Here is a 121,896-nt window from a genome sequence, read left to right on the forward strand (position 1 = left end):
GTTTTTAAGTGGGTTTTTTTTAATGCTCTGGCTGAATATTTACAGCTCAAATTATATAAAGTCTCCAGATAGTACCACTGGTTTCATTACTGTTTTAAGGTGGAGAGGTTGTGCTGCTAAAATATGCCTGTAAATTTGGACCATTCTCTCTTTCTACCTCTTAAATTTTAAATTTTTAACTAAAGGTAGTAAGAGACAATGAAGTTACTTAAGCTTTTTAATGCACTTGGGTATACAGTATTTTATGGTCTGACACAGGTCGAGGGGTACCCTAAATGAATAAAATGACCTCAAAAGAAATTCTGTTTTTAGTTCTGCAAAGAACGCACATACTCCTTTTTCGCTTATATTCTTCTGAATGGTAACTTCACAACACTGAAGCATGTGAAAATAAAATTAAGGTCTCTAGATATTTAGTGGTTGAAGAAAATGGGTTATAAATCAGATTGAACACAATGTGAACCATATGGAGAGGAGAGGACTGATTTCAAGGGGGGCAGGGGGAGAATCAGTCAAGTGTCAGCCATAAATCAAATTTATGGCTGACACTTCATCACCTTGCTCAGACTCCTATTTTACCAATTTAACTTCCTTTGTTCCTTCTGCAGTCTATCTAAAATGGGGGCAGAGTATCATCAAACATTTGTATTTCTGTGGCTGGCCAACTATTTATAGGCCCACCCCAACTCCTGTACCACCAGGCCTAGCATTTGGTACATCTGCATAATGAGATCCATGGATATTTTGGTATAATGGTAGGAATGAATCAAAATTCAGAACAATCTCTGTACTGGATTCTAGGTGAAAGTATATTAGTAAATTGGAGAAGGAATGCAAGTTTAAAATATGTTTAGAGTATGTAGAATGGTACTTATGTGATAATTTACATGGAGTTCTAACATTAATATGCATCATTTCTTTTTTACCAAAAAATGTGTTTTGTAGTATTGCTGGAAGCCTGGTGTATTCTTACATCACTTTTACAGAAGAGCAATTGAACAAGCAATCTGAAGCTACTATCAAAATGGATATTAAAGGAAAAAGCTCAGTATGACCAGGGGATTACTTATAAGAAGTAACTCCTTGTTTTTGTTCAACGATCACTGGCAGTATACAGTAAAAATATAACAACGTGGGTGTCTGTTATGGAATAATGCTGGTACTTCGCATTTGCACAATCTAAATATGCTGCCTTTTTAAAATTTTTATTAAAAAGAGATTTATAATTGACTGCACATTAAATATACATCTGGTTAATTTAATCTAGGCTATGAGGAATACATCTTTTGTAATTTATTATGACCAACTCTGGTGGTAGAACCATGCACAGATGATGTAAACACTTCAATTTTATAGGAGTCCATCAAACATACTGTTAATGTTCTTAGATATAGTTTTGTTTTCTTGTAAGAAAACTTGTCCTAACCTATCAGGTACAGTTTAGCTTGCATCTGGGTTGTCTTGCAGCTAAGCATATCAACGGGCAGTAATAAATATTTTTAATTAGCTTTTAGGGTGAATGATTGACTCAGCTCCACCCCCTTCATACTGTGTAAAAGGGCCAGGGTGATATCAAGGGTCTCAAAAAGCCCTATGTCCCTTTCAGGGGAGAGTTCCTCAGTTCAGGCACATCAGGCTGCCTTCGGAGGAACCTCTCACAAGTCCTGGTGTGGCGACGGACAGGTTGTATTGGGGGCAATGTTCCCTCTAATTTTTGATAGGCCGTGTGCACAAAAAATTTCTTCTGTGCAAATTGTGCTTCTGTGCAAATTTTTGTGCGTGCGGCATTTCGCCGTGTGCGTGGGGTTTAGGATCTGTGTGCACGTACACAGCTTAGAGGGAACAGTGATTGGGGGTAGGGGAAGTGTTGCTGTAGCGTAGAGCCATGTGGAGATTCTGGGCAGTGCTGCAGCCCAGAAGACCCCTGTGCAAAACGACTGCAGCTTAGATAAGCCCCCGGGGGGTGGAACAGGGGAAGACTCTTCAGTTGCACACAAAGATGATTTAAAGCCAGCATAGCTCTGTGCTGGGCTGCAAGTTCTGTGCTGTGCCTCATGGAATCTCACCCCTTATCTCAGAAAATGCAAGCTAACAGATTAGTTTACGTTATTTTTGAGAAGGAAGCTACTGAAGCAGGGTAACATTTATAGACTTTCACGAACTATAAGCCCAGCATAGATCATGAAAAGAAGATACATATATTTGGCAATTTTGATTTCATGTCAATATTAAGCTTTCAGAGGAACAAGAAAAAGGGAAAGAAAAGAAACCATTTTCTCAAGAGCGGGAATATATACAAATGGAGGGAGGCTGAAATGTAACTCCTTTTTTATTTTACTAAGGAAAGAAATGGCTCTGCAACCTTGCATATGCAAATACAGATCCTTCAGCAGAAGTATCAATTCTGCAGTACACTCTTATTTCAGTCAGTCAGTCATCCGGTTTTAAGTTTTTGGCCAAAACATGCTTGAATAGTCAATGATTTTAGTAGATGTTTAATTTTTTTCATGAACTTTTAAGCCTGTTCTCATTCTGCTCAGATTCTGCGTGCCTCACAACAGCTTAATACCTCTTTTTGTAAAGCTGATGTAGGGTGGTGAAACTCGAGAATAGGTGGAGGGATGATGGTACACCACCTTCCAATTTTACATAATATATTGGAGAACTCAGCGGGAAAGAAGTATTGAATTAAAATAAGAGCTATCCTGCAGTCACACATGAGTGACTTTACTTACATAAGTAGTCCCACTGGACAACTTAATAAGTAAAGCTACTCACATGCATGAGTTTTTGCAGGGTAAGGCCTAGCACTCATTCAAAATCAAGTGAAAATCTGTGTCTAAAAGACTTTTTAAAATGAATTAATGTTTTTGATTCCCTTCCAGTCCCAGTACCAAGTGTGCCCCATTATTCTGAAACAATAGTACAAGAGTAAATTTGAAATACGTTATCTTTTTAGTTTAGTAAATTAACAGTTAATCTATATATAACATTTTGTGCAGCTACAGGTTGACAGGTCACCAAGAATTAATATGTTATCTCATAGTAGAGAAATACCCTTACTCTTCTAGATGATGTCAAGTTAATTCATTAATTGGTACATTTAATTTGTACTATTATGTGATTGATACAGTTCTGATGTTTTAACTTTGTCCAAATTTTATGCTCTGTTCAGTTTATTTTTGGATGTAGTAAAATTTCTTTTACATTGTGAGCTGTTTTTAATGGAGAAATATTTTTAAAATGTCAAGCAGTATTGATTTTTTTAAAAAAAAATTTAAAATTGATGCAATATTACTGTCTATCTTCCTCCCTTTGAATCTTTCTTTGGTTAAAATTGTACTTATTTCTCCACAATTTATTCCTACTCCTACCCTTCACTTACAAGAAGAGACTTTCACAGGTAATTAATCTAATTACATTTGGAAGGCTATTTGGTGGAAAACTGAGTGACATGGTGTTATAGAAACATTTAATCAGCATACTGTGTATTACAGTATGTATCGACTGTGTTTCTTTGGCAGTTTGCATTGTTAGCTAGTCCTCCATTTTAGAATGCTTAAAGGTAGCCTGCTCATCTAGTTCTTGTTTTAATTGAGCTAAATGGAAAAATTGTGTATGATACCCATATACTGAAGGAAAAGGATGGGGGAGCGTTCAACACAAATGAACTTACCTGATGTGTTCCTGCTTTTGCTAGCTTCCTAAAATCACTCAGCCAGCTCCTGCTCTACTGTGATTCCTCACTGTGTTCCATAATGTGATGGCACACCTACTAGTGTCACCCAAGGGGGCTATCCCAATAAGTGCCGTTTATGTGTGGTGTGGTGCAGTTTTGTAAAGTCACTTACCTTACCCTAAAGGGCAATAGACTTTGCAAAAACACTACCCCTTACGCCAGTAGTTTGAAAACAATCCCTTACTCTTGTAGGCCAGCTTCAGTTTAGTAATGGCAGCACAGCAGAAATTAGTTTTTTACATTATTTTTTGTGCTGAATGTCTCTTACTGGGTCTTATGGAATATTTTAGCTCATATACAAAACAAAGGCCTTGAAGGAAATCTTAACATACACCCCACCCCACCCCCCAAAAAAAAGTAAAAGTAGTAAGCTAGGGAACCAAATTGTCTCTTTAATTTTAGCCTGTTGTGATCCCCATTCTTTTTATAAGATTTAGATCTTTATTTAAATACTATAGTCTCAACTTTACATGTGATAAATGTGCCTGTTTTTAAAGTCAAGGTCAGTAACTCTGTCAAAAGATGGTTTGCAGCTCATTCTGCTGTGAACTTCAAAATATTTTGCCAAATTCTTATTTCTTATGTCTCCTTGTCCTCGCACCCTCTGTTGCAGGAATCTGGAACACATAGCATCATAATGCTACCATCTGGAAGCAAGGATGCAAAGAACTGCTAGATCCTGCCCCTGGACATATAAACCTCAGCACCGTCCCTCAGTTTGCCTTTCCTCCTTTGGAAGCGTGGACCCCTTGCCTCAGCTCTCCTGCCATCTCTTTTCATTTTCTCTTTTGTGGGAAATTTAAAGAAAAAATAGGACACTCAGCCATCCTAGACCTTGTGTCTGAGGATTGGAACTGCGTGGACCAGTGCACCCAAGAGACTCGTCCTAAGGCTAGATGTTATCCTGTTTCTCCTGAGGAACCAGACAAAGTATTTGCTATTGCTAGGGTGGGTGCATTGGCCTTATGTCTCACTTCTAAATTGTTCTCTTGTGGAGTATATGTCCACCCTATGGACAAGACTTGGGGTGGACTTGGCCCTTAATACAGCTTAAAAGCTCATAGCAGTGACTTTGCATATTGCATCCCATTTTCCTGTGGGGCCTAAGGTCTGTAGGTGGACCTCCAGAAGGATTTCTCCTCTGATTTTTCCTGTGACACCAGAACTACGAGGCTTTCTCCACCGTCCCCTGTTCTATAGAAGCCACTTCCTTTTTGTGTGAAGCTGCCTGCATGGGGAGTTTCCACTGTGGGTCAGAGACACATTTGGCTTTGGGAGTGGAATGCAGATGAGGGAGCAAAGTCAAAGCTGGCCAGTCTCCCCTTTTAAAGGGCTTGATATCTTTGTCTAGATGCTGCTACCAAGAAGCATGTGGATTCTTCCAAGAACCACCCTGCATCCTCGGTGAGTGTGCTCCCTTTTACCCTTTGTTGAAAGCCTGTGCTCAGGTGTGGGCAGGAGTCTTCTTCAGTATCCTTTGACAGGTCAGCCCTTCGTTCTGTGGGATTCAGGTCTTTCTTGGGCCCAGGAGGCTGCTGTTTAAACACTTCTTTCCCCTGCTTTCCCAAAGCAGCCCAGCTGCACTCAAGCCAGGGTCACCCCCATAGCACATCAGCCCTGCCATTGTTGGAAGTCGTTTGCTGATATTTGTGAAAATGTGAGCCGCCTCCACCTCAGATGCCTGATAACCTTACTCAAGCTCCTTCAGCCTCATGTCTTCTACAGTCTCAGGACCTCTTGCCTCATGTGGCCCAGATCACCAGGGACAAATATTTTTCCCACCTGGGAACTTCCCCATCTGGATACAGTCCTGAATTCTTCACTAGGAAAGTCTTTCATTCTCCTGGCCAGATTCCGTTCTTTTGAGAACTCTGTCATCAGTCAGAGTGCTCCTCCCTGGTTCTGTCTTGGAGCCTCCTTTGATTATTGAGCCATGTTGCAGTCTGTGTGGATCTCCTGGGTGGGGCTCCACTTTTACCCCCTGCAGTCCTTCTTCCTATCCAGATGGCATTCCTGTTCCTTCCTTGGAGAATAACACTCTTTCTTCCTCCTTGGAATCATGTGCAAAACCTGCAGCTGTTTGCGTGGCTCTCCTTTCTATTCACCCTGGCCCCATTTGTATTACCACTGATGCAAATCTCTTGGGTTTAGAGGGGGCTCACACCTGGGCATTTTGTTAACTTAGAGCCTCTGTTAGGTGGAGGAACACACATTCGGTATAAATCTCCTTGAACTGCAGGCTGTGCGTCTGGATCTCATAGCTTTGGAATCCTTAATTCTCAATTCCCATATCTTTGTTCACTGGAACAACTGCATGACAGTGGAGTATGTCAGTTGCTGGGGGGGACCTGCAGGACCTCACTCCTGGTGGAGGCATCCCATCTGGGAACCTGGATAAAGACAAGTCTGCTCTTCTTTCGGGCCCTTTATCTGGAGGGCAACAGTACCCTTGCTCAGCCACAGCCATTTGGCTCCAGGAGAATGGAGCCTCCCCCAAGTTTTGAAGGCCATTTGTCGAAAGTTGGCACCATGGCCAAGTTTACCTGTTTCTGTTTCCAGCCCCTGGGCTCTCCTATATGATGCATTTGCATGGCGCTGGAGTGTCAAGAGCTGGGTTACTGCTGCTGCTTGAAAAGCTGCTGGAAAAAAAATCAGGTAGGACAAGGCGGCTGTGATTTTTTGGTAGCTCTGAGGCACCCACGGTTCTTGGTTCTGATGAATCTTTTCAGCCTGGTGCCAGTTCAGGAACATCACTGTACTGTTTCAGTTGCTTCAAAACATGTTTTGGATTTTCTCAAGAAAGGTCTTGGAGTCCGTGTTTTTACATGTGCATACCTCAGCCATCCACTATCTGTCCCTGATTTATGTATTGTGAGATGAGAACAGAGTAAGACGTACTATGAGAAAAAACTACCAATTGTTGGTCATGGTCGTCTTCTATCCTACGTCCGGCTCTTCTCCCCTCTTGGGGGATGTGCTGCTGCTGTCTGTATATTGTCCTCTTCTTTCAACTCTTACACAATCTTTTATTCTCTGATAACCCCCCCCCCCCCTTTGCTCTGGAACTTTCTCTAACTGAAGGGATTGGGTGTGGCTGAGGCTTATATGCCCAGCGTTGATGGGGGTGCCTTGCGTTTTTTGTTTGTTTGCTTCCAGAAGGTGACACTATAATGCTATTTGTGCATAATTCCTGTGTCATAGGATAGGAGAAGAGACTGTAGTAAACAATTACAAGGTATGTAGTTTTCCCTTCTGTTGTGAAAACTGTCACTATAGAAACGACATTATTTCTGTCATTCCACACAAGATACTTGAATAATTTTTTGGGGTTTGGAGCTGAATGGATAAATGGTTTTCTGTTTGCACCTTTGCATATTTAGGTGAAGCGTCCCCATTTTAATTGGTGGGATCTGGGGTTATGAATGGATTTAGTTAGTACATTGTATATGCAGAATGAGCATAAATGTGGGGTCTGCTAATTCACTGATGTTCTGTACTCTTCCCACATCATAAATGTTGCTCATCATTCTTCACAATGAGTTGTTAGCTGGCACAGGCTAGTTGAACTAGTGGATTATACTGTAAAATTGAAAAGATTCATCCTGGATCTTTGTAAGTCTGGGAATCTGCAATATAAGAGCCTTAATTATGATAAAATCTGGAGAAGCTGCTTCTGCAGAGTAATATTGTCAGCTATACACAGTATGCAAAGGCTGTAAGACCCTTCCCTTTCTTCCACTTCCTCGGTAGTCTTGTTTATGGTTGTTACTGGATCATGTACTTCTAACTATAAATTGTTTTCCTTTTAAACATGTAGATTTTAAATTTGGTAGAAGGAAATTGTACCTGCTTGACAGATCTTCTCCATTCCTAAATTAGCATGCAGGATGGTCTGCTTGTGAGGGGGGAAATATATAACATGGGAGTGATTTTTTAAAAAAAAAACTTGAAAAAATATTCCAATATTTCAGTTTCATACTTTCTTTCTTCAGCTGATAGACCAGCTCGGAAATTACTTGTTCTAAAATCCTTTATATCTAACAAGACCATGGGAGAGATCCAAACGCCTCTCTGGCCCTTTTATGCTGAGTTATAGGGCCAGAGCAGTGTAAAGGGGCCTTAAAATCCCCATTCCAGTTGTTAAAGGATTCCTCCAGGGTAGGCACTGAGGAAGATGGCCATAAGGCTCCTTTTTGGGGACCCTCTTGCAAGTGCTGGTATAGGCAATATGCCAGTGGTAGGCGTGGGGTATGGAGGGATGTGTCAGGCAGAAACGCCAGCATCGTGGAGATTGCAGGGCTGCCCTGAGAGATTACTGTAATTTAGACAAGCTTCCAGGGGTGTCTAAACTACACCAGGGGCTTCTCTAGTAAAGGGAGGGAGGAAGGGTGGTTTAAATCCACCATAGTGCCCCTTCCCCCCGGGACAGAGAATTCTGTGCTGCTGCTCTTAGAGGAGTTTTTTTTTTTTAGCGAAGACAACTACTTCTCATCAATAGCTTAAAAATCGGAATATTTTCAAGTCACTTGTTTTGTCATCTTGCTGTACAGAGGCATTTGGGTCAGGATGTTTGTTACTGAGAATTTTTACCATTCTTTTATTTTTAAATCTACTGGTTAGATTTGTTGTCCTGTACAATATCCTTAAAGTTTATTTTGTTTGTAAACGTGCACTTTTTAGTGCCAATGTCCAGACAGTATTGTATACGCTGGGAAGGTGAACAAAAGTAATACAATAGTATATTTTCTATGCTGCTGTTCTTACTATAAATATTTTTTCTATTTCTATATAGATTCTATTTACAAAGTGACCATTTTAGTGTTAAAAGGGTAACCTTTTTCATTTGAATGTACTGCAGGCTTTATATCTGTAAGTCAGGTGACAGCAAAAGGAGTTTTATGTGCCTTTGTATTTTTTGTACTGGCTTTAAATAAATTCTTTTTTCCTGAAAGATTGTGACAATTTGCTTTTCTCAAATTCACCTAGTGTTTGTAAGGCTGCCAGCTAGAGAGGGTGTCGTGCATGTTAATACAGTGTGGGTCTCTGTGCCCTCTAGTGGCTGAACCACAGAAGAGATTGAGTTAGCTAAGCCTTACACACTAATGGACTTGATGCTCTAGGTTCGGGGTGGCTCCGGAGCCACCTGCGGCTCTTCAGAAGTGACTATGCGGCTCCTTGTCTAGGCACCGACTCCAGGGCTGGAGCTACAGGGGCCAACTTTCCAATGTGCTGGGGGTTGGTCACTGCTCAACCCCTGGCTCTGCCACAGGCCCTGCCCCCACTGCACCCCTTCCTGCCCCCTCCCCTGAGCCTGCCATGCCCTCGCTCCTCTCCCTCCCTCCCCCCCCCAGCCTCCTGCATGCCATGAAACAGCTGATGGGGAGGGAGAAGGTGGTGCTGATCAGCGGGGCTGCCAGTGGGTGGGAGGCGCGCGGGGATGGCGGGAGCTGATATGGGGCCTGCTGACGTATGACTGTGGCTCTTTGGCAATGTACACTGGTAAATTCTGGCTCCTTCTCAGGCTCAGGTTGGCCACCCCTACTCTAGCTCAAGCAGTAGATGCTAATACTTTTTGATAGGGAGGCCATGGGTTTAAATCTCCACTAATAATCCAATCAGCAGCATTTATGAGGTTTCTGTAGGATTATATAGTGTCATGTAGTTCAGAGTATAATGCTATATTCTTCCCACTGCTGCTCACATTCCAGTTCATGCTGTCTCACTACCAGAAGAGGATAACAAAAGTTACTGATGGATTTAAAAAGGCTCTGTCAGTGGTTCATTTACTACCACAACCCAATAATCTTTGAGGAGAAGACGAATCCCTGAATCCAGACAGCAGCTTATCAGAAGCAGTCACTTGCCTCGGCTATACTGAATGATTAGTTAAGTTCTCTGCTTGTCTTCTAAAGTTCATACAATAGCTTTTATAGAACACTTTCAGTCACAAAGACAACTTAAAAACATGGATTACTTCAAACACCTCTGTAGTGCAATGTGCCACAACAGACCTACAATGACAAGAAGCAAAGCTGAAACTGCAGGTGGGAATTATATGAGGAGAATTTTATTATGGAAGGGGACACTGAACACCTCTACTCTTGCAAAATAGTGTTGTGGGAAAGCTAATGATAAAGTGGTTACAATCACTCTCTTTTCATCACAGTTGAAAGACCACAGCACGGTGCTGCCTCATTGGCCCACTGGTTCATTGCTTCAAAGAAAAGCTTCACTAAAGGAATTACCAGCATTCCTGAAGCAATCTCTAGTTTTCTTGGAGCCCCTCGCTATATGCCTGATCTTGCTTTGCTTGTGAGATCTGGCGTGATCAGTGCACTACTGGGACTCAGACTTTGGTTCTATCCTACCTCTATCAATGACCTGCTCCAGGAGCCAGGACAAGTCCCTTCACACTGTTGTGCCCCTGTTTCCCCTCTTGCTCTTTGTCCAACTTACCAATTTAGAGTCTGAAATATTTGCAGTAGGGTCTCTCTTAAAATGTGTTTTGTAACAGGGCTTAGCACTGTGGAGCCCTGTTCTTGGTGGGGATCACTAGTGCTATGCTGGTAAGAATAATAAATATGCATGTTGATTTTTAAATCTTTTTTTTTTTTTTAAACAACCTTGAGTCACTAAGAAGCCAGATACAGAATGGGGATTGAGCACCAGTATCTGGGACATGCTGCTAATGTGGAAACCAGATGTTGGGAGTTTTTGGGTACAGACTCAGGACCAGTGGCTACTGGTAAATGAATAACTGCAGTTAGGTGATCTGTGTCTAGTACACATTTGCTTTTCACATATTTCACTTCATCAATTTCCAGATGAAATGTGTTCTATAAATAGTGAATGTAGTGCTTGTAAAAGGCTCTGTTTACTTTCTTATGGACAGCAATAACTGTAAACTTCCCAAAATGCCTAGCAAATGTGCCTAAGGCCTGGTCTGTTTAAAAGTGTAGATGAGTTTTCCTACCCTTTCAGTACATAGGCTCTGTTAACTGAAGGGGCATTTGTGATAGGACATGTGATCTCCCCACTTCAATTAAACCCTAAGTGTAGTCTGACCACTGTGCCATTTTCTATAGGCAGCTAAACACTCAAATAGCTGCTAGAGCCTATTTGTACCTCTATTTTTGCCTTAACTTATTACTTTAGGGTAACCAGATGTCCCAATAAAATCGGACTGTCACGATTTTTAGTTCTTTGTCCCATGTCCTGACTGCTGCATGGTTGGGACAACATTTGTCCTGATATTGCAGCTTTGGCTGCTCTGGTGCTTTCCCCCGCCCCTTCCTTTCCACAATTCCCCTCTGGCCGCTTTTTTTGGGGGGGGGGGGGCTTCCCCCATGTGTCCTGATATTTTGTCCATTTCATCTGGTCACCCTACTTTAGTAGGGGTGCCAGGTGTTTGGTTGTTGACTGGAACGCCTGGCCGAAAAGGGACCCTCATGGTGCTGGTCAGCACCGCTGACTGGCGTATTAAAAGTCAGGTCAGTGGTGCAGCAGCATAAGCTCCCCTGCCTTCTGTGCGGCTCCCCAGAAGCAGTGGCATGTCCTACGCGGAGGAGCAGCCAGGGGGCTCTGCGTCCTGCACCCACCACAAGCGCTGGCTCTGCAGCTCCCGCAGATGGGGCAGGGCACATAGGCACCTCGCCCCACTTCTGCATAGGAGCTGGGGGGAGGGGGGACATGTCACTGCTTCTGGGAACTGCTTGAGGTAAGGGCTCCTGGAGCTTGCACCCTGACTCTGTCCTACACCCCAATCCCCTGCATCAGTCCTGATCCTCCTCCCACCCTCTGAAACCCTCAGTCCCAGCCTGGAGCACCCTCCTGCACCCCAAATCCCTCATCGCCAACCCCACACCAGAATCTGCACCCCCAGCTGGAGCCCTCACACAGACCCTGCACCCTAACACCCTGCCCCAGCCCTGGTGAAAATGAGTGAGGGTGGGGAGAGCGAGCAACAGCGTGAGGGGGGGATGGAGTCGGGGTGGGCAGGGCCTCAGAGAAGGGGCAAGATGGGCAGGACAAGGGTGTTCAGTTGTGTGATGACACCAGCCATCAGCAAATGTTAAGAACAGTGCTGACTATGCTAGGGCATCCGCCAACTCCCCAGTTACTATCAAATTGTATATGGAAGCCTCAGTGCTCCAGGCAGTTTAACTCCTTTTGTTTGTTTGTTTTTACTGCTTGGGGGTATTGGTCTCCAAAATATGTTAACCAGATATTGCATTTTTCACAAACGTGTCAGGTGGGAGGGGCCCTTACCCCTCAGCCTGGGCTAGCAGGACCCAGTGAGCAGGGGTGGCAAATCTCCATGTGGTGCCTTAGCACCAGCAATATTCAGAGCCCAGGGAACCCAGCTCCACCAATATTTGGGGCCGGGTGTCAACCCTGACTCCAGCTGCTGCCCCCTGCCTGTCCCCTGGCCACCTCTTCCTGCCCCCAGCCCCCCACGCACCTCCCTGGGCCCTGGAGCAGAGCATCCCTGCCTCTGCCTCTTCCCTGCAGCTCCATGCTGCCACCCATCCAGCAACTGCTGCCGCAGGGTCCTATTCTCTCTCTCCCTCCCCCCACTCCATCTCGACTGCCAGGGCACACTGACTGAGCCTGCCCTTCCACCTCAGACCCTTCCCTCTTCTGGTGGGACCCTCCACCAGCACATATTCCCCCTCTTCCCCCCGCCCCCGCAGTCACCACTCCTGCCCTTTGCTGGGCAAGTAGGCAGCCCCATCCCTCACCCCCCAGTGAGGCTACAGTCAGGGGCAACAGCAGGGGGGGAGGCGCTTGCAGCACCCCACGGCACCCACCACGGGGGAGGCAAGGGAGATTCCTGGACCTGAGAGGGGCCCTAGGAGCACATGCAGTGGTGGGGGTGAGTGTGCTGCTGGGGGGGCGGGAAAGGGGGGCTCCTCCCCCAGAGCTCACTACTGCCAGCAGAGAAAGGGCTGGGGGGAGTCCTCCTCTCTGGCCCTGTCTTGGAGCAGCCTGCCTGCACCCCAAACTCATCCCTAGCCCGGCCCCACCCCAGAGCCCACACCCCAGCCAGAGCTTTCACCCCCCCACTGCACCCTCTGCCCTAGCCCTGAGCCCCCTCCAACACCCCAAACACCCCAGTCCCAGCCAGAGCCCTCATCCTCCTGCGCCCCAACCCTCTGCCCCAGCCCTGAGCCCCCTAACCAACCCCTCATCTCCAGCCCCAGCCAGAGCCCTCATCCCCCAACCCTGAGCCCCTTCCAACACCACAGAGCCCTCATCCCCCTGCACTCCAACCCTCTGCCCTAGCCCAGAGCCTCTCTAACCCCTCAATCCTCCCAGCCCCAGACAGAGCCCTCACCCCTTAGATCCCTACTCTTGCCCTGAGCCCCTCCCATCCCCCACAGCCCTCACCCCTGCACCCCCCCTCCCATCCCCAAACTCCCTCCCAGAGCCTGCACCCCAATCCCCTGCCCCAGCCGAAGGGGCTGCATCCCAGACCTTCTCCCCCACCCAAACTCCCCCCCAGAGCCTTGGGCAGGTGGGAGGGGGGCAGAGGCGGGTTCTGGGTGCCACCAAAATTTCTACAAACCTGCCACCTCGGTGCTGCCCACGCCAGCGGGCAGCTCGGACCCCCAAAAGCGCCTGTTGCTGAGGGGGGGGGAAGGGGGTGTCTCAGAGCCAGGTGCACGCCAAGGCTCCTGAGCCTGCCCGGCCGCTGAACCAGCCCAAGGCCCCTCGGGGCTGCACGGCGGCGCCCCCCGCTGCCCGGCCGCCCCAGGAGAGCGCGGGGGCTGCAGGAAGCGCTGCCGGCCACCAGGGGGCGCCTGCGCTGCAGCCTCGGTGGAAGGCCCCAGCGCGGCGCCGGCTGCTAGGCCAGGGCTGGCGCCTGAACAAGGCAACGACCCAGCGGCGCGTCCAAATCCCCCCTCGCAGCCCCGCCGAACCCCTGAAACGCGGCCCAGCTCCCCCGGCACACACCGCCCACTGCCCGTAATGCTGCCCACCCCAAGCACAGCCTAGCTTCCCGCAGCTGACAAGGGTGCTGCCGGCACCCAGTGCCGAGAGGCAAAACAACAGCAGGGGTTCGTTACCTGGGGTGCTTCACTCAATAATCACAACGGGGTGGAGAAGCAGAAAAGTTTATTTGAAGCTTCAAAAAGGTACAGGGAGATTAGCATCCCAAAGCCCGTACACAGCACAGGAAGTTACACAGGCTTTTATACATCCTGTCTTCAGCATACTTATCCAATAGCAAGCTGCCCTAAGTATCCATATAGCCAGCCAATCCACTTCCCAGCGAGTTCTCTGTATCATTTGTTAAACTATACATAAAGCTGCTTTATTCAGCATTGTTCTTCCATATCTGCCCTGTGTGGCCTTGTTTAGTTTCAGGCAGTCTGACTCCGCAGCATATTGTTGCAGATCCTCAGCATAACTGCTGTGAGCGCCTCCAGGCCAGGGCAGGGGGAGGAAGGATACTTGGGCCTAGTGCGAGGGGGGCTTCATCAACACTCGTGGTCTTCCATCCCCTCGAGTTACCTAGTGGCCATGCCCCAGTGTTCCCAACAAGGGTGTGCACGAGCGCTTGTGTCACACACTTTCTAGAATCATAGACTATCAGGGTTGGAAGGGACCTCAGGCGGTCACCTAGTTCAACCCCCTGCTCAAAGCAGGACCAATCCCCAATTTTTGCCCCAGATTCCTAAATGGTCCCCCTCAAGGATTGAACTCACAACCTTGGGTTTAGCAGGCCAAAGCTCAAAACCACTGAGCTGTATCATTCGACGTGCTGCCAAGCAGACCTGCGGGTCTGGCCCAGAGCAGGGAGGTCAGCGGAGGGCCAAGCTGGCGGGGAGAGGGGGTGCACAGCTGTAACTTTAGCACAGGGCTTACACTAGCTGCACTCCCTCCTGACCAGGCAGCTCCAGCTCTGTGCGGATGAGAGGCCCAGTATCCCCAGCCTGCCTATGCCCCTGCCCCAGTTGAGTCACGCATCAAAATGCTGGGCCCCATTACACGCCTTTGCTGACTTTAGAGGTGCCTGGCTGCACCTGACTGGCTAGTCTTCGGGGGACCCCAGAGCCCACACGGAGCTTGTCAAAGGGCTGGACAGCTCCCCGCACCCAGCCTGAGCGCAGGGCCACTCGGTGGGCAGAATTGCTGACGGATGTGTAGCTGTGGGCATCCGTGGTGGCCGGGGCTAAGCTGTGCATGTGGTGAGAGCCGGGGGTTGGGTTCTGGCCACACCTGGGCCCCTCCCTTGTCAATGGTTCCCTGCAGCAGCCATCTGCCCTGGCCCAGCAGCAGAGCAGTTGGCATGGTATTGAGGCCTTGTGGCAGGGCAGGTGCCACTTGGTGGTTGGCAGCTATTCCTGCAGCCCCATAGCCCAGGTGCTAATAGCACTGGGGACGGGGCAGTGCAGCAGTGGCCCATGGGCAGTAGGGCAGCCTTAGCCCTAACTGTACTGCTCCAAGCAGCCTTGGGCTGGTTCATCTGCTGGGCAGGCTCAGGAACCTTGGGCTCTGGGAATCCCCCCCCCTCGGGCATGGGCCTCCTGGCTCCTTTGGTGAGGTTGCCCCATAGGTTGGGAAGCACTTAGGGTTGCCACCTGAGGTACAAAACCCCATGATATTCCTGAGCCCATAATGCTGGCCATATGTACCAAGCCCCCACCACAGCTTCTGTGGGCCAACCTGGGACACATGGCCCGCCTAACAGAACTCCACTGCCCTGTGCCTACCCCTGGGAGGGGGAAATCCCCTATCACAGCCCACCTGCACCCCCAGCCATGGAGCTACTTGAGCCAGCAGGGCTGGAGCAGGTGTCTCCCTCCTCTTGAAGATACTATGGTGCCATGTTTGGCAGTCAGGGTACACATGCACCCAGTGGCTCCTTTGAAGTCTGGAAGGTGTTCTTGAGGGGCATAGACAGACACCAGTGAAGCCAAGAGGAGGAGGTATGTTCTGGGGTTGGGGTGAGCAGGACAGCTGGAGCTGGCTGGGGTGAGAAATCATATGGTGGAGCGGGGCATGCAAGCTGAGGTAGCAGCATTGGTTGGTTGACTTTCTCCAGGAACCAGAAGAATGGGGAAAAGCTGCTACTGCCGTGGGAATTTCTCTGCAGATGCAGATGCAGTGAAAGGTTCTGAAAACCCCTGAAGTTGGCAAGTCAGGCAGCAGCCAGGCACCTGAGGCATCGACAGACCTAGAGCACAGGGATGCCTCTGCAGAATGAGGAGCTACACACAGACTCAGTGGCTAAGTAAATGTAGAATTAACAGGGATAGGTGGGTGACCATATGTGAGGTTGGGGTAGGATTGGATGTGAAGCAATGCGAATGCATGGAGCCAATAGAAGTAGGATAAAACTGGCACAATGCTTGGTTAAATTTGTTAAACTTTTGGATGCAGCATAAGAATAGCTATGCTGGGTGAGACCAAAGATTAAGCCAGCCCAGTATCCTGTCTTCCGACAGCGGCCAATGCCAGGTGCTTCAGAGGGAATGAACAGAACAGGTAATCATCAAGTGATCCATCCCGTGTCACCACTTCCCAGCTTCTGGCAAACAGAGGCTAGGTTGCTGTAGCCTTGTCAGTGCCAGGATAAGGGAGGTGAAGGGTGAGTTAATATCTTTTATTCGACCAACCGCTGCTAGTGAGAGATGAGCTTACACAGAGCTTTTCTTCATCTGTCTGTCTCTCAGCAGCAGTAGTTACCTATCTTGTTAAACTTTTGTCAGTTTCAAATGGTGCTAGGGAGGCAAAAGAGAGCACAATCCTTTTCACAGGATGGTTTTTCACGTAAGTCAGGTTTTAGGGGGCACTTGACAGTTTTATGTATATTTGGAGTGATTGTTTGCTGCCTTCCTTCCCTCCCAACTTAGAAGAAAATAACATGTACTGCATAGCTATAAACCTAGCCCTGAGCTTCTCTCCCCACTACCATCCCCCTCCTCCCCAGGCAGCTGCTGTTCACTTACAGACATCTCTTTGGCCATATTTTGTAACCAAGTGTGCACTTGGTGGAGAGGGTGGAACTAGGTGGGTGAGGGAAGTGCAGGAGGGAGAAAGAAAGGATGGGTATGGGACTGTTCAGGTATGAGGGAAAAGAGAGGGAAGGAATTTGGGCTGAGAAGGCCAGGGCTTTGAAGCAGCATGGAGTGAGGGTAGGAGCATAGGTTCTTGTTCCACTGGACAGTGTAGCCACTTCCCCTTCACTCACACTCTAACCAAGCACATTAAATGTGGCTCGTATGACACCCTCTGCAAAGTGAAACTCCTAGCAAACCAGCATACAAGGCTAAGGGTGAAGACCCTATTCGTGCAGTATGGCCCTTTCATGGCCCGGGTCATTTACTGAATAGGATGTTTAAATGTGAGCTGCTGCTGCAGGGCTGTACCCAGCTCCACAATCAGTCTGGCCCATGGAAGAATAAGTACCTGCAGTAGGGTGACCAGACAGCACCTGTGAAAAAATAGGACAGGGAGTAGGGGAGGGAGGTAATAAAAGCCTATATAAGAAAAAGACCCAAAAATCAGGACCATCCCTATAAAATCAGGACATCTGGTCACCCTAACCTGCAGGCCTGGCTGGTGCAATAGTTACCTCCAGCTGAACATACTGTTGACAGTAAAGAGGAAGAAAGTGGGTTAAAATAATGCAAACACTTGAAAAAATTTTGAGACACACACTAAGAGCCTGGAGAGTACAGCACACTGAATAAGAAAGACATTAGGGAGCGTTAGCACACCATTGCAGAAGTGCAGATGCACAGGAGACAACAGAAAATGTGGCAGATATAGCAGTGAGGAAACACCTGTTAGAAGCTAAAGAAAGCTTAAACAAGTATGCTGCAGTGCAACATTTAGGGCAAATATTGGGAAAAAGCAACAGGTTTTTAAGAGTTGAATCGAAGGCCTTGTCTATACTAAACAGTTGGTCAACGAAAGTCAGCGAACAAAACAGTGCACCCTGCAACATTCCTCCCACCCATTTAACTCTCTTGCTCTGCCAACATAATAAAACCACCTTGACGAGCCACACAGAGCTTTTGCAACGAAGTTAGAATGAGACAGTGTCAGTGTGGACACTGCGCTTGCTTATGTTACCCTAAGTGGCCTTCAGGTGTCCCGCAATGCTGACCATGACTACTCTGGCCAGCAGTTTCAACTCCGTTGCCCTATAGTCAGGAACACAGGCACTTCTAGTGAGCCCGGTCTGAAACCACCCAGACCCTCTGTCCCATCTTGCACCTTCTCCCTGGGCCACACTCACCTTGGTTAGTGCTCTGGCCATGCTGTGTGCTTGGCCAGGAAAAGTGAGGTGTATGTAATTTGTATGATTCAAGACTGAGTGCACGCACAAAACTGACACTGTGTATTGTTTCTTTTGCTTCTGCAGATGAGGGCCAACTCCTGTGCACTGGCGGAGCGTCTCTGTCAGATGAGGAAGTGAATGAGGAGTAAGGAGGACGTGTTTCGAGAAATGCTGCAATTGTCTGATCATACAGATAGAGAACACAGCGCATGGAAAGAGAAATTAGAAACGCAGAATGGATAGCCAGGAAAGGAGACAGGTAGAAGCGGATAATAGAGGGGCAGGAGCAAATGATAAAGCTTATGGAGGACTCAGGTCCCTGATTGTACTGCAGTTAGAACAGCAGATTGTGTTCGTAACACTCATCACAAGGCTGGAGAGCGGTGCAGGATCCATGCTTTCAGGCACAGATGGCAGGTACAAAGTTTACAGGGGCAGTTCAAAAAATGCCACAAAATGTAATCAGAAGCTCATGGAATGATGAGACGGCGAAAACTGCATCACGGGGTTGTGAGCCCACCCCCCAATGTACTGCAATCCATTCCCAGAACTCTTAGCAGCAGAAGGTGGCGATTTGCACAGTGGGATAGCTACCCACGGTGCACTGCTCTGTCAGTGCTAGAGCACCAACCGTGGGCATGCTCCGCAGACACAAGGTGTGTTGTGTGAATATGCACAAGCAATGTAATTACAGTGGTTTATAATCACCAATGTAACTTAAGTTGACTTAACGCTGTAGTGTAGACATGGCCTAAGATTTTCTGAATGGTTGGTATACTTCTATAGAGGGCCACCTGTAAATACAGTAATTAAGGAACTCTGCTAGTCAATACACAAACTGCATTTAAAATTGGTGATTGACCTGAGGCTTAAAACCGTGATTCTCTAAAGAACAAAACTGATGCTGTGTTTTAAAATGCTCTTTTAACAGCTCAGCTCTTAAAGGAAAAACATCAGTAGAGATTGAAATAATTTTGCTGGCATAGCTGATGGGTCAGGAGCACAGCTTGTTAGCATTACGGCAATTTTATGTGGGGCAATAGGCACCAATGGCCCTATCATTAATCCAAGCCATCAGGTTTATGCCATTCAAATTACACTCGTATTAATTTATTTTCTAACCCCTCGGTACAGGTCAAAGTTGAAAGAATATTCATCAATTTCCAAATTCCTTAGTGAAATGGGATGGAAATCTGGAGTAATGGGCTGAGACCAGGCAACAAGCTTGCAGTGAAACAGGCAGAGTATGCGGAGTGATCAAACGATTCCATTTTATATCCAAGAGCCCATGTCAGAGTGGAGCACTTCGCTCACACTCCAGGCCTCTCCAGCTCAATCCCCACTTCTTCCACCTTCCCATACAGTCACTCACCCTTTTCCCTGCTGATTTTCCCCAGGGAAAATGGGGCCATAATCAGGCACAGAGACAACAGTGGTTGGCAGGGCTTCCCTAGCATGGCCATATTGGTCCTCCAAAGCCATGATCAGCACTGCTATGAGAACCCTTAATGTTCAGATAATGTTAAGGAAAAGTTAGCACATGTGACTCCATTTTGGTTTGGGGCCCACCAGTGTTTAAATGCCAGCACATCATACACCAGGAGAAGTGATTCTTAGATACTGAATCCCTGTGAAAATCCTCTTCCTTGTCTCCAGCCTGCCTTGACTCCCAGTATCTGGTTTTTGTCAGTCTCTAACTCCCTGTCTCTTGGCCTTGATGTGAGGCCTCCCATCCTGATTTACTGATGCATGGCTTTAGGACTATGCTGTGTAATTAACATACTGGTACAGCACGAGGAATGCACCAAGCAGGGATAGGTGGTAGATAAGACAAGGGTTTGTTGATTGACTAAGGTTTCCGATGCACGAAGGCAACATGCTTTGCTAAAAAGTATATAACCTTCGTATAATCTGTATTCAGGGTCCCCTCCTGGCTAGCAGGGAGGCACCACGCTCGAGCATAATAAATTTAGTGTTTTTTGGGAACTCTGCAGTTGTGGACTTTGTTTATGTGCCTCAGCCTAGATTCGAACTGTGCGTGTCCTACCAGGGTGTAATTCGCAGCATTGGTGTGCGTGTCCTACCAGGTGTAATTCGCAGCAGTTGTGTGTGTGTCCTACCAGGTATAATTCGTAACAGTTTTGGCGACCACGAAGGGACTCTAGGCTCGCCCCAACAAGCGAGACTACACTCCTCCTCTCGGACAGCTCCAGCCGGCACAGGGTGAGTTCACCTTTGAGAACTCCGAGGAGGGGGGGTGTAAGCCGTTGCTTAGGCGATAAGGTGGCACATTTGGTGTCCTTTTGGTAGCCCACTATGGGTTCTGGGCAGAGTGTAAGTAAGGGGACCCCTTTGGCTGAAATACTCCAGAATTGGGGGAATATTTCTGGCACCCATGGGTTAGGTAAAAAAAAAGCTGTAATCTTGTGCAAGGTTGAGTGGCCAGCACTAACAACTCAAACACCTTTTGACTGGCCACCGGATGGTTCCTTTGCTGGGGAAAAATTAACAGCGCTTAGGAAAAGGCTGGAAAACAAAGCTCCAGCCCAGATGGATTATTGGTATGTATGGGACAACTGGGCTTATGCGCATGCGAAAGGACGTCCTCTTTCCTTCTCCTTTTCTTATTCATCTTAGGGGTCTCCAGCCCCGCTCTGTGCTATGCCTGCTTCTGCCCCTCCTCCGGCTTACCCTTGGCTTTCTGACTTATGCCCGTCACCTCCTGGCTTGCCAATTAGCCGTGCTTTCTGTCCAGGTAACAAGCCTTATGTGGGGAGGACCCGGGTAGCCCTTGTAAGTGAAAATATTTAAGAAAAGAGACCAGGAGGGCTGGGGGCTAGTTAAAAAGCCCACCCTCCTTGTTAATTTGGTAGTGAAACAAAGCTGGTGCTCATGGAAGGGACAGTTCAGAGAAAAAAAACAGGATTGGGTCCAAGCAGGCAGGCAACAGATAGAGAGATTGGAAAACAGGTTGGAAACTTGTAGGTCATAGTGAAAAAAGAAAAGTAAATAATTACAGGAATGGAAAACGTAAATCCCAGAATAATACTTGGTATGGTAAAATCTAAGTTAATTGGGTGTCGTTTTGGGAAATAAGCAAGTGATTTAAGAAAGAAAAGTAAAAGTTAACTCTTTAGTTGCTAAAAAAAATTAAGCAGTTGAACTTTGTGAAATACTGGAAAGAAAACGAATTCTTGGTTTCTTTGCAGCCATTTTGGAAAAAAATGGGCCCTTTTCCAAAGAAATGCAATTATACAGTGCTACTTAATTAATATCTTATTAGGCTCCAACGGGCTACAATAGGTGGTGTCTTCCTTTTCAGGTCGCTGTGTGTTTGACAGCAGGAGTTAAAAGTAAAAGGCAATCAAAAGTCTGGTAAGGTTTATTGTGCCCTTTTTAAAGTAAGAATCTTTAACCTGTGGATCCAAAAGCAAGCCGGAAAGCATTTGTTTTAATGTAAATTACCTAACTGATAAGGTAAAGGCCACTGAAACCTGGGCTGCCTATAAAACAAATACAAGAAAATATGGGTAATTCCTCTGTTTTGCCTGCAATTAACAAAAGTATTTGTATAAAAAGGAAATATTTTAAGCAATGACTGACTGCCCAAAAGGAGTAGATCTGTGGTTTTTTTTTGTCTTTCAGAAAATCAGAAAAAATTGATGCCAGCTGAAAAGCAATTCAACATCTCATGAATTTACTGGCATAATAGGAATTCTGTTCTGTGTTCTATGTCCTGACTTGTGGTGTTTGTCTTGTGGCCAGAATTGCTGTGTTTAATTTTTCATAGAACAGTTTAGTTTAAAACTAAATAGAAGGGTTAAATCAAAATGCAGATACTTGTTTTATTCAACTTGGAATACAAAGTGTTTGAATAATATAAAAAAAATGTGATATACTAAAGTTTAATACATTTGCTTAAGTAAAAAAAAAAAAAATTCATTGGCCAGATCTTTTAATTGAAAAAATTGTTGTTAAAATTTGCACACCAACAGTCTTTGGAAGCAAGGACATGAAAGGTTAACCCACTCCCCATATTATACATGAGATCCTTCTGGCTACCTCACATTTCTAGCCAGAGGGCTGGGGAGGGAGGAAAGCTATTGGACACCAGAGGTTGTACCAAGTGGACTCCTCAAAAGTGGGTGTGCTTGTCCTGGCTTGTTGCTCCAAAGCTCTGTAACAAAGTCATTTTCCTAGAAGGGTGTATGTGGCATACATTAAACAATAAGACTAAAGTGCTGTATAACAGGCAGTGTACATGTGTTCCTTTTTAAACAAAGGTGTATAAGTAAAAAGTGAAAGTTTCCTTTGCAGGTTAATAAAAGCCAAGAAGGGAAAAAAAATAAAACGGAGGACAAGCTAATTCAACGCTGTAGCTGGCAGGCTCGGTCCAAAGATAGACACTGGCCTGCCCAAGGACACTACTCACAGCTAGGATTTGGCTAACAGCCAAGAAAGAGGGGGGCTTGAATGTGCCCAAGCAGCTGTGAGATCTGCAACACACTGCCAGACATTAATGAAATGTGTTAGGTCTCTGTATTTACAGGTGAAAGAAGTCCTACTCCAAGGATCCTGAGCAAACCTGCCATTTGTTAAAACTAGGTAACTGGGTCTACATAAAGGTCCATCAACAAAAGACTACTCTGGCCCCATGCTGGAAGGCCCTTATTAAGTCCTGCTAACTACCAACACCGCTGTGAAGTGCCAAGGACTGACTGCCTGGACCCATGCTTCTTACTGCAAAAATACCCCTCCACCTCGAGATGACAGTGGACGAGAAGCTGGATATGAGTCAGCAGTGTGCCCTTGTTGCCAAGAAGGCCAATGGCATTTTGGGATGTATAAGTAGGGGCATAGCGAGCAGATCGAGGGACGTGATCGTTCCCCTCTATTCGACATTGGTGAGGCCTCATCTGGAGTACTGTGTCCAGTTTTGGGCCCCACACTTCAAGAAGGATGTGGATAAATTGGAGAGAGTCCAGCGAAGGGCAACAAAAATGATTAGGGGACTGGAACACATGACTTATGAGGAGAGGCTGAGGGAGCTGGGATTGTTTAGCCTGCAGAAGAGAAGAATGAGGGGGGATTTGATAGCTGCTTTCAACTACCTGAAAGGGGGTTCCAAAGAGGATGGCTCTAGACTGTTCTCAATGGTAGCAGATGACAGAACGAGGAGTAATGGTCTCAAGTTGCAGTGGGGGAGGTTTAGATTGGATATTAGGAAAAACTTTTTCACTAAGAGGGTGGTGAAACACTGGAATGCGTTACCTAGGGAGGTGGTAGAATCTCCTTCCTTAGAGGTTTTTAAGGTCAGGCTTGACAAAGCCCTGGCTGGGATGATTTAACTGGGACTTGGTCCTGCTTCGAGCAGGGGGTTGGACTAGATGACCTTCAGGGATCCCTTCCAACCCTGATATTCTATGATTCTATGACTTCACTTCGACTACTGATCAGCCTGTCCCTCCTTCTGGGTTTTTTTTCTTTCCTCCTTTTGGACAGCAGGAAAAAAACCAAGGTGAAGTGCTAGTAACCTCTCCCTTGTCCACTGACAAAGCTAACCTGCATTCAGTATTTGCTAAAGAAACCAAAGCACTACAGGGTGACGTGCTCGTAACCTCTCCCCTGTATAATGCAAAACCATGACTGTTCCAAGAAAAAAGAAGAAACGCCTGCTCTGCTAAAACCACTAAAATCCAAGGATTCCTGACTGCAAAAGACACTGAGAATTGGCCTTGATGGCAAAGACGGAACATTGTACATTGGCAGGAAGGAAGTTGCGGGATGTATTCTTGGGAACATGAAGTAAAGTAGTGGTGTGGGTTTATTCCAGAGGCTGGAACCTGTGCTTGTAGGCAAGTATAAATACCAAAAACGCCTTACAGCCACGAACATTACTCCCACCATTTGCCACCACTCCTTTGCAGGTAAAGGTTCCTGGATCCATCATAGCTACGTTAAGTTGGCGCTGGGACCCCCACCTGACCCTGACAAGCCATTGGACAAGCCACTTCACAAATGAACACCACAACCAACCCATGGACTAAGCTTTCCAGCTACTGGGACCTTCACAGCCCACCAAGATTTTTTGTGTTCCTGTTTATTGGACTTACATTGGGGGTAGTGTTTTTTGTATGGTACAGGGGAGGATGTCGACATTGGTATGGTTTGCCTGGGGGGTCCTCTCCCTATTCCCAAGTCCAGTACAAGGATGGAAGGGCAATAGCTTCTGGAATTTAACCCGTGCTATCAAACTGGGTGTACATCGAACGCAGTGTTGGATTTGTATTCGTACCCCCACATATTTAGGTCAGGGGGTCCCATTGGTAGGGGTACCTATCCCCCTTAATCGAACACTCCAAACTAAGCTATGGGCAAACACTACATTTAACTGAAATGTTACAATCCAAATATGGTTTATTGATATGGTGGCCCAGGGTAATTATGCTTTGTGTGTGTCATGACGCAAGGGCATAGAAAATACAGTTTTTGTAGGGAATTTTGTGGGGTGCAAGGACACCACCCAAATCAGCTCTGGTGCGGGAGGCCCTTCTACCTACTCCAGGACCCCGTGGCCAGTCCCCGAGGGGTCTGGCTGGTATTGGTTATGTAATCACACAGCCTATAAGGTTCTCCCAGCAGGATGGTGTGGTACATGTATATATGTAGGGGCTATAGTACCCGCCGTGACAGTACACCAGAACCTGAGCCGGGGAGAGATCCGCAATCTAGTATGGGGGGACCGACGAAGTATTCCTTTAAACCCCCTTTCTCAACGGCCCAAAGGCTTTCACTCCTTTGTGCGTTGGTTTCTGCCATGGTTGGGAGTAAGCGAGCTGGAAAAAGCTATAGTTAACATTTCAGCTGCTTTGGAACTAATGGCAAATGCTACTGCAGATGCTCTATCTGCCCTTCAAATTGAAGTCACCCAGCTGTCCCAAACGACATTGCAAAACCGCCTAGCCCTGGATTATCTCCTTGCAAATCAGGGCAGGGTTTGTGCTCTGGTCAACTCAAGCTGTTGTGTATTTGTAAATCAGCACCATAGGGTGAAAACTGACATCCACGTCCTCAAGCAACAGGCAGCCCTATTCCACCACATCAGCCTCGACACTACCAGCACTGGATTCCAGGAGGTCTGGGACCGGCTCACCTCATGGCTACCGGATGTGGGGACGGCGTATTTTGTATTTACTTTTTTTGACTGTTATTATTTTTGCGTTATTTTTTGTATGCCTACAATGCTGCAGTAAGTGCTGTTGGCAGTTGCTAACCCTGCAGCACGGTTACTCAGCCCCAATATAGCTTACTGATGTACAAAAAGAAAGGGAGGACTGTTAAGGAAAAGTTAGCACATGTGACTCCATTTTGGTTTGGGGCCCACCATTGTTTAAATGCCAGCACATCATACACCAGGAGGAGTGATCCTTAGATACTGAATCCCTGTGAAAATCCTCCTCCTTGTCTCCAGCCTGCCTTGACTCCCAGTATCTGGTTTTTGTCAGTCTCTAACTCCCTGTCTCTTGGCCTTGATGTGAGGCCTCCCATCCTGATTTACTGATGCATGGCTTTAGGACCATACTGTGTAATTAACATACTGGTATAGCAGGAGGAATGCACCAAGCAGGGATAGGTGGTAGATAAGACAAGGGTTTGTTTATTGGCTAAGGTTTCCGATGCACAAAGGCAACATGCTTTGCTAAAAAGTATATAACCTTCGTATAATCTGTATTCAGGGTCCCCTCCTGGCTAGCAGGGGGGCACCACGCTCGAGCGTAATAAACTTAGTGTCTTTTGGGAACTCTGCAGTTGTGGACTTTGTTTATGTGCCTCAGCCTAGATTCGAACTGTGCATGACCTACCAGGGTGTAATTCGCAGCAGTTGTGTGCGTGTCCTACCAGGGTGTAATTCGTAACAATAACTAAGTGCAGACACACTTCTGCCTGGTATTTCAAGGCAGGAGACATTAGACACTGAGCTCCCTGCGCCTCAGTTGAGCTGATAGGCTAAGATGAAGGTGGGAAAAGCAGTTCCTCTGGGCTAAGGCATCTGTACTTGATATCTCCATCATGGAGGAAGGGGAATCTTGGTGGGGAGCCCTTAGTATGCCAATGCTTTGGTGCACAGACCCTGCTTACCCTGTGGTGCTGTATGGTAACCAGAGCTGAAGCAGCTCTCTGTAGTGCCAAGGCCCCTCACCCCCAAGCCCAGGTTCTCCTGCACATAAACCTGTTCCTCCTCCATCCCTCTGCACATCCCTCACTAAATCTCTCACCCCTCAAAGCCCCACCAACTTGTCTGCCCTCCCACATTTCTCTCAGAGCCCACCCCTCACAGCCCTGTTTGGCTCTCCATGGTCGCTGAAGGAACTAGTGTGTCAGGAAGGCAGGAGGCATTGGGAAAGAGAAGTAGCTGAAGTAACTGGACAGGTCTGTTAGTTCACAGTGTAGCCCAACTAGATAATCACAAATCAGGGAAATAACTGAGTATGAGAGAAGTTTGGAGAAAATTCAGTTGTTCCCTGAAGTTAGTCTAAGATTTGGACACTAAACTCAATAATTAAACTGGAAAACAAAGGGAATTTCACTTCTGGTATAAGTGAAAATCACAATCTTCACTCTGGAGTTGCTACCAACTCCCTGTAAGACATGAATATATATTTGCGCATCCTTCAGAATTATTCACTCAATTAAAAGTTCTGCTCTGAATTTAGAAACCTCAATAATTGTATACAAAGACAATCCATTAAAAAAATATTTTAATAAGCTTTTCCAGAATTGCAGACAGGGAATGGGGAAAGGACAAGGGAATTACTAACAGTGCAAAATTACTATGCGTGAAAAAAAATGTATAAAAACTAATTTGTAAATTTTTAATTTTTTTTTCAAAATATCACTTTAAATCTTTTATAAAGCCCAAAGGTTAGTTCTGTTGAACTGAATTTTTGATTCAGGCTGCACTCTTAAAGCACTTCATGAACCAGGACACCTGATCCAGCTGGATACATCATGACAGTGCTTGAAAAATATACTAAGTGTTACACATAAGCTGCTGTCTTTCAATGCAGTTTGGAAGCTGGTTCAAATATTCCTTGGTTCCAAACTGTGCTGAATGTTTCTGAAATGAATCAAAGTTACTATATTACTAGAATTTTACATAGTGCTAGCAGTGCAATGACTTATCAAATTATAGTGGCTGCATTTTGAAGAACATGAACCAAATATTGTATAAAACACCTGCATAAAACAAAACGCAAATTATAATTAAATACTTCTTTAAGAACAGCTGAGCATTACATATTATATGATTATGGAATGTCAGATCTCTTTAGGCATACCATAAAAAGATTAAAAACAAATCAACATTTCTGAAAATGTACACAGTGCCATATTTTATACACAAGCCTGAGACAATTTACTTATAAACTCTCCTATAAAATGTTTTTGCAAGTATTTCCACTTGCAAACAAAAATGCATACAAATAATACATTGAAAATAGGATTCTGATTAAAGAGGTAAAGATTTTTAGAAGCACTGCACTACCTTCGTTCTGAAACTTTCTAAATACCATCTCTGACATAAGACTTGATACTTTGGATTTCTGTTAAACCAAATTTTAAAATTGACAATGACCTCCTCTTAAAACAATCACTCCACAAGATTAATGCAGGCCATAAATTAAACACTCTCTTGATTATGTCTCTCTGTATAAACTGTTATCTAGTTTCAGTTACAAGAATGTCAATGCCCTAATGTCAGCTGAACTAGTTAAAACAGATCACTTAACGCGTCTGAGAAAAATGGGCTAATTTCACACCCCGCATAATTAAGTCAATGGAGTTACACAGGTCTGAATTTGGCTCAGCGTTTCTATCTCTGCCTCATGATCATTTGTGAAAAGCAAAAACTGAAAGGGGAAGGGGGAAAAAAAAATTGTGTTTTTGTAAGTCAATGTGATAATCAAATTAGTTTGAAAATTATGGTCATGTGGTTTCAAAGTAAAGCTCTGAAGACGCGTATAAATTTTTGAAGACCTGCAGAAATAACCAAGTTAAAAAAAAAGGTAACAGTATATTTGTGAAAGCACAGAAGTAGAAGACAAGAGTTTATAAATTAGACAATCAGGGCAATGTTTCCTGTGGGTTTCTTTACACTATTTTGTGTAGCTGTGGCTAAAAAGCACTGGTACTGTAAACTTTGTAAACTTTCTACTTCACAGACCTAACCCCCCACCTCAACAAAATTTCAAACATTTATTGGGAAAGCTACAACCAACAGATTTAGCATTTCCCTCCCTTGATAAAGGTTTTCCTTTCTAGCACAATCTCTTAAAAACAGATACCAACGTTACTATCGCCTCTTACATATATACATGTATATATGTTTCCATACATGCTGTGCCAACTATGTACATAGATGCTGTTTCTGCACCTGCTGAAGTAGTCAATAATCTGAATCCCAACATTTCACAGAGATGCAAGATCAGGCCCACAGTTACCAGCTGTGCATTAAATTCCTAACTTATGCAACCAGAGTCACTTGACCCATTTCCTACCCCTTCTGTGGTCACTGAAATGCACAAGATTATTAAAAATCATGAATAATCTAATGCCTGAACTTGGCTAATGAATTTTTAACATATTTAAGGATTTGGCTGAAATTAAGCTTTTGTCTGACCTCAAAAATAAAATTTGAAAATGTATAATAAAAGAAAAAGTTTGTGCAATAAAAGCATCATGCTTAACTCCAAAATTCTCAAAATCACTATTTGTCCTTGGACAGAAATTTGAGAAGTCAGATTCTCATAATTATGTGACTGCTTTAACCACCCTATTTTAACCTTTAACAATTTTAATGTTTACAGTTTTCTGAGAAGAAAATATGACTTAGTAATAACTACATAAACACTTAAAAATTTGTTTTTAGTATGTTTTGTTTTTTAAGAAAAAGACTTTAGCAAAATAAAAATGAAGCTGACATTAGACTCAGAATATCTATTTTCTCATAAAAGTTTACCAATTGTACAAGTTAAGAAAATTATACAAGCTTTTGTTTTAAGAAAGGACAGCTCAATCAAGACATAAGTACTGTAAAATCTTTCAAAGGCTACAAAGAAATCTGGAAAAATACAGAACGTATTTCTTTAGCCCAGATAAGAATATGGAAGACATCATTGATGTCAACAATTTTACATATACAAACCTGACTTGGTTTATTTTTTAAAAACTTCTATATATAAAAATAATCGTGCTCATAACTTTCAGGATTCATAGGAGTTCCTTAATTGTATACCACTTCTCTTCATCTAGACTGAAAATCTCTACACCTGCTCCTCCACTGTGTCTTGGAATTATAATTTCATACTAACTACTAGTGACATTGAGATTTGAATCAGCTCTCCTCTTTAAAAAAATGTAATTTGTACAGTAGAACTATATCTACAAACAATTTGAAGAATGTGTATAAGAGAAATTTCCTTTATAAATTAAGCAGGAAATGTGTTTACCATATAAAACAAGTTTATGGATTCATTTCTCGAACACCTTAAAATACCTAAATACTGCCAGAACAGTAATAGTTCTGTGAAACAAAATATTCCAGTTCTGCATTTCAGGTCTGAAAAAAACAGCAGAACTTCAGAGCCAACTCAAAGGTGAAAGAAAAATCTCAGATTGCTTCAAGGAGTTTGATTTTGTAAGGTAACCCATCAACCCTGAAAATTTTAGGCACCCCAGAATTTACTCCAAGGAATAAAGTCAGTTCTCATATTCAATCATCCAAAGTCTCTAGTTCTTCAAACTTCACATGTGATATTGCTTCTTGAAAATACTCTGAGGAACCTGGACTTTCTTTTCCATTGCTGTTGATTCTTCTCCTCTTTGCAGGTCTTTCATTTTTTTCTTCAAAATCATTTTCATTTCTTGCAGCTGAATGAGCAAGTTTAGGGTCAATGGAAAGGTTTTCAGTTTCATATCCATTTGTGTCCAGATCTGTGTGAGGTGTTTTCTTACCACCTGTAGGTCCATTCACATGCAATCCTTCAATTTTTACTTCATCTTTACTCGATATCTCACCTGGACCATTAGTGGATACACCTGCATTACAGAAGAAATATGAACTAGACATTTAAGCAATTTCTATCAATACAGTAGACCCTTAGGTCCATAAAACCAAAAAGCCAATCTTCGGTATAAGTATCTTCATCATGTGACATCTCAAATTTACTGCCATTCCAGGAGATCCATCCCTGAAACTATGGAAAGCTGTAGCTCAGATCCAGACACAACAACATCCTATAGAATACAGCAGTACCACAGTCTTGCTGGATAATCAAACTACAGCTTTTACAGTCAATCTAGTTCAGATACATATGCCTAAGGTACCACAGATTTCTCAGTCCTATTATAAGGTTCATGCCTATATCAACCTGAGAAGAGTTAACTGAATAGTTTTCCTCCAGGATACAGCACCCATTCTAAAGCATAAGGAGAGTTTCCTCCTCAAAAACCCAAATTGTTACTTTTTCTAAATAGTATAAGATGAAAGCAATAAATGGAAACTGATCTACCATGAAGACAGTGTCAAGTTTCTGTGTCTAAGCTACAGTGACTGGCAGTTGAGAAAAATATACTCCTAACCCAGCCTGGAGGTTTCACAGACTTTCAGGTCCATCTCACGTGCAATAAAGGAGCTGTTTCTTTTCCACAATCCTACTGTAATTTTTCTCTCTACACCTCAACATTACTTAGCAAGAGATGATTGATAGCTTGTGTTCTTTAACTTTCAAAGTTGCTTAATGCATTTTTTTTAAGGTATTAGAAAATTTTAAACATTTGTCATTGATACTCCTTAATTAAAAATGATCTAATTAAAATGCTCTTCTACACTGAAGAGTGCCTAACAATGAGAGCATGGGGTTCATGTTTATTGTGTCCCATGGAGTTCCAAATCAAACAGGCGCAGTTTACAAACAATTTTTCCCCCCTAATTGCCAAACTTGAAACTTCAGCTTGAACTCTAGGAATCGAACCGGATTCTTCTCTTCTTGCACAGCACCCTGGTAACAGAGGTTATGCAGGCCAAACTATGCCCTCAGATGCTGGGTGCAACATATTTTCTCCAAATTATGTCTTCAGTAACATCAATTAAAACCTCCATCTTCACTGAGTTTGACTGGCCCCGGATTTGGAAGTTAGTAACTATTTCTGCTGGTGCACCATGATGAACAGAAGCCAGCTCCATCAGACAGTTGTACTGGCTCAGCAGAGTTAACAAGAGCACAAGCTGATTTCTGTTTGTAACCTCAGCAGCTATGACTGCCACATGGGGGGAGAGGATCTGTGTAAGGTTGGACATATGACCAGGGAAGAGTATAAAAATATTGCTCGGGCATGTAGGAATGATATCAGGAGGGCCAAATCGCACCTGGAGCTGCAGCTAGCGAGAGATGTCAAGAGTAACAAGAAGGGTTTCTTCAGGTATGTTGGCAACAAGAAGAAAGCCAAGGAAAGTGTGGGCCCCTTAATGAATGAGGGAGGCAACCTAGTGACAGAGGATGTGGAAAAAGCTAATGTACTCAATGCTTTTTTTGCCTCTGTTTTCACTAAGAAGGTGAGCTCCCAGACTGCTGCGCTGGGCATCACAAAATGGGGAAGAGATGGCCAGCCCTCTGTGGAGATAGAGGTGGTTAGGGACTATTTAGAAAAGCTGGACGTGCACAAGTCCATGGGGCCGGACGAGTTGCATCCGAGAGTGCTGAAGGAATTGGCGGCTGTGATTGCAGAGCCATTGGCTATTATCTTTGAAAACTCGTGGCGAACCGGGGAAGTCCCGGATGACTGGAAAAAGGCTAATGTAGTGCCAATCTTTAAAAAAGGGAAGAAGGAGGATCCTGGGAACTACAGGCCAGTCAGCCTCACCTCAGTCCCTGGAAAAATCATGGAGCAGGTCCTCAAAGAATCAATCCTGAAGCACTTGCATGAGAGGAAAGTGATCAGGAACAGCCAGCATGGATTCACCAAGGGAAGGTCATGCCTGACTAATCTAATCGCCTTTTATGATGAGATTACTGGTTCTGTGGATGAAGGGAAAGCAGTGGATGTATTGTTTCTTGACTTTAGCAAAGCTTTTGACACGGTCTCCCACAGTATTCTTGTCAGCAAGTTAAGGAAGTATGGGCTGGATGAATGCACTATAAGGTGGGTAGAAAGCTGGCTAGATTGTCGGGCTCAACGGGTAGTGATCAATGGCTCCATGTCTAGTTGGCAGCCGGTATCAAGTGGAGTACCCCAAGGGTCAGTCCTGGGGCCGGTTTTGTTTAATATCTTCATAAATGATCTGGAGGATGGTGTGGATTGCACTCTCAGCAAATTTGCGGATGATACTAAACTGGGAGGAGTGGTAGATACGCTGGAGAGGAGGGATAGGATACAGACGGACATAGACAAATTGGAGGATTGGGCCAAAAGAAATCTGATGAGGTTCAATAAGGATAAGTGCAGGGTCCTGCACTTAGGACGGAAGAACCCAATGCACAGCTACAGACTAGGGACCGAATGGCTAGGCAGCAGTTCTGCGGAAAAGGACCTAGGGGTGACAGTGGACGAGAAGCTGGATATGAGTCAGCAGTGTGCCCTTGTTGCCAAGAAGGCCAATGGCATTTTGGGATGTATAAGTAGGGGCATAGCGAGCAGATCGAGGGACGTGATCGTTCCCCTCTATTCGACATTGGTGAGGCCTCATCTGGAGTACTGTGTCCAGTTTTGGGTCCCACACTTCAAGAAGGATGTGGATAAATTGGAGAGAGTCCAGCGAAGGGCAACAAAAATGATTAGGGGACTGGAACACATGACTTATGAGGAGAGGCTGAGGGAGCTGGGATTGTTTAGCCTGCAGAAGAGAAGAATGAGGGGGGATTTGATAGCTGCTTTCAACTACCTGAAAGGGAGTTCCAAAGAGGATGGCTCTAGACTGTTCTCAATGGTAGCAGATGACAGAACGAGGAGTAATGGTCTCAAGTTGCAGTGGGGGAGGTTTAGATTGGATATTAGGAAAAACTTTTTCACTAAGAGGGTGGTGAAACACTGGAATGCGTTGCCTAGGGAGGTGGTGGAATCTCCTTCCTTGGAGGTTTTTAAGGTCAGGCTTGACAAAGCCCTGGCTGGGATGATTTAGCTGGGAGTTGGTCCTGCTTCGGGCAGGGGGTTGGACTAGATGACCTTCTGGGGCCCCTTCCAACCCTGATATTCTATGATTCTATGAATAACAAGGTGCCATTCTCACATATTTAAAAGATTTAAAGCGGCACATTAAACTCTTCTTCCTCTGAAGAAATGCTGCTTACTTCAATTCGCAGGTGAGTTAAAAATCAAACCTACAAGAACCAGAGCTGCTTAGTTTCTACTTTTATTCTGCCTTAAAAAAAGGTTATTTCCTTATGCAAATGAAATTTGTCTGGGAAAAGCGAGAAGCTTTTTCCAACAAAATTATCAAAAGTAAAATACTCGTATCTCGATATATGACAGGATCTAGGGCGCCAGCAGAGTTCATAAACTCTGTAGTCATACAGAAAAACATTTACCTCAATAATTGTGTGAAACCTGGCAAACGTGAAATTGAATAGTTCTACAGTATTCTGTATATAAATGTCTAAAACACATCTTCTCTGTTTAGCTGTCACTTGTTAAAAGGTCATCCACTGAGCTCAGCCATTATATTCATTATGCATAAAACCCACTGTGAATAGGGGTTCTGCAAATTTTAATCTTACAGGACTTCAGGCTTTACAGTTTGATGACAAGAATTTGACTGATTCAACTTTGTAACAGGAGATGTCGTCATGTTTAGGAATCAAATAATAGCATATGCATCAGGAGAATTTAAATCCTTTCAGTGCTAGCTCACAAGTACAGCTAACCTCTGGAATGCTACCAATATAAACAGCAACTACGCATGTCTCTACCTCCCCATCCAACTTCCTGTGCAGCATGTTGGTCAACTTAAGGCTTCCCTCCAGATTCAATGGTCAATATGATTTGGCCTCCTGCACACACATCTTCCTTCCTCCTGCTGGTGCCGTCACTTCCAAACATTTGGAGAGGACTGTTCCACATCCTCCTCCACCCTCAGCTGTCTTCCCTTTGGACATCTGTCTATAACCCTCTTTCTCTTGCTGCTGCCAGCTCTCCAACACCCAAATCCTGGTAAGTACAGCAGATGAGTTAACTCTGCTTCTGATGCGTCACCTGAAGCAAGCACTGGAGAAGCATTAACTTGTAACATCCATTGACTTTAAAGTCAATGGAACTACTTAGTTAAGCACCTGCACAGATGCAGGTAGGACTGAATCTGAAAAGGCTAAAACACTGAAGAGGAAGAAGGTTAAACTTGCCAAACATTTTGTATTGAAATTTATGTGCAAATAATGGTCTTTTAATTTTGTAATTTACCGCAGATACCATGCCAGAACCCCTTGGAAAGAAGATATTTCAAGGGTTCTTGCTATGCTCATTAAAAAAATTCTGTTTACAACTTTTCAGCCCATTTCCAAGATTGCTATGATGTGGCAACTTCTTTTAGAAGTGAGGAAGATGGGGGTGAAAAACCACCAGTTTACACGTACCATTTTGATTACTGTTGCTAGTTGTGCTGTCCTCCCTCTCAGACTGGCTGGTGCTGCTGTTGGAGGTTGTAGGGGGTGGGGACGGAGCTCGACTGGAAGCAGCACTTTCGCTTTCATCTAAAAGACGGTCCATGTAATCCCTACAAACACACACCACATTCAGCATTGGCTTGGCTTTTTAGAAGTTGGTTGTGTGTGTAAAATAGTGTGTACACACACACCTTTTTTATATCTACTTCAAGTATTTAGATGGTACTTTATACAGTCAGTTAACGTTATAATCACTTTATACTAATTTTTATCCTCCTGTTATTTGTCCATGGCAAATAAGGGGCCATGCATAACCTTGTGTACAGGGAGTCCCTGATGGGAGGCTGGCATACAGGGGAGGGAATACTGAGGAATGCAAGGAGCTCCTGGCAGTGTGCAAAACGTGCTCAACATACAGAAGCAACAAAAAGTGCGACCATCAAGTCAAATGCTGAAAATAGTTACCTGCAAACATTTAAAATGTGAACAAACAGGCTATTTTTTCTCTGAATATTCAGGTGAACAAGTTTATTGGCATGAATGTTTGCCAAAACAACAAATTGGAAAAAACTACTGCAGAATACTTGCAGAAAGCCAAATTAAAATTTGTGATTGTGATGCATTTGCATAAAACATCCACCAATGAATGTAGCTATAGAAATTGTGATCTGTTCAGACAATGCACAATCAGAAAACAGGCTAAATTAAATTAATTGTTCAATGTAAATACTTAGCCTTAATACTAACAGGTGTTCTATTTTAGCAATTACACTGCATGGAACTCATTGCATCTCTTCTCCCTTGGCCACTCTCCTACTGGAAACTGAAATTATGGAGTAATCAACTTCTTACTCTATTTTAAAAGAGAGCAATATTAAGAAAAGACTAGAAATCTGACATGTATGTAAGAAAAAATAGCACAGCTTACGTTACACCAGGATGAAGATTGTACTTCTTTTTCCCAAATCGGGTCTGCTGTGCAAAGAAGTCATACCGCTCTGATTTTTTCCACATGTAATAAAATGCTACACACTCGCCAACTGATCTGGTTCGTACCTGTGAAAAAGGTGCCACACAAAATATTGATGAATACAAATGTATTTTCTGCTAGAGACCATGAGACACATATACTATACTTTGAGAGATTCTGCTTGCCCAGAGCAGAAACTCAAAGCGTACTACGAATGATTCCCTTAAGATTTTTCATCTTAATATGATGAGTAACAGGGTGACATGATAAAGGTATATAAAGTAATAAACGGTACAGAGAAGGTAGATGGAGAACGTTTGTTCTCCTGGTCTCCGAAAACAAGAACAAGGAGAGGTTCAATGAAATTAAAAGGTGAGAAATTCAAAACCAAATGAAAACCTTTTCACACAGTGTATAATTAAAAACCGTGTAATTTACTGACACAAGAACTTGTTGAGGCCAAGAAATTAACATGATTCACAATGGAATTAGACATTTATATGATATCAGAAATACCCAGCATTGTTATAGTTCATGACAAAAGTTTTAGAAGGGATATTTAAACCTCATGTTTCAGGGCTTAAGCCCATCTCTACCTATTAGACATTAGGATGAGAGCTACCAGGATAGGGGTGTGGAAAGCAGATTATCCCACATCTGCCTATAGGAGGGATTTTACACTTTCCTTGGCAGCATCTAGTGCTGGCCACTGTCAGACAGGATACTGAATCAAACCAGAGGTCCATCTAGCCCCGTATGGCAATTCTTATATACATGTGATATACCTTTTTTAGCATAATTCAGAAATATTCTGGAAGTTACTTTACTAAAGCTAAATGCCAAATCCTGATTTTGATCAATTAAAAAGGAGCAAGTTAAACAGGGAAGGCGGGCTTCCCAAACATATGCCTTTGTATTCAAACATTAATTCATAATGGGAGAAAATTTCTGTGCATGTCCATATCCACACATTTCAATGACTAGTTTAGCTCAAGAAAACACAAGTGGCAAGGGTTCAGGTGGAAATGGACACACCATGAGCAAAATCATGGCATACTACCAGTCATGCAACTATCATGCAAATAGAGGCTAAGTATCTACGTGGGGAATGAATATTTAATAACGGGCTCTTTAATCTACCAGAGAAAGGTATAACATGATCCAATGGCTGGATGCTGAAGCTAAACAAATTCAGCCAGAAATAAGGTGTAAATTTTTGACAGTGAGGGTAATTAACCATTGGAACAGTTTAACAAGGATTGTGGTGGATTCTTCATCATTAACAATTTTTATATCAAGATTGAATGTTTTTCTAAAAGATATACCTCTAGGAATTATTTTGGGGAAGTTCTATGGTCTGTGATATACCAGAAGTCAGATCAGATGATCAAAATGGTCCCTTCTGGCCTTGGCATCTATTTCAAATAGCAGAGTACTTTATTGCAGCACTGAGCTGGAATAAGTCCAGTGGTGACAGGAGGTGGGTGCTGCAGGAAGAGCACTCACAAGTGACCAGGGGAAGAATCAGGAGCATGCTAACACAGAGGATGCCTCAAGTCTTGACTCTATTAAAGGGAATGATTTGTGAAGCAGGTTTGATGCCCTGAGGTATGGCAGTGGGAACAACTTTTCGGAACCTGGAGCAGATGATGTAATACTTCAAATGCTCATTTGACTTCACATTTTATACCAGCTGAGGATCTGCCCTAGAGATTGCAGGTGGGGTGGGCAAAAAATATAATGGAAAACTATAGAAAGCAGATTCTGAAGTTCCCCTTTTATGGGTTTTACATGTGCTCTGACTGAGACACCACTGGACAAAAAGCAAAAACACCATTGGGCCAGTATTCCTGCAGATAGCCAATATGAATTTTTGTTGCATACTAGGGGGAGACTCCACCTATATTTTATTTCCCAGTGGATTCTGGGAAAAAGCTTTCATTACCCTCTAACTTATACTTGCTTAGGGCTCTGAACAAAGCATACAGTCAAATCTTGAACTCAACTGCAAAATGTCCAGGTATTCAATCAGTGGAGAAACTCAATTATTACAATATGAAAATTCCTATTAACATTCCTGTAACAACCTTGGTTGTAGTATTTCCGAAGATGCCTACCACCCTCTACAGAATCTTTAAGTCTATTTAACAAGATTATAATACATTCTGACCAGTTAAGCATTAAGTGATATTGACGATAAACTTTTTGTAAACAGACCTATTTAAGGCCTTGCACAATGAAAACTCAGCATTTCAGAATGGTTTTCCCACATCCCATACAATGCCAGCTAACTCTTGAAGCTAATCAGAACACCCTCCTGTGATAGATCAAGTGAAAGAAGGATATGTAAGTTCAGTGACTAGTGGGGAGGGAAAAAAAAAAAAAAAAAACTGATTTGGAAGGAAGCCAAAAGATATTACAATATCTTTTCAGCTACAAAGAAAAGTAGGACAATAACTACCATTTTTAAAATCAATCATCCTTACCTTGTTTGCTTGAATCAAATGAAAATCCTTTCCATAGGCCTTCAGTCCTTGTTCAAAATTCCTACATTCTTCCTCTGTCCAAACAGCTAACTCTTCTGAAATTAGAAACACAATACAAAAAACATACTTTAAAGTGACAGTATAATGATAACAAATGGAAACTCAGGATTCTGATACAAAAAACACTCTGTATTTAAGTTTCTTGATCATAAGATGATTAAAGGAGAACAGCCTTCAGAAATTCTAATTATTAGTGTGAAAATCAGAAAGAATCTGTTCCAGTCTGAAAGTGGAAAAGTGACCATTTGCTAACAGTTGTCAGCAATGGATCCTCAGCTGATACTGAATATCATTTAACTACTGGAACAGATGGGACAAAAACCATTTAAACACAGTCAGGACCACTGATACTAAGGAAATTTTTCAAAACTTAAAAATGAAAAATTTCAACACAAATACTGGTTCAGCTCCAGTGCTGTGAGCAACATTGAAAGCCCTAGTGTTGACAGCCAGCTGGCTGCTGCTCCCATTTTAAGCACTGTCATCTACATTTACTCAGATCAGGCCTAATCAACATGATGCAGGTTAAAATGGCTGTGCAGCCAACGGGCTGCCTACATTACAGCTACTAATACGATGAACTGGTATTAGAAATCATTGAGAACATTTTGAAAAATATTTCTAGCACAGACAGGGCCTCATATGAAGAGACAGGGCCATCCCTAGGGGAGTGAGGGGCCCGGGGCGGAAGTGATGTCACTTCCAGGACCAACTGCACTGGGGGCAGGTAGGGAAGGCAAACACCCAGATGTGGACCCGCTCACACTCCACGCCCTCCCACCGCCAGGGCCCCACTTCAGCAGCGCCGCTGGTGGGACCACACCGCCCGCCTTCCCGGGGCTGGGAAGGCAGTGCTGTGCACTCTCCCTCCAAGTGCTCCAGGGCGCACGTTCTCCCTTGGGTGGAAGGGGCAGGGCTGGGGGTAGCCTCCCTCAGCCAATGGTTCACTCCCCCCCACACACACAGAATCGCACTGGCCAGTGGGGCCCCCCAAAGCACAGGGCCTGGAGCAGTCACCCCGATTCGCCACCCCCTAGGGACAGCTCTGTGAAGAGACATATCACACCTTTATCATGCCTTCCATAATGGTAAGGAAGACAGCAGTATACCTTCTGGACTACCAGCTGAACTGTTGTCAACACCATTCAAGGACAGGTACAGGGAGACACACTGTCACAACCATGAAGAGCAAATGGTCATTTTACTAATATAAAAGGACCCTAATTTGGGTGGCAGAGAAGACCAAAACAGATCAACTTGACAATACCTTTAACTGAAATGAGCAACTGCCAAGAAATATTAGACTTAAGGCTAGGCCTATCTCAGTAAATAGCCATCATGCTTTCCACATCACAGGGTGAGAAATCCTGGTGGCAAAGTTTCCATGACTTTCAGCCAGGATTTCACCCCAGGTTTTGAACAGTTGGTCTCATCTACACAGAGAGTCACAGATCAACAAGAGGGGTGGTGAAGAAAGAAGAGAATCTATGTTTTACAGTGATTTTCTTGTGTAGACAGATCTAGGACTCTAATTTTCTCTGTCATCACCTTCAAAAAAAGAATACTCAAAAGCTGAGCAGGCAGGGAGTGCTAACAGATGAGTGCATAAAGAAAAGAACAGGAAGAGAGAGGGTAAAAAGTTAAACCAATGAAGAGGAAACGACAGAAGGATACAAAGGAGAGATCTGTACAAGGACAAAAAGTGCACAATGCACCCAAAGCACCTTCTAAAGATTTAAGTTAGTTTATTAAAGTTTAGAATCTTTTTCTGTCAACAAGATTTAGAGCCCTAATCTCTTTTTACTTAGAATTTTGAATTCTTGTGTATTTCACACACTAACTTTAGTGAATTATATGAAAGTTCGGAGGCATGAATATAGAGAATAAGCCCTCTACAATTCCTACTTTAGTTGGGTGCATTAAAGTTCTAAATTTTAAAACGTTACAAAGTAACGATTAAAAATGTCAAGTTTTTATTCATAAACCCTCTTCTTGTGTGTTATTGCCTAGGTACTTATATATTCATACTATGCCCATCACTTCGTCCTCCAAAATCTCATCTTGGCCCTCAACTTTTAGAACCACAGTGTCAAGCTCATCCCTACATAGCTGCATTAGAAGTGAACTCTGAACATGGGGTCAGAGTTCATTAATTCCTGGATTTGAGGAAGAGCGATAATAGTGCTACACAATGCTGATGTGAGATTTCTGCGGTAATTGGAGTTATCTGACAGCAGCAATCAATGCCCAAATTTTAATGATTTGGCCAAATTAAAGGAGGCATGGGGTAAAAAAACACAAGTACATTTAAAATTTTATGTATTCTTACCTCTGGCTGCTTTTACATTAAATCTTAATCTTCTCAATGATTCTTCTGTATCAAAATTGCACTTAACCAATTCATACAATGCCTGGAAAGGTGAAAAACTACAGATTTAATATGCATGACTCCATATACTACTGAATTTGTGTATTGCTACAATGGTTCAATGATCAATTACTTACTTAATCTGAAAAATCTAATTTCTCTAAAAATCCAGTAGAACTATTTTTAAAACAGCAATATAAGTATACAGAAGACTAACGGAGATAACTTTTAGGTTATACACCTCCTAGATAGAGTATGTATAATACACACTTTTCCCTTCATTTCTTGTTCTAAAATATTATATTGCAGCGTTATGTACTGTAAATAGCTTCCTTGCTCTACCTTAATTTATAGGACAAATTTTTACAACTGATCCCTAAGATACAGAAGTGTGACAACAGGTATAGCCTATGCCTATTCTGTGGAGAGACTCAGAAATGAAATTCTGATATCCCAATAAATGTGCACATATGGTTAGTTACACAAAGAGTAACCAACTTGGGTTGCCAATTTTGTTTTACCATACATCCTAAAGCTTAGGAAATCTGCAGGACTGGTGATCTAGTGCTTTAAGGAATTTATGCACGTCTTCACAGGTCCAGCCCCTTCTCCCCACCAAAGATTCATATTAACAAGATTTACATTGTTCTCACATGAGAATTGGACACGTGCGCACATCAAAGGGCTCATCAATGCACACATTTGTCAAGTCCATGTTCTTTTGTTCAGGGCAGGAGCAGAATTTGGTTTTAGTTAGTAAAGTGCTATAAAATCTACAACAGGAAGACAGAGACCAGAACGTAGGTCTTTGCAGATAAAAAATGTTTCTTAATGCACTTAATTTTAAAACTGAATATGCACTGTGTTATTGATTTGGGATCTTAAACATTTGCTTTTGTTGGGAACAGCGGGTGGAAGCAATTCAGTTCCTCTGACGGGGATAAGAGAAAAAAGAAGCAATCTCAAATCAGATTTTGAGGTATGGGAACAGCAAACGTGATAGTTACAATAAAATAACACACACTATGGACTACAAATTCCAATATGCACCTGTTCATTGTCTTTAATATGTGATCCTTCAGGAATTGCCTCTAGTCCTTTCTCATCTCCTGTTCGCCTGGAGGCTTCATTGAGGAATTCAATCACTTTATCTTCTGTTAAATAATCAGGATTCCACAGCAGCTGGTCATCATTTTCATACACTAAATTAAGAAGAACAGAAACATAAGTGAAGCATATTCTGTAAGACTCCAACTTCTACTCAACCTCAAACAATTGCAAGTTTAGAACACAAGGACATTCAAAATTACGAACATGATTAATGGGACAATCTGATTGGCCAGAGGACTGAGCATTATATTAATTTGAAATGTATGGTACTATCAATGCTCTTCCAAATGGTTTCTACGGCTCACTGTTAACTATGTTAGATCATGTACACACACACGGATTACAGTGCAGTGCTGCAAAATGCATTGTGCATCTAATCAGATTCCCACGCATACACAACATCTGTGGAAAAAACAATCCCTCCTCATCTTCTGCCCTTGAAACTAAAAAAATTAGAAGATGGCAGAACTGTTTCAAACAGTGTGTCAGCTATCCCTCCAGACTGCGTTCACCTAACCTCAAAAACAAGACCTTGTGAGTAATTCTCATCTTACTTTGCTGAAAAGATCTATCTACTAGAGATGAGATTAGAAAACTGATCACTCCAGTTTCCTTGGAACATTTGGTCCAATCACACCAACTGAGGTCTTGAAAGCACTGAGGGATGTGTGGACTACTACATGTGAAGTCTTAGCCACCATGGTTCAATAAAGCCAGCAAAGAGCATCCAGGCACACTCCTGACAGAGAACACCTTTGTTTTGCCTCCTTCAGAGAGGGCAATTTACTAGACAACGCCTATCACTAAGTCAAAATGCCTCTTGAAAGCAGCATCTGATGTCAGAAACCTTGCCAGCTCAGCAGACAGCCAACATACTATTGCCCAGATGACAGGAACAGAGACACATGTGAGTGAAAACGAACTAGCTCAAGCTTAACTCAAGCAAGACGAAGATACTGAGAAAAAAAAATATTTTGAGAAGATAGCTGAGACACTTGCCTCAATGAAGTCTCAAATCTCTGCTCAATAATAGAAGCTGAAAAACAACTGCCTTTACGCATCATGGATAGGTATGATTAAGAAAAAAGTAACAGCGGTTAAATCAAGGAATCGTGGTGAACAAAATTTGTTATGGATTTAGTACATTTCTTAATTTTGTAACAGACACCATTATGAGTGTATGAGAAGTTACTAGACACACAAAGAATGACTATCACATCAGTGGGTAATACCAAAATCTGAACCCCCTCTATGTTAAATCCTGTAAGTTTTCCCTATGAGTAGCATCTCAAGGGATTGTTTTAGTCAGCTCTTCTTGCATGTTCCTCTAACTGCCAAATGGCATGCCTGCCATGGAAGATGCTCTTGCTTAATTCTTAACAAATCTCAAATATTTCCATCTTCTCTTCTGGGTAACTTGAGCAATAAGGGGTTGTAGAACTCAAACAAATGTGGGCATTTGTTACAGATTTGTTCCATTTAATACCTAGTATTTTTCTAAGACGTTATACCAAAACTGCATTTGTTATGAAAATCTTCATGGAAACAGAGTAAGTCATTAAGCTACTATGTTCAGCCAAGTGCTAAATTTCCTAGATGTTCACAATAATGTAATTCTACCCAAAAATACAAATGTTTATATTAGCAGTACATTATAAGTTATACTTGAAGAACAAGATCTCATCAACTGAGAGCCAAAGGGTCTTGTTGCATATTGTCAGCCTAATTTATCTTTCCATTGTAAACATCAACACTAGTCCAATTTGAGGCCTGTGAATAAAGGTTTCATCCAAAAATACAGTGGGTGGGGAAGGAAAAAGTACAGAACAAAAATTATACCAGCACTAGTGTAATAACAATTTAGTGAAACTTCACCCCCCTCCCCAAGTCTGTGTCCATGATGCATACTTTCTGTTCTCAAACCAGTGACTGGATGCAAGGCCATGAAAAGCTGGTTTTTGTAGGCTTCTGCTGTACAAAAACCAGCTGTATATTTTTATTGTAGGAGGCCACAAGTCATTTACAGTACAGTAAACTAATAAGAATGGATGAATCAGCAGCAAATTACAAGCATACCTTGTTGAATTTCAGAGAAATACAGAGTTCAAGCTCTATGTTAAGATACCTACCAGATAAAGAAAGGAGCACCAAAAGTAGTTTCTCCACAGCTAGTGGCACATACTTTATCATTTAGTGCATTCATATTTAAAATAGACTTATTCCTCCAAGTGACATTTTTTTAATAGCAAAAGCAACCACCACACCATTATAGCTAGGGATGCATTGTGGCTTCCATTTTAAACCCAGATTCATTCATTTGGAACTTTCAACTTATCGAGCTGGAATGTTTTGGACTTAATCTCTGCCCGATTTTTTATTTTTTTAAATTCAAGCAAAGAAAGATCCGCCATCTCAAAAAGTCTCTGAATATAAATCACATAAGGGTACACAAATCTTTTTCCATGGACTTTTCTTGCTAAGGTCATGAAGTTAAAGAAAAACGAGCTGCATTTGTATGCACATCTAAGTTTGCTCTGGTTTCAATTTCTATGACTGTTCCATATCCTGGGAGACTCAAGTTCCCTCTCCTCAAGCTCTTCTGACTATCACATCACCAGGGTGCACAAGTTGGGCAGGAATCACCTTAGCTATGGACCTATTAAGGAACACAGGATGGAAGCTTGCTTCTTGTGCTTCTCAGTAGGTCTATAGTGGGGGCAGATACCTGCTCTGCAGAGGTTGGAGTAAGAGCTCTGTTCTGGTGAGCACGGGGGTTACAAAAGCAGTTGCTTTACAACAAGGAGAGATACAAAGCTCCTAAGTTTCACAGAACATTCATCTTACAAGGTCTGCCTAGGACAGAGGATTTGGTGGTATAGACAAAGCGTCCTAGATTAGGATATTTCTCAAGCTTTTTTTAAAAAAAGCCATAAAAGTAGATTAAGAGAATTTTAAGGTTGAATAATTAAGCATTCAAATCAGGGAATGCCAAAGTCAAAGTTACATGTGCCATCTTAACGCTGTCGCCTCTAACACATATACTATAACTAAATTACACCAATGTATAAAATTTCTCAAATATTATATACAATTGTTTCCAACAAAGTATGCCAAACAATACTTAAAAAGGACTAGTAATAGTCAGCACACTGTATTTGTTAGCTGAATAAAAGAGGGCTCAACAAGCAAACTTTGAACCGCAGAAGTAAATTCTTTCCTTCCTTTCTATCCAACTCCTCAGAACTCCCCCAGTGAAACGTGAAGGCTTGGCAAGCCAGTCAATTGATGGCCTGTTATGAGGCTATATAGTCTAATACTGCCAAATATTCCACCAAGAAAGCCCTGATGTAGGCAGTGACCTACCATCTTGTTGATTGCATCATGGTACCATTCTTTCACTTTTTAGAGCTTCATTTAATTGGGTTTAGCATTTTTCTGAGTTAAAATAACTCAGTTAAGTAACTGGTTTGTAATTAGGCACAGGTATCTAAGGCTCAGCCTATTGAAGTAACAATTGTTCGTGGTCTGTTCTAATAAATTAGCACTTTGAATTATTTAACCACATCTGACAATATTTGACTGGTCAAATGCCCAATTATTTTGGACCAGTCAAATGCCAACCCTAACACAGTGTAAACCGTTTCAAATACAGGCATATCTGCATGACCGAATAAATTGTCTTATTGTGCAAATCACATCAATTAATAGTTTTTAATTTTTCCTAAGATATCTTGCCTGAAATCCGCCCTCAAGCTTTAGTACAGAAACTCTAACAAATCATTTCAGAAATGTTGATAGCGTCAAAGCTCACCTTTCTCATTTTCCTTGTATTTGCATATGCCAGCTGGAATTTCAGCTTGAAACATAGAACCCACCATAATTTCCTGTTAAAAAAAAAAATGTAGATAATGCACTTGACAATCTTATTTGTTTTCTATAGAATGACAGAGTGACAATATCCTTTTAAGCACTAAAAATCCTGCCACCAATAACCTACAAAATATGGGACAAAAACTAATCAGAATTTAAAAAAAAAAACAATATGGAAATGTACTTTTTGTCTATGAGGCTTTGAGAGGGTATTAAAAGAAACAATTAAAAATGAACAGTTTTAATATTAATGTGTTGGAAAGAGCAGGAGAGGAAGCAGATAGATAATCTATAAAGCTCAAAGTCATGAGTTAAAACTTAAACTTCAACCCTTTTCCTCTATTTTGAGAATTAAAAACCCTTCACATCGTGCAGAAATGTATTATGGTTTTTACTTTACGTGGCATAATTGGCAGAGGAAAAAGAAAAGTAAATACACATTCTTTTACATCTACTTATTGATATTAAAAACAGTTACATGTACTTCATATAATGCTTGAGTTATATTAAAGCACCCCAGGTGTAATGAGAATTAGAACAAAGATGGCAATTACTTCAGTGTGATTTCTCACTTAAATCACAGAATTTATTTCACTAAATGAAATTACATTCTCCTGATCGGTCAGATGGAGACTGATGGATATGGAGCTGCTCCGTGATAATGTATGAATACTGTATGTGACATGGTTATCATGATTTCACAGTAAGAATATGTCGGTTTAGTTTAATAGCAGGCTGCTAAAAAATACGAGCAGGAAGTGAAACAATAGCTCAAGATATACTATTTCTCAGTAAACACTTCAGAGCATGGTTAAAACACAAGGCCTGAGCTATAACCGTGCAGATTACAGCCAAAGTTACAGGGACAAAGTTGGGGGCCAGTAGATCAAAAAGACTACTGTGTCCAGAGATCAGGGAAGTTGTTGCCAAGAAGCTGTTTGTTACTGACACCCCTCTCCACCCCCCATGGGACATCTGAAGAGGTAGGCCTCCCTAGGTCACCATCACCAGATGGTAGATCTTTAAATAAGAAACCAGCATGTAGACGGTTTTAAAATCCTTCCTCTCATATTATGCTTTATTCCTACTTCTAAGATTAAACAACACTTGGGTTTGAGAAGACTGATCACTGGTAAAAAGGGACCAAACTCCGCAAAAGAACTGCAGGTGTCAAACCCAATCAGACCTACTGGGCTAAGCACAGTTGATACACAAGGTACTATAGCCCAGGGCCTGGCCTAGGAGTTGGCTAATCGTGTGATTTCACCCCTGGAAAAGTAAAGGCAAAAGGCCTGACACCTGAAGGGGTGCATTCAGAGACCTGAGAGGGGACAGAGATGCAGCTTGTCCTGTAACTGACAGAGGTTTTTGAGGGAAACCCCTAAGCAGAGGCAAGGAAGTCAGAATGGGGGAAATCTCAAAAATGGAGGCTACTCCTATGCAAAGCGGTTCTTGTACCTGAAGGGAGTGGAAATCACCATGAACTTCAGAAAACAGACAGTGAAGAGAAAGCAAAAGTTAAAAAACTCTTAACTTGGCAGCATTTGTATTTTACCCGCAAATTATGAAATGATTTATTGAAAACAAGCTAAAGATGACAACCTGGTGGTTTTAGTTAAGTCAGACAATCTTTTCCACTTTCTGGATAAACTGAAAATTAGCAAAAAGGAGCCTGTTTATAGGAACTAATTCCACTGAACTATTATTTCTTGTCTCCTTCTGCTGATAGACTACAATACCCACTTATGCCTGGAATAACCAACTGTACACTGCATTTAATAGCACACTTAATAAAGATATATCCTTAATAGCAAGTCCTTAAATGTTTACCTTTTTCCAGTCTTCTGAAGGAATATAATCTTCATCTTCCTCAGATTCTTCTTCTATTTCACTATCTACAAGAAATTTTTCAGACATTATTTACATGGGAAGTACTACCATAAACCTTGTTCAGGCCAACATTATATTCCAGTAAAGTATGTCTTGGAGACAGATTGCTCAAAGCCATTGCTCGCTGGCTATTTGGATCTTTAGTTGTGACGTCACAACCACCTTTCTGTGAATGAACATATGGCTGGGATCTCACTGAGGAGCAAAACGGGAGACCACCACAACTTGGTCTGTCTTCCAGTTGAAAGGCATCCCATTGTGCCTTAGAAGAAAAAAAGAATCAGCTAATGTGCTTACCCAGAGTGGTTAAATATCCTGTTAATTGGAAAGACAGCAAACAGGAAGAAGGTTGTAAGTTTTTAAGATGCAAATAAGTAAACAGTCTATCCATTTTTGGGCCCCACCATAAGACTTTATTCCCCTTCATCCAACTCTACTTGTATAGGCTGACAACATTCCAATTGGTCAGGTACAGTTGTTTTCTGCAAGCATGCCAGTGTCTTCAATGATTACACTGAAACAGGTTCTCCTTACTTTCAACAGAACTGGCAGGCTGTTGGGCTAGTCACCCTCATTTCATTTCAGATCCTGCATCCATCACCGTCTTTCCTCATCCTTAGAGCAACACTGGCACCACTATCAGCCTCTGTTGAACTGTTTGTACACTAGAACACAATATGTGGGTCACTCCAAATCCAGCTGTTACATGCTCAGGCACAATGACATTTAAAAATACTGAACTTCACAGCGCACTCAGCTCAGCTATCCACGAGTAGTGCACTGAGAAAGCAGATTGCTTAATACCTGTGACATTCGGTACTTGCATTTGCTATAGTGAATTTAACATTTAGGAGTCCTTAAGTCAGGATGTGCGTCTCTAAGGAATGTCGGATAACCGTCTGTAATAGGGACTATCATTTGCATGGTATTGAAAGTAGCCACATTAATGTCAGCAGGTGAGGATCAGGTAGTAGAAAGACAGACCCTTTTATTAAATGCAAATCAGCATTCTGTTAAACATTGGCAGAGGAACCAAAAGCTAACCTAGGACATCTGTGTTAGATAAACATGAAAAGGAGAAAGTTACTTTGACTGTAAGCTCTTTGGAGCAAGGGTTGTCTTTTTCTGCCGTGTTTATTGTGTGCCTAGCACAAGTCCTGATTCATGACAGACTCCTAGGTGCTACCACAAATCCAAACAATAAACTTGAAAAATGACATTTCCAATGACTTAACTAGTGATGTAGATGTGAAGAATTTTAAATGTTAATTTCCTTTATTTTAAACCACTGGGTATACGGAGCTATAAGCAACCTTTAACTATAAGGTGATAATGTTTGTTGTAAACATATAGGTCTAAGACTCCAAATACCAGGAATGATACATTTTACTTTCCTCTGGTATAAATGGCTACACCACACAGTGAAATATTTGGTTGTCCAAATGACTTGGCTGGTAATATCAGATGCTACTCATTAGGAGAATGCAGGTTTGAGACCCAGCTAAGTGTTATTGCAACAGCAGTGAGGGTTACATAACACTAGATCAGCAGTTCCAAGTGGCTGCAAGAGTGAATTTTAAGCACATCTAAGAAACAGAGACATGATCAAAGAGGGGAAGTATGGAGCAGGGAAATGGTAACACTGAAAATGACGTTGTCAAGATAAATATTTTAAAAGAAAATTTCCTTCTGTGTTGCTATTCCCACCTCAGTTTATTAAAACCTGAAATATTTTAAATCTATTTTAGTTTATTTTTATTCATTTTTCTATTACTGAGATTAGACAATAAAAAAAGTTTTACTTTTGTTTCTTGTCAATTTCATTTTCTAGTTCTCACTCACTAGCACAAAGGTTCTCAAAAAGTTTTTCATGGAGCAGACCACAACTTAAGGGATATTATCTTGTGGACCTGCACCTCTCCCATTTATAATTTAGTTTCCATGTAGCAACTACAGCAACTGCTTACTTGGAATATTTATATAAAGAAAACAACATTTTTATTGTCTTTTTAGGGTGAATTAGCAACTGAAAATATGGAGGTGAGCCAGCACCCTGCAGCCAGCCAACTATTCTTGGACCATCAGCAGTGCTCCACAGACCACAGCTGGGGAAATGCTACAGCTGAGCAATACCGCAATGCAAGGTTACAAACACTGCAGGGAATATTTGCACTGATCCTTCACGTTGGTCCACATGGGAAGATCACTGTAGTCACTGGGGCTCCAAGTGGATGGCAAGGGAGCTTTGCAGAGATGTAGAGGCATGCCCATGTGGACCTATTTGCAGGACTGGGGACTACGTTTCCACTGAAATGTTAAGAAGTTATTGAAAGCATTTCACTGGCCTTAGGTTTTGCTTTTCCTTTTAAGTGTGCACCAGATTTAATCCTACACTTTTCCTTTAATAAAACTAATACAAAGTCCATGATTTGTAAAAAAAAAGAAAAAAAAAAAGAGAGGCTTTATCATATGTTAAGGACCGTGGACAACAAAGAACTATGTTTAATTTCAGGTTTCAGAGTAGCAGCTATGTTGAAGTGACTTGATAATAAAGAACAGCAGTGGGAGAAGAAAAGAGATCTGACAAACACTCATAAGTAGTAAGACTTAGATATTTTTTAGTAACTCAATATTTCATTAATTCTAGATCTTAATAAAATTATGACAATTTAGATGATGGTGCATAGTACTGAACAGCACATACTTGTATCAAAATATTTACATCGACGTGGGTGAATTATCTCCTGTGGATCTTGAGAAGCAACAGATGGTGCTGGATCATCATTGGAGGACTGTGTCTCATCCTCCTGACCTGATGAATCCTTTATGGTCTCCTCCTTAAATACAATAAAGCAAACAGGAGACCGTTTAAACCTTCTGCATTAGAGATAATCATCTCTCTTTTTTTATAAGATTTTATTTATATTTCCAGAAATTTCAAACAGAAGAGGATGTTGTACACATAATAAACTACAGGTTGTAGTGTTACGAATGACAGGTACTGGCTGTGGACAGCCACAGAGATTGATTAGATGCATTACACAGTATTGATACAGATTTTGAGAACATATTTTAAGCAGGTCAGGTTTAACATTAAGTCTTAGATGAGCTAACCAGAATTAAGCACTGTATCTAGTTTTTCCAACATGGAAATTTAGGGTTAAAGTTTAATACCATGAGCAACAATAAGTATTGTCACACTTATGTGAACTATCCTATACTTAATCACGCTTTGGTATGGGATGGGGATATGTTGGATTTCTATTACTGAGTAATTCTATGTTTCGCTAGGAGCAATTCCGGGTGTACACCCCTAATTTTTTGTTAAGCTGTTTGTAAGGATATGCAGCTTGTGGATCTTAGAACCAAGGGATAGGTCAATTTCACAAGCTAATTCATGTGAACCACTAGCTTTTCACAAAATTCTCATACTGGGCACTCAAAATGTGTCAGTGAATCTACAGACAAACACTGAATGGTAAAAATTCCCTTCACTTTTAAGTAGTGAGGTTTTTTTTGTTTGATGGAGTAAGTTATGCACAATAAGCTAAAAAAATTGGAAATTATAAAGGCATAGAGTTCTTTACAGCTCTCTTGCTCTTAAAGTATACCCCTATCTTTAAAACCATTCCCCCAGAATTTTGGATTTTTTTTTAATATCAGGATTAGGAAACACTGGATAACCATTTCTAGTCACGTGGAAGGCTACATCTACATTACAAGCTAGGGGTGAGATTCCCAGCTCGCATACACATACAGAGAGCGGGCATGAGTAAAAAATAGTTAGCGTAGCCACAGCAGCACAGACAGCAGCAGCATGGCTCAGCCGTGCCAAGTATAAACCTGCTTGAACCGCATGCGGGCATGTACTTGGCACAGCTAAGATGTGCTATTGCCCACGCTACTGCAGAAATGCTACTATTTATACCTGCACTAAGTATGTGTATGTGAGCTGGGAATCACACCCCTAGCTTGTAGTGTAGACGTAGCCAAAAAAAGTTACTCTTCAAGGTGTGAGGTTATCATAAAAACCTTCAATAATTAGATTTCACCCCACAAGAAGAACGTATCAGCATACTCCAATTCTAACATCACTGAGTTAAGTAAAAATGGTAAAAAGATCAAATATTAAAAGAACAGATGCTTGACAGAAATGAAACCACCATAGTGGGAGATATTAGAATTAAAGAAAGTTACATGAGAAGGGTTGAAAAAAATGAGTTAGTGGATTGATTTATGCATTTGGTGAAGATAACTAATGCAACTTGCTCAAACTTATTTGTTGAAACATCTCAGACACATTATGCACATCCTGTATGCTTTTAATGACAAAGCAGAAAATAAGCTGCAAGTTTAATAAGTAAACGGGAAATCAAAAATAGTCCAAATGCAACACAGCCAACTCAATGGTTCAATGGGAACTTTTAATGTACTGTCATTCCTTTTAAATTTCCACCCTCTATGTTGCATTAAATAGAGCCCACCCCACCCTCGATCGGTTTTCTATGGCTTTGTTTGTTTCCTTAAGTACAATATCCGAACCTTAAAAATTTCTTGTCTCAGAGTTATTCAACTTGCACGGATTTGGCAATTTTTACAGGGGAGCTTTTAAATCACAAGAACAAACTTTCATGCTTTAAAGAGCTGCTCATGTACTCAGTGCATTCCATCCAAAGGCTCCAAACCTGTAAACGAATACATGTGGGCAAGAGCTTCATTGATACAAGGCATGCAAGTGTCAATGGAATATTGACAAGGGTACAGAAGGTCTAGCCACACACAAGAGCTTGCGAAGTTGGGGCTCTATTCAGTATGCACTTTTCAAACGGTCAGAACTTTGATAGGTTTTAACAAAAAATTGAGGTTGACTTAAGGCACTAATGCTCCTTAAGAAGTAAGCAAATGCCAGGTTTTGGACATTTTAGCTATAGCCCTATTTTTAGAAGTATAGTTAGAATTTTACAACATATTTTAATCTTTTAATTAAAATTGCTGCTAGGATTTCACTCATACTTTGAACAGAGACCGAACATGTAAGAGTTCATGTCAAAGAGCTCTATTCTTTGCTCAGCCAAACACCCAAGTAAGGCAAGAGGACCTACTGTAGTCTGGCCTAGCATGTATAAACTTTAATTTGCTTTATTTTAAATCGGATTTACATTACAGGACCTCAAAAACAGCTGTGTCCTTAGCTTGTGTCCTTAGGTCTGGACAAAAGTAAAGGCAACCATTTAATTAGAGAACTGACAGTTTGTGTCATAACTAACTTCTTGCTGTGGTAAGAGGGCTAACCTTTCTAACGTGTGAATGTATGAGAGCATGTAGATGTTTAAGTAGTAGCACTATGTAAATTTATATTAAAAAGAACACAATTAGATACCAACTCAAATTCTAAGCAGGTGACAGATCAGAGTGTAACCCTTCATTCTTAAAGGTATCAGCATTAAATTACTCTACCCACTAGGGGAATCGTGAGTTGCTGATCACCATTGTATTAAAGTACATAAGTTAGCCAGAAGGGGAGTAAATAGAGTACATCACTCAATTAACGGTGCTTTGAAGGAGTATAATAAGAGTTCAAAAGCTGAGAAAAACTGCACCTCCTTGACTGTATGGGTTAGTATGTGTAAGGTTAGAGTCAGAGTTTATGGCTAGAAGGGACCACCAGATTGACTAGTTTGACCTGTTGTGTATCACAGGATACCAACACCTCATCCACATACTAAACCCAAGAGCTGAAATTAGACCAAAGCAATCAAAAGTAGACCAAAGATTCATCATGTATTTCATTGATCTCCTGATATGACTAACTGTGTTGATTTGATCATTTGGTCAACTGTTGATCCCATTTCATGTTATTAATATCTTGATCAATCAATTCAACCTCTGTAAGACTGTGTAGTCTTAGATTTAATCATCATATTGTTCCATCCTGTTTATGAAAATTATATTAATTTAGCCAGTAATATGTTGATTTAAATTATATTTGCTTTCACATTATCTTAATAGAATCCATAAATCATACCAAACTGGTTTCTTTCTCAAAACAGCAACAAGGCTAAATAACCTCAAAGGCACAGGTGATCCTGGCCATATATTTATATCTCATTACCCTTACACCTATCATGCAACTTTGTGCAAGTCACTTAACCTGTCTATGCTTTAGTTTCCATATCTATAAAATGGGTAAGATAGATCCTCAGTTGTGAGTGCTATAATAAACAGTACATTATTTATATTATGGACAATATTTCCTTTTTCAATCCATACTAAGCTTCCTAACCTCCCTCAATCCTGTTGGTATTAACCATACAAAGGATTTTACATTACAACTGTAATACTGTAAGATTATATGCTTTAAAAGGCCACCAACAATGACCAAGTTATGATTATGTCATGACAGTATAGAAGAAATCAGAAACAGAATAATTACAACTATAGTTAAAGGCAGGGTCTGGAGAACTGCAAGCAGAAAAATGCCTTCTAAAATAAAAGATGTTCGTTTATCTTAAGAGTTCATAGGACTGCATTTTAAAGAGGCCATGATTATAATGATATATTCTCACAAAATATTTGATCATATTTATTTTCAACTATTAATTATAGAGAAACAATCACTGTCAGTCTTTAATACGTCGGTCAAGAGTGATTTAAAATGGTTAATTTCAGAAATTCAGGCCATCTGCAACCATCATGGGATGACTTTTTGTTTCAGTACCACACCTGATCAATAAAATCATCATATCCATAGTGATATGCTCAAATATATAAAATAGATTGTTTTCAGATGAGTCAGACACTATGTTTTAAAGCAGACTATAATCCTGTTGTATATAATGCTGCACTGTGCAATTTATAATTGATCTCAGCATCAATTCTGGATGCTATAAAGATGAATTACAGCAAGGGTTTATGGGATGGAGTAGATGTTTAGAGCTCACTCCTGAACAAGTGAGCAAAGTTCAAGTAAAAGTGCTTTTTACAGGAGAATAGAAATTGCTGGACTGGGTCAGACTGCTGATCCATCTAGACGAGTTTATTCTGGATCTGACAGTGACTAGGTATTAGAGGAAGCTGCAAGAAACTTGGCAGACAACAGTTATGGTTCAACATGTGTAAAAGGGCCAAAGCTCATTAGTAGTTGATCCTTAAACTACAACTGGATATAAAGCAAGAGGGATGAGGGGAGTAACACCTAATTCAGCCCTCTGATAAAACCAACTCAGGTTTGTGCCACGTGGACCTCTTACGCAAAGAGGCTGTACCATTTGTTACTTCTTCCACATTTCTATTTGGAGACCTTTTGAAATCAATTCTGCAGTATTTAAGAGTACAGTATTCTTGCAAGTATTCATAATAGATTTGCCTCCCAACATAGTGCAAACTATTTCTGTTTCAGCTTCTGTACTAGATGACTGGAGGATAGCTAATGCAACACCTGTTTTTTTAAAAAAAGGCTCCTGAGGCAATCCTGGCAATTTCAGGCTGGTAAGCCTAACTTCAATACCAGGCAAATTGGTTGAAACTATAGTAAAGAACAGAATGATCAGATACCTAGATGAACATGATTTGCTGGGGGAGAGTCAACATGGCTTTCATCAAGGGAAATCATGCCTCACCAATCTACTAGAATTCTTTGAGGGGGCAAACAAACAGAGATGAGGATACGGGTGATATAATGTACTTGGACTTTCAGAAAGCCTTTGACACGGTCCCTCACTGAACGCTCTGAAGCAAAGTAAGTGCTTGGAATAAGCGGGAAGGTCCTCTCATGGATCAGTAACTGGTTAGAAGACAGAAAACAAAGAGTAGGAATAAATTATCAATTTTTGGAATGGAGAGAGGTAAAAAGTGGGATCCCCCAGGGATCTGTCCTGGGACCAATGATTTTCAAGATATTCATAAATGAACCAGAAAAAGGGGTAAACAGTGAGGTGGCAAAATTTGCAGACAATACAAAATTACTCTAGATGGTTAAGTTGAAAACAGACTGTGAAGAGTTACAAAGGGATCTCACAAAACTAGGTGACTGGGCAACAAAATATCAGATAAATTCAAAATGTTGCTAAATGCAAAATAATGCAAACTGGAAAACAATCTGAACTATACATACAAAATCATGGGGTCTAAAAATTAGCTGTCACCACTAAATGATCTTGGACTCATTGTGGATAGCTCTCTGAAAACATCCGCTCAATGTGCAGCGGCTGTCAAAAAAGCTAACATTGGAAACCATTAGGAAAGGAACAGATAAGACAGAAAATATCAAAATGCCACTATATAAATCCATGCTATGCCCATACTCTGAATACTATATGCAATTCTGGTCATCCCACCTCAAAAAGGTGACATTAGAATTGAAACAGGTACAGAGAAGGGCAACAAAAATGATTAAGGGCATGGAACAGCTTCAGTAGGAGAAAAGAAAGACTGGGACTTTTCAACTTGGAAAAGAGATGACTAGAGGGGATATAATAAAGGTCTATAAAATTGTGACTAGTGTAGAGAAAGTGTTATTTACTCATTCACATAACACAAGAACTGGGGATCATCCAATGAAATTAATAGGCAGTAGTCTTGAAACAAACAAAAGGAAGTACTTCTTCACACGATGCACAGTCAACCTGTGAAACTCATTGCCAAGGGATGTTGTGAAGGCCAAAACTATAATGGAGTTCAGAAAAGAACTAGATAAGTTCATGGAGGATAGATCCAACAATGGCTATTAGCCAAGAGGGTCAGGGATGCAACTCCATGCTCTGGGTGTCCCTAGCCTCTGACTGTCAGAAGCTGGGAGCGAATGACAGGAGATGGATCACTCAATGATTGCCCATTCTGTTCATTCCTTCTGAAACACCTGACATTGCCCACTGTCAGAAGACAGGATACTGGGGTAGATGGACCATTGGTCTGACCCAGTATGGCAGGTTTTTATGTTCTGCTTTGGTTTGGCATCTTGCATATCCATGAAGGGCTTTTATGTACTATTAGTGACTAAACTAGAAGGAGCATGCAAACTAGTTCTGAATTTCAGGACAGGGTACTAGACAACTGAATGGGAAAATATTTCCAATTAATACAGTCACTTACTTTGTTTTCTCCACTACACCCACTGTTGTCGTCATTATCAACATCTTCATCATCTTCTCCTTCCTCTTCCTCCTCTTCCTCGTCATCTTCATCATCTTCCTCTTCTGGAAGTGGGACTGTACCATCATAGCCATAAAGGCTAAGTAGTTCATTAATTGGCATTTCACCTTCCTGAATAACATCCACCAAGCAAAGTTTTGACTTCCACAAAGACATTTCACATTACACAGACCTTCTCCACATTTTTAAGATATGTATTTTACACATAACCTAGCATGGGTAAATATGTGAGGAATGCATGTGTTAAGACCATCTCAGCTAACATAAGCATTTGATCATTGGGAAAAGATTGGAAACCTTACAAATCTGTGGAAAATTACTTCTTGAACAACATATGGCAGGACTTGCAACTTCTAGCAATGTAGGAATTTAAACCTGATTTTGCATACATATTCCCAAATTATGCACAATACTGACTAGCAGGTCACTGTTCACACAGATACCCCTCAGCTCTTCATCACATGCAAGAGGTAAATACTATTGAGCACACTGTTGCACTACTTTTTAAAAATCAAACTACTAAAAATAGTCTACAAATGTGCAGTTAAAAGTAACCCTCAAAATATTTGTCCATTTTTAGGTCTTTATATTTAAAAAAGAGGTTCTACTCTGAAAGAGGACTACATATGGCTCCCAATTTTTTTTTTAAATCATCAGTTATGTTCAGTTTAATACAAAACATTAACTGTCAGCCCAGCAAATTCAGCACTGGATCTTTCATTCTGCTGGCCAAATTATACCCTCTAACACCTATGTAATCTCACTGCCTCAAATGGTGATGCACAATGGTGATGCATCTGGTTGGCCCTGTTATTGGAAGTTAGTAACCGTTCTGTTGATAAACAAAGAAGCAAAGAACCCAGCTGACAATCCCTTCGCACTGCAGTACTCCAAAAAGCAAAAAAAAGTAAAAACATATTTTATCATGAAGCCAGTAGACAGGACACAAGCAGCAGATCAGTTGAGTAACATGGCAAAATTTTTACATATTCATTCTTCTTCTTTTGAAGAACTCTGTACAGCTCGAAAGCTTGCCTCTCCCACCAACAGTAGTCCAGTGAAAGATATTACCTCACCCACCTTGTCTCTCTTTACTTTGGTGGATTCTCTGAGCCTGCCTTACCCCATTACACTCCAAAAAGCTTTGGGTTCTAGCAACCATTTGTGACAAGGTGGGGGTCAGCTGGTATCAGATTATGATCTCTATGTTGTCCTATTTGTAGAAATATAAGCACTGTAACTGCACAAGTCTGAACTTTCCCCAGGGCAGTTATTGTATCCCAGAGCGCTACCCTGCCCAGGAAAGGTGTAGGACACCTCGAAGAGACTATAACTGAGATACATCAAGACTGCAATCTAGGGCCATCACTTCATTTCTCAGCTACTGGCCCACCCCCATGAAACAATGTTTTTTTCTACATGGGACCTACAAAGGTAGGGTGGGAGGGAGAACAGAAACATGACTGTTAGATCTGGAGCTTCTTATTTTGAGCACATGGCCCAGAGTCTGAGGCCCTATTTAAGACCACGGATGGTATCCTCTCCATAGTGGGCCAATCACCACCACATGTGAACTTCAAGAGGGACTGCCCAGCCTCAGATGCTGACAAACCATGGACTCATAAATAGGGGTGAGCTCAGACTAGGGGATGGCATGTCTCTGGACTTTGTTATTTTCAAAGATCTATAACTCTTGAATGCTTTAAAAGTAAAGTCACTTTGGTTAAGCAATTCCTTTGCTAAACTTGCGTTCCTTTCTTTCCTACTACACTGTCTCTGAAAGGATTAAACTAGTAAGCTTGGAGTGCCCCCTACCTAGGTGGAACTCATGGAGCATGTGACTTGGGAGGTCTGACACTGGTTTCAGGATATACAGAAGCTGGATGGTGGCATTCCACATCTCAAGGAAGAGCATCAGACGAGATCTGAGCCTAGAAAGAGTGTTCCAGAGCTAGAACCAGTGACTAAATTCTGCCCTGACCTAGTTGGCTTGGATCCAAGAAGGATCCATTCACAACAGGCTGATAACTGTACAGTGGAGTACAGGGCCAATTTATAACATCCTTCCTCTACAGAGGAGTAGCACATGGCTCCCTCTAGATCTAAACAGCACCACTGCTCATTGTCTTGCTCAGCAGAAAGTCAAAACATGGAGACCCACCAGAGTTTCCAACTCCTGCCAAGGAACAAACTCTGGTCCTGACCTTTGATCGCTGCCATGGCATCACCAGGCAGTACACAACTATACCACCAAGCTGACCCTTTTAAAATGTTATATAAAATATAAGGAAGGAAAGCAATTGTATTGAAAGCTCTCTCTACACACTTGAGGAATCCTATTTCCCAGAATTCACCCTTTCACCCAAAGCGTCTCTAAATTTGTAATAAACTGATTTACTTAACTTCATTTTCATCTTTAATATCAAACCTGCAATTACAAATGTAAGTGACAATTCATTATTGTTACTGAAGATTAAACAGGCTAAATAAGCTTTTTAAAAGTTAAACTGGTAGTGATTTACTGTAGTTGAAGAAAATTGTACTTATATATAAATTTGAAGATAATTACATGTGCTGAAAGCCTTTCAACCCATGAAATCACAGACTGCATTTGAACTAGTTTAGAATTCATTATGAACATGCTTAAACCACGAAGTATTGTTCCTGACTAACCAGTTGCAATTCAAGTCAAAATTCTGCCAAGCTCATATCCCCTAAGAGATCACTTAAAGCAGTATTTAAATGCCAGCAAGAGCCCAAGATAAAAAAAATAATTCTTAGAATGCAATTATTTTCAGTACACATTTTAAGATGTATGCATAATCATCATTAATTGGCGTTCTAATCTCAGCTCTGCTGAGAACTCATTACGTGGCCTTGGGCAAATTACTTAATCCCTGTCTCAGTTTCCCCACCTACAGAATGGGGCAAATACTACTTACTTCATCACAGGAGTGGTATGAGGATGAATGTTTGTACAAAGAATTTAAAATGTCAAATTAAAAAAAGTTATGGGATGAAGGAGTTTATTTATAGAAATTTGAAACTAACATGTACTAATCAAACAAACAGGGAATAATCAATTTATGTAAAACAAACATTTAGCTAGAGCACACTTTGTTTACGATAAGTCTAAAATTTGACATCTACACCAATAGGTATAAACAAAAAAACTATACCTCAACAAGCATTACAGTCTATTATGTACATAGCTTCTTTGCTACAGATTTTGAGAACTGAAAAAGTACCTCAACGGGTCACCATTCCTAGGATTTATTTGTTCACCAATGTATTTGGGATCAAAACCCAACAAAATGTAACCATCTTGCATAAATGGTATTTTTGTTTTATAACCCATAAGTGCCATTTACCCTTGTAAGATCCTCTATTTCAGAATTGAAGTTTGTTTCTCCTTCCATCATTTCCTCCTCTTCTAATGTCCGTTCATCATCAAAATCATGAACCAGCATATCAGCAGACGGGTCAAATTCATGGTCATCAGATGTTGCTGAACCTCCTAGTATAAAAAATTTGAAAAGAAGTTGATCAATCACATCATGGGTTTAAGGAGTTAGCTTGGTATTAGGGCTGTCAAGCGATTAAAAAAAATTAATCGCGATTAATCGCACTGTTAAACAGTAATAGAATACCATTTATTTAAATATTTTTGGATTTTTCTACATTTTCAAATATATGGATTTCAATTACAACACAGAATACAAAGTGTACAGTGCTCACTTTATATTTATTTTTGATTACAAATATTTGCACTGCAAAAAATAAAATAGTATTTTTCAATTCAGCTAATACAAGTACTATAGTACAATCTCTATCATGAAAGTTGAACTTACAAATATAGAATTATGTACAAAAAAATAAAACCATGTAAAATTTTAGAGCCTACAAGTCTACTCAATCCTATTTCTTGTTCAGCCAATCGCTCAAACAAGTTTGTTTACATTTGCAGGAGATAATGCTGCCTGCTTCTTGTTCAGAATGTCACCTGAAAGTGAGAACAGGCATTTGCCTGGCACGGTTGTAGCCGGCTTTGCAATATATTTACATGTCAGATGCGCTGAAGATTTATATGTCCCTTCATGCTTCAACCACCATTCCAGAGGACATGCGTCCATACTGATGACGGATTCTACTCAATTACAGTCCAAAGCAGTGCGGACCGATACATGTTCATTTTCATCATCTGAATCAAATGCCACCAGCAGAAGGTTGATTTTCTTTTTGGTGGTTCGGGTTCTGTAGTTTCCGCATTGGAGTGTTGCTCTTTTAAGACTTCTGAAAGCATGCTACACACCTCGTCCCTCTCAGATTTTGGAAGGTACTTCAGATTCTTAAACCATGGGTTGAGTGCTGTAGCTATGCTTAGAAATCTCACATTGGTACCTTCTTTGCTTTTTATCAAATCTGTTGCGAAAGTGTTCTTAAAAGGAAGAACATGTGCCGAGTCATCATCTGAGACTACTATAGCATGAAATATACGGCAGAATGTGGGTTAAATCAGAGCCTGAGCCATACAATTCTCCCCTCCAAGGAGTTCAGCACAAATTTAATTAACGCTTTATTTTTTAAACAAGCATCATCAGCATACAAGCATGTCCTCTGGAATGGTGGTTGAAGTATGAAGGGACATATGAATGTTTAGCATATCTTGCACATAAATACCTTGCAATGCTAGCTACAAAAATCCCATGTGAACATCTGTTCTCACTTTATGGTGACGCTGTAATTGAGAATAGGCAGCAGTATCTCCCGTAAATGTAAACAAACTTATTTGTCTTAGCAATTGGCTGAACAAGAAGTAGGACCAAGTGGCCTTGTAGGCTCTAAAGTTTTACCATGTTTTGGTTTTGAGTTCAGTTATGTAACAAACAAAAAAAAAATCTACATTTGTAAATTGCACTTTCACAATAAAGAGATTACATTACAGTACTTGTATGAGGTGAACTGAAAAATACTATTTATTTTATCATTTTTACAGTGCAAATATTTGTAATAAAAAATAATATAAAGTGAGCTCTGTACACTTTGAACTCTGTGGTGTAACTGAAATCAATATATTTGGAAATGTAGAAAAAAATCAAAAAATATTTATTAAATTTCAATTGGTATTCCATTATTTAACAGTGCAATCAAAACTGCAATTAATCGCAATTAATTTTTTGAGTTAATCAAGTGAGTTAGCTGCGATTAATCAACAGCCCTACTTGGTATTAATAAAAATGTCACCAATACCCAAACCAAAAACTAAAATAAAATCTAGACACGAAGATGTTTGCAAAGTCTAAAGTTCTGAAGAATTCAACTACCCTATTTATTCAAAGGAGAGGTTCATATTCTGTTTAGATGGTCAAAAGCTATAGAAAGAATCAGAGGTGAGGGTTTGACTATTCAGTTTTCAAAGTACTGCACAGTTGCATGACATCAGCTGTTGCTCCATGTAGCTCTCAGCTTAATCTCTATGCAACCGATAATTTAGGGTTGGAGTATTCAAAGGCTGAATCATAGAATATCTGGGTTGGAAGGGACCTCAGGAGGTCATCTAGTCCAACCCCCCTGCTCAAAGCAGGACTAATCCCCAATTTTTACCCCAGATCCCTAAATGGCCCCCTCAAGGATTGAACTCACAACCCTGGGTTTAGCAGGCCAAAGCTCAAACCATTGAGCTATCCCTCTCCCGCTCAACAGCCTTATTCAACAGCCTGCACCAGAGTTCTACATTGGGTAAATTACTAGAAATATTGACCAGGATGTATATGAAGGGAATTTTTGTGGCTTCTTGGAAGGTACCATTCTTAAAACTGAAAGGACATGAATGGAGTACTGTTATTCATAATTACAGATTAGAAGGAAGTTTTAAGACTTTGCACATTAGGTCAAGACCTTAACATTCAGGCAATTTTCTACCTATTTTTTGTTTTTTCCCCCTTTTGCATGATTCTTTGTAAAAAAAAAAAAAAAAAAAAAAAAAAAAAAAGTCTAGATATAGTAACAACTAGCAGTAACAAGTGAAAAAATAAATGAAAGGCTGACTGCTAACAGACTGAGCACAATGCTGAAACCAACGAACTATTGATTTATAATCCCAGCACTTTTAACTACTTGCCTTGGGCAAGTAACTTCATCTGTGTTTCAGTTTCCAAATCTGTAAAAAGTGATAATACGTAGCTCACAATGGTGTTATGAGGATTAATGTTTATAAATCCATTTTAAAATATAAAGTGCATCAAGTATCATTAAATGAGTTTTAACAAGATTTAAATTTTCAAATATGTTGTAGTCCACGGATATTGACAGTGAAATTTAGCATCTAGTTTGCAACGGGAAGCTTAGTAAATGTCTTCAGGTTATGAAATTACTGCAGGTGACAATTTCCATCACAGAAAGATGAGCTCTCCAAGAAAAAAAAACTGTTCAAAACATAAATTTATAAGTGATATTTTCATTCCTTTAACATGTAAAAAGTTGGAAATGTTTATTAAAATAATACCTGATTCTTCCAGGTAGTCATGCAAGCTGCTGTAAAATTACATAATCTACTGAATTATTTTGTTTGGTATTTTCACTACACGAAAGAACACTACTGAAAATGATGCTCTGTAAAATCTTAAAAATTAAGGATTTGATTGCTTTTGTTGATGCAGTAGCTTCCAATGCCAAAACCTGATCTTTTGTAGGACTTGCACCAGAGTCGAGTCTCGCTTTCATCTGAAATGATCTCACCATAATGTGAAGAAAACATCTATTTGCTGAACAGATGATTTCATAACCAAAAGCAACATATTAATTACCTGAAGTAGCAAAAATATCCACTGACACTAATTCTAAAAGAAACTGCAGTTTCTCACAGAACTCCAGTATATGTAGGTGTGATTTTTTGCTGAAACAGCTATACCAGTACAGCCCCTAGCGTGGATATAGTTATAGAAGTATAAAAGGCCTTATACTGATATAACTGTATCTACATTAAGGGTTTGTACTGCTTTTATTGCTAAAGCATAGTTAAGTGGTATAACTGTTCAAGACAAGGTAGTCCAACAAAAAGTGAAGCTGCTCGTGTTGGAAGGCTTGCATTTCAATTACTAGGATGTTAATCTTGACAAGGTCAATCATCTTGGACAAAGCGTTATATAATTAACACTGGTTACTGTAGTAGCAAGGTGTGAAAAATCAAAAACTCAGTATTTATTACTATACTGCACACTAAAAAGCTCAGCATAAATGAGTTAATCATATCAGAACATCAGACACCAACCAGTTTTTAAAAAGAGATGTAATGGAAATTCCTGTTTTTCAGTAACCCATATAAGCAAATATGTTCCTATTGATTACAGTCCACAGAGTGCAGGATCAGTGAAAAAAGCTATTGTTTTTCCTGATACAACTTTGTTTTTCCTGCTAATGTGAGTGAATTTCATGCATGGGAAAACATGGGACAAATATAACTGTCACTAGTCAAGTACTAGACATAGTACAAGTAGCTGCTATGCAAACTACAATGCTCTGTAAATTGACCTTAATCTTGACCCACATAAATTTCTGCAATTTCAGTACTGGTCATCTACTAAACAAAGGCTGCCAATTATGTCAAATTGTGTAGTGGTTTTGTGCTGTATGCAAATGAAAAATACAGTTAGTATACATATTCCTGTGTCTCTCTCAAAGGAAAAATATAAAAGATATTCAAGTAACTAGAACTAATTACAATCACTACAAATAATTAAAGTATGCCAAAATGTAACAATGATTAAAAATCAAATTGGAAGCTGTCATCTTCACAGTCTAATGGTTTAGGTAAAACAACATAAGATGCATAGGAAAGACACTTTCAAAGGTGTATGTTATTTTTAAGATTTAAAAATGATTTAACTATTCAATTAACAAACCTAATTAGAACCATACAACAGTGATAAACCTGTAGTAACAGGGAATATGCAATGCCTCTAATTTCAACTTTGAACTGTTAATTCCAACAACAATAATATTAAAAAAATAGAAGGTAATGACTGGCATTTTACTGAAGTGTTCCCCTCCCTCTCAAACATAATATTATATTAAATTTTTTACCTGGGCTTGAAGACTGAAGAGAAGGCTAAAAAGAAAAAAAAATAGTTTTTCCATATTAAGTCTGTACAAACAAACATAGAAGGTGAATTCAATAGCTGATCTGATACAAAAGATTATAAATAAGCAGTGCATTGACAGTCACTTTCTCACCAATATATCAGAAATATTGTGGCCATTCTAAGTAGGTTTAAAATGACAAACAAGATTCATTTCCTTCTTTATACTTTCAGCCTTGTTATTTTTAACCAAATGATAATGGGAAGAATTCCCCATTTTGTGAAGCAATCATTGAGTTCCTTAGAGTATAAAATACAGCCATTCTGAAACCAAGGTAAATAGCCCCCCTCTGCCCAATCATAAGTAATACATCACAAAAAAGCCCAATTTATATTTAGATAAAATACTAAAAACTTTTTTTCTTTTTTGAAAAAAAAATCAGAAACTGCAATAGGAAGTCCCCGTAAAGCTTAGGAAGGAGACAAACTATTATATATCAATCTGTGACCCAAAACTGGGAGAACTTTGAAAGTTTTCTTGAAAGCCATCTGTCCTGCCCAAGCACTAGTGTAATGCTAGTTTGTCAGAAAAACAGGGAACTGTATTGACATTATACTGCAAACAATACTTTAGAATTCTGGAATATAAAAAAGTCTGTACTTCAGCAAAGACCTTTTATTATAGAGGTCCCCCGTTGGTTCTAATGCTCTATATAGGGTTAAACCTCCTCCATACTGACTCACTTTAGCTGCCCATGACCTGCATAAGGCATTTCCAGCAACCCCCCTCTCCCAACGTAAATTGCATTGAAATAAACCTTCTAATGCAACTCGGAAAGAAAGCGGCTTTCAGATTAGCAATTTTTCCAAATGTGAAATACTAATATTTAAAAAGAACTAGCTAAAAACATTAGTTTACTTGACAATGTTTTGTGTTAGAGCTACAGATGTACACAAGTGAACTGAATATTTTTCAAGTATCAGAGCAGTAGCCATGTTAGCCTGGATCTGTAAAAGCGGCAAAAAGTCCTGTGGCACCTTACAGACTAACAGATGTACTGGAGCATAAGCTTTCATAGGTGAATACCCACTTCGTCAGATGCACGTCTAACCCACGAAAGCTTATGCTCCAATACGTCTGTTAGTCTATAAGGTGCCACAGGACTATTTACTGCTTTTACTGAATATTTTTGCCTTCTCTTAAGCTACAACCTATTATAAAGATCAAAAAGATTTGTAGGTGTGTGTATGGGGGCTATTGTGGCCAACAGGATTCACTATATTAACATATATACCAAAAAAGATAGTGAACGTAGAAATATTTATTTCAGTGGAGCTATTACAGTCTATTTTAGTCACCTAAGAACAGTCATCCTGGGTCAAACTAATGGTCCATCTAGCCCAATATCCGGTCTTCTGACAGAGGCCTGTGCCAGATGTTAGAGAGAGAATGAATAAAACATGGCAATTATAGAGTGATCCAACCCCATTGTCCAGTTCCAGCTTCTCGCAGTCAGAGAACTAGCCACGATGACTCAAAGATGTCTTTCTTGAATGGTAACAGCTAATTTAGACCCCATCATTTTGTATGTGTAATTGGGATTATGTTTTCCAATGTGCATTACTTTGCACTCATCAACACTCAATTTCATCTGCTATTTTGTTGCCCAGTCACCAGTTTGTGAGATCCCCTTTGTAACTTTTTGCAGTCTGCTTTGGATTTAGCTTGAGTAATACAGTAACTCCTCACTTAACATTGTAGTTATGTTCCTGAAAAATGCTACTTTAAGCAAAATGAAGTTAAGCAAATCCCATTTCCCTATAAGAATTAATGTAAACGGGGGGGGGGGGGGGGGGGCTAGGTTCCAGGGAAATTTTTCCCCCCAGAAAAAAGACATGTATAGACACACACAGACAAACACACACACACAGCGTAGAAGTTTTAAACAATTTAATATTGTACACAGAAATGATGATTGTGAAGCTTGGTTGAGGTGGTGGAGTCAGAGGGTGGGATATTTCCCAGGGAATGCCTTGCTGCTAAATGGTGAACTAACACTCAACTGAGCCCTCAAGGGTTAACATATTGTTGTTAATGTAGCCTCACACCCTACAAGGCAACACGAATGCAGGGAGAAGACATAATAGACGCATGGCAGTGGCTGCAAACATTCCCTGCGGAAACTGAACATGATGATGAACCCACGCTACCCCACTGGAGCACACCACTCCCTCCACTTTCCAAAGTGCCGGGTGGTGCTTGAGTGTGAGAGAGAGACACAGACAGGCGCACTGCCCCTTCAAGTATGCTGACCCCACTCTAAGTACGCTGCCTTTTAAAGTATATCAGCAAGTTGAAACAGCAGCTGCTGCCAGCAAGCTCCCTCCATCCTGAGCCCTGTTGTGTTGTGTCCATCCCCCACACACACTCTGTGGAGATGGGGTACAGGAGTGGGGGGAGGGGGAACACCCTGACAACAGCACCCCTCTTTCCCCCCCCACCCGCTGCACAGTAAGCACGAGGCTCCCAGGAGCCGCTTCAAGGCAGAGGGCAGGAGCAGCATCAGGGGGGGTGGGGGGGAAGACACCTGAACTGCCCAACACTTGATAACCTGCTGGGTGGCTCCCACACAGGGAATTTAGGGTAGCTGATAGGGGGCTGCCAGCCCCCCCAGTTCCAAGCCCCCACCAACTAGCTCCAACGGGCTGCTCTTCCAGCAAGCAGTGGACAAAACAGGTGGCTGCCAAACAACGTTATAAGAGAGCATTGCACAACTTTAAATGAGCATGTCTTCTAATAGATCAGCGACATAACAAAACAACTTTAACTGGGACAACAATAAGTGAGGATTTACTGTACTGTATTGGCTTGCAATGTTTACCCCCTTTTCTAGATCATTTATAAATATGTTGAATAGTACTGGTCCCACTACGGATACTTGGGAGACCCCCACTATTTGTCATTTTCTATTCTGAAAATTGAACCTAGAATCATAGAATATCAGGGTTGGAAGGGACCTCAGGAGGTCATCTAGTCCAACCCCCAATTTTTGCCCCATGTCCCTAAATGGCCCCCTCAAGGATTGAACTCACAACCCTGGGTTTAGCAGGCCAAAGCTCAAACCATTGAGCTATCCCTCCCCCCATTTATTCCTATCTTTTAACTAGTTATTGATCTATGAGAGGACCCTATCCTCTTATTTCATGTATGCTTACTTTGCTTAAGAGCATTTGGTGAGGGACCTTGTGAAAGACTTTCTGAAAGTTCAAGTACACTATACCAACTGGATCACCCTTATCCACATGCTTATTATCCACTCCCCTCAAAGAATTCTACTAGATTGGTGAGGCATGATTTCCCTTTTAAAAAGCCCTTTTGACTCTTCCCCAACATGTTGTGTTCATCTATGGTGCTTAAGTTAGGCTTACTCGCTTGTAATAGCCAGGATTGCCTCTGGGGCCTTTTTTAAAAGTCGGTATTACATTAGGTACCCTACAGTCACCTGGTGCAGAGTCTAATTTAAGTGATAGGTTACCTATCACAGTTAGTAGTTCTGCAATTTCATATCTGAGTTCCTTCAGAACACCATCTGGTCCAGATGACTTATTACTGTTTAATTTATCAATCTTTGCAAAAACCTCCTTTACTAACACCTCAATCTGAGACAGTTCCTCAGATCCATCACCTAAAAGAGAAAGGATCTGAGGGTGATTCCCACATCTGAGCCAATGCAGTGAAGACCACTGCACAGAATTCATTTAGCTTCTCTGCAACAGCCGTGTCTCTTTGAGTGCTTTTTAGCACCTCAATTGTCCAGTAATCCCACTGACTGTTTGGCAGGCTTCCTGCTTCTGCTGTACTTAATTTTTTGCTGTTAGTTTGTGTGTATTTTGCTAGTTACTCTTCACTTTTTTTGGCCTGCCTAATTATATCTTTATACTTGAAATGTTTCACATATAGATGACAATTAAATTAGTAATCTACTAATATCCAAATTAAGCAATAGATTGCCACTGATCATCCATAGTGCACTGTTTGGGAAGGAGGTTTTAAAAAGATGCCTGCGTCACATAAAACAGAGCAGAATCTCACTAATTTTCAGTTAGATAATTTAACTGGCTGGAACAGTGTTCTCCCATCACTTTTCAGCAAGGACTTAACACAGTACTGAAAGAGGTTTCCTGTTGACAAACATTACTTTTACAAAATTCAATGCACAATATTGCTTTTAATGTTTACCTACTTTAAATTTGCAAAACTGAGCAATACACAACTGGTCCATCAATTATTGTTAATTAATGAGTCCCCTGTGTACCTGCTGCAGTATTCCGACACAGTAAGAAATTCAAACTGCTTATTTTAGCTTGGTCAACGATGCTTGAAGAAATGAGTAAACAGAATTACATTTTAGTCCATGCAAATGAGAGGAACATGAGAGGAGGGGAAAAACTATTAAGAAAATTCCAAATAAAAGCCTCATTTTCAAGGATAAATTTCACAGAAGAACTACTGAAGAGAGCCTGTGGTATAAATCTGAAATGGGCATATGTAGTGGGAACTCTGGCTAATGCAGGTAGCAGCAAAGTATAATTTATAATAAACAGCTCAGCTTAATTGAGGCTACCTCGGGTATTCTCAGAAGCAAAGAAACTAGCCAGTTTCTTAAATTCTGTGGTGTTGCTTAAAAGCATTGTGAACTGCAACAGAAGAATGTTTCACTGCTTGAAGGTAAAAGAGGGGATAAATAAAGAAAAGTCCAGCTACCAATAATCAACTTATGTTCTCCAAAAATCATCTCTGCAGATCTACACTACAGCATGCCATGCCTCACAAGCCATGGAACCAAAGCAATAAGCCATGAGAGAACATGCACTGACTACAGATCAAACACTCCAAACTATAAAGTTACACAATACCTACCCATCTTTAGCTCCTTTCCATTTCAGCAAAATCTCTGTGTGTGCTGAAGACAAAAAATAAGGGCATTTCTGACAAGGGATGCTTAGTCTGCGCATTTAATACAAGGTTTAGGTCCCAAAAAGGATTTTTCTTTATTGGCAAAGGGTTGAGAAGCAAGGCAGCTTTGAGAAATATTATGCCTGAGTGAGATGAAACTCTACAGCAGCATGGTAGAGATAGCAAGCAGAAAACAGCTGTTGCTTGGATTTTTAGAGTCTGAACTTTTAGGCCCAAATTAAGATCTTGCTGTAAGAAACCCAAAAACGTTATTTTGCCCTTGCCTTGACTAGATTCATGACTTTGCATTGTGCCAAATGGGTAGACTAAGCCCTTAAAAGTGCCCTGTTTGTGGAATGCTCACTCACAGGGTGGATAAAAATCAATGTTAAAAAACCCACACTCCAAAAATGGATTTTAAATAGGATTTTTTATTTAAATTACAAGTTTCTCTTTTAAAAAATGAACCTGTTTAAAATGAAATCTGAATTTAATACAAAATATATTAAGGCCTAAATGTATAATCTCTTTAACAATAAAAAAAGTATGCTGAATCCATGAGAGTCTCTATAAAGAACTGAGTTAAAGGCTGCTTTTCTATATAAAGAACGAATCAGGGGAAAAACATCTAACTTTTGATATCAAGCTTTATAAATATGGCACAATAGGTAGTGCGTTGTATTAAGCGCTTGATCTTGTGGGAGACCTAGGACCGTGCTACTGGGAACAAGAGACTGGCAAAGTCATCGCAGGCGTTGGAACCTGGTTTCTGACTCCAGAAAACACCATATATCATCTCATCAGATTCATCCACTGAGCACACATGGGTGGTCTCATACTCCTATTTTATAGCTTCACTTTACCTGAGCTCTGATTGGCTCAGTTCTCCAATTATGAATATTTGTGATTCCACTAATCATTGAAACTTACTCTCCAGCTCATGGGAAAAAGAGCAGTTATCTGCCCAGTAACTACCAGCCCTTGCTTCTGGATGATTGCAGGTACTTCACGCAAATGGCCTTGATCTGTCTCCCTGCATGTGCACATGGACAGAGATACAAACAGAAATTAATTTCTCAACTGCCTCCCTCTCTGTTCCTAAACAAAAGATACTGCAGTGCAAAAGACATGCAGGTTACATGAGTAGAAGTCTTGGATTGTTATTTTGTTTTTCTGGGGCTGGGAATGAGGGCGGGGGAGTTACATAACAAGGGAGAAGCAGCAAAGTGTGGAACTAGTAAGGAGCAACATATTGTCAAAATAGGACCCTGTGGGAAGAAGGGACAACATTCTTGAGAGTGAAGCTTCTACAGTGTTGATTTCAACACCTGAGTGTAAAAACAACCCTACCTAGGAATATTTTCAAGAAATTCCTGTACCTCTGTGTAAAGTAAGGAACATGCACCAAGCATAAACAGTGCAACAAACAGATGGAAGGCCTCGTTGTCAGAATGAAACAACATTATGAAAAATACTCATCAGAAGGCAATGACTGAAGATGATGTGCAAATGTCTGAACTATCTGGACCAACTGATTAGTAAATTTCTATTTGCCCCATTTTTATGGACTGCTGTCCATGTCTTACTATGCTAGTCTTGATGCATGGAGCAATATACACAATAATGCAGTAACATGTGCTTGTGTGACAACAGATGAAGGGGTTGTCTGTCTCACAGAAACAAACAATGCATCGGCAAATGACCATACAGCAGAATACTTAAAGTAACAGCAGTAAAAGCTATAACAAACTGTGAACAAAAATTCAAGTGTCAAGTGCGCAGCTCTGTCACAGTCAATGCTGCAAGTATAGTAAAGATGAGCAGAAATGTAGGCTTTAATGATGGGAACCTGAAATTTGACAAACAGGTGCAGCGCTCATTTGAGGCATCTTTTAGCCAAAGACTAAAATACAACTCCAGGAATGCAGGAAAAATGTTGCTGAAATTACAAAATACTTCCCTAACAAGTTATTTGTTTCAGCTTCACTGAAGAGAGCAGGAGAAGCCAAACTAGGGGCATCAGAAGAGCTGAGGGAGGGGGAAGTGATTGCTGGGAAGGAGCCTGAGTGTCAAATCAAAAGGGCTGTTGGGTGGGAGAAGTATGGAACAGGTGTTTTTTGGGCAGGGAGAGATTGTTAGGGAGTCTTCACCATACAGATTCTGGCTGACCCCTAGTTTCTCTCATTCAGTCAGGCACATTGCCCGTCCTCTTGTGTCCTTGCACCACCAATCAGCCACCCCTCCTCCCCATGTGTCCCTGCACCCCATCCCCATGCTGATATGGGACCTCATACTGAAAAATCTTTACTGAACCCCCTATTCTGGCCTTCAAACAATCCCCCAACCTCATCAGAAGCAAGCTCCCCACAGAACAAGTCACACCTTTCCTCCTAATGACTGGAGGGGTGTTAACACATTTCAAGGGACCATTCAAGGTAAAGTGGCCTGTTAACTACCTACACTAAACAATCTGTTCTATATAGTATTTAGCTGGATCACTAAGGGCTTGTCTACACTGGCAATTAACAGTGTTGCAACCTTCTCGCTCAGGGGTGTGAAAAAATACCCCTGAGCACAGCAAGCTGCAGAGCTGTAGTGTGTCAGCGTAAACCGTGCCCCCCCAGCGCTCGGAGCTGCACCCCTCGTTGAGGTGGGTTTTTTTTCTTGTGCTGTGCCACAACCACACAAGAGGTATGTTAAAGCGCTGCCGTAGCAGTGCTTTAGTGTTGCCAGTGTAGACTAGCCCTAAGGTTATGTCTACATTAGAAACTTAAAAGTGCTGCCGCGGGAGCGCTCCCGTGGCAGCGCTTTGAAGCGTGAGTGTGATCACGCGTGAGTGCTGGGAGACAGTTCTCCCAGCACTCCTGGTAATCCATCTCCACAAGAGAAATAGCTCGGAGCGTGGCTCCCAGCGCTTGGATCCTGTCCACATTAGCACTTTAAAGTGCTCAACCTTGCTGCGCTCAGGGAGGTGATTTTTAACACCCCCGAGACAGCAAGTTAGAGCGCTATAAAATGTAAGTGTAGACAAGCCCTAAGTTTTCCAGATCTGAAGAAGAGCTCTATGGTTAGCTCAAAAACTTGTCTCTCTCACCAACAGATGTTGGTCCAATAAAAGGTATTGCCTCACCCACCTTGTCTCTCATATCCTGGGATCAACACAGCTACAACAACACTGCATACGATAATGAAGTTACTGTCATTTTGCAAGAAAAAACAAAACAAAACAGTACACTTTCCTTTATCATTTCATTCTTCGTCATGGAATAAAAATCACTGTTTTATGGATTTATTCCAGGTGTGTAAATACCCAACCATATGAACATCAAAGAGGTTGCACATCAAAGTTTTAAATGTATAGCTAGATCATATACTATAATTGTTTCTATTACAATTTAACTCATACAAAGCACATGGCTCACCACCTTGGACAAATTCCATTTGTAAAACAAACAGCATTTACGCTCATGCAGCTTTTCATCCATTTATTTAGTTACTTCACCCATGACTAAATTGCAGACACCTCAGAGATGGAATGCAGGAGCCATTTAACAGACTACAGCAGTACTACATAACTACTTAGTGCAGGAAGTTAAACACAACTTAATTGACAGGTTTCAGAGTAGCAGCCGTGTTAGTCTGTATTCGCAAAAAGAAAAGGAGGACTTGTGGCACCATAGAGACTAACCAATTTGAGCATAAGCTTTCGTGAGCTACAGCTCACTTCATTGGATGCATAAAAGTGGAAAATGCAGTGAGGATAGATAAGCTATTACCACCAGGAGAGTGGGGTGGGAGGGAGAGAAAACCTGGATTTGTGCTGGAAATGGCCCACCTTGATTAACCTGGATTTGTGCAGGAAATGGCCCAACTTGATTATCATGCACATTGTGTACAGAGTTGTCACTTTGGATGGGCTATCACCAGCAGGAGAGTGAATTTGGGGGGGGGGGGGGGTGGAGGGTGAGAAAACCTGGATTTGTGCTGGAAATGGCCCAACTTGATGATCACTTTAGATAAGCTATTACCAGCAGGACAGTGGGGTGGGAGGAGGTATTGTTTCATATTCTCTGTGTGTATATAAAGTCTGCTGCAGTTTCCACGGTATGCATCCGATGAAGTGAGCTGTAGCTCACGAAAGCTTATGCTCAAATAAATTGGTTAGTCTCTAAGGTGCCACAAGTACTCCTTTTCTTTTTACACTTAATTGGTGACTTGGAGGAAACCACCAGCTGAAATGGTAGGCAATACCCTTTGCTCAACATGGTGTGACTTCCTTTTGTTACTTGGATATACAAACTGGAGTCTTGTTAGAACCCTTGTGCATTTCTGTATATTCAGGTAATGGCAGTGTTCAAGAACATTTATCCCCACTTGTGTTTAGCAAGAAGGTCGAACATTTGCTGGATTTGTACTTCCAGGCTAGTGTAAGATTACTACTTGGGTCGACATCTGAACTCCACTTGGAAATTTCAACTAAGACAAAAAATGGATGCTCACTGAAGAATTTTACACACACTACTCTGACGCTTGAGACTGATTTGGCTTCTTTGTCACCTCCAGATGAAATTTAAGGTGTCTGTCTCAGTTTATGAAGGCTTGTTATTTGGTTACCAGATATTTAAGAGACCACTTCTCCCTCTGTGATTCTCCCAGAAAGCTGAGGTCAGTTGGGGTACTTGAGCTTGTATGTCAGGGGCTGGATGCAGTGCATTCTCAGTAGAGGACCCTTGATTACACAATTTCTTTTCACCAGTTACAGCCCAACTTTGACAACTTTCAAAGACTATCCATTTACTTAGACTTTTTCTGAGGAAAGGGTTAGGTAAGATTTTGTTCAGTTTATCAGTTATCAAATTTTAAAATGCTGTGTTATATTTATTGTAAGTTTTCCAAGATAAGTTAATGGGCACAAATTCATACTGAACAAACCAATCTGGGGTTGCAACTACTTAGGAATTTAGATAGGCAGAAACTAATTACCAACACTTGGTCAAGACACCTCACTTTTGTAAAAGCGTGATGAAGAATTTGATGATCACAGTTGGTCAGAATCTCTGCTTTATGTTTCATCTGAAGCACAAGCCTTCAACAGCACAATATCCCAGAAAACCATGCTGAGTAATTAATTTTGTTTTTACTTGAAGACTGACTTGACTGAAGTTTCCTGTAGCATCCTGTGATTCCTTGGAAGTCTCCCACCTTCATACTGTTCAGGCCCATCCCTCCTCAGCTTGTGAAATCCGAAGAGCTCATAACCAGAGGTGATATGATTGTAAAAAAAACAAGTGACAATACTACTATCTTTCATATAGCATATTGCGTTACTGTTAATTAGAACCCTCTCCCCCCCATGGAAGACAAAATGCTTCACAGAATTACATTATACAGAATTAGGTGGCATAATCAGGGAGAAATGCATGTATTCAACTGAGACTTAAATTAGATGGGAAACACATATAGGAAGGCAGTTCCAGATGCCAAGTGCTGCAAAGGTGAAGGTTCTCATAGCACCATTAATGACAAAGATTGGCGGGGGAGTGGGGGTGTCAATAAGAAAGCTTACTGTCTTAAAAGCTGTGGTATTTGATATGGGCTGACTTATGTTCTTTTTTAACTAAAGAAACTGCACATACATAATTACACTTAGACACAATTGCATCACTTTCTCCACAGCCTTTGTACTAAACTAGAATTCTGATTAACAACTGCATACCTATTTTTGAACCTTAAATACTTAAAATGTGGATACCCAATCAAAATAAAAGCTTTTGTAAAACTCTATATATAATGTTAACAGTGAGACTGTCCCCTTCCAGCGAGTATCAACCCCTTTCCCCATATTAAAAATGCAGAACCACAAAGGGGTATTAATTTCTCTTCAAAAGCTTATAATCAGGGAAAGAGTGAATTAAATTGCATGTATACCATTACTGAATGAATGTACAGTACAACTTCAGAGTAACGAACACCTGAGTTATGAACTGACCAATCAAACACACTCACCTCAATTGGAACTGGAAGTACAGAATCAGGCAGCAGAGGACCCCCCCCCCCAAAAAAAAACAGCACAGTACTGTTATACTACTAAAGAAATAAGTTTTAAAGCTGAGTTAAATGAATGTTCAGCTATAAACTCTTGAAAGAACAATGTTTTGTTCAGAGTTACGAACATTTCAGACAGTTATAAACAACCTCCATGCCCGAGATATTTGTAACTCTGAGGTTCTACTGTATAAGCCAAATGTTTCTTTAAACCTACTGCTCTTAGAGTTAATACTACTTCTCTATCTCAAAGAAAGCTGGAAGGCTAAATTCACTGAAATTTGTCAGGTGCTCCGATACCACAGAAATGCCCATAAATTAAATAAATAAATAAATAAATAAATGTAGTCATTAGTAACTAAAGCCTAAGTGTAAATGGATAAAAGAAAAAAAATGGATACTTAAAAAAGGAACATTCAAACCAGTATTAACTTCGAAAAAAATAGTTTCACTTTTGCAGATAAAAATCAGTTTCATTTTCTAGTCCCATTTACTAGCATAATGGCGTTTGCGTTCCCGTCAACAGAAGCTGTTTCAAGCCCAACATTCCATTAAATTAAAAATAATCCACAAAGTCTTTTCATATTATATTATATTTGTTCAACATTTTAAGTCTATAATTTTGGTCTTAAAAAGCTAGCTGTCTGTCTCAAGCACAACAGTTTATGATACTTCCTCACTTAAAGTATATCTACACTGCAGCTGGAAGCTTGCTTCTCAGAGCGCATAGACAGAAATGCACTAGCTCAGCATGAGCTAGGGTGCAAAACACAGCAGCATAGCCTCGGGTAGCCCAGGCAGCAGTGTGGGCTAGCCCCCGATACAAACCCACCCGGACACCCCAGGTACACACATGAGTTACTACCTGTGCTGTGCTGGCTACACAGCTATTTGTGGCATACTAGCTCAAGCAGAGCTAGTACATCTGTCTATCCCCTCTGGAAAGCGCATTCCCCACTGCAGTGCAGACATATCTTTAGGGTGAGACTGGACTGCCCCTAGGAGGGTCAGCGCTGAATTCACAGCCTGGGGAAGAGAGGGATAATGTAGTTTTAAGACATCTTTGAGCCCTTCTGATCCTCAGCTTTTTCCTGGCCCCTGGTGTAATTTAGACAGCCCTCAGGGCCTAAGTTATTGGCAACCTTTCTCCACAGTGCTGCTTGAGATGACCCCATTTAGTCAAATTTAGTCTAAACTTCCAATCTGAAGGCAAAGAAAATCTTTCAATACCGTTCCTACACAGTTCAGAATCTGAAATGACATTCTCCCAGAAGTGTAAAAATTGCCCTTTCAGCTCGAGTGCTTCCCAACCCTATAACCCTCCAGTCTTGCACCCAGTACACCTGTTACCATCACCTACAAAGACAGCATTATAGCAGCATCTTCCTCAGTTCCTGTACCACAGAAATCCTTCTACAGCCTGATCCAGGGCTTCTGGAGCCCCTTTATGCTGCTCTAGAAATTTAACATGGCATCAAATGGTCAGAGTGGGGATGAGGATCTCCATCTAAGTCCACATTCCTAGTAACATCAAAGTTTTAAAATAAAGCTCTGGGAAGTTCTCCGGTGGCCTCTGAACAACTTTTCTTGTATCCATTAGCAAAATATCAAGTTCAACAGAATATAAGTATACCTCCAGAACAAGGCACATTAATATGAAATTTTAAAAAAAAATTCATGTTTCACCAGCTACACCAAGATGGCTTTCTACAGCTCTATCTATATGCACTCTGCAGCAGAAGTCCCATAGCACTGAGAATCGTATCATCTGTTACAATGCGAATACATGTGGAAAATACAGTACAGAACAGGGGTCGGCAATCTTTCAGAAGTGGTGTTCCGTGTCTTCATTTGTTCACTCTAATTTAAGGTTTCGCGTGCCAGTAACACATTTTAATATTTTTAGAAGGTCTCTTACTATAAAGTCTGTAATATATAACTAAACTATTGTTGTAAAGCAAATAAGGTTTTTAAAATGTTTAAGAAACTTCATTTAAAATTAAACTAAAATGCAGAGCCCCCTGGACCGGTGGCCAGGACCCGGGCAGTGAGCGCGCCACTGAAAATCAGCTTGCGTGCCATAGTTGCCTACCTCTGGTATAGAAAATAACTTTGGAAAGTAATGCAGAAAGTACCAGTTACTGGCTCCTGCAACAACATGGTAAATACTTCAGTTCACACCAGTGTAGTATGCAAAAGATTTCAGAACTAACACCAGTATTTAATTGACAAAATATGCAAGCAATTAGTGAGACTTTAACACACATAGATCCCAAACATGTCCAAAACATCAAGTGTCCCTACATCTCTGTGGCCTTGAAGATGAGAGAGGAGAGGGGAGTTACATACTTGAATTTCTTGCAGGTTATGAAAATACTGAGGGAGAAGATCTGTGACTCTCATCGACCCTCAAGGTATTGAGAGAAAAAATGAAGGTGTTTATTTCCCAACTGTGGTGACACTGAAGATATCATAAACATATTGAGCACCTTACAGCACAGACTTCTGCTGCAGGAAGGGGCCTGAATGCCAAATCAGAATCTTCACAGAGGAGGGGTGGGGGGAAGGAATACACATTGAAAAAAGAAAACTCTCCCCACGTCAAAACAAGAGGAGGGATGAAAAAGGAGGTTTCATAACCCATAGTTTAAAAAAACAACAACAGAACTGATAAATAGTCTTTACTCTAAAGACAGAATGGGCTCCCTGAGTTTTGAAAAGACAATTGTTTCTAAAGACACTCTCCCTCTACAGAAGGGTTTTACTGTATGAATTGCCAATGAACATTTCCAATATCATTCACTGAAATGGTTCTACCACCATACTAGTTGAAACTTCCAATTCCAAGTCAAAGAAAACCTCAGCAACATTTCTACTCCCTCTATCCATAACATGAAATCAGCAATTCCCCAAGAAGGGTAAAACATTGTCCTTCTGTATCTCATCAGAAGAAGCAAATCCCTGCCACACAAACCTCAAGTAAGCCTTTTTTACACCACATCACACATGACCCACAAAACAGAAGAACTATACAGTAACTCCTCACTTAAAGTTGTCCCGGTTAACACAGTTTCATTATTAGGTTGCTGACCTACTCGAGAACATGCTTGTTTAAAGTCGTGCAATGTTCCATTATAAGGAGGTTTGACTCACCCCACTCCGCCCACCCGGCATTCCAGCTGGGGAGTGGGTAAGCCCTGGACCCTGCTCCCCGGCTGGAGGGCCAGGCGGGCAGAATGGGGCAAGACCCCAAATCCCAACCCCACTCCTCAGCTGGAGCAGGAAAAGCCCCTGTGCCCCGACCCCGCTATGCCCCTGTCTCAACCAAGCTCCACAATCATAATTGGGGAGTACGGTATTAAACTGTTTGTTTAAAATTATTTAAAACTTATATTGTATATGTATATAATGTCTTTTGCCTGATGAAAAAAAATTCCCTTGAACCTAACCCTCGTCCCGTCCCCCCCATTTGCATTAATTCTTATGAGGAAATTGGATTAGTTTAACATCGTTTTGCTTAAAGTAGCATTTTTCAGGAACAGAACTACAACGTTAAGTGAGGAGTTACTATAGATAGCTCTTCCCCATTCTCCCCACTCGGAGACCCCAGAGTAAGGGGGAGCTCTTCCTTCCTTCCCCACCAGGAAAAGCAGGCACACACTGCAGGAGCACCCACGCCATAGGACTAGGCCACCTAAACCCAGGCGGGCTGCCTCCACTCCTGCCATAGGAGTAGCACCCCCCACCCAGCCTGCCCACCCCAGGACTTGCTGGCTGCCTCCTCACCTCCCCTAATGGTAGCGCGCCCCCCCGCGAGGCGGGCCACGCACCCCTTCTCCCAAGACCTCCCATGGCGGCCGCGGCCCCCCCGTGGCGGCCCCCCCATAGGGGAGGCGCCCCCGTCCCCGCCTCAGGGTATGGCTCCGGGCCCCGGGGCAGCAAGGGGCGCGTCCCTAAACTCACGCAGCACAACCCCCCTGTCCCGGCGTAGGACCCCCCGCTACCAGGGGCGGGGCCCCTGTCCCGGGGCAGGGGCCCGTGAAAGAGCTACAGGGCGGCCAGGTAACTAACTTGTGGGAAGCTCCTCCCGGCCGCAGCGCCGCGCAACAAGTTCCCGGCCAGCCCCCGCCCCAGAGCCGGGCTCTTACCTCCGCCATGTTCACTGAGCGGGCGGGACAGGGAGTGGGGAGGGTCACATCGCCGCCGCGGCGGAGGAAGCGGCACCGGCGGCGGCGGGTCACGGTCTGTGCGGCGGCTGGGAGGGGAGCCGCCGGGGGGCAAAGACACTAACGTCACTGCGTACAGGCGGCGGGCGCGCCCCCGACAACACCCAGTGCACGCTTCAGGCCGGGCCCGTGCGCGCCCCCGACACCGGAACGCGCGCTCCCAAGACGTACAGTACACAGCTGACGGATGGAACGTAGAGAACAGAAAGCCCCGCCTTATCAGGTTCTACTCACCAGCAAACAGGGAAATCCTTCTTCCTGCCCCCAGCGGTGCAGGCCCCTGGCCGTCAGAGCCCCTCGGCCTTCAGGGCTTGCCGCTCGTCTTAGGTCTAGGCTCCAGCGTGCGAGGGCAGCCCCGGCTGGCATATGGTGCCGGACCCCCACCCCCATGTCACTAGATAGCACCACCCCTCCCCGTCCCCCTCCAGTGTCACTCACGAGTCTAGCAAAAGAGCAGATCCCTCTGCTGCGCTCGCAAATGGTGGTATCAGTCACCTACAAACAGGGATCACTTGAATAACCAGCATACGTACTCTCCCTTCCCTGGAGATCACCAGCCCGTATACATCCCATCCCACCCCACCCCGTGCAAATCAAGACACCAGGACATACAGTACTCACGTTCCCCAAAGCAATGTAAATCACCTGCACACATACGTCCTCTTCCCCCTCTCCCTTCCCAGTGAAATCAATAGCACACATTCACCTCACACGCAAATCACCAGCACAGGTACACCCCCAATGCAAATCACCAACCAACAAACAGGGTTCGCGCTCGTCTAAATCACCAGCAAATTATTATTTACAGTATCAGTACTGCCAACATCAAGTATTCAAAAATCATGAGACAGGTCCCAAACAATCATGCAATCAGCTTAAAAATTAGATTAAAAATATATATATTTAGGATTTAGGGACTTTTTTTTTGCCTTCCATTTCTCTGTCTTTAAGATGCGCTCATTTCATGTTTTTAAGTCTTTTCTACAACCATGAGAACCAGAAACTTGCTTTACAAAAAGGAAAAACCAAAGCTGAGAGTCTCATGTAATAACATGACTCCAGGAGCTGGGGCTATAAGTAAAGTATCATAATACCTGTGATACAATCATAACAACTGGCAGCACTGTGTAGTGCCTATGGACACCAATCTTGACTGAGGCATCACTGTGCTAGGCACTGTACAAACATGTAGTAAGAGACAGTCCATTATCCAAAGAATTTACCATCTAAACAGCTAAAACAGATAAAGGGTGAGAGTGGTCTCCCCTCCCTGGTGTAAGGCTCCAGTAAATAGGGTCTCACCGGGCACAAGTTAAAAGGATGTGCATCTGTCTTAAATTGCAACAACTAAGCTTTGTTTACTTTTGTAATTAATTAAGACAAAGGACAATAGAAGCATAATAACTTGCTTTAATTTAGGACAATCAATTTTTTTTAAATGTCTACATAGATGTCAGACTCAAAATCACAATTCAAATTTTACCAATATTCTGAGTATAGGATCTGTGACAGTCTGTTGGGGAGCTTATTAGCACTGTAAGGAACGTTTGCTTTGTGAGCTGGTTCATGCATGTACTATAAATGCCAATTAGGGCTGCCAAGCCTGATTGCCCTGATAATACCTCAGCAGAAGTCAGTGATGTTTTCTGTAGACTGGCAAAAGATTATATTAACCAGTACAAATGAAAGATAAGACCTTATGTGAGGTACAACATAACTAATTGGCTTAAAACAGAAACAAATATAAATTAAATATAACCACACTAAAAAGTACACTCACATTTTCTATGAATATTAGTTCTGTTTATTCTAGATTCCCTATATCACTTGTATCTGGTCATTGGCATTTTTTTTTTCAAATAGATTAAGCAGTGGTGCAAATTTAGGCCTTAATCCCCACAAACATTTAGACCTAAGCTGCACTACAAATTTAGATCAACATAAACTGCCTTGCATTGACCTACTTGGTGGGAGGGATAGCTCAGTGGTTTGAGCATTAGTCTGCTAAACCCAGGGTTGTAAGCTCAATCTTTGAGGGGGCCATTTAGGGATCTGGGGCAAAAATTGGGGATTGATCCTGCTTTGAGCAGGGGGTTGGACTAGATGACCTCCTGAGGTCCCTTCCAACCCTGATATTCTATGTACAAACAGGAGTGTTTCATTATGCCGACACAGTTACACCACCTCCCAGAGCAGCACTGGTCGATATAGTCAGATCAATGCAGCACAAGTGTAGACACTGTGTTACCTATGTCGACTCTAACAGTCCTCCAGCAACTGTCTCACAATGCCTGACACTGACTTCCCTGGTCACAATTTTTAACTCCCCTGCCCAGGGATCATGGAAACTGCAAGCCCCGCCCTGCCTTAAAACCCTGTGAATTTTTGAAATGCCTTTTCCTGATTGTGCATCTTGGTGAGCACACCTCTAGCAGCTCTCCACTATTATGCGCAACTGCCCAGCTGACCATGCCGGCTACATGCATCAGACACACTCTGGGCTGAAACAGGCAAGAGATATTAGATCTCCTCTGCCTGCGGAAAGAAGAGACTGTGTAAGCACAGCTATGGACCAGCCATAGAAACATGGACATCTATGAGAGATTGTATGGAGAATGCAGGAGAATGGGTATGACAGGGATCAGCCCAGTGCTGTGTGAAAGCAAAGAAACTACATTAAGCATATCATAAAGCTAGGGAAAATCATAATCGGTCTGGTGCCAAGCTGCACATCTGCGGTTTTCGCAAAGAGCTGCACGCCATACTTGAGGGAGATCCCACACCCCAGCACACCACTATGAATACTTCCAAGTGAACAACAAGGTGGAGGTGGAGGAAGAGAAGGAGGATGGGAGACATGTGACCGGGGTGGGGCGAAGGGCTGTGTCCAGCTGTGCCGCAAGCCAGGACATGTTTGAGACTCCATCGCAGTCCGATCATTTGAGCATCGGTGAGCCTGATGCAGGGGAAGGAACCTTGGATGTGTGTGTAAATTCATTCCCATTACAGTGCTGGTACCCCCAACTTAGCAGGATACAGCTATCAACTTTTCATTAATTTACTCGTACTAGAAAAGGTACAATAAAGAGAGTTAAAGTTGTTAACTGCTTTTCATTCCTCTCAGGAGTTAGTCAGGGGCCCTTGCGGAGTAGTTTGTTTATGTGCACAAGAATGTCCCTTCAATCCGTCTGAGAGATTTTGATGAAACTTCCATGGAGGTACTCTGCAATCCTCTCCCAAAGGTTTCTAGGGATAGTAGCCTTATTTCTTTCTCCGTGGTAGGATACTTACCCATGCCAGTCAGAGATAACGTCATCAGGTACCATTGCAGTAAACAGGCTAGCAACATACGGGCCCCAGGTAGCTTCTGGTCACCAACAGCAACTGTTCTCTCTGTGCCTTTATTCCCCGAGTCAGGAGATATCAGCTAAAATCACCACCAACTGTGGAAAATGGTGCCAGTATTCAGTGCCATTGCCTGACACTCCCATATAGTTTCATGCAACCGAACAATTCCCTCCTCATTTCCCTCACCCCTGACAGGCTTTACTCACTATAGGTGGTGCTGTGAGTGGCACTATGCACAGTCACTGCGAAGCAGAAGTGTCATGAGCAAGTCTTGTTTAAAACTTATGAGGAACAAGGGAAGACAGTTATGAATTTTAATTTTTGATTTCTGTTATGACAATACTGACAATGGTAATGCTATGTTTTATTTGTAGGTATGGCCATTTTAGCCTTGAGCAGTTCCCCCTCTGAACCCATGTAATGCTTGAGCTAGATAAGGAGGAGAAAAAAAGAGGATTCTATGACATGTTCTGCGAAATCCTGCAAGCCACTGCTGCATCAGACCATGAACAGAGGGCTTGGAAGATGAATATTGCAGATTGTAGAGAGCGGGAAAGAGCTGACAGCAGAAAGGTCCAGGAGGCCTATCAGGAAAAGCAGAGGGAGATGCACCAGGACATAATCAGGCTTCTCTGTCAGCAAACACAGATGCTGCAACCTTTGTAGACCTATAGGTTCAACAATGCCAGGCTCGCCTCCCTTTGCAGTCCATGAAGAATTGTAGCAAAGAAGCTCCTTATATGCCCCCCCCTCCGCATTCCATGTGGCATCAGGGACCGCATCCCTAACCCTGCCATTCCATCCTGTGAGACAGTAAGGACAATCACAGCTTCACACAAACTGACCTGTGGGAGCCACAGTTGGTGTATGTGTAGCTAAAATGGACACGAATGTTCCTTCCTCTTTTTTATGCTCTCTCCTAAATTTATTAAGGTTTCAATGTACTTACTTCTAACTCTTTTGTTTGGAAAATAATTAATCTTTATTACTTTCCAACAGGTTTGTATAATGCCTGGTGGCAGTGAAAGCAGTGGTATCGTACACTGTGACACAACCCATAGGGCCAGTGACAAACACAGTATAATAATCTTAAATTTACAGCAAGCACCACAACATTAATAGGTGCATTGTCAGTGTTACATTCATAGATGTACAGCGAGAACATACAGTTCCAGACAGGCCCCCAAACTGCAGGGTCAGGTAGAGCACAGTAAACCACAACGTATTACTGTGCCTCACTGCTAAAGTGCTCTCTCAAAGCCTCCCTGAGCTGTATAGCTGCATGTTGAGCTCGTCAGAGAGCCCCTGTGTCTGGCTGTTCAGACTGAGCAGACAGTCATTCTCTCTCCAACTCAGCAGCAACTTTTCCCCCTGTGCTTCACAGATAATATGCAGGACACAGCAAGCAGCTATAACCATTGAGATGTTTATTCACAAGAATGGATCGCAGTGAAAAAAACTAACACCAGCGCCCCTTCAGTCTACCAAAAGCAACTGTCATTCTGCACCTGCTGAGCCAGTAGGTGAACTTTCTTTGATGCTGTCGAGGTGGCCGGTGTATGTCTTCATGAACCAGGGAAGTAAGGAGTAGGCCAAGTCCCCCAGTATGACTATTGGCATTTCAACCTCGCAGTGATAATCTGCCAGTTGGGAAATCTGCTTGTAGCTTTCTGAACAGTCCTGCATTCTTGTGTCATACATGTTCCCTGACCAGCCAGCATTGTTGGTGAAGCGACCCCCACGCATAACCATAGAAAAATAGCTCTCTCTGTTGATATACTCTGTGGGTGATCTGGTGCAAAAACAGAGATATGTGCACCGTCTTTCGCTCCATCTCATTTTGGGAACCCTCCATTATGTCCTGCACATTGCCGAGAGTCTCAGTGCTGTGTAGCAGGAGACAATTAATGGCCCTGCAGACTTGCATGACAACAGCCCCCACAGTAGATTTTCCAATTCCAAACTGATTTCCCACTGACTAGTAGCAATCCAACATGGGAAGTTTCCACAGTACGATTGCCACTTGCTTCTCCACTATCAGTGCAGCTCTTATTTTTGGTGTCCCTGCGCTGCAAGGCTGGGGTGAGCTTGGAACATAGACCCGGGAATGTGGCTTTGAACATCCGAAAGTTCTGCAGCTACTGCTCATCATCCCGAGCCTGCATTTGTTTCTTGGGCCCAGAAGTGGTGCTCCACCTTTTGCAGCTGCTCTGTGAGCACCACCAACAATCTTGAATCAGTTCTTGTTGTGGTTCTGCAAGGATCGTGCATCCTGTGCTTGCAGTGCTCATGACACCAGTGCAGCAGAGCTGTGCGGGCTCCATGCTTTGGTTAGAGATGGTGGACAGTGAAACTTCCTGTGCTGGTTTGTGGGATTTTCAAAACAGGTGCAAAAATTATGGGATGGAGATGGTATTATGTATGGGCTGGAGAAAATTGCATGATGGGAACTGGACCCTGCATTCCCAGTCACCACTGCACTATTCATTTCTGCCCTGCCATGTGTTGCCAAAGCAGTGTTCTGGCGGTGGCAAGTTGCACACTGAGATACCACTACACTTTACATCGCACTCCTGGTGAGTATGTGCACCACTGACACAAAGAAGCAAGTACGCATGAGCATAAGCAATATACTAACTGCGACAGCTTTAGACTGACGTAACTTGTTTACAAAAGTTTGTAATGTAGACATGCCCCTACTCACAGGTTAACTTTACCTAGGTGAGTAGTCTCATCGAAGATGAAGCAAAGAGGTCCTCTAACAACCTGTGTTCACCATCTCCTGCTCTATGTAACAGTGTTGGATGGGATATAACTAGCAGAGGAAACCTCTAGATCCCACATTTGTCCAATCCCAATATGACCTGTTTGCCCTGAAGTTTCTGAGAATATGGCTACATTGCAGCTGCTACAGTGGCACAGCTATGGTGATGCAGCTGTGCCACTGTAGCACCATACTGTAGACACTTCCTACATCAACAGAAGGGGTTTTCTGTGGATTTAATTAATCCGTCTCTCTTAGGCCTGGTTATATGAGGAAATTAGGTTGGTATGTCACTTGGGGTGTGAAAAATCTATACTCCTGAGTGACACAGTTAAACCAACCTAATCCCTGGTGTAGACAGCGCTAGGTTGACGGGAGAATTCTCCTGTCAATCTAGCTACCACCTTTCGGGGAGTGAAGTACCCACCCCAATGGAAGAACCTCTCCGGTTAGTGTAGGTAGTATCTTCCCTGAAGCTCTAACACAGCACAGCTGCAGCAGTGCACTGTAGGGATTTATGTATAGACAAGACCTGAGAAGCAGTAGCTTGGTTGACAGAAAAATTCTTCCATTGACCTAGCAGAGTCTACACCAAGGGCTAGGTCAACCTAATTACAATGCTCAGAGTGCGGAATTTGTCACAGCCCTGAGTGACATAGCTAGGTTGATCTAATTGTTAAGTGTAGCTGAGGTCTAAGTAATAGTCATATCTTCCATTCAGGTCCACCTAGGCAGGCTTCAGCACTGTTCAATAGTGGGTATAATGTCACCACCAGAAGTAATGGTGGGCTGTCACACAAACTTTCTAAGTTAGAGCATATGTGCCACGGGTCCAAAAGGCTGGCATTAGGAATAATCTTAGAAAGGGGGACACTGTATTATGTACAGTACTTTGGAAAAGTCTGTCATTCTAATTTGCTGTTGCTGTCTACAGCCCTTATAAACAGGTAATAGGTAGATCATACAGCCTGTTTCCCCCTGAATTTATCTATGGTCAAAGGACACCATGTTTTCTACAAAAGCAAATAAATTTGTATTAACCACAAAGCCAAACCAAGGCATTTTGATTATCAACAGTACCTAGAGGCTCTGACCAAGACCAGGGCCCCATTGTGGTAGGCACTGTAAGAGATAGCAAGTGACAGTCCCTCCTCCCAAGGAGCTTACCAGCCTAAAGACTGGCAAAGTGTTGGAGAAAGGAAATGTTATTAGCCCTATTTACGGATGGTGCATAGAGCTTAAGTGACATGGGAAATTTGCGACAGCCAGGAATTAAACACAGGTCTAGTGCTTTAACCACAAGAGCATTCTTGACTATACAAGAATAGTCCAGTCCACACAAGAGATCCTCTTCCTGGACACTACAGTGCTAATAAACAATGGTCACATAAACACCACCCTATACCAGAAACCTACTGACCGCTATTCCTACCTACATGCCTCCAGCTTTCACCCTGACCACACCACACGATCCATTGTCTACAGCCAAGCTCTGCGATACAACTGCATTTGCTCCAACCCCTCAGACAGAGACAAAAACCTACAAGATCTCTTTCAAGCATTCTTACAACTACAATACCCACCTGTGAAGTGAAGGAACAGATTGATAGAGCCAGAAGAGTTCCCAGAAGTCACCTAATACAGGACAGGCCTAACAAAGAAAGTAACAGAACGCCACTAGCCGTCACCTTCAGCCCCCAACTAAAACCCCTTCAACGCATTATTAAGGATCTACAACCTATCCTGAAGGATGACCCAACACTCTCACAAATCTTGGGAGACAGGCCAGTCCTTGCCTACAGACAGCCCCCCAACCTGAAGCGAATACTCACCAGCAACCACATACCACAGAACAGAACTACTAACCCAGGAACCTATCCTTGCAACAAAGCCCGTTGCCAACTGTACCCACATATCTATTCAGGGAACACCATCACAGGGCCTAATAACATCAGCCACACTATCAGAGGCTCGTTCACCTACACATCTACCAATGTGATATATGCCATCATGTGCCAGCAATGCCCCTCTGCCATGTACATTGGTCAAACTGGACAGTCTCTACGTAAAAGAATAAATGGACACAAATCAGATGTCAAGAATTATAACATTCATAAACCAGTTGGAGAACACTTCAATCTCTCTGGTCACACGATTACAGACATGAAAGTTGTGATATTACAACAGAAAAACTTCAAAACCAGGCTCCAGGGAGAGACTGTTGAATTGGAATTCATTTGCAAATTGGATACAATTAACTTAGGCTTGAATAGAGACTGGTAGTGGCTAAGCCATTATGCAAGATAACCTATTTCCCCTTGTTTTTTCCAACCCCCCTCCCCCCCCCCTTCCTCAGACGTTCTTGTTAAACCCTGGATTTGTGCTGGAAATGGCTCACCTTGATTATCATACACATTGTAAGGAGAGTGATCACTTTAGATAAGCTATTACCAGCAGGAGAGTGGGGTGCGGGGAGAGAAAACCTTTTGTAGTGGTAAACACCCATTTTTTCATGGTTTGTATGTATAAGAACATCTTCTGTATTTTCCACAGTATGCATCCGATGAAGTGAGCTGTAGCTCACCAAAGCTTATGCTCAAATAAATTGGTTAGTCTCTAAGGTGCCAGAAGTCCTCCTTTTCTTTTTGCGAATACAGACTAACACGGCTGTTACTCTGAAACTTGACTATACATTGTATCCTGTTATCTAAAAGTCTCTCCACTACCTGTAACAATCCAAATTAATATCAAAAATAGCTAAACAGTGTAAGCTTTTAAATTTTGTAAATTTCCAATCTCGCCATGGCTCACATACACACACATTGTGTGTGTGTGTGTGTGTGTGTGTGTGTGTGTCAAAGGCACATTGAGATTGCACCAAAATTTTTGGGGGAAACCTGCATCCACCCTGTCCCTAGCTGAGACTTTTTTAGTCTGTGGTTTAGGTTTTGTTTACTTTTTAAGAGAAAAAATGTGTTATACAATATTTATAGCCTATGATTATTACACTCAAACTCCAATGCCACCAGTTTTTCAATACTCACATTTTAAATACTTTAAGAAGTTCTGTTACTCTCCTGGACTGTTTAACCACATGGATGCAATGTTGCTTTCCTGACAAAGGGAGAGAAGAACACAGACTTGCCCCACGTCCCCGTTAATTTGAAGGCAGTGTTTAACATCTCTCTCTCAAGAATTTTGGTGTTGTAATGAGAAAAGGGGGTGACAGGTCCCTGAACGGTCAGGGGAGGGCTCCTAGCATGCGTTTAGGTCGGCTGAAGGCAGACCGCAAGACCCTGAGAAAGAACAGGTAGGAGCTCCCAACCCCGAAGGCTTGTTGGAAGCTCAGGTGTAACGATGTCCCCTGGTGTGTGGGGGTCCTGATCCTCACTGGTTTTTGGGGGGTGAAGCTCCTCCTAGTCCCTGGTGTGTGGGGGTCCTGATCCTCACTGGTTTTTGGGGGGTGAAGCTCCTCCTAGTCCCTGGTGTGTGGGGGTCCTGATCCTCACTGGTCTTGGGGGGTGAAGCTCCTCCTGGTCCCTGGTATGTGGGGGTCCGGACCTTGACTGTATTGTTTGGGGGGGAGCTCCTGGCTCTTGCTGTGCGGGGGTCCGGACCCTGACCGGTGTTGGGGGGGGGGAGCGCCTGGCCCCCGCTGTGTGAGTGTGCGGGGCGCCTCTCTCTGACTGGTGTGGGGGAGCCGCGGGCTGCGGGCCACCGGCACCAGAGGCCTCCCGCCATGCACAGCCGACCTCACCTCAGCGCCTACCCCCGGTTTCCGCCCCTCTCCGCCGGCCAATCGCCTGGGTGCAGGTTGGCAGGCGGTTGCCATGGTTACCGTGTAAACACGCTCCCTCTGGGCTATGCGGAGGAGCGCGCTGGGCCGCTTGGGACCGGAGCTGTACTGAGAGCCGCCCCCTCCCGCCAACACCATGTCCTCCTCCACCCGGGCCGGCAAGGGCAAGAAGCATAGCGTCGTCGTCAGCTTGTGAGTGCCCCGCCGCAGTGGGCTCAAGAGGACACGGGGCGGGCTGGGGGCCTGCCCTCTCCGCAAGCCCTGGCTGCTCAGGCAGCGCTCGGGCTAGCGGTTGTCTCTGCTAATCCTGCCAGGCTAGGCTCCATCCCAGTGCTTTCCATCTGCACTGAGCATGTGGGGTTTTGTTGGTTACTCTTGGTTACCATCGCCTTAGTTTACAAGATCTCTCTTCTATCTGATCGATGTGGCACGTTTCAAGTGCACCCATCCCAGGAGTCCCTAGCTACCAGTAAGCTTTCTTTGCACTTAGCATCTTCCACACAAGGAGCCCAGGGCATTTTAGAGCAATGAATGGACTAAGCCTCACTGTTGCCTTGTGAAGGAGGGAAATGGTAGTATCCTAATTTTACAGATAGAGAAACAAAAGCACAGAGATATGATTCACCAAACTCCAGCAGAAAATCTTTGATGGAGTTGAGAACTGTACCTATGTGGTCTGAATCCCAGTCCTACATTTTAATCCAAAGACAGTGCTTCTTGGTCCTTCATTTCCATACCAGTTGCCTTTCACCACACTTAGTCCCATAAATAGACTAGCATTTCTTCTGTTATTTTACAGTTAACATTTGCTTCTGTTTGTGAAGTTGATATTTTGTAGTGAGCTTTATACTGTTCATTATCTGCTAAATAGTCTATATAAATTTCTTAATCATATTTTGTTTGGGTTGAAATAGGACATCAAAGCTGGAGTTAAATATGAAGAGGGCATCTATTTCAGGAACTAGCAGCCAAAAACAAATGAGCTATGTTAGTGGTTTCAGCCCAAGCAGAGTTGGATCATTGAGTCGAAGAAGCATACTGATAGCTTCTGATGGCAAAACTATGGATAAGGGGTCTCTCATAGGGAGTAAGCATACCATTCAGGTAATTAATTTTGAAATATCAAATATTTCTAATTATGTTTGATTGTTAATCTTAAAAGTTGTCTGGAAAAAGGTTTGGGTGGAGTGCAAGGGGAAAAGAAGGCAGTGTGACAGGGTAACTCTGACTCTGAATGTGACAAGGCTAAGCTTTCTAGGAAAAGGGGAAGCCAGTGCAGATATTCCAGAAAGTGAGAAAACCATCTGGAAAGGATGATGATCAATGTTTAAAAAGTGACCCTCAAAGGAACAAAGTATCTGTGCCCTTTTTGCTTCTTTATGATATACTGAGGAAGGCTGAAATTTCCCCCCTCCTTTCTTTTCTAACTTACAAATAGAGTTTCTGCCTTGTCTTCCCTGTTTTTTTCTAGGTGACTCTTTGGAGGGTTTCTTGGAAGTCCGGAGAACTAGGGTAGGAGATTCCCTTGCTCTTAAGGATCAGGGTTGTTTAATCTTTTACAAAAGATCTTTTATCCCCAAAGGACAATCAGTCAGATGTGTTAATCACTATTTAAAAAAAATTAATTTAAAATGAATTTCTTTCGCAGGTTCACAGGTTTCACTCTCTTGGCCCTGGGTACTTTTTATGTCATAAGATACCTAGTTCTCCTTGCCCATGGAATCTTGGGGAAAAACAGGGTAGATGACACCGCCATTTTTGCTAAAATACAAGCAGGATTTCCCCCCCTTAATCTTAGGCATTCATCCATCATAAAGAAAAAGGGAAATATTTCTTCTGCCACCTCTTATATAGCAAATATTGGCTACATCTAGCATATCTATACTTGCTTGCCTTGATTTGGTTGTAGGCTGTATACAAACAGCTACATGCTCAAGGAAAGCTTGATTCCAGATAAAATAGATGAATGATAAGTTTTATAAATTCAGTATGTTGTATTTATATCCAACTAAGGTTTTGCATGCAAACCGGGAAAAATTGTGAATCTAGGCTAAAGCATATTACATACATGCATTTCTCTGTTAGTGCAGGGGTCTTCCATAGGCCCGATCCATTTCATTACCCCTGAATGTGTGATTAAGGCTGTGCATAGGACACTGTGCACTGGAATGACTTTTACCCTTAGAGAATGTCAGGTTCCAGTTGTGTTAATATGCCATCTTTCACAAACATTTAAGAATTGTTCTCCTACTTAAACAAACAAAAAGTGGAGAAAACTTTCTTTTGAGAGAACTTTTTTTTTTTCGATTTTGTAATAATAATGCTTTGAATTACTATAGAGCTTTTATTCAGTATTGTCAAGGCACTTTACAAATTGTAATTGCCTCACAGCTCTCAACGTGGGGAGGTATTATCTCCATTTTATAAATGGGATACTAGGGTAGGGAGATTTAAGTGACTTACAGGGGTACACAATAACTCCTTAAATAGCTAAGGAATACATATATTTATCGAGCAGTGAAATGTACTTTTTCCGTTACTTGCTTGTGTTGATTTGAAAAATCGGCCATTTAGATCAACAGTCTTCTTCTTAAGTTGAAAATAACCTGTGTTTAAATCCATGAGACATGTTGACAGGAACATTTGTATTGGTTTACCTGACATAGAGAAGAAATTACAATATAAAGTTTCAAGAAAATTCTGTTTAGAAACTTTACAATCGACTTACAGTATATTTTCTTGCAGAAAAAAGATTTTTTTGGGGGGAGGGACTAATACAATTTAGTAAAGCTGCATAATAATTTCATAATATTAGCGCTGTGAACCAGCTAGCCTCTGATTTATACCAGATTTTGCCAGAATTTAGGTTCCCTAGATTTCTTCATCATGAGGGTTATTATAAAGCAGCACAGCATGAAAAGTCAGCAGTGGTGATCAGGGAGGAGGTGTGCCCCAAGTAGCTGGTATATGTAGTTTCTCAGCATATTCCTGAAACAGCCTCCACTGGCAGAGTTCCTAAGAAGCTCTTGGGAGAAACTAAAGATGTCCTCTCGTGGTTGAACCCCTTGAGGGAGAGTGGCAGTGAGAGGGTAGATGTTGTTTGCAATGTATGCTGGCATAGAGAGGTTCTGTTGCCCCTCCCTATGTTAACTACTACGGTGAATGTGCCTGTACCTTCTAACACTAATAAAGTTAAATGTTGCATAGCTGCATTTGTAGCTCAAACGTTTGTCTTTTTCACCAACAGAAGTTGTTCCAATAAGAGATATTACGTCACACACCTTGCATAGCTACATATCATTTTCATTTTTTGAGAGAACACAAGATAATTTTTATTATTGTTATTTAAATATTCAGGTTTTTGATGAGCAAGGGAAGGATGTAACACCCCGTCCACTCTATCGTCCAGAACCAAGTGCTTCGCTACACAGACAAAGCAAAATCTTATCAACCCAGGATTTCTCTGGGGCTACTGGATCTGATTTTCTGTCTTCCTTATCCATGCATCAGACATCTGGAGTTAATGCTAGTTTAGTAGGTCCATTCTCAAGGTATGTTGTTGCATTCCTTGGGTCAAATCCTGGCCCATTCTATACAGGATTCCAGAATGGCGATTATGTAAGCTTCAGAAGTGCTAATACCAGGAATAATTGGAGCCCTGGGTTCTAGTCCCTGCTCAAATTATTTTAAGGCCCCTTCCATCTCCTTTCAGAGTAGCAGCCGTGTTAGTCTGTATTCACAAAAGAAAGGAGTACTTGTGGCACCTTAGAGACTAACAAATTTATTTGAGCATAAGCTTTTGTGAGCTACAGGTCACTTCATCGGATGCATTCAGTGGAAAATACAGTGGGGAGATTTATATACATTGAGAACATGAAACAATGGGTGTTACCATACACACTCTATGTTTCATGTTTTCTATGTATATAAATCTCCCCACTGTATTTTCCACTGAATGCATCCGATGAAGTGAGCTGTAGCTCACGAAAGTTTATGCTCAAATAAATTTGTTAGTCTCTAAGGTGCCACAAGTACTCCTTTTCTTTTCCATCTGCTTGGCATTTTCTGTCAGGTAACTTAGGTGGCTCCCTGCTCAGCATGCTGGCTTTTGTGGATCCCAGTCTTAGGCACCTAACTCTCCCTATATATTGTATAGGGAGCCTACGTGCTTAATTCAGGGCTGTGGGTTCCACTAAGCAGGAGGCGACCTAAAGTTAGGTGTTGCAATGCTGAGGCTCAGTCCGCTTTGTGTATCTAGCCCTCAGTTGCAATTGCAGTATTGCATGAACTTAAGTGTTTGCACTATCATTTTTGTCATTTTAAATTTTGGGACTAATAACCAATATAATGGAATCCGTCTATAATTTCTAAGTCACACCTTCCTTAGCCTATTTTCCTACGCTGCATTATGCTCTTGTATATTTTGAGACACACACCTTTTGAGGAAAAGGAAGTATACTAAGAAAACTGTTATACACAAGTATGTTTTAAAAAAAACCTTCATCACAACCACTCCTTACACATAGATTCATTGTTTTTTCATTTTGACTTAACACAATGCGACCAGTGTATATGATTTTCAAGATGTTTTCTTATATATTTCAAAAGAAATGTCAAAGGATTGATAGTGAAAGGTGCTGAAGACTCACCTGACAGTGGTGGGATCATAGCAACACACAGCAGGTATCCAGCACCATTGCTCGCCTTTATGCCTTTTCTTAAAAAGGGGGAGGGGCATGGCTCCCTGGCCCCCTCCTGTTCCGGCACCCCTGCTCCACACTTCCCAGCCAGCCTGGCTGCTCTAACAGCACGATCAGCTGTGTGGCCTGGAGAGAGGATGAGGCTGGGGTTCAAGAGGTCAGGAATCTAGTCCCACTGCCCTTCTGTGTCACCGTAGGTGAGTTCTTGGCTTCTCTGAGTTTCAGCATCCCCAGCTGTGAAATGGCAACAACACACCAGGCTTTGAGATCACTGCCTGATGTGTGCTGTGGTGAATGGATCCCAGATGTTATTAAATTCTTCCCCATCATCTTTTCAGTACCATAGGATACTCTCTCAGATGAAGTCTTAATTTATTAACTCTTTTAAACAAATTCATTATTGTCTTTCCAGTGTCTTTCTAGGATTTCTTTTGCAACACAAGCATTTGCTGTATGCACAACCACCATGTAGTGTGACTTGGCTATCCTACTACCAGTACTTTGTTATTTTTGTATTATTTTGAATATTGCCATATCTGGACTCTCACATTTTGTTTCTGTATATTTCTTTGTTATTAAAGGACATATGGAAGCAGCAGTATTTCTAAATCAACCACATCTACAACTGAGTCTATGGCAGATGAAATAGTAGAGCCTGGTTCCAGACGAGACACAGCTACTAGCTTATCTGGTAAAGAAAATGTGTTTCTGTAATTACAGAGATTCATACTGTTGGCTTTGAAGCATGATTCTGGGAGACACTGAAATTAGAAGGTAGAAGTTGAGGGGTGCTGAGCACCCCTTGAGGAGCTCAGTGCACCACAGTATGTGACTCCAAGTCAACAATATTATTTTTTACAATTAAGTTTTTCTCTTTTGATCTTAGAACAAAAAAAATGTCCATTTTCACATTATATAATTTGACAGATGTACAGGTGAGGCGAGATGAGATAAAAGAACAACTGACAAAAGAAGACATTGATAAGAGAGTGGATATTTACCTCATGGAGACAGAAACTATCTGGCTATTGGACATGCCAACTGTCATGGTGTCCACTGAATCTGAAGATGCTGAAAAAGTGCAGTATGTATATTTACAATTTCACACACACTTCGGTATCCCGAGCCATAATGCACTCAATTTCCATTGACTTCAGAGAGTTGAAAGGGCTCATTGACTTACAGGATCAAGGTCTTTACTACCTATATTTCACAACATGACTTTTGTCTAAATGCCATACCGTACTCACTTCCATCTCTAAACATGACAAGCTAGTCTCCTTTAGGCTGTCTTGCTGACTGAATTTAGACCTTTCACCTACTCACGCAGGTAAAGCAGTTAGTGAAAAGTAGGGGTGAGTAGTATCCTAGTGACAACAAAACCCATTACTAAAATGAATGTTTTATTTTAAAAAAATCATTTCCCTTTACCCAAGTAAAAAGGCTTTCAAAACCAAATGTCAATCTTTAATTATTTACCATCAGTTAGAGCCCCATTATCATGCGAGGAATGGAAGAATATGGGCAGTTTTTATTGCTTAAAATGCATTTATTATGTAGCAGTGCTATGTAAATATAGGAAAAGCAGACTTTTAATTCAACCATTAAAGGGACACACTCAGATAAACATTATATGGTATTAGTAACACAGGAAACGATGTTTGTTTTCAAAGGAAAAAAAACCCACACCTGTAGAAAGAGGAGGATTTAGAGCCCCATCCTGCAAATACTTGCATTTAAGGCAATTATTCACTGTAGTAAATGCTGTGCTTGGTAGTACGTTTGTGGAGGATCAGGTTCTAGATAGCTAGAGAGCCTACAGGAGTTAGGTTTTGATACAGAAAAACTGTTCTGGGATTTCTGGTTTATTTACGGCAGTTCAGGTTTACTAAAAAAAAACACCTCCCTCTCCCCCAAGTTTGGCAAAAGACTCCGGATGTATGCTTTCCATGTAGCTTTTCAGTCAGTAATTCCTAAACAAATGTATAAACCAACAAACTAGATAGTCCTTACGTTTTCCTGGAGCTGCTGTCTCTGTCTCCCACTAAAGTAACCCAAACCCTTTTTAAAGTGTAGAGCCTAAATAGGCTCAGCTGCACCTATTTAGCTCCTACTTTGGCATTTTAGGCTAAATTCACAAAGGTACCAGACTTAAGTGCCTAAATCCAAATATAGGCACCTAAGTCCCAGTTTTAGTCTCCCCTGTGATTTACAAACACCAGCCGTTCCCTGTAGGTGCCTAAACAAACTTGGCACCTACATTTTCAGAGTAAACATTTCCTCTGCCTAAATGTCTGCCTCTGAGTATGTGCACTGTTGTCTCAGTGTAGGTGTCCAGGTGCTTATCTCCCACCTCAGCCCCAGAGTGATTCACAAACCAGGGAAGATAGGCTTACCTCTATTGCCTGCAGGACCCTACCTGGTAGGCATGCTCAGACACTGCCTGCTAGATTGGGTCCCATTCAAAGTCTGGTCAGAGGAGAAGCAGGTGGTGATAGTGCTACCCATCTTATATGTTTTAGCAACCCAATGATTAGAGCATGCACCTCTGATGTGGGAGACCTGGGTTCAACTCCCTCTCTGCCTGATGGGGGAGAAAGAATTTGAAGAGGGATCTCCCACCCTCAGGAGAGTGCTTTACCCTCTGAACTATGGGATATTCTAATGTGGGGGCTCCCTCAATCTCTCCAGTTGAAGCCAATCCACTGTGGATAAATAATCACAAGAGTTGAACCCAGCTCTCCCACAGCCCAGATGAGTGCTCTAACCACTGGGCTAAAAGTTACAACATGGGTGGTGGCAGCTCTATCACCTTCTCCTCCTCCTGCTGCCACCATTGTGTGTGGAGTTGGGTGCCTGCCTGAGTCATTCTCACAAGAAATACCTTAGGTGCCTAAGCCTCCTGACTCCAGGAGAGGGGTTCCTAGTTGTGAATCACTAGCAGAGCTAGGCGTCTAACACCAGGCACCTACCTCTCTGAGAGGTAGAGGTTCAGCAGGCACACCTCTTGGCGGTTCCCCTTGTAGTATGTTGTTTTTTGTGAATCACAATCTAAGACACCTATCTCTCCCCAATCATTTAATAAGGAACCTAAGTGCCTAACTCAGGCTCAGAAAATCACAGGAACAACACTGTGATTCACAAGGTGCCTAAAAGTCCCTTGTGAGTCTAGCCCTTCCTCCCTGGCATGTCTCTCTGAACCTTGGCTAGGAGTTAACCCCCAAAACCAGAGATTCCTGGGCTCTTCATTGGAACTCCACTGGGATGGAGTGTGCCAGGGCTCCCTCTTTGAGCTCTGAAAGCTTGTCACAATGTGTTTGCAGAATTAAGCCATAAGGGCTGGGATCCGGGCTCCCACACGACTTAGCCTGTGAGCAGCAGTTGGCATATTGAACAGCTTATTGCTGGTGGCCATCTGCTTCTGGTACAGGATACAGGGAGGAGGTAATACATCCTGGGTCCCTAGTGGGTCTCCATCCCACAACATAAGATCACACCACAGTGTGATCCAAGGAAAGAAGGACGGGAAGCAGCAGCGAATAATATGACTCTGATTTAGTATGTATGCACAGCATACATTGTAGGTTGATTGGGGGTAGAGGGTGACCAAACTGTTGGTAGATTCAGGCTTAGTATAATCCACTTCTGCCTTTTCAGTATTAAAACTGAAAGAACTAAAAAAAGACATTTCCTCTTCACTATTTCTGCAGTTATTAGAGACTAGACAATATAGATTAATCACTTTCACTTTTGTATTTAGGAGCATCTAGTTAGTTTCACTCTGTAGTAGAGATGGGTCAGAATTACAAATTTCAGAACTGTATCTGAATTTCCCCAAAGTTCAAGGATGTTTGGATCTAATGTTTTGGCTCAGGCCCATCTCTATAATACTTTTCTGACCTAAACAATGTGGCAAAGTTGGGGTAGCAACCACTGCAAGGGAGTATTTGGAGCCAAACAAAACCTTTTTCATTGAAAGAGACAAAAGCAGTAGACCTTAGTTGAAAACACTATGTCCTGTTCAATGTGTTATTTTTAATATCGATAGATTTGGTTTTTTTAACATGTATATAATTTTTCAAAGGGAACAGAACAAGGATTATATTGAGCTTTGTAAAAATAGAGTTGGTAATGATCGCTTTGTGGAAAGGATGATGCAAACTCTTAATGGAGCACCAAAGAATAAAGAAGTACAATGTGACAAAATCCTCATGGCGGATAAAGGTAAATTATCATTCAAAAAAGTGATAAATATAGCAAATGTTGATGCTTAAGAGCCCTTTCCCATTAAACATTTTGTACCTTGCTAATTGTTATAGTGGCTTATTAGTGATTAAACTTAGATTATTCATTATTTTTTAAACTTATTCAGGACAACACTAAAATTAAAGAAAGACCATGCGACTTTGTTGAGGCTACTTTTGTGTAGGTGTATAAGCAGGCTAACAAAGAGTTCAGGAAGTAGACCTGGGTTTTCCTGTCCTGCCAAAATTTTTGTGATTTCAATAATTTTTCCTGCCCCAAATTGGGATGAAAAGTTAAAGTCTCAAATTTTTGCATTTTGAAAATCTGAAAAGAAAATTTGGTTTGGGACCATCAAAATGTTTCAAACTGGAAAGCTGGAATTTTTTGTTTAGAAAATGTCAAAATGGAATGTTTTGATACTTCCTAAACCTCACAAATATTCTTTGCAAATGAGAAATTTCTCAATTTCTCTCCCCTGCAGAAAGTTTCACTTCAGACAAATAAGCATTTTTTCCATAAAAATGTTTTGTCAAAAAATTCCTGAGCAATTCTATGAGGGATTCCTTTTCTTGCTTGTACACCCACGCAGCAGGCAGCCAGAATGTCAGTGTTTGCATTTCTTGAGCATAAGATGCAGGTATGGTAGAGTGGCCTGAAGTAGTCTGCATCCCAACAGAGATGTGGCAGCAGGAGATGGGATGGCGGCATCAGCAGGGCCCCTGCCTCACTTCTGCACCTCCTACTCCTACCATGTAGAAACTGGTCCAGGGAGCAGCACATTCTGCATCCATTGAAAGGATATAGTAGTTGATCCTTCAAAGAGCTATCCCCCTTTGTAATCTGTCCGTCTCAGCACCACAGAGGCAGAGTACCTCTGGAAAGGCAAAACTTTATCCAAAACTCAAACTAAACATCTTTCTGAGATTTGAAAATGCTGTTCCTTTTTTGTCCTTAACTTTTCCAGTGGCTCTGGTTTCAGCTCTAGGTGAAGATAGCACAGCATAGTAGCATGGAAGAAGCTCTTTCCTGGGATTTCAAATCTCCGTCAAACCAGGAAGTCCTGGCAAACACAGGAGAAGACTGTCTTACAAGACTTCTGCCTCAGTTTTCTAGACAAATTTGGACAAGTATGCAGGCTCTTAGATGTTTATCCAAATTTCAGCACCTACTTTTGACATTTTCTTTATGAAGAAGGCAAAAGAAAGGCTGTGGAGAATGGTGCTCTAAATCTGATTTCTTTGATTTATTTAATGTATATAAACTAAATATAAAAGGATAGTATTGTAGAAAAAGTAGAGAGGACATATAAATGTTCACATATATGTGTATAGATTAGATACAGAAATGAACTGGGAGTATATTTTCCACATTATATGCGTCTGTAATTCTGATTATTCTACATTCCAGTTAGTTGATGTTTTGCAAAGTTGAATACATAAAGACTTATGGGTATATACATACTAAGTATTATTAGTGTTTTTTAATAAGAGATGGACACAAACACTGATGGGAGACCTACACACAGACAACGTTAATACACCCATGACAGCCCCACAGTTGATATTGTTGCAAACTTGTCTGACACTTTTCAGAGTAGCAGCCATGTTAGTCTGTATCTGCAAAAAGAAAAGCACCTTAGAGACTAACAAATTTATTTGAGCATACAAGTACTCCTTTTTTATGTCTGACACTGTTTCTGTACCAGTTTACTGAAGAGATTTGGCATTTCCTATAAAAAGTCTAACATTTCCCTCAGTTTTAGTCCTTTACAGTAAATGTTTAGAAGCACAATACAGTAGAAACTCAGAGTTATGAGCACCTCAGGAATGGAGGTTGTTCATAACTCTGAAATGTTCGTAACTCTGAACAAAACGTTATGGTTGTTCTTTCAAAAGTTTACAGCTGAACACTGACTTAATACAGCTTTGAAAGTTTACTATGCAGAAGAAAAATGCTGCTTTCCCTTTATTTTTTAGTAGTTTATGTTTAACACAGTACTGTACTATATTTGCTTTTTTTTTTTTTTTTGTCTCTGCTGCTGCCTGACTGCGTATTTCTGGTTCCAAATGAGGTGTGTGTTTGACTGGTCAGTTTGTAACTGAGATTCTGCTGTGCTATGATATTGTGTAATTCATTTTTAGGGATAATGGCCACTTCTTGGGACTTGTATGATTCCTTTAATGCCTTGGAAACAACGCTTACACCTTCAGTAACTGAAAGAAGTAGCAGACCAACAAGTTTGACTAGCAGTAAATCTAACGTGACCAAAGACCGTGAACGAACCATGTCTACAACTTCTACAGATAGAGGTAACTTTTCGTTCTAGGTTTAAATTTCTACAGTATTTTTCTCCTGATAAAGTTGTGATTATCTGTATTTTCATAAAAATTATACTGAGAACATGTTCAAACTGCACAATTTAGCATTCAAAATTAAAGTAAAAAATAACAGGGTTAAGGTGGCATGCAGAACCTTCACTCTGTCCCCTTGTGTGTAAGTACTATGATAGTGTTTTATTACATGGTCACCACCACACCTAAAAAATACAATATTATATTACACTTTTCTCTGCAACCTTAGTTACGCGTTGTAGAATCATATACTTCAAGATGGTACACGTGGGCATGGGCAAACAGGGTCACATACTATTTCTCAGATAATACTGTACAATTTTTATAACCCTCGGTAATTATTGACCATCAACCTCTATGCTCGTTTTTACCAGACAAAGGCTATAATGTATATTACAAGAAATAGGCTGCAGTCTTGCAGCTCAGCCAGGTCCTCAGTTAACAAAACAAACCCAACCAGACTGGACAGCATTTGTCCTTCCCTTGAGTCTTGGACATTCATCAAAGCCTTCTAACCATTTTTCCCTCCAGCTGAGACCCAGATAGGACTCTCTTAGAAGCCTGTCACCGCTGTTCCTTTAATCAACCAGAGATGTTGCTACTGAATGATGTGAAACACTCTCCTCTGTGGGGTTTGCTCAGTATGCTGCCTCCAAAGCACTCTGAGCCCATTTCCCCTTCATGGCCGGCTGTGGCTTTGCAGGCTGAATCATAAGACTGTCACATTATTTAAAGGGACACGTCTCAGAATAAAAACAATAGCTGTCAAATCAAATTTCCTTTATTAGGGTATTAGTATTACCTTAGAATATTAAAACTGGAAAACAAACTAAAAAAAAAAAATCTAATGTACTTTCCACCATGTATGCAGTTTACTTTTTGCTCATCACTCAGCATGGACAATGGAAATGGAGAGTCACCTTCACTTGTATTTATGGTCATATCATAATTGGTTTTACGTCCTCCATGTTGCAATATTTGAGTTGCAAACACTGAGGGGGAATAGTTAAATCTAAACAAAAAAAACCAGTTTCTTTTTAAAATGTGGGAAAAAATCTTAAAGTTAGTTTGTTTTTCTCTTTTAACAAAAATGACACCCACCCACATCAACGGGTGGGGGAAACTGACGGGGCCAGCGAGGCAAGGGGGATGGCCCCAGTAGCAAGAGAGGGAGAGATTCGCCAAGGGATAATAGGTAGTTCCTTCCCTTTGGGACTCTCTAGCACCCATTGGCCGGGGGGGTGGGGGGAAGGGGGCTGATTGGCCAGCATTCCCCAGCTCCCAGGAGTTAGCCCGGTGCAGGAGCCATGTGGAGCATCTTTTGGCTCCATTCCAGAAGCCCACCCTATCCACCCAAACTAGGAATGGGAACCTAGCCTGACAGAGGCTGCTAGTCTATCCCATCATTTGTTTAACTTATATATCCTAAATAAGAACTAAGTTCTGCCCTTTGGATACATCCCATTACCTGGGATGCACACAGATACTAGGGCAGAATTTAGCCCTAAGAGATTGTAGTATAGACACTTTATAATACACTATTACTTGACAGTTTTGGCAATACAAAGAAAACAAAACTAAAGAACTTAAAAAAAGCTAATAGTGGAGGTATTTATTGATCATTACAAGATTTTCTGTTGGGTTTTTTTCTGGCTTTTGCCAAATGTATTGGATTATCCTACTAAACCTGCCTTTTTTAACATTATGTTGGTTTTCCAGAGAGCATAACCTCAAGTTCTATAATCGATTTGGAAAGTGTTATTCTTGCCAGAATCCACAAAGAAGAGGAAGACCATTCTGAAGCTATATTAAAATCAGAAAAATTTCAGCAGGATTTATTTTTTATGGAAAGGGTTCTAATGGAGAATGTTTTTCAGCCCAAACTTGCAGCTTATCGGCAACTTCCTGTTCTTATAGGTATACTTCTCATCAGTTAAGTCATTCTCAATATGAAGGAGCCTGTTTTGCATTCTAAGAAATATACCAAGTAAAAATGCCCCTACTCTGAAGTCTTGACAGAGGAATCAGTTCTGTTAAATAAAGACAAAGGTCGGGGAAGGATTTGCAAAACCCACACTGGGGTTGTTCAGTACTATGCTCCATTTTACCAACACCCCCGAAAAATATACATGGAGTTTTGTGGAAGGTTTGGATAAATGGTTCTTGAGCTGGCTCATCTCCACTATTAACAGCAGTAAACTGAGACTGGTTTCCACAGTGTTTGTCAAACTAGTTTTTACATTGTATCTTGAGCTTCCAGAAACAATATGGTTTCATGGACAGAGCACTGGACTGGGACTCAAAAGACTTGGGATTTGTTCCTGGCTCTCCCACTAACCTGCTGGGTGACCACAGGCAAATCACTTCCCCAGCCTGTGCCTTGGCTTATCCCCATTTGATAGATGGGAACAATGATACTGACCTCCTCTGTAAAGCACTTTGAGATCTACTGCTGAAAAGTGCTAGATATGATTGTTTAGTATGTTTTCTTGGTAGTACAGCTGTTCACTAGAATACACAGTCTTTCAGCTCAGCTCTGAGTAAAATTCAGGCCAGACTGGTAGTAAAAGTTTAATCAACTGATGGCTATTCAGTTCCTTTGAAAAATGAGAAGATGGATTCACTGCAGATCATAAGTGGCACTTATTGGACTATTGTTGGCAATCTCAATAAAGAAGCCAACAACTGACTGGTGGGAGAGACTGAACTACCATTTTACCCCTTAGGGGAAATCCAGTTAAAAACGGGATTAAAAACATATGAAGTGAGGAAGTTCACATGGCCATGGCCTATATTATACCTGTTCACCAGACAGAGTGCTTCAAGCTTCCCAGGCTGTCAATCCAACACTGACCACAAGCAATTCATTCAAATTTTTAAGGAGGAGAGGGGGAAAACCCACCGCTACACACACCCTGCATTTTAAAGGGCCCAGAAGAGCTTGCGGACTTAGCTTTTGCCCCACTTATCCCCACGTCAGAAATTTCAAATCTTGCATCCTCTAATGGCGTAAATCCCGGAGTGGTATTTGCTCTTGTTTGATGCTTTAAAAATCAGGGAAGTAGATAAGGGAAAGATTTTCAAAAGCTCAGATGGGAGTTAGGTGCCCAGTTCCTATTTGAAAGTCTACAGTGGAGCCATATTACTTCACAAGAATGACTTGACATCCCTTCCAGATTCGCAAATTTTGTTAACTGGCAACTAAGGAAAAAAACCCTAACAAATTAAATATAAATATACTTTGCACATTTATATTGACCAATGCAATTTCACTGTAATTATAACATTTCAGAGTAACCATTAAATGTGCTATGGCGACAATTTTCAAACCTGGATCCATAAAATTTGGCATCAAAGTTGAAAAATTTACTACTTAGATTAATCACTAAATAGGAGGAAATTTTCCTTGGGGTATAGGTTATGCTATAACTACCTCCTGCCGGGTTCTTGAACCCTCCTATGAAACATCCAGTACTGGACACTGTTAGTGATGGGACATTGGACTGTCTGGATCCAGAATGCTAGTTCCCATTGCTAGTTCCTACAAAAATGTTGGCCAAATTTTGAAAAAGTCATGAAATCTTAGTTCTCTGAATCTTCATTGCAGTGCTCTGCTATGAAAACTTTGCTGAGAAGTGGGATGAGATCATTGTGTTTCTGGTCAGAATTAGCAGGATTGCAGATTAGTGGAGTACTACTATGATTCTACTGTATTTGTTGCACTTTAGAACCAGTTCTTACATCTGATGCTGGCAAAGAGGAAGCAGAAACAGAGGAAGCAGAAGAGGAGGAGCAGGAGGAGGAGGAAGGAGCGGGGGAGGAAGAGGAGGAAGAGCAAAAGGAAACAGTAGTTAGTTCATCAATTTTGTTAGATCTGAGCGAAGCACCAGAAGAAATCTTACCGCCCAGTCTGGAACGACTGTGGTCCTATACATGTGAATCGACTAATGGCCACAGTGTGAGCAGCATGGCTTGGAACAAGCTAAACCCAGTGAGTTACCAAATTTATTCTTCTAAACTTTTTTCTAGAATTGGGTGGGTAATTGTCAAGGTAAAATACTAGCTCGGGTTTGATACACCCTGCTGGAGCAGGGTTTCAGATGCTGGGTAGATGTGTGACGAGGAGGGATTCATCCCTGAGGTCAGACAGGTGGTAGTTGCTTCCTGCAGTCTGTATCTTCCTTTGCCTTTGCTGACTTAGCCGCATTGATCCACTCTTTCATGACCTTCAGGATAGATAATTGCACCTCACCATTTCTAAGAATGAGCAAATCTACCTTGAGAGATCTTCAGATGGTTCAGTATGCAGCAGTTTACCTTCTCAGCAGCACTGGTCTCAAAGAGCACTTGACCAGGTTCAGATAACTACAGTTCTGAACTACAGTTCAGATAACTACACGCTTATAGAATTCTGGGTCAAATTCAAAATCTCAGCACTAATCTTTAAGACTATTCATGGCATTGATCCAAGATAGTGTAGAGACCACCTCTTACTCTGTGACAATGATCTCCCTAGACCGCTGCATTTCTCAGGAATGAGGACACCAACAACCTTGAGAGTAAGACTCATGAGAATGGCAGGCACAGCTTTCACAGCAGTTCATACAAGATTGTAGAACTCACTTCCTGTGGAGCTCAGAATGACCTCAGAGCTCTTTAGTGTCAGAGCAGTATACATCTCATTTCTTGATTTAGCTTTCCCAAGGTGACAACAAAAATAACCATGTAGGGGAAGAAGGTAAAAATGGGGGAGGAGGAATATAAAGACAATCAGACTACCTAAGGGGAAAAAGGGAGGAAATATGGCCACATATAAGGTCTTTGGGCCAGATCTTCAGATGTAAATTGGTATAAATCCGTTGGCCTGTTGGATACTGATCCATATGTTCATACTGACTAGCCACAAACTAAGAATTATAAGACCATTAAGATGCTTATTTTCAAAATGCTTATTTCACAAACAAATGGTTGTTTTATGTAGAAAAATACAATTTAAAGGAGTTGAAGAGTAAGGGCCTTGCTTGTTACTTATAAACCACAAGGTGTAAAGAGCGGTGGCAATCATAAAAATATTATTTGTCTTCCCTCCTCAAAATATTAAACCCTGGAAACATTTACCATATTGTATCAAATACTGCACATTAAAATATGTTTATAAAACACTTTGTATACACCTATATAAAATGGACAGATTTTTATAGGGGCCTCCCTTTTTTTGGGCACAATTTGTGCTCACTAAAATTGCACTTGCAATTAATTTTCACTCATGCATAGTGAGTAGTGCCTTACACTTACTGCATTAGAATCTGACTCTAAATCTTATTTACTGTAATTACCTTACTTTGCTTATATGACTACATTACTGAGGCTGTGTACTTTGTACTGGGTACTAAGTTATCTAAGTAGAAGGATTTGCACACTTAACTGCTGGCAGAAAGCTGCCACTTAAAATTCTAGCTTTAAATTTCTGATTTAATTGAAGTATATCCACCAATCTGTACTTTTGGGTTTTAGGATCTTTTGGCTGTTGGTTATGGGCAATTTGGTTTTCAAGAACAGAAGAAAGGCTTGGCTTGCTGCTGGTCACTCAAGAACCCTATGGTAACACAAGTAGAGCTAAAGCACAATTTATTTTAGTTCTTGTTACTTTAAGACTTTTTTTGCTGTAATAATTTTTTATGGTTTAATAGCAGATCATTGAGTTTCCCTTTGCTTGAGAAAGCAAGACATATAGCAGTAATGTTATTTTGTTAGCCCAGACTGAACCCCTTCTGGAAAATGGATAATAATTAACAATTCTTATTTTTAAAATGTCTAAACTACCTTACTGCTCGTGAAAAATGCTAGAAAACACTGGAGACTAAAGATCTCCTCTTATTCGCAGGACAGTTGCAGCAAAGGGAACAAGGGTACTGCACACTTGCTCCACAATAGCCTGCCAATGTGCCTCAGATTTGACCTGGAGGAAGTATCTATAGAAAGTAGTCTCTGTGCCCATTCACCCTCTGTACTGTGGTTTTGTAATATGGACATCTGTCCACAGGGAACTGAACTCATGTCACAAAGACTATAAAACAGCTGGTTAGAACAGTCAGTTTAAACCAACTTAGGCTATGTCTACACTGCACTTTCGTCATTAATTGACAAAGGACATACGTTTTAACGACAAACCGCCAGTGTGAACAGCGCTTTGTTGATAGGAGACACTCTCCCACCGACGAAGCTACCACCCTCATTGGGATAGGTTTATTTTGTCATAAGAAGAGCTCTTTCCTGGTGACAAAGAGAGGCTACTCTTTGTGCCTTACAGTGACAAGGCTTTAGCAGCACGTGCTTCTGTGCTTCTGTAAGCTGCGCAGTGTAGACATAGCCTTAGACTGGGCAACCTAAGAATGAAAAGCTCTGTATTCCGTTTCCAATCCCCTAGCCAAGATTATGAATTAATCAGTTCAGCTATTACCTGGATTAGATCCAGGCGTGCAGTTCCTCCTATAAAGATTTTTATACAGTAGGGAAAGCTCTTTTAAGCATTTCAAATATAAAAACAAATTTATTTACCGTGCATTTGTTTTCCCATAATCTTCCTACAGTTGCAAATTGAGGATATTTGTATTTTAAATTTAGGGTTTCCCCTTCCCAGTCCATCTTCTCGTCTGCAATAAATTTTGCGCTGCATGAAAAAAAGTAGATATTTTAAATTTAATTTCAACATCTGCAGAATGTAACTTGTCCTGATATTTTCAATAAACAGCAGATTTCAAAGATAACATTTAAAAAGTTGATGTTTCTATGGGAATAGTGATCCTTGCCAAAATAAATTTTTGAATTAAAAAAAATGAAAATGAGGGTTTTCTTTTAATATAGAATAATTTTCACTCAAAAATGTGAAAACTCAATTTTTCACAAAATCAAATTTTCTGAAATCAAAACAAAATGCAGAAACCTCATTCTGAAGTTTTCCAGCTTCACTGTAAATATTTCACACAGCCCTAGCCATGATGCAGATTTCCATGGAAACACTTTGTAATGTCACCAACTCAAATTTGAGTTCATTACCAAATCAAGTAAAAAAGACGATAACCTATCAGGGAAAATGCTCTTATTCAGATACATCTGGGATGAGAGTAAAAAACAGACAATAACTGGGTAGGCAACTGGACATTTCTGTAACTCTCTCTTCTTTCAATTTTGCTCCAATCTGATGCGTTCCCTTTTCAATAAGTAAAAGAGATGTGCTTAGATGTGTCTGGGTTCTTCTCAGCACTGCCACTTGTGCGCATCTGCTGTATGACCTTGGACAAGTAACTTCATCTCTCTGTATCTGAATTTCCCCATGTGTTAAATCAGGATGTAGGGCTTGTCTACATTGCCCCACACTTCGGATTATGGGGGTGTGAAGAGCAGAGCGCACCAAAGTGCTGCACTGTAATGCCCTTGTGTGGACACTGTGGGTGTGAACCAAAACGTTCCTAGTTTGTGCTTGAAGAGGACTATGTTAACAGGTCTACACTAATGCAAATTAGGAACTTTTTAGTTTGCACCTGGAGTGTCCACGCTGGGGAACTATAGTGCAGCATTTTGGTGTACACTCACACCCCATAGTCCAGACTGCAAGTCAGTATAGATATAGCCAAACTTCCCTTTTTAATGTCATTTGAGATCTAGGGTTGGAAAGTGTTGTATAAGAGCACTGTATTTTTATTATTATTGTATTATTTTGTTTAAAAGCTATGCTATTTCTTATACACTCGTCCATTTCTGCAAGCTTTTATATGACTAAAAGTTTGCAGGATCGGGACCTCAGGGTCTTATTCTCATTTCAGTATGTAATTGCTAGACAGTTCCTCGAAGAGAGCGTCTAAGATCTAGTAAGCTTTTATACTTACATCTTTAGGGCCAAATCTTGCTTGCACACAAATATTATTGACTTAAGTGAGACTACCTTTGAGTGAGATGAGTAAGATATGACCCTAAGTGTAGTAAGCTGGGCAGTGGAACTAAAAAAGGTGAAATGCCTGTAAAAATCAGATCTATCTGAGAGAATGCAATAACATTTGTATTGAAATGAATTGTTACATTCATTTACTATTCCTATAACATTTAATTTTCACTTCAAATGCAGTAGGATCCCAATTATCTGAAACCCCAAGATCCAAATTGCACTATATAATGACCTGCCCCTATGTGTCTGTGACTGTTAGCTCCTTTACAACTGACTCTGATTATACAGACAAATTTGAAGTCACCCAAACTGTTGAGATAATTGCATCACACTAAATGGTTCTGTAAAGGTCTAAAATGATTTGGCTCAATATTTGTTTTACATTTTTGATTCTTGAAAATCTAATTTTTTAAACACACAGTAAAAATGAATACTCACAATCAAATTTAAACAATGGTGGTGCTTCTATAAACATTACTCAGGGTAAAGCCAAGGTGTTATTCCTGAGTTAAGGAGTACAGAATAAGCCTCTAACTGGTGCCCTCCTTCCCTCTAACAGTTTAGATGTTCTATCACATCAGTATTTATGGTACCATGAAATTAACACAATACAGATCAACAATAATCAAGTTATTTCCATCTCTGCATTAGCTGAGTGCATAAGCATCAGAATTAAGAGCTGACATGTATTGAAACATACTTATTTTCAGACGAGTACCCTGATGACAATGGTTAAATTCAATGGCTTCCATAGAGTTGCATCTTCTTACAAGGGCTAAATTTGGTCCATGTAGGCAATGCAATTCTTTATTTGCAGTCTATAAACGGTACATTGCATGAACATAGCACTCCAGCTTAGACTACCTAAATTACCTTACATTACAGTTTACCTCCAACTAAACTTCTGCTGATTAGAAAAACACATGAATAAAAAGCAGAGAAGATTAGATTTTAAATTGTGAGATGTACAAAAATTAGAAGTGGTGGTTTGCTTTTTTTCAAATGTCAGGTTTAGGTTGTAGTGGGGATCTGGATCCCATCCCACTTTATCCAACCCTCCAAAGTTCAGGGAAATTGTTGTCATTTACATGGTTCAGTTTAAACCCACCTCTAATTCAATTTACAATACAAAAGTCACATTTCTGCACAGCGCTCCTTTCAAATTTGACAACTGTAGCAGGAGATAGTAGTCTCAGTTATTTAGAATCTAGTCTTAAAGTTGAACCTGGTAAAGCATTTGTAGGTTTAGAAAAATAGTGGGTAATCTAGCAATTAACTAACGCTCAGAAGAATGAAATAAATGTGCTATTTTCTTCTGTTCAGTGGCCAGAGCGTATTTATCAATGTGATCATGGTGTTACTGCATTGGATTTCTCTCTGGCAAACCCAAACCTTTTAGCAGTTGGAATGTACAGTGGCACAGTAGCCATCTATAATGTACAGACCCATAATACCACAGCACTTTTGGACAGCAGGTAAGATTACAAATTCCCCACTTTGTTGTACTTCTTTCATGTCTTGTTAGTTGTGGACATTCCATTCCATTGCTAAAATTTAAATAAATGAGTGAACAGTAGTGCTCTTGAAAAAATGGATTCAGTGAATGCAGGGAAGTGCTGGATAATTCCCCCCTTCCCAGCTTTGCTAACGTCTCTCAATTCTGATTTGAAACATTTACACTGTACCCTACAATCCTGGGACTTACTTGAAAAGAAACTGTCAGGCATGAAGACTTTGATATGTATAAATGTCCATGAAAGTCTAGATTAGGCCAACCATGAAGTAGCGCCAGTACAACGATTCGGATACCTAAAGAAAAGTGCTTGAGTCCTTTAAACATTATTCTATAATTAAATATGTAAAAATATTTTCTAAAATGTACTTTTAAAACAATAGATACAGGTCTTAACACTGACTTTTCATAGAATCATAGAAGATTAGGGTTGGAAGGGACCTCAGGAAGTCATCTAGTCCAATCCCCTGCTCAAAGCAGGACCAACCCCAACTAAATCATCCCAGCCAGGGCTTTGTCAAGCCAGGCCTTAGAGGTTTTTAAGGATGGAGATTCCACCACCTCCACAGGTAACCCATTCCAGTGCCTCACCACCCTTCTAGTGAAAAAGTTTTTCCTCGTATCCAACCTAGTCCTCCCCCACCTCCCATGAAAATTAAAATAACGAATTAACACATGCCCACACTCCAGAGTGTTTGTTCCTAAGTTATGTACACACCATTTTTTTTGCTTATGTAATAACGTTTTCAAAATGCATTCTCCCTTATTTCTGTTAACTTATAGCTCTGTTTGTGCATTCCTTTATTTCAGTGAATCTTTTGATAAGCATATAGGTCCTGTGTGGCAGCTGAAGTGGATCGAACAGGACAGGGGCACAACGGGAGATGACAAAGGAGAGATATTAATCTCTATCTCAGCAGATGGCAGAATAACTAAGTGGCTTATACGCAAAGGACTAGGCTGCACTGGTGAGCATATTCTCTCAGGACTTTCTACACTGGGCTATTGCACAATACCTTATTCCAGGCAATTTCCCTGTGTAAACAGCCCGTAGATAAAACATTTCAGAATTGTTAAATATCTGAAGTACTTATGAGTTATTCAGAATGTTCTAATACGTCACTATCTCTTTCATATAAAATTCATATTTCATGTACTGTCTATTTGCATAGATCTGATGAAACTGAAGCGAACCGCAAGTGAAAGGAAAAAACTAACCGGTGAAAAAGAAAAGAAAAGTGAAGCTCTGATATCTCGACAGGCACCTGGAATGTGCTTTGACTTTCATCCAAGGGTAGGCTCAGGAAATCCATTGTGATTATTAATGTTTCAAATTCAGTTGGCTGAAGTTTTATCTATCAGAACAAAACATTATAGGTCAGATCCTCAGCTGGTGTACACTGATGGAGCTAGACCATCACAGCTGAAGATTTCACCTTATGTGTTTAAACAAACACTAAGTTGTAGTAGTCTCCTGGATTCTGGAGACATAAGCTAGACAAGCACTAACTGCTGCTCTAACTGTGAATATTCAGATAAGAATGAATGAAAATTTCAAAAGAAAAGCTGTATGGTGCCAGAAGATTAATACACTTGCCTTTTACTTTTAGCTGATTTTATTCAAGGTTGGTTTAAGTCACCAATGAAACACATTTGGAAATCTTTCTTTTCCCAAGTGATTTTTTCCTGTCTCACGAGATCACTGCATGCATGTCTGCATTGTAGCTACTCTCTAATGAAAGCCCCCAAACAGTTCAAAAATGGAGATCAGGATTCAGGTATAGAGGAAGCTTGCACTGCAGTTGCCCATGTTTCTCCAGCAGTAGCTATAGAATGGTTCTGATTTACATAAGCGCGAACAATATTACCTAAAACTGATCAGAGAGAAAACCAAACAAGCTAACCCCTATATTTTGTGAGTTTTACTGTTTTAATTATGTTGCTTTGATTGACTTTGGGCCTGATCCCAAGGGCAGGTGAACAAACACAACTCTTATTGAAGTCAGTGGGAATCTGAGTGCTCCGCATCTCCCAGCAATTTCACAGCCTAAACTCCACACAGCTCTTTAAATATGTCAGGATAAATATCCTACAGGGTGAATCCCAGTTTGGAATATCTGCGTTGTGCAGGAAGTCAGACTAGACAATCATAATGGTCCCTTCTGACCGTAAAGTCTATGATTCTAGATCTGGATTTTTGTTTCAGAATACTAATATATATCTGGCTGGAACAGAAGAAGGACATATTCACAAATGTTCTTGTTCATATAATGAGCAGTTCCTAGAGACCTACCGAGGTCATAAGGTAGGTAAAATTAAATAACAGAAAAAGTGATTGGATCAGTTAGATCTCAGAAAAAATGTTTGATTATATGGAATAAGTTTATTTAATTTGTTATATTCAGTAGACGACACACTTGCAACACAGATTTTAAAACCAAAGCCAAAGTAGCTTAGTAAGAAGGCTACAAGATATAAAGGATTCAAAACTCTTTTGAAATTATGCTCTTCAGTATATAGATTCTTTAAGAATTACTAATCCTTTCTTAAAGCTTTGACTGCTACTAATTTAAATTTAGTCCTGGCTTTATTTAAAATTAATAATCAGATCAGTGATCTCATTGACCTGGAACTCATGGGTTAATATGGTAAAATGTCCACACGAGTTTTAACAACCCCAATTGCTCTGCACCTCAGTTTTGTCTCGTCCAGCAGATTGCATTCCCAAGAGTAGTTTTTCCTAACGTCCTGACAGGGCATTGAATCAGCAGTGACTCAGAGGGAAAAACAAAACCCCTACTGAATCATCAACAGCACCAACAAAATATTTTTGGTCTTAGAACAAACAGCACATCCTGTGATCTTTGCTGTCCGAATACGCTGCCTATGACAGTGAAATAATAGTATTGTCAGTATTGTCTGTATGTGTATATATATATATATATATATATATATATATAATGCAATATATAATGACAGATTGTCAAAGACACAAAGGGCACCCAGCTCCCATTTAAAATAATTGGGAGTTGGGCGCCTAGTTCGCGTAAGATCTTTTGAAAATCCCAGCCTGCTAGCTTTGGAGTAACATGCAATTCCTTTTCCCCCCCATGTTAAGGGTCCTGTGTACAAGATAGCATGGAATCCATTCAGTACTGACATGTTTTTAAGCTGCTCTGCGGACTGGAGTATTATTTTATGGCGCCAAGATTCACTAAGGCCCATTTTAACTTTCAGTTCCACCACTGATGTTGTTCATGACATTATGTGGTCTCCAAAATCAGCCTTTGTATTTGCAGCAGTGAATGAAGGCAGAGTGGAAATTTGGGACCTGAGTGTCAGCACGTAAGTGATAACTTTTCTTGCATAGGATTCTGAAATAATACAAAGACACACTAACTCTTATAAAACATTTAATTATGGTAGTGTCCAAAGGCCCCAGTTGGTAATGGTGCCTGACCATTATAATTACAAAGCATTTAGATGTAATAACAATGTATTGCATTCACCGTACAGGCAACAGGTAGCATGTACTAAAGAAAATCCAGGGCTGGGCGCTGGATGGCTCAGGGAACTGGGGGCTGCTCTTTTGCCACAGGAGTCCTGATTCTACCACTTCCATGTGTTTTTAAAAAACATCCTTGAGCTTTAACTTTTTGGGACTTTTGCACATGAGCAACAGATACCAGTGGGGGTTGAGACACCTGCCCCTTCTCCTCCTCTTCAGTTTTTGATGAAAAGTGAGTATAAAAGGGTGTCAGATCAGAATTATCTACTCGCTTACACTGATGATAGCACTGCACACCCACTTTGCCCAGCATAAATGACTGTACCAAGTGCAATGCAGCAGAGAACTAGGTCCAGTGTATCAGTCACTAAAAAGCAAATGGTTTGTATTCTAAAAAATGAAAAATCTCCAGCTATTAGGCAGTAGACCAGATGATTTTCAGATAGCCAGGATACCCTGGTTAGCGAGGGTTGGGATTTGAGTTGTATTTATCAGAGAACTCGCAAAATGCACTTTCACCATTACTTAAGGCTTTAGATTTTAGTTTGCCCAGATAATAAAAGTGAAAAGTAAAGATTCAGCAATACTAGGATTAGCTGATTCCTGTAACAGTCATCTAGACAAATGCCCCATTGGTCTCATTTCTAGTAGATACTAACATCATCTCTTTTTTGGTTTCAGTTTGGACCCCCTGATTGTGACTTTTGCCAACCCGGGAGTGAAATTCACAACTGTGCTTTTTGCTAGAAACACAGACTGCATTCTTATAGGGGACAGTAATGGAATCGTAGGTGTGTATGAGCTGAGGAACATGACTGCTTCAGATAGTAATAAGGTACGACTAACTGGATAAGAGGGTTGATCCTAAGATGCCCATATACTTATCTGGGTTCCTCTTCCTTCATTAAGCATTTATTTTAAAGAACTAGGTTGAAAAAGGTTTAGCTAATAAAGGTTTAGCTAATAATAAATGTGTAACAACCCTTGGAATGCAAGAATGGATTCAAAGCACAGCTGGCTCCTGCTCTTATACGTGCATAAAAATAGGATTTCTGAACTAGAGGGATACATGAGGTCCAATTCAGGACTTAGACTCCACTTGATTGAAAAGCTGCAGCCAGGAGGGGAACCACTGGGTACAGTTTTTGGATTTTCTCCCAAAAGCTGCAGAGTTCACACATATTCCACTAATTCTCTAAGGCCAGTCAAAGGAGTCTGTTGTTTTTTTTCAGGGTAGAGGAAGGAGTCAGCGGTGTGGTCTGCACGTTTTATCACATACCCTCTTATAACATACCCTCTTGATCATCTACACACACACACACACACACACACACACACACACACAAATTTTATCCCTAGCCTGAGTAATCTCCATGTCCAGCTGATTCTGCATGCACATTCCCAGCCATCCAGAATAGAGGGTCACATTAATGCTGTCCTCTCCTTGGCAAACTCACTAGCCTCTTTTCTCCACCTTATCTTTACTCTGGCAGAAAAATAATTGCCTTGCTCCTGCAAGGACTTTCCTGTCCCAAAATCCAGGTCTCTCCAGTTTCCTTGGACTAGTACTGAGTGAATCTCCCTAGAGTACAGCTGTTGTGGACTTCATGCTAACACAGGCAGCAATGTTAAAGCGGTGAATCCCTGCTGCTCACCTCGCCCCTTTCTTTTAACAGCCATATCTGTGCCAATTTATCCTGAAGCTCTCCTGTGGGCAGAGAATGTGCTGATTAAATCAAACAACCCTGGCTCCGTCGTCCTTCCTAGAGCAGTCTGCAAAGGTCTTGGGCATTCTAATAACTGGTGCGTCCATGTTACAGTGGGGTCTGGCAGACTCATTATCTGGATCCCTGAACTATACTGCTTAAATCCATTCATGGCTCTACCACTGTCTGTGCACCACTGGGCAAGTAACTTAATTGCTCTGTGCTTCAGTTTCCCAATTAGTAAAATGGGGTTATTACCCACCTTTGTAAAGCACACTGATTTCAGTGTAAAACAGTATGTAAAAGTAATATTCATAGAATATCAGGGACCTCTGGAGGTCATCTAGTCTAACCCCCTGCTCAAAGCTGGACCAACCCCCAATTTTTGCCCCAGATCCCTAAATGGCCTCCTCAAGTTTTGAACTCACAACCCTGGGTTTAGCAGACCAATGCTCAAACCACTGAGCTGTCCATCCCCTCCATCTATTTGGGAAGAGAAAATGCTAACCTTAATGAGAGCCGCACTTGGTGAATTAAACAATAGCTATTATTATCTGTGTTACCATAGTGCCTAGGAGCCCTAGTCATGGACCCGGACCTTCTTGTACTAGGCACTGTGCAAACAAAACAAAAAGATGTTCCTGCCCCAAAGAGCTTAGAATTTAAGTAATAACTGTGACACTTACAAAAAAAATTATTGCACAATTACCACTGTAAGTTACAAAACTTCTCTAAATTTTTTAAGCACAGAAAATTCTGCAGTAAATTCAGGTGAAAAGATAGTCTTGTGGTTAAGGCATTGGACTGGGACACGCGATCTGTGTTAAGTTACCATCTCTGACACAGATGTCCTGTGTGACCTTGGATGCGTCACTTATTTAGGCTGTGTGCTTCAGATCCCTGTTTGTAAAATGTGGATACTATTTCTCTTTGGCCTGGTCTACACTACGAATTTATGTTGGATTTAGCAGCGTTAAATCGAATTAACCCTGCACCCGTCCAATAACAAAGCCATTTTTTTCGACATAAAGGGCTCTTAAAACTGATTTCTGTACTCCTCCCCAGTGAGGGGATTAGCACTGAAATCGACATCGACATTTCGAATTAGGGTTAGTGTGGACGCAATTCAAAGGTATTGGCCTTCGGGAGCTATCCCACAGTGCACCATTATGACTGCTCTGGACAGCACTCTGAACGCGGATGCACTGGCCAGGTGTACAAGAAAAGCCCTGGGAACTTTTGAATCTCATTTCCTGTTTGGCCAGACGAGCTCATCAGCACAGGTGACCATGCAGTCCCAGAATCGAAAAAGAGCTCCAGCATGGACCGAACGGGAGGTACTGGATCTGATCGCTGTATGGGGAGAGGAATCCGTGCTATCGGAACTATGTTCCAAAAGACAAAATGCCAAAACATTTCAAAAAAATCTCCGAGGCCATGAGGGACAGAGGCTACAGCAGGGACGCAACACAGTGCCGCGTGAAACTTAAGGAGCTCAGACAAGTGTACCAGAAAACCAAAGAATCAAACGGACGCTCCGGGACAGAGCCCCAGACATGCCACTTCTATGCTGAGCTGCATGCAATTCTAGGGGGAGCCACCACCACTACCCCACCTCTGTCCGTGGACTCCAATGATGGGGTACTCTCCCCCATGCCTGAGGATTTTGCGGACGGGGAAGATGAGGAGAAGGAGGACGAGCTTGAGGAGAGCACACAGCACACCATTCTCCCTGACAGCCAGGATCTTTTTATCACCCTGACTGAAATTCCCAATCCAACGCAGCCGGAGAAGGGACCTCTGGTGAGTGTATCTTTTTAAATATAATACATGTTATAAAAGCAAGTGTTTTTTAATGATTAAGTAGCCCTGAGGACTTGGGATGTATTCGTGGCCAGTACAGCTGCTGGTAAAGTCTGTTAATGTGTCTGGGGATGGAGCAGAAATCCTCCAGGGACATCTCCATGAAGCTCTCCTGGAGGTACTCTAAAAGCCTTTCCAGAAGGTTTCTGGAGAGAGCAGCCTTATTCTGTCATCCATTTACCACGCCATGCTAGTAGCAAGTAATCTGGTATCATTGCATGACAAAGCCTGGCAGTGTATGGTCCCGGTGTTTGCTGGCATTCAAGCAACATCCGTTCTTTATCTCTCTGTGTTATCCTCAGGAGAGTGATATCATTCATGGTAACCTGGTTGAAATAGGGGAATTTAATTAAGGGGACATACAGAGGTGGCCGTTCCTACTGGGCTGTTTTCCTGTGGCTGAAAAGAAATCCTCCCTGCAGTTAGCCACGCGGTGGGAGTGGGGGCCATTGGCACTGAGCTGTTCGCGTTTGGCTAGCAGGGATCTTCCCTGATACCAGCCACATGGTGGGGTGAGGGGTAAAGCAATCATCCCAGAGAATTGGATGGGCGAGGGAGTTAGTTTGGTTTCTGCTACTGCATGTTAACAGGAAAACCGCAGCACTAAATGGCCAACTCAACTTGCTTTGCTTGGTATGGGAGAGGAGGGCGCTGAAGTTTGCAGAAGCCAAAAGACTATGGCTTACCATGGCTGCCTGCAAGCTGAATTCTGCTGCCCGGCACTGCATGTGTGATCTCTAACACCAAAGCCGCAGGCACTCAATATAAGATGTAAAATGCAACCTTGTACCAAAATCACATGTGCTATGTAATGTGAATAGTGTTGTTCACCGTGAAAGAGTATAGCCATTGTTCTGTAAAGTGTATCTTTTTAAATACTTCACTTCCTTTTTTTCCTCCAGCAGCTGCAAATGTTTCAAGCCTCCCTCCTCCGTCCCAAAGGCTATCTCAGATAAGGTGGTGAAAAAAAATGCACGCGCGATGAAATGTTCTCTGAGCTCATGCAGTCGTCCGGCACTGCAGAGCCCAGCAGAATGTGTGGAGGGACAAAATAGCAGAGTACAGGAAAGTGGCCGATGAACGTGAGGAGAGGTGGCAGCAGGAAGATCAGAGGAGGCATGAGGCAACGCTGGGGGCTACTGCGGGATCAAACGGACATGCTCCGCCATCTGGTGGAGGTTCAGAATGGCAGCAGGATCACAGACTGCCGCTGCAGCCCCTGTTTAACTGCCTTCCCTCCTCGCCAAGTTCCATAGCCTCCTCACCCAGATGCCCAAGAACGCGTGGGGGAGGCTCTGGGCACCCAACCACTCCACCCCAGTGGACAGCCCAAGCAACAGAAGGCTGTCATTCAAGAAGTTTTAAAGTGGCCTTTTCCTTCCCTCCTCCCACACCCCACCCGGGCTACCTTTTGAGTTATCTCCCTATTTTTATAATCAATTAATAAAGAATACATGTTTTTTTAAATGATAGTGACTTTATTTCCTTTGCAAGCAAGCTGTGATCGAAGGGGGGGAGGGCGGGTGGCTTACAGGGATTTTAGAGGCAACCAAGGGGGCGGGTTTCCATCAAGGAGAAACAGAAGCATCGCACAGTACCCTGGCCAGTCATGAAACTGGTTTTCAAAGCTTTCCTGATGCGCACCGCGCCCTCCTGTGCTCTTCTAACCGCCCTGGTGTCTGGCTGCGCATATTCAGTGGCCAGGCGATTTGCCTCAACCTCCCACCCCACCATAAACATTTCCCTTTTACTCTCACAGAGATTGTGGAGCAAACAGCAAGCAGCAATAACAATGGGAATATTGGTTTCGCTGAGGTCTGAGCGAGCCGGTAAACTGCGCCAGCAACCCTTTAAACATCCAAATGCACACTCTACCACCATTCTGCACTTGCTCAGCCTATAGTTGAACAGCTCCTTACTACTGTCCAGGATATCTGTGTACAGCTTCATGAGCCAGGGCATTAAGGGGTAGGCTGGGTCCCCAAGGATAACTATAGACATTTTAACATCCCCAAAAGTTATTTTCTGGTCTGGGAAGTAAATCCCTTCCTGCAGCCATTTAAACAGACCAGAGTTCCTGAAGATGCGAGCATCACGAACCTTTCCCGGCCATCCCACGTTGATGTTGGTGAAACGTCCCTTGTGATCCACCAGTGCTTGCAGCACCGTTGAAAAGTACCCCTTGTGGTTTATGTACTGGCTGCCCTGGTAGTTCGGTCCCAAGATAGGGATATGGGTTCCGTCTATAGCCCCACCACAGTTAGGGAATCCCATTGCAGCAAAGCCATCCACTGTGACCTGCACATTTCCCAGAGTCACTACCTTTGATAGCAGCAGCTCAATGATTGCGTTGGCTACTTGCATCACAGCAACCCCCACAGTAGATTTGCCTACTCCAAATTGATTACCGACTGACCGGTAGCTGTCTGGCATTGCAAGCTTCCACAGGGCTATTGCCATTCGCTTGTGAACTGTGAGGGCTGCTCTCCTCTTGGTATTCATGCGCTTCAGGGCAGGGGAAAGCAAGTCACAAAGTTCCATGAAAGTGCCCTTACACATGCGAAAGTTTTGGAGACATTGAGAATCATCCCAAACCTGCAACACTATGCGGTCCCACCACTCTGTGCTTGTTTCCCGTGCCCAGAATCGGCGTACCATGGCATGAGCCTGCCCCAGTAACACCATGATCTCCAAATTGCTGGGACCACGGTTTTAGAGAAATCTGTGTTCATGTCCTCATCACTGCGCTGCCGTCGCCTCCTTGCCTGGTTTTCAGGTGCTGGTTCTGCATAAACTGCATGATAATGCGCGAGGTGTTTACAATGGTCATAACTGCTGCGGTGAGCTGAACGGGCTCCATGCTTCCTGTGCTGTGGCGTCTGCTTGGGCAATCCAGGGAAAAGAGCGTGAAATGATTGTCTGCTGTTGCTTTCACGGAGGGATGGAGGGAGGGTTGACTGACGGCATTTACCCATAACCACCCGTGACAAATTTTTGGCCCCATCAGGCATTGGGAGCTCAACCCAGAATTCCAATGGGCAGCGGGGACTGCGGGAACTGTGGGATAGCTACCCACAGTGCACCGCTCGGAATGTCGAGGCTTGCCACAGAACTGTAGTCACACACTGCCGAATTAATGTGCTTAGTGTGGACACATGCACTCGATTTTATACAAGCTGTTCCCAAAAATAGACTTCTGTAAAATCGGAGTACTTTTGTAGTGTAGACATGGCCTTTGTCTGTTTTGCCTATTTCTTGTGTTAGCTCTTTGGACAAGAGTGTCTTTCTAGGGTTATATACAGTGCCTAGCACAGTGGACTCAGATCACTCTAATACTCCCACTAATAAAGTGAATGGACTACAGCATGGTGTACGTTGCCCTACTGAACAGGTACCGCCTTGCAGGCCAGCATTTTTTTAGAAAGAAGGTTCTATGGTTGAATAAGTTTATGCCGTCAAGTATGATGCTGAAAATCCATGCTTCACAGTCCCACCTGCCATGAAATCTCTTTAAACTACCACACCAGTTATTTCTAAAGGTGCTATTTAGGAAACAGTAAGCCTGTAAAAGGAAGCAACTAGCATCATGCAATTAACTTTGCCATTTACTTCTCCCTTCTTCTTGATACCCGTTATGTGGATATCATTAATCTAGGACTAAGTGGGGCTTTTTAGATCACTTCTTTTCTTAAGCACAATTACAATGCAATACAGTATCTTTTTTCTTCTTTTCCAGGTGGATGCTTTACATGACATAATTGGCTCTGCTCTAGCCAGTTAACACTAGTTTACTGATAATACTTCTCAGTCAGTAAACAAAGGAAAAGACAACAAATAATTATGTCCTATGTGTCTGTATATCCTGAAGCCTGTCATTTAATTATGCAGAAAAAAAATCCATCACCATAAAATGCAATATTGTATTAAATAAAGGGTAACAATTTTTCCATCATCAAATGTATTTGTGGAATCAAACCGAATGCCCTGAATTTTCCGCTGGAAATGCCCATCATTGCACACAAATTAAGTATAAATTAAGCTTCCAGTATATTATCCTGTATCAATGCCCAAGTCAATTGCATCAATCAAACAGAACATCCTGTCCTTCCTTATTACGCATATGGATCAGTAAAGTTCCAAGTAAAGAGAGGGCTGGAAACTTGAGTCACAATGGCAGAAAACTAAGTTCATAACAGACAATTTGAAACACTAAGAATTTCTCCAAGCATATGTAGAGGTGCTATTGCAGTCCAAGAGATCATT

General features: G+C 41.8%; 3 protein-coding genes and 1 long non-coding RNA gene across 15 annotated transcripts in view; 3 read left to right on the forward strand and 1 right to left on the reverse strand.

Moving 5' to 3' along the window:
• Nucleotides 1-3,132, forward strand: part of SLC35D1 (solute carrier family 35 member D1) — a 25,890-nt gene extending 22,758 nt beyond the window's left edge. The window contains exon 12 of the mRNA XM_084637121.1: nt 946-3,132. Coding sequence (XP_084493247.1) covers nt 946-1,054 — 109 coding nt within the window. The 3' untranslated portion in view covers nt 1,055-3,132. The remainder of the gene's footprint in view (nt 1-945) is intronic.
• Nucleotides 3,133-19,456: 16,324 nt separating this feature from the next.
• LOC311525315 lies at nt 19,457-25,836 on the forward strand. Of its 4 annotated transcripts, XR_014712753.1 has the most exons (4): nt 19,469-20,258; nt 20,673-20,790; nt 21,358-21,410; nt 21,681-25,836. It is a non-coding gene; the product is annotated as an uncharacterized lncRNA (long non-coding RNA). The 4 variants fall into 4 exon arrangements; XR_014712754.1 differs by lacking the exon at nt 20,673-20,790 and having other exon boundaries at nt 19,472-20,258; XR_014712755.1 differs by lacking the exon at nt 20,673-20,790 and having other exon boundaries at nt 19,472-20,258; nt 22,353-25,836.
• Nucleotides 25,837-29,093: 3,257 nt separating this feature from the next.
• MIER1 (MIER1 transcriptional regulator) lies at nt 29,094-89,272 on the reverse strand. Of its 4 annotated transcripts, none has more exons than XM_084637365.1 (14): nt 89,054-89,271; nt 64,674-64,698; nt 62,713-62,751; nt 59,963-60,108; nt 56,532-56,702; nt 50,146-50,278; nt 47,382-47,446; nt 45,493-45,565; nt 41,622-41,773; nt 40,533-40,614; nt 38,144-38,238; nt 35,616-35,743; nt 34,658-34,797; nt 29,095-30,131 (listed from the first exon to the last, which is right to left on the reverse strand). In XM_084637365.1, exons 3-14 carry the CDS (start codon nt 62,729-62,731, stop codon nt 29,806-29,808), a joined length of 1,530 nt encoding a protein of 509 aa, XP_084493491.1. In that variant the 5' UTR covers nt 62,732-62,751; nt 64,674-64,698; nt 89,054-89,271; the 3' UTR covers nt 29,095-29,805. The 4 variants fall into 4 exon arrangements, with proteins under 4 accessions (XP_084493492.1, XP_084493491.1, XP_084493489.1 ...); XM_084637363.1 differs by lacking the exon at nt 89,054-89,271 and adding an exon at nt 79,820-79,965; XM_084637366.1 differs by lacking the exon at nt 62,713-62,751 and having other exon boundaries at nt 29,094-30,131; nt 89,054-89,272.
• A 566-nt stretch (nt 89,273-89,838) lies between these two features.
• Nucleotides 89,839-121,532, forward strand: DNAI4 (dynein axonemal intermediate chain 4). 6 transcript variants are annotated; one of them, XR_014712747.1, is made up of 18 exons: nt 89,839-89,997; nt 90,720-90,909; nt 93,163-93,356; nt 95,087-95,196; nt 95,433-95,589; nt 98,590-98,729; nt 100,892-101,059; nt 102,821-103,018; nt 104,830-105,092; nt 106,616-106,702; nt 110,367-110,518; nt 111,367-111,524; nt 111,729-111,850; nt 112,763-112,861; nt 113,675-113,901; nt 114,746-114,899; nt 115,741-117,573; nt 118,536-119,095. XR_014712747.1 is itself a non-coding variant. In XM_084637362.1 (17 exons), the coding sequence occupies exons 1-17, from the start codon at nt 89,942-89,944 to the stop codon at nt 121,412-121,414; spliced, it is 2,520 nt and encodes an 839-aa protein (XP_084493488.1). In that variant the 5' UTR covers nt 89,840-89,941; the 3' UTR covers nt 121,415-121,532. The 6 variants fall into 6 exon arrangements, 1 of the variants encoding a protein (XP_084493488.1); XR_014712748.1 differs by having other exon boundaries at nt 118,539-119,095; XR_014712751.1 differs by lacking the exon at nt 89,839-89,997 and adding an exon at nt 90,214-90,274 and having other exon boundaries at nt 118,536-119,096.
• The last annotated feature ends 364 nt before the right edge of the window (nt 121,533-121,896 follow it).

This window comes from Lepidochelys olivacea, assembly GCF_965140295.1.
Source record: "Lepidochelys olivacea isolate rLepOli2 genome assembly, chromosome: 8".
Lineage (NCBI taxonomy): Eukaryota > Metazoa > Chordata > Testudines > Cheloniidae > Lepidochelys > Lepidochelys olivacea.

Excerpts from the sequence above, each read along its gene's own strand:
- MIER1 (XM_084637363.1), bottom strand. Across the intron at positions 47,447-50,145 it reads ATGTAAATATTTTGATACAA|ATAGTGAAATAGAAGAAGAA; the intron begins GTATGTGCTGTT and ends AATTTCTTGTAG. Across the intron at positions 38,239-40,532 it reads TAATGTAAAAGCAGCCAGAG|AAGAGTTAGCTGTTTGGACA; the intron begins GTAAGAATACAT and ends TTCTAATTTCAG.
- DNAI4 (XM_084637362.1), top strand. The coding sequence starts at position 89,942 with ATGTCCTCCTCCACCCGGGCCGGCAAGGGCAAGAAGCATAGCGTCGTC. Across the intron at positions 101,060-102,820 it reads TACAACTTCTACAGATAGAG|AGAGCATAACCTCAAGTTCT; the intron begins GTAACTTTTCGT and ends TTGGTTTTCCAG. Across the intron at positions 114,900-121,369 it reads CTGCTTCAGATAGTAATAAG|GTGGATGCTTTACATGACAT; the intron begins GTACGACTAACT and ends CTTCTTTTCCAG.